The sequence below is a fragment of the Ochotona curzoniae genome, unplaced genomic scaffold (genome assembly GCF_017591425.1).
Source record: "Ochotona curzoniae isolate NIBS_2020 unplaced genomic scaffold, NIBS_Ocur_1.0 scaffold_4701, whole genome shotgun sequence".
Taxonomy (NCBI): Eukaryota; Metazoa; Chordata; class Mammalia; order Lagomorpha; family Ochotonidae; genus Ochotona; species Ochotona curzoniae.
This window is the reverse complement of record NW_024467122.1, coordinates 48,714,605-48,855,087: the sequence shown is the minus strand read 5'-3', so window position 1 is coordinate 48,855,087 and position 140,483 is coordinate 48,714,605. Positions and strand designations below refer to the sequence as shown.

The window sequence follows — 140,483 nt, the reverse complement described above, 5'->3', positions numbered from 1 at the left end:
GAGAATTAAAATTCTCTTCCGCCTACTACCCTCCTGCCCTGGCCAGGAGGGGCAGCTGTAGTACCTGGGTAGAGGTCTTACACTGGTGGTGGGGTGCTCCGAGGCCCATGGTGGGACCTGGGGCAGAAAGCTAGGCCCTGAGGAGAAAGGAAGTCACAGAGAGACCCTGCCTCCTGGGCAGGGCTGAGAATGGTGATAAGCAAGGAGCCAGTTAGGCAAGAGGATGTGGGCTGGGGCTGGACTCCCTGAGACTGGACAGTGTGACAGTCACACACACTGAGCAGAGAGAGGCCCAGAGCTGAGCGTCTGCTGGACAAAGGCCAGCCTGGCCTGAGTGCCCCAGCCCAGGATTCTGGGCAGTGCAGTGCCAGGCCTCCATCAGGCCTGATGGCCAACAGGAGGGAGTCCTTGCAGTGCGCGAGGACCAGCTTGCCTCACCAGCATCTCATTTTCATGGGGAGGAAGTACTGAGAAAGAGGAGCTTGCCTTCAGCAAACTTTGCTTATGCAAAACACTCAATCTCTGGTCTGGCTGTATTCCCACCTTTAGGGTGGTCTCAGCCACCAGGGCTGGGGTAGTCCTGTGGGGTCCTTTCTGTTACAGAGTCCTTGCATTTCCCCTCAGTTCAGACCAGAGCCCCATGGTTCCCAGCCAGGTTCCATAACGCTCCAGCCCCCTCCCCTGGCCAGATCGCCCCAGGGTCCACTGTGGAACCTGGAGGCCATGACTGTGAGGCCAGCAGGCTTCATGATCCGCCTCTTACTGCTCACCAGTAGGGAGAAGGAAGCCCCGAGCAGGAAGTGCTGGGGCACCGGTGAGGGCGGGGGCTCCAGGAGGGCAGCGTGGCGCAGCGCAGCAGGGGCTTCCTGGGCAGCACCGTGGCCACAGCCCCCAGCGGCTGGAGGGCAGGGCAGGGCAGGGCAGGGCAGGGCAGGGCGGGAAGAGGCTGATTTACAAGGCAGATGGGCCTCTGGCTGCAGCCCTCAGCTCTGCACCCAGCCCCGGCCACCCCGTGGGCTATAAGAGCACCCAGACTTCCGGACGGACCTGGGGCGGGTGACATGTGAGCCGGGCCTGGCCGCCCCTCCTGCCGCCGGCCCTCCTTCCTCCTGGCTCCCGCCTGTCTGGGGCTCGCCGCCCCACCAGAGCTGCCTGCTAGGGACCATGTCTCAGCTCAGCCCTGTCCTACGGCCTCCGCAGGTGAAGGCCTATCTGAGCCAAGGCGAACGCTTTATCAAATGGGATGACGTGAGTGTGACTGGGTCTGGGACTACGAGGTTAAGGGGGTTTATGTGGGTAGGAGGGAGGCTGGCCTGGAGTCTCCTGGGACCCTGGTGGCGCCACCCGCTTGTGTTGCCTCCTGGATAAACAAGACTGTGGCAGAGCCTCCACAGTCTAGGTGTGGAGTGGGTGGGTGCCAGTGCCACAGGAGGCAGTATCTTAGGGTGGGGAAGTTGAGAGGAGTGTGCGACTCGGTCTTTCTAAGCCCCCAAGAAGAGCAGGGGCTGTAGCTCCTGGTCCCAACCTGGGTGAGAGGAGAGTGTGCCCAGGGTGGAGGGAGGTCAGGGCAGGAGGAGAGGGGAGCGACTCCCAGCACAGGCGCCCTACTTGGAGCCTGCTTCTTCTCCTGTCCCCACTGAGTGCTGGACCTGTCCCGGGCAGGCGCTGCTCCCCTGAGATGTTGTGAGGGCAGCCGCTGAGGCCACTGGCTGTAAGGGAGGACCCTAGTCTTCTGCTGCCCGGGCTGGGAAGGAGCTGAGTGACTTCTGCTTCCCCTGGCTGCCAGTGCCACCTTTGGGGCTCTGAGGCCTGCCTGCAGACCAGGTGGAAGGAGTGGCTCTGCCCTGCACCCTCCGGTTTGGGTCTAATCCAGGGCCTGCTTCACAGCCTCCCGTTCTCCTGGACCCTCAAATTGCTGCCCTGGGTCAGGGGTTCCCCTGGGTCACCTGGTGAGGAGAGCAATGTGGGGACCTCCTCCTGGGAGGCTGGCCAGGGATGCTGGTCCCGGAGGCCCAACAGCGAGGCAGGCAGGAGAGAGCATGGGGACTGGTGTGTCCAGCTCCCGAAGGTCTCCTGGTCTAGATCCCTGGGGCCAGGCTTGGCTGAGGAGTCAGTTGCCCTGACTATGGGAGGCTTCACTGGTAAAACACTTCCTCTCTGCTGGGAGTAGTGTGCGGGACGCTGGGATGAAGGAAGTGAGGCGCTCAGAGTGAAAAATGAAGTGGCCTCTCTCAGTTCCTCCAGGCCACGGTGTGGGTGGAGGGTCACCTGTGGGGGGAAAGGATGCTCTCTGGATCTTGACTCCCAGAGCAGGAGGTACACACCAGGGAGACAGGGCGCGTGTTCATGGTGTGTTCATAGGTAATCAAATTCTGGCCTTTGGTGAGTGCCACGTAACCTCTTAGGTGAGGCACGCTCTGCTCCTGGCCGTGGCCATGGCAGTGATCTTGCCTCTTGTGTGGTTGTCACACAAAAAGCAATCCTATTTTAGAACCTGGTTTCCATAAATACTCCATCCTGAATCTTGTGCTACCCTCCCCTTCCTGGTTGTGCACCACATCTACAGGGGTCACACAGGCTCTCTGAAGCCCCTCCCTGGGTTGAAGGCAAGGCACCAGGTGACCCCAACCCTCCACAGGGGGAAGGGTGTGGAGCTCACAGCCGGGCTTTCTCCCACATGTACTTTAACCCCCCCGATCTGCAGTCATCATTGCCCTGTCAGACCTGCACGTGGGCTGTCTGGATGCGCAGCGCGCGTCAAACCTTCTTACTTTTGATGCACACAAGAGACCACTCAACCACAAGGTGGCCCAGATGCTCTGTGAGTGGAACAGGGCTTAAGGAGGCCAGTCCATGCAACTGATCTTGTGCTCATACAAGCAAACACCAAGGTCAGGCCCCGAATGCCAGGCTCATGGTCTAGCACAGGCTTGTCCTGGAGCCCTCAAGCCCCAGCTGTGGACCAGCAGCATCCTCACGCCCTCATGCCAGCTCTTACAGCCCAGCTCAGGGAAGGCTGTCGGGGGGAGAGGCAAGTAAGGCTCAGCCAGGTCCCTGGGAGGTTTCAGACATAGGTGGATTGGGTGCTGGAGGTGGAAAGGTATTGGTTGGATGGATGAGGTGCAGGGCTTCCACGGAGGGGAACAAGCCTGATTGTGGGTGCAACAGTTTGGGCTTTTGGCTCTACTGTGTCAAGCTGTCCTGGGTGATCCTTGAGGACGAGGTGATACGAGGGCTCAGACCCTGTTTGGGGCCCAGAGGGGGAATCTCTTGTCTTCCAGAAATGGCTTCTCCAGTCTCCTGTCTCTCCCAGTTTTTGGCTCCAGAGACCAAAGGGAAAATGCATGCTGGTCTCAGGGGCAGGCACCTCCCAGGAAGACGATGGGCTCAGAATCCCTAGCCCAGGCCAGGAGGGCTGGCCAAGGTCTCCAAATCAAGAGCTGACCTCTTCTCTCTGCAGGAAACAGCAGTGGCCTCCCCGGTTATTCTCCGTGTGGATCCCAAGGGCTACTATTTATACTGGACATATCAGAGTAAGGTGAGGCAGCCCTGCTGTGGCCCTGAGCCCCTATCATCCGCCAGAGCCCAGGCTGCCTCTTGACAAGGTTAGGGTGGAGGCACAGATGCTTAGGGGAGAGAGGCTGTACCCTGAGGAAGAGTGGCAGTCAGCCCAGCTCACAGGGCATAGGGTCCAGGAGCTGCAGCCTGAACTTTCATGTACAGAAACAGAATGAAGACTTGCTGCTGGTGGGTTGGGGAGGGATGCCAGTGGTGAGTGGGGAGCAGGGTCAGAGACCAGGAGCTGCGCGGAAGATTATGGCAGGGGGGTACTGGGAGAGTCTGGGATGGTGGAGGAGAGATTACCAGTGCCAGCTCTAGTGCCAGGAAGAGATGAGGGTGGTGGCGAAGCAGAGAAGGGAAGGTGGGGATCCCGTGGTCCCAGGCATGGAATGTAGGGAAGGCAGTTGGCCAAGATTTGAAGAGGTATGACAGCCCCTTGCTCTCTGTTTTTCGTTCTGGACCCCCACCCTATTTGCTCCTATAGGAGATGGAGTTTCTCGATGTCACCAGCATCCGGGATACCCGCTTTGGAAAGTTTGCCAAGATGCCCAAGGTAGGCAGGGCAGCAGCAACCATCCAGGATCAGTGCAGCTTACCAGTTTCATGGGGGAAGGTGGGGGGGGACCTGATGTCTGAAGCAAGGACTGTGGTTTCTGGGCTGAGATGGGTTTCTAGTTCCAGCCAGAAAGGGGGCAGGGCTGCTCCTAGCCTTGCCTGGGCCCTGGGTTTCTGGCAAGGATCTGGGAGGGACCAGCACCTGTTCCCTTGAGCGGTCCAGGCTGTCTGGGGCATTGCTTCCACCCTGCCCCAGGCTGATTTGCCTAATGCTGGCAGGAAAGTAAGAGGAAGGGGATGGCAGGCAGCAGGCAAGATTCTCTGAGTCTGGGAGTTAAGAATTCAAACAAAATAGATGGGGTTGCCGAGACCAGCCGCCCTGTCTCATCTCTCCCAGGGACCTAGGCACCCCAGTAAACAGAGTCCCGAGACAGGAGATTTTGGGTTTGGGAGAGGGTGGGCCCCCAGGCTGAGCACCCCTGCCACCCTGATCATGGCGCCACTTCACTACAGAGCCAGAAACTCCGTGAAGTCTTCAACATGGACTTCCCTGACAACCACTTCCTGCTGAAGACGCTCACTGTGGTGTCCGGCCCCGACATGGTGGACCTCACCTTCCACAACTTTGTCTCCTATAAGGAGAACGTGGGCAAGGTGCCTGGGGAAAGCACCTGGCTTGAGGCCTGGTGCCCCCATCTGGGACATGGGAGGTGGCTGGGGACAGTTTGTCAGAGGGTGCTTGAGTGCTGTGCTCTGTGGCCCGACAGGACTGGGCCGAGGATGTCCTTACCTTGGCCAAGCACCCGCTGACGGCCAATGCCCCTCGCATCACATTCCTGGACAAGATGTAAGCGCCCAGCCCACTTCCTTGAGTCCTTAGCCTGTGGCGCAGGTGCATCAGGCCAAGGCCTTGACACACTGCTCTCTGCCCCTGTAGCCTGGTGAAGCTCAGGATGCAGCTCAACGCTGAGGGGAAGATTCCTGTGAAGAAGTGAGTGCCCCAGCTACCTTCCCATACCTCCACCAGCTCTCCACGGGGCTGACACCTGTCCCTTTGGCCCACTGGCCTTTCTCGTTTTGTTTTTTCCAGTTTTTTCCAGATGTTCCCTGCTGACCGAAAGCGGGTGGAAGCTGCTCTCAGTGCCTGCCACCTTCCAAAAGGCAAGGTGAGTGGTTCCCCAGCCCCTAGCCCCAGCAGGACACTTTTTTTCCCCCAGGGAACACCTGGGCTCAGGGCAGTACACAGTGGTAGAGGGAGGGGCACAAGGGACCCCATAGTCCCATCACAGCCTGAAAAGCCAGTTCCCCTCCCTCTTCCCCTGCTCCCGGGCTGCTGGCTGCCCATACTAGGTGCAGAGGTGGAACCAGGGCTGGTGAGCGAGATGCCAGGTCCAAGGCAGGCTGGCTTGCATCCCCTACCCTGGGTTGCCATGGGTTAGGGGAGGAGTGTTGCCTGGCTGACTGTGTTCTGTGCCGGCTGCAGAAATGGCTACTTCCGGCCTGAAGCAGTGCAGTGAGGTGAGCAAGGCCAGGAGGCAGGCAGTGTGTAGGATCTGACAGCTGCAGGAAGGGGCTGGCTCTGCTGGGCGTGAAGGAGAGGCATAGAACCAGGGGAGGGAGCTGCCAGGACACAGCTCGATATAGAAAAGCATTCCCCCCACCATCCCGTTCTTTCTAGTTAATTATTTTAAATTACACATTGTGAGCGAGGTCACCCCATGAGGTGCCTTATGTGAATCACAAAATAAGGAGCCTTTCAGGATGGAGGCTGGTAAGGGGAGTGGACCTCAGCCCCCGCTGCCCGGGCCACAGCTGCGTGTGCGTCATTGGTTGTACCCCGCCGAGGGGTTTCTGTGGCTAAGAAGTTGGAACATGAGTGCTGAGTACAGCTAAGACCCTGCTGCTCACCTGCCTACATAAATGCCAGGAGGAACATTCCATGTCCCTTCCCTGGCCCCCTGCCACCCTGTCGTAGCTCCAGGGAGCTGATGACTCTTCAGTGCAAAGGTGGGGGGCAGTGGAACCAAGCACAGGCAGGCACAGGTGGGCATGGGCCCTGCAGCAGCTCAGCTGGCCAACTGGCAGGACACGGCTACCTCCTTGGTTGTGTCTTCTTATGACTCTGTTTTGCCTGACCCCTGATCCACTCTGCTTGGAGCAGTGTACTCGGGTTCCATTGTTCAGACCCTCTAGCCCAAGCTGAGGCAACTGCTGGTCTTCCAGTCCAGTCCTGGAAGACATGCAGAGGCAAAGGATCTTTGCACACTGCTGCTGTTCTGGACCTTGCATGTCAGGGGCATGATGCATGATGTGCTCTCTGAATGGAGGCTTTATTCCTTTGTAGCATGATGTTGTTACAACACACCCATGTGGCAGCATGGATTAGCACTTCCTTTCTTCGAATGGTCAAATACCTTCCACCGTGTGGACACCCATTTAGTTGTTCGTTAGTTGGCAGATTTTGGGAATTTTTCTATTCCTTGGCTAGCAGGGATAATGCTGCCATGACCATTGGTGTGTATAATGTGGTGTGGACGTGTTTTCAGTTCTCCTGGAGATCTGGGGGAGGGGAGTGAAGCTTTAGGGTCATGTGACAGCTCTATATTTAGCATTTTGAGGAACTGCCAAATGACCACATCATTTTACAACCCCACTGGGGTGGAAGGAGAGCTGGCATTTCCACACCCACCAACACTTGTGGCTCTCCGCCTGTTATTGGAACCATGGTGGGCAGGGAAAAGTGAGATCTCACTGTGGTTTACATTTGCATATCCCTGTTGACTGGTGATGGTGACATTTTTCCATGTGCTGGAGAAATGTCCTTCCTTCAGTGGGTTTGCCCTTTTATTGCTCTCTTATCATTTACCTGATGATGCAAGCACTTTGTCCATGGGTTATCTGTTTCCCTTTCTTGATGAGGCTCTTTGGAGCACAAAGATTTCCAGTTCTGGCAATGATGTTCAGCTCGTCTTGGTTTCAGGCTGTTATTGCTTTGGTGTTTCCCCATGTTACAGCAGAATCACCCATCTTCTTCCTTCAGTCCTGTTTCTGCTTGTGTTGGGACTCTGTTGTTAGGCATCTGCTTATATGCTTGAGTTGAAAGTTTGTCCTCTGCCTAAAATAAAGAGCTCCGTTCCCCTGTCTGCCTTGATCCCTGTCTGTGCAGGTGCCCTGGCCCAAGACTGGGTCTACTTTGTGGGGCTCAGCTCTGGGCTGAGAAGGCAGGGAGTGGGGGAGCGGGATGACAAGGTGACTGTCCCCTTAGAACGATGCCATCAATCCAGAGGACTTCCCGGAATCTGTATTCAAGAGTTTCCTCATGAGCCTGTGTCCTCGGCCAGAAATAGACGAGATCTTCACTTCCTAGTGAGCCAGATGGGCTGGGCAGGGCAGGAGGGCTGGGGGCTGGAAATCCTCCTGCCACCCTGGGGAACAGGGGGCATCTCCTGTCAAGGGGGTCCTCTGAGCCTGCTGCCAGGCCTGCAGGATATGGATCTGTGCTCCTGTCTCCGGCTTGTAGCCATGCTAAGGCCAAACCTTACATGACCAAGGAACACCTGACCAAATTCATCAACCAGAAACAGCGAGATTCGCGGCTCAACTCTCTGCTGTTCCCACCCGCGCGGCCTGAACAGGTGCAAGGCCTCATTGAAAAGTACGAGCCCAGTGGGATCAATGTGCAGAGAGGTGAGCGCCGAGGGGTCTTCTCCCTGCTGCCCCGCTGCAGGCCGGTCCTGCCTCGGCAGCTGCAACGGCCCCTTATGGCTGGTGCTCAACCTGTACCCCAGGCCAGCTTTCACCCGAGGGGATGGTGTGGTTTCTGTGCGGGCCGGAGAACAGCGTGCTGGCTCAGGACAAGCTGTTGCTGCACCACGATATGACACAGCCCCTGAATCATTACTTCATTAACTCCTCACATAACACCTACCTGACAGGTAGGCATACAACCTCATGGTGGACCCTGCCAGCTCAGAGTCGGGGGGGGGTTGGGGTGGAAGAGGGGGAGGGATGAGCCGGAGGGCCTGGAGTGATACCTGCTGCCCTCCCTACCTGTGGTTCAGCTGGCCAGTTCTCGGGCCTGTCCTCGGCTGAGATGTACCGCCAGGTGCTGCTGGCTGGCTGCCGCTGTGTGGAGCTGGACTGCTGGAAGGGGAAGCCACCCGATGAAGAGCCCATCATCACCCATGGCTTCACCATGACCACGGATATCTTCTTCAAGGTGAGAGTGGGCTCTGGGAGAGCAGGGACTATGGGGAAGGTCCCTGGAGGGTGGGAGGAATGATGGGAATTAGGCCAGAATGGGGAGTGGGCCAAACTGTGGTTGTCCGGGTCCATATGCCTCCTGAGCCTGGGGCCACGGAGGTGGGCCCTGTTCCCCACTCAGTACTTCTCCTCCAGGAAGCAATTGAAGCTATTGCAGAGAGTGCCTTTAAGACCTCCCCCTATCCTGTTATCCTGTCTTTTGAGAACCATGTGGACTCGTGCGTATCCAGGCCCATCAGTCCTTACTCTCCATCCAGCCCCACTCTCCTGCCTTGGCCATCCTCCCCCAAGCCATTTCCAGCTACCCCTCACCTGCTGCCCTCCCCTCCTGCATCCCCTAAAGCGGGGGTGGGAGGGCGGGGGAACAAAGGGAAGGGCAAGAGGGTTGCCACTGAGCTGCTGACGCCCCTTCCTGCAGACCCCGCCAGCAGGCTAAGATGGCTGAGTACTGCCGGGCCATGTTTGGGGACATGCTGCTCACGGAGCCGCTGGAGAAGTTCCCAGTGAGTGTGCTCTGCTGTGGGGCATCTGGGGCTGGGGGTAGGGTGCCTGAGGCAGAGTGGGGACCAAGTCAGGAAGGGGATGTCTCTCAGGTATTTGGGGGGGCTCATTTGGGAGGACAGGCTCCTGAACTGGAGATCCTGTCATTTAGCCCATGTCAGGCATGGTGCTGGGCTTCGTCCTTGGATTTGTTACCTTCTAGTGAGGAAACATGAGTAAGTAGTTAGGTTATTACAGCATAACGTTTTTAGGGGAGCAGCTGGGGAGTCTTGATCTGACCTTTGGAAATCAGGGACGGCTGCCAGGAGGAGTGAAGGCCAAGTCAAAAATCTGATGCAGAAACTGGATTTATGTCAGTGAGATTGGGGAAGAGGCTGACTGCAGGGAGGGAGACAGAGGAGCACAGCTCAGCATACGTAGCCTTGCCCATCCTGAAGATGAGGAGATGGTGCCCACCCTCTCTTCCCTCCACAGCTGAAGCCAGGCATCCCCCTGCCCAGCCCTGAGGATCTACGGGGCAAGATCCTTATCAAGAACAAGAAAAATCAGTTTGCTGCTCCAGCAGCGCCCAGCAAGGAGCATGCTGGGGAGGCTGGTCCACCCAGCACCCCCACTAGCGAGGATGCTGGAGGTAAGCTGGGACACAGGCAACCCCATGGGGAACAGGGCTGGCCATGGAGGGGCAGCAAGAAGCTGACCCCATGGTGTGTGGCAGTGTGGGTTGGAGAGGAGGTGGCTGAGCTGGAGGAGGAGGAAGAAGTGGAGGAGGAGGAGGAGTCATTGGGAAACCTGGATGAAGAGGAGATCAAAAAGATGCAGTCGGATGAGGTGTGTTGGGGGGCGGGGGCCCAAGACCCTTGGCCCTCCTCCATTGCGGAGCCCTTGGGGGTGGGCTCAGCACCATCCTCCTCACCCCTCACTCCCAGGGCACAGCAGGCCTGGAGGTGACAGCCTACGAGGAGATGTCCAGCCTGGTCAATTACATCCAACCTACCAAGTTCGTCTCTTTCGAGTTCTCTGCCCGTAAGTGCATGGCAGGGCAGGGTGGGACAGGGTGGATGGGAGCAGGCTGTCCTGCAGGCAGGGCAGCTGGGTGGGAGTGGGGAGAGGAAGTTGCTGCTCCAAGTTGCCTTGGCCGTGGGCCCTGTCTATAAACACCCAGCAGAGGAGTCAGGCCCCAGGCTGGCTTAAGTGGCCTTGGCTCCTGGTCTCCCGGCACTGTACTGACAACTTGGCACCAACTGCTGTGCTCTGGAGTGTGTCAGTGCCTACCAGGTCATTAGGACAGGACCACCTCAGTTGGGTTTGCAGAAACCGTGGTGCTGATGGGAGGCAGAGACCTGGCCCTGGGACTCTCCCGCTGTCGTGCACACATGTGCAGGACAATCCTCTCCCCAAAGCCCTGTGCATGACCCCAGTATGCTCTTGTGCAGAGCTTGACCTTGCAGGACTCACGCCCCATTCCCTGGCTGGCAGCCTACAGCCATTCTGGGCACACTGATGGTGCATCCTGCTCTCAGACATACCTCTTACCCCCTCACCCAGTCATAGCCTCCACACCTCACTCCCTGCGTGCATGATGGCGTGTTCCTGATCCTGGGGCTTAGTGTGTGCCCATCTGAGGCATGTGACCCTCACTCTCCAGGACCACGGCACACACATACAGCCTGTCTGCTGCGTACCCTCGGCCCTCAGCATGCGCTTTTGGGGTGGTGGTGGCTCCTGCACCCTCAGACCTCATGGGAGGGCCAGGATGGAGACATTTCCTGTCCCTGAGGGGAGGGCTGTGCTGGGCTGTAGGAGGGACAGCTGATGGGGATTTCCCTGCCCTTCTCACCAACACAGAGAAGAACCGCAGTTATGTCATCTCCTCCTTCACCGAGCTCAAGGCTTCTGACCTGCTCTCCAAGTCCTCGGTGCAGTTTGTGGAGTATCCTTGAAGTTCCAAACCCCGGGGCTGGTGGATGGAGGGAGGCCTGGAGCAGGGCAGTGTGACGGGTCCTTCTGGGGCAGGCAGCCTTGGCTGGGCTCCTATACTCATGGGCAGGTACAACAAGCGCCAGATGAGCCGCATTTACCCTAAGGGCACCCGCATGGACTCTTCCAACTACATGCCACAGATGTTCTGGAATGCTGGGTGCCAGATGGTTGCCCTCAACTTCCAGACTATGGGTGAGGACCCGCCCCTGGCCTTTGCCTCTCCCACTTTCACCCTGACACTGGTTGGGGGGAGGGGAGCTTTAGAGTGGAATGAGATACCCACGCTCTGGAGCATGTGAGCATTGGAGAGGGGGTGGGGCAAAATGTACTCAAAAGTACTTGCTCTGGCCTATGCAGTTGCCCAAATGTCAGTGTGGATGGGCTGAAGCCAAGGGGCCAGCAGGGCTTCTGGCCACTCTGCCCCTGTATGCCTGCCACCTTGTCAACTGTGTGCCATGTGCATCCTGACTGTGGCTTTGTTCCTTGTTGGCTCCAAACCCTTCATGAGAGTTGAGACGCCCCAAGGAGCCAGGCTGGGAGTTTAGGAGCCCTCCGCTTTGTGTCCGCACATCATCCTGACCCCTGACCAGAGAGGCTGGGTGGGGCATGTGGGAAGACAAGGCTCAGAGCCGCTCAGGGCCAGGCCTTCCTCACCATGTGCCCTTGGCTGTCCCCAGACCTGCCCATGCAGCAGAACATGGCACTGTTTGAGTTCAACGGGCAGAGTGGCTACCTCCTCAAGCATGAGTTCATGCGCCGGCCGGACAAGCAGTTCAATCCCTTCTCAGTGGACCGCATCGACGTGGTGGTGGCTACCACCCTCGCTATAACGGCAAGGCCCTGAGGCAGACTACGCTTGCCCCCCTACTGTCTGCCAGGGTTGGGGTCTTGAAGAGAAAGGCACAGAGCCCCACCCCCTCACTTCCGGCCCCCTCCCTCCCCATCCTGAAAACTTCAGCCCCAGCTAGTTGAGTTGCAGCATTGAGTTGCCTTGGAAACTACCTCCTCCTCACGCTGGAGGCTGCCTCCTGGTCCCCATGGAAACCAACGGGAAGGGCTGAGACTGGGCAGGGGGAGGGGAGAGAGTGGGCAGAGTGGGGCCCTGGGGGAAGGTGTCACTCTGTCTTTGGTGGTGGGGTGGGCTGTGGTGGTAAAGGGGAATACCGCTTCCCAGGACCCTGCAGGCACCCTGCTCCCAGAGCTCAGCTGTAACCCTGGAGTCGGGCAGCTTCTCCTCAGGGACCAGAGCTGGTGGGCCCTTTATGCTGCCCGGGTGTGAAGGCTTTAGCCGTAGGGAGCCAGGCCCAAAGAGTTTGGGGATGAGCCAGAATGAGGGTTCTCATACACCCATGACACCCCCCACACACCCAGGTGATCTCCGGGCAGTTCCTGTCAGAACGCAGCGTGCGCACCTATGTGGAAGTAGAGTTATTCGGTCTCCCTGGGGATCCCAAGAGGCGCTACCGCACCAAGCTGTCCCCTAATGCCAACTCCATCAATCCTGTCTGGAAGGAAGAGCCCTTTGTGTTTGAGAAGGTCAGGGTTGGGGAAGGTAGGGCAGGGACTGGCTCCATCTCTGGTGAAGGCAATCTTTCCACCCTCTCACTCCTTTGCCAGCCTCTTATTACATCCTGCTCAGTCTTAAGAGTCCCAAACTCTCATGTTTACAGATGTTTCCCTGGTGGCCAGTTTCTGTGTGTGCATAGGCATGTGTGTGCATGTGTGTGGTGCCTTGAGAACATATTAGCATTCAAGGCAGAAATGCAAACACTCAGCCCAAAGTCCAGGCTCTCACACCATCGCTCATGGGCACCTGTTCCTAGGGGACGCTGGTGGGCAAGGCTGCCGAGGGTTGCCCGCACCAGGTCCCTGCAAACCTGGGTGGGCTCTCTGGACCTTCTGCTGGGTGTAAGAGCAACTCTGGCAGGAGCTGGCAGGGTATATCTGTGTGCAGTTTGGAGGCGGCCCTCCTCCCCAGCTCTATGAGAGCTGCTATGTTCTCACACCCATGCTAGGGCTGCTGGTGCCGGGGCCGGGGCAGCCTGGCCTGCCTCTCCCCTGCCCAGCCTGTCCTGTGCCTGACTCTCCCCCAGATCCTGATGCCTGAGCTGGCCTCCCTCAGGGTGGCTGTGATGGAGGAAGGAGGCAAATTTCTTGGACATCGCATCATACCCATCAATGCCCTAAATTCTGGTAAGGAAAGGAGTCCTTTCTCAGTGTCCCCTGGGGGCTCTGTGGTCAAAGCACCAGCAACTTTTTCAGAGAGTGCAGGAACCTCTGGGGTGGAGGTGGGGGGTCCCAAGACTCTACACACTTCCCTGTGAGACAGGAATCACACCTGTCCAGCAATCTCTCAGAGATAGAAACTTCGCCCCGCCAATAGCATAATTTTCTCCCAAGCAACGAATGCAAAGCACGCTTGGAATGTGCTAAAGGCTGATCACACATCCCACCCAATTCTCACATTAACCATCTGAGGTAGTCACTGTTATCCCATCTCACAGATGAGCAAAGTCTCAGGGTTAAGATAACCAACCAAAGTCACACACCCAAGAAAGTATAGTCCAAGGCTCTAGGGCCAGTGTGCTGTGCTGGGCAGTGATGGACCCTGGATCACCCTATGACCCCTCGCGCCCACCAGGATACCACCACCTGTGCCTGCACAGCGAGAGCAACATGCCCCTCACCATGCCTGCTCTCTTTATCTTCTTGGAGATGAAAGACTACGTACCTGACACCTGGGCAGGTAGGAAGTCCAGGACATGCCAGAAGTCCCAGCCTGTCACCCCCAGCCAGCCTGCACATGGGGTCAGGATGCTCCTTGGGAGGGAGAGGCCAGTGGTTGCTTCTAGGTGTGTCTCCAAACATAGCCTTGTGCACCCAGATCTCACAGTGGCCCTTGCCAATCCCATCAAATTCTTCAATGCCCATGACAAGAAGTCTGTGAAGCTCAAGGAGGCCATGCCAGGTGTACCTGAGGTCTGTGCACCCCCGGGGGTATGCAGGAGGGGCAGAGCCTGCTCTGTGGGTGAGGGTCCTTAGAGCCCCCTTCCTGACTCTATGCAGAAGCCCTTCTCATCTGGGAGTTCAGTTGCTGGGCCAGTCAAGGCGCCATCAACCCCTAGCGGCAATGGGTCAGCAGGTATGTGCTCTCATCACCACCTGGCTGGCTGCACTCAGCAGCTCTTAAAAAATACCTGGGATGGAGGGACTGCATCTGAAGCCCAGTCCTGGGAAAGTCCACATAGGGGGCCAACAGAGGCTCAGAGCCGACTCCACCTCCCGCACACGAATGCCTGGCCTGTGGCTCTGGTAGCACGGTGACCCGGGTGAGGGAGGGTACCGCGAAAGAAGCTGCCGGCAATGCCACTGAATCGGGATGACCTTGGCGCTGAGCCATGGTGAGGGCCCTGGCTCTGTGGCACCTCACCCCGGCCTCTGCAGAGCCGCGCACCGCCAGCCTGGAGGAGCTGCGGGAGCTGAAGGGCGTCGTGAAGCTGCAGAAGAGGCACGAGAAGGAGCTGAGGGAGCTGCAGCGCCGAGGCGCCCGGCGCTGGGAGGAGCTGCTACAACAGGGAGCAGCACAGCTGGCAGAGATGGGCTCGCTGGGGCCGGGGGGCTGCGGAGCACGCAAGCTCGCCCCCAGCAAGGGTTCCCGCAAAAAGAGGTAAGAGAGGTGGCACTGCCCCTGCCCTCTTCTTCAGGGGCGTAGGGGGCCGCGGGCTCACCACCTTCCCCCACGTGGCTTTGGTAGGTCTTTGCCTGGCGAGGAGACCCCCGGCGCCCTGCCGGTAGAGGGCCCCGATTGCGTGGACTCGCTTGTGCGGGAGCTGAAAGACCGGCTGCAGCTGGAGCTGCGCCGACAAGGCGAGGAGCAGTGCCAGTGCGTCCGGACGCGCAGGGAGCAGCAGGCGGCTGAGGTGCCTAGCGGACCGCTCAGGGGCCAGGCAGCCACCCACACCCCTCTGAGTGCCCATCCAAAACTGTCCTTCCTCTCCCCTCAGCAAGTAGCCAAGATGATGGAGCTGGCCAAAGAGAAACATGCGGCGGAGCTGAAGACCCTCAAAGAGACCTCAGAGATGTATGACCCCAGCCCCCTCTCTCCCAGCCCAGGGCCCAGCTGCCCCAAACTCCTCCCTCATGCCAGCTCTCCGCAGTGACACCAAAGAGATGAAGAAAAAGCTGGAGGCCAAGAGGCTGGAGAGGATCCAGGCCATGACCAAGATCACCACAGACAAGATGGCCCAAGAAAGGTGAGCCCTGTAAGGGAGGCTCTGGGCCAGGCCTCACTTCCCAAATTCCCAGACTAGTGCTGGCAGGTGAGACTCACTCCCTCTGAGAGAGGTGCCTCTCAGGGACCTGATCCCATCTGTCACCTTTGGGCAAAACTCAAGTGTCCAACAGGACAGGGGCAGAGAGGGACACTGAGGACAGCAGAGTGGGATGAAGGCTGGGAAGAGTGGCCTCCCCCACATCCATCCCCCGCCAGACAGCTCTGCTGGCCCCAACTTACCATGGGCACCCTGGACAACATTTGGGGATGGAGGCTGATCTCTCAGAGGCCTCAGGACATCCATGGTCCCCTGCCCCCTGCTTGGGCCCCCATGCTATCCCCTCTGGCTGGCTTCTTTCCCAAGCATGGATTTTCGACTGGCCAAGCTCTACCCAGAGACCACCCTCCCTGCCGCCCCTCACACACACCCTTTCTCAAAATCGGATTTCACCAACAGGTTGAAGAGAGAGATCAACAACTCCCACATCCAGGAAGTGGTGCAGGTCATCCAGCAGGTGTGTGAGGACAGTGTTGTTCCCACATGGAGTCTGTGTGACCCCAAGGGGAAAGGGCTGACTCCAGGCCTGACTTTGCATTTAGGAGAGGGCCTGTCCAGGTAGCTTGGGAACATCGGCACCTCTGGAGTGCTGGCCTCAGGGGTGTCTTCCAAGCTCGCCTGGATGGAGAAGATGCAGCTAACTGACTGGGGCAGTAGGCAAACAGGAGAGGGATGACCAGCTCCCTGGGGGTGGTGAGCTGCTAGCCCTGGAGCCCTGATTGCACCGGGGGTTTCTCCTGAGCTCACATGCTACTGCACAAGCCCATGACAAAGGCGCTGGACCCTCATTGAGCATATCTAAAACAGCCTCCCCCCCAGGTGTCTTGCAGCCGCTTAGCTGGGCCTAGAGCTGGGCTCCACCCAGGTTTTCTGTTGCCGCTGTTCTCATTCCCTGCCTTGCTCTCTCTCCCAGATGACCAAGAACCTGGAACGGTACCAGGAAAAGCTGGAGGAGAAGCAGGCCGCCTGCCTAGAACAGATCCGGGACATGGAAAAGCAGGTGTGCAGCCCTAGCGCCTGGCCCCGGCAGAGCTGGGTGGGCTTTGGGCTGAGAAGGGGTCTGTGTCTCCTGCCCCACCAGTGGGTGTGGGGCTCTCTCAGATGGACAGCCCTGTAGCTCTCTTTCTTGGTGTCATCTTCTCTCCTAAGGGCACCACCATCCTTCATTCCCACCCTGATGTCCTGGGAGCTCTAGGTGGATGAGCTATCTCTCTTTCTGCACTGTCCAGGGGAGGGAGCATGGGCAGGGGCCCCTCTTGAGGCAGCCAGAGGTCTTGGTTGTCTCCACAGTTCCAACAGGAGGCACTGGTGGAGTACGAGGCCAAGATGAAGGGCCTGGAGACTGAGGTGAAGGAGCTGGTGAGGACGTGGATCCTCCTGGAGCCGGGGGAGCCCAACGAGCAAGAGTCACACCCAGCCCAGGATGCCGAGGAGAGCCGCCTCTGACATGCCACTGCCTCCGGGATGCTTAGCCAGGACGCTCGGCCCTGCCTGGTGCTGTGGCTGTATCCCACCCCAGCACTCGGACCACAGGATGAGGATGTTGGGGGGTGCTTTGGCTAGCCCCTCCTCAGCAGCCAGGTCAGAGAAGGAGCGGGGATCAGGGCAGGGACCAGGACATCTTCCTCAAGCTGTGTTCTTGCTCCCCAAGAAGCTCCCCACCTCTAGATGAGTGTCACATGGTGTTCAAGGGCAGACGAACCTGGACTGAGAGGCGGGACATGGAGTGCTGCCCCATTATGCCTGTTCTAGGGTACAGTGATGCTGCCCACTACTTCCTCACCTGGAACCTCCACTCTAGCACCTGTGGTTCAGGGAGAGCCAAACCCCGGACCCTCCTCCCCACAGTGGGCAGCTGCCCGGCTCACCCAGAGTTCGCCTCCTGATCAGTCCCTTGAGGCTGAGCCCTGAGCTACCTCCAGGCTCGCCAGGGACGCCTGTCCTCCTGGGATCCAGGCGGAGGCCACTTCCTGCCTGCGAGGAATGTGGCTGGTAGTGAGGGAGGGAGGGAGGGACCACCCTGTATGGGTCTCACCTTTGTGCCTAGGTCCGGGGGTGGGTACTTGCTGGCATGTACCCACTCAGGCTGCCTGACAAGGGCAGTATCATGTTCCCTTCTGAATTTATGAGGTTTATTTATTTGTCTCCTCCTTAATTTCTACTAAAGAACCCTGTCCCGAGCCTTCCTGCCTATGCTGTCCTCTGTTCTATGGTTAGGGGCCGCGGGCAGGGGAGTGGAATGTTCTTGACATGAAGCAGACAGCCAGGGCAGATCCTCTTAGGAGTTGAACCCGACCGAGACCGCCACTGGTCACGTGCCCCTTCCGGAGTCCAGAGAAGTGGCCCTACTACTCACTTCCCCTTACACTGGCCCTGATGTTACACTATTGGAAAATGACATCACTCTTTGTCCCTCGCTCCCTGATGTGACCTTTCTTGACCCTCAGGGGTGGACAAGAGCCCAGAGCAAAAGTGCCTCCCACCTGAATCCCTGGGGGAGATGAGACAGCATGGTCGGAGGCTCCCCTTCCTCAGTACCCCCTCAAACCCAGACTTGTTCTCTCAGAAAAAACCATTCACCATATTCTCCAGCAGGGTCACACATCCCAAATGGGGCCTGGCATTGACCCTGGGAGAGACAGGGTGGGGCTCAATTCCTGGAAGAGGTGGTTTTCCCAACTGAGACTTCCAGCAGGTGCCATTAGCCAGGAGCACCTGAGCCTTAGGAAAATCAACAGGATGAAATAAACACTGTGGTCCTGAGGGGGCCTGGTCACTAGCATGCTGCCTGTGTACTGGCTGCAAGGTGAGGCTGGGGAGCCTGCTTGTTCCCAGGCCCAGGCCTGGCAATGATCAGGCATGCACTGGCCACAGCTGGGGTGGACACCTACACCCCCCCCGCCCCCGAGCAGAGTCCTTCACCCTCCAACCAGGCATTCCGCTGCCCCATCTTTGCATCTCCCCTGGCCCCTGGGGGTAGAAGCCATAAGGGGAAGGCTCTAGGCACAGAACTCGCAGAGGCAGGCATGTCAGGTGTGAGCCAGAGTTCAGGGGCAGAGCCCCCAGCTGGCGCTGATGGCCACTCAAGGGGAAGGGAAGCTGAGTCTCTTGCCCCCAATATGGAGCTGGGAAGATCCGGAGTGGGACAGGGGATGCAATCCTGGGGGCTCCCTGGAGATGACTCATTTTCTGGCTGCTGGGATATGCCCAGCTGTCTCTTGGGGCCTGGGAGCAGGTGAAGGGCACCTGGGTTTTGGCCCTGCTGCCTTGTTCTGGGACTGGTGCAAGATTCCCTTCCTGTTTGCCGGGTCTTAGTTTCTCCTCTGGTGCCCCAAAACGGGGTCCCATCCCCTTCCTGACTCAGAGGCCAGAGTACCCTTCTGACTCAGCCTCTCCCCCCCACCCCCACCAGCCCCAGGTCTCTGCCTGTTCCAGCCACGTGCCACTGCTAGGCCTTGTCAAGCTGCTGCAATGTGACAGAGTGAGGGGGCTGGTGACACTGGGGCAGGGAAGAAGGGGGTCCAGAGGGGTGTGGGCAGGTGTGGACAGAGTGACAGAGGCGCTCCTGGGAGGAAGCCCTCCTGCTAGCAAAGGTGGAGAGGCTGGGCAGGTGGGAGGGGAGGAGTGTGGGGCGCCTGCCTACCCTCCTCTGCCTCTGCCTCTGCCTCAGCTCCGTCTCCTCTCTCCTGTCAGCCCTGGCTCCCTAAGCGACTGCTTCTAATTCCGGCGGTGGCGGCTGCCTCTGGGCTCTGCAGCAGTCTCCACTTTTTGCAGCTTTGCTCTCGCGTGTTCAGAGTCAGCAAGGGAGTTGAAGCAAGGGCTCCGGCTCCTGAGACTCAGCAGCTCCTCTCTGCTCAAAGGTCTGGGGGGAGGGCATGGAACTTGGGCAGAGGGACCCAGCACTCTGTGCTCTGCCAAGTCAGAGTGGCACCTGCCCCAGCTCCCGCCCTTGCCAGACTTTGTGCCTGCACAAGCTGAGCTGGCTGGGGAGGATGGGGTGCAGGTGTTCAGCACCTGGGTGCCTGTGGCTTAGCTTCTCCAACCAGGGGGTGCACAGCCTCAGGCCACACCCAGATTCCAGAGGAAGAAAGGCCTCTGCTGGTGATGAGAAGTTGGACAGCTTTCCTGCTCCCCACCTAGGGCTGTAGGGCCTTCACTGGATGGAGGGAAGGGGAAGGGATTGGGCCACACTCTCAATACCTGTGGCTCTTCAGTTGACACCTGCACTTCATCTTGCCTGCCTGGCGCAGGTAGGACAGGTATTCGCAGATGACAATATGCAGGTAGGGAGCCACCAGGCTAGTAAATGCCTTCCAGACTGTGTCCTTTCCCGGACACCATAAAGAACACTGGCAGAGCCTCCGTGCAGAACTCATGCAAGAGGAAGGGACTTCACATGAGTGCAAGCCTACTTCACATGCACTCCCCCATGACATAGGGGATAGGTTTTCCTGCTCCCAGGCCTGGCCTGGCATCCAGGATGGGCAGCTCTGCTCTGGAGCTTGGCTCTGGACAGAGGTGAGAGGTCCATTATGCAGATCTGCAGTCTGAGCCCACCTGGCCCCCTGCCTTGCCCTGGTGTGTGACCATTTCTCTGCCAGGCCCCTTATTTCCTGTTTCTTTACAGGAGGGGGACCCCTAAGAACGCCCCCCACGGTTTCCTGTTGTTGTTTTCAAGCCTTGGCCTCCATAACCTTGAATGTCCACTCTGTTCCTTAGCAGCCAGGTCTGGCACTTTGAAGGCCCTTTCCGGGAGCCCTGCTCCCTGTCCTGCCGCAGCCCCTTCTACCCCTCCATGGGGGCCTGATGTGACCTGAGCGGGAACTGTCCCTCCCTCAGGAAGCCAGCTCTAAGTACTCCCCCCTGCTGGGAGGTGCAGAGCTACCTGGCTCACTTCTGTGACAAATAAGCATTCCCAGTCCCCCTACCTCACCCAGCCCGGCTAGTCCTGCTAGTCCCAGGCCTGCCTTTGCCTCTCTCCTGCGCAGCTGGGGGATGGAATCTGGGCCCTCTTCTAAGGAATCCGCTGGTGGGCAGGGCGGGAGCTCTGTGGTCTGGGAGTGGAGCTCTTCACCCTCGCTCTCTCGAGGGAGTTGTTGAGGGGAGGGGCAGTGGCGCCAGGCAGGGAGTTGCCAGCGCACCCACCGGCCCTCGCGTGTCAACAGACTCGCGCACCGGGGAGGCGGCGTCTGCGCTTTCCACTGCTCATCAGGCGTGAAGCCGATCGCGGGCGGTGCGTTGTTCGGGTTGGAGACGTCTGAGATTGGAGCATGCACTGCCTCTTCCACCCTCGCTATCACAGGAGCGTGTGCGGGAGGCACAGTTGCGAGTGAGCGCGTGAACGCTGCACTTCGAGTGGCAGTTCCCAGTCCAACTGAGCGCCACCCTCCAGCCTGCAACACAGGTGCCTCCCCGTCCCCAAATTACTGCTGGTCTTCTGTCTTTCGCCTCCACCCCAAACTCCACCGTCCAGATCATCTCGAGGAGGGGCGCGTGTCCCATTTCTTTCTCCGTGGGCTGCTCGGGGCCGCTCTCCATCTTCTCCCCGACGAGCCAGAGGTCCCGCCAGTTTCTAAGGAGCCGACTTAGGTGGAGGCGGAGGGCGGGGAGACAAGACAGCGACTTTGGGATTGGCCGGGTCGGGTGCATGCGGCCCCCCAGTGAGCAGCCCCCGCCCTCGCCCCGCAACCGCCGCCGCATTCCCAGGAGAGCGCGGAGGAGGAGCCGCTCCCCGACTTCGCGGCCCACGGAGTGGTGGGGGTCAGGACGGGCGGTCTCCCCCGCCGCGTCCGTCTCTGCTCTGACGGCGCAGCCTATTCCAGGACAACTATTGCAATGGAGACCCCCGAGGCTACAAAGCCGGGGACCCAGACGGGGCGGCGGCTCCCTGGCCGCAGAGTCCCCTAAGTAAGGAGCCAGCGCCTCGGCGCGGCCCGGCCCCCGCGAGAGGGGAGGAGGCGGAGGAACGGCGCCAGCAGCTTGAGGAGCGGCGCGCCCCTCCGGGGCTGGAGGCAGGCACCACCACCGATTCAGCAGGAGAGCGGGGGCCGTCCCGGGTGCCGGTGAGTGGCGCGGCTCCCAACCACAAGGGCCTGAGGGCAGCAGGACGCGGGGAGACCCCGGAGGGGGCTCAGCTTCGGCTCCCGTCGTTCCGTGGCGGGCCAGGAGCGGTGCCGGGAGGAGCGAGCCGCCGACACCTGCGGGCGGGAGGCCCTGGGAAGGAGCAGCGAGACACCTTGCGACCCAGGAGCGGCGGGGCGGCAAGAGCGGGCGGGATCCTGAGGACCCTCGGCCGCCGTCACCCACTGGCGAAGCGCGCCGGTCCGGAGCTCGCCCCACGGGCCTTGGGGGACCTCTGCAGGGCACGGGACCAGGGGCGCCCCCGTGCGGAGCTGTCGGGCCACCATGCTCAAGCCCAAGGACCTGTGCCCCCGAGCGGGTACGCGCACCTTCTTGGAAGCCATGCAGGCGGGCAAAGTGCACTTGGCCCGCTTCGTGCTGGACGCGCTGGACCGCAGTATCATCGACTGCCGCGCGGAGCAGGGCCGCACGCCGCTCATGGTGGCCGTGGGGCTGCCGGACCCCGCGCTGCGAGCGCGCTTCGTGCGGCTGCTGCTCGAGCAGGGCGCAGCCGTGAACCTGCGGGACGAGCGTGGCCGCACGGCCCTCAGCCTGGCGTGCGAGCGAGGCCACCTGGACGCCGTGCAGCTGCTGGTGCAGTTCAGCGGCGACCCGGAGGCGACCGACTCGGCGGGCAACAGCCCGGTGATGTGGGCGGCCGCGTGTGGCCACGGGGCGGTGCTCGAGTTCCTGGTGCGCTCCTTCCGCCGCCTTGGCCTGCGCCTCGACCGCACCAACCGTGCAGGCCTCACCGCGCTGCAGCTGGCCGCCTCCCGCGGCCACGGGACCTGCGTGCAGGCCCTTACTGGGCCTTGGGGCCGTGCTGCGGCCGCCGCCGCGGCGCGGGGCTCTAACTCCGACAGCCCTCCCGGCCGCCCGGCCCCGGCGCCCAGCCCCGAGCGTCGACGACCCAGCCCCCGCCGCCTACCGCGGCCTCTGCTTGCGCGCTTTGCACGAGCGGCTGGCGGCCACGGTCACGGCCATGGCCACGGCGGCGAGGCCGGCTCGGGCGGCAAGGGCTCGTCGGGCCGGCACCGGGCGCAGGGCTGCGAGCGGCCTGAGCTGGGTCGGAGCATGAGCCTGGCGTTGGGTGCCGTGACGGAGGAGGAGGCGGCGCGTCTACGGGCGGGAGCCCTCTTGGCGCGTCCCAACTCGCCGCAGGCTTCGGGGACTGGGCGGTGGCGCTCCCACGAGGTGCTGGAGGGAGTGTCCCGGGCCACCGTGCAAGCCCCCGTTGGCCTCAGCCCCCACCCGGAGGGAGGCCCCGGCTCTGCCCGCCTGGGTTTGCGCCGCCGCTCCACAGCTCCCGACATCCCGAGCTTGGTGGGGGATGCTCTTGGGCCTGAGAGTGGCCCGGAGCTGGAGGCCAACGCACTGCCCCTCTCGGCGCCTGGGTCGAAGGTTTGGCAGGCTGGCACCGAGGCCGTGGTGCTGCACGCGCCGCGGTAAACAGCGCTGAGGCGCCAGTCCTGCTCCCTCCCCCTCTTCCCTGGCCCCGCGCGTGCTCCGCCGGGATGTCCCCCTTTCTTACAGGTCCCGCACTCTCTCCGCAGTCAGCCCCCTCAGGACCCGGCCTCTCCATCTCCCCCCTCCCCACCCCCCTTCTCGTTGGTATTCCTTTGCCTAGATCTTTCAGCTTTTCTCCTTCTGCCTTTCTGGTTCCTGGAAATTAATCCCAGAAACTGCAACCTTCGCTCCCGCTGGGAGGGTGACTGCCCCACCCCTCAGCCCTGGGGCTCCGTCCAGGGTCTGCCTGGGTGCTCGTGCAGGCCCCTGCCTCGTCCCCTTCCCTGGGGGAGCCCAGCCCAGCCCAGCCAGGGACGCCAAGGGTCTCCCTCCTTACCACCCCCACCAAGTTAGGGCCGACCGCAACGCCAGAGTTCCCCGGATCCCTTGCCCTCAGAGATGGCAGAGACATTGGAAAGAGTATATATTTGGGGAGTGCCTGAGGCCCCTTTGAACCAGCTTTCGGGTAACTCTAGCTCCCTCTACTTCGCCAGCAACCCCTATCCAGGCTCCGTCCGAGCTGGCCAGTTCCCTGGTGTTGTGGTTCCTTCTCCCCTTGTGGCTCCGTGGCCTGCCTCCCGCCCGCACACGCCTTCCCCGCCTCGCGCGTGGGCATTCCAGCGGGGTGGAATGGCGGCGGCTTCATTGTGTTTCTTCCCCCAGAACTCGTGTTCTGAGTCTTTGTCTCGAGGCAGCAAGCAGCGGGTCTGATCCGAGGCTTGAGAACCTGACAATATATCTTTAAATAGCAGTTCGGCGAGGTGGGGATAATTGACGAGTGTTTGCCGTGGAGCGGCGGCGCCTGGCGCGCGAGAAGCCCACACGAGCTGCAGGCCGGGTTTGTTACCGCAGCCCGCCCGGCGGCCCCCGGCTTCTCAGCGGGCCGTGAATGCGCGCGAGGCGCTGTGGAAGTCGGAACCCAGGACCCCATACCAGCCCGGCTTCGGAACCCGGCAAAGTTAGCGAGTCTCCAGCCACCGCGGGGCCGTGGAGAAACTACTTTCCGCACCCGCCGGGCCAGCGACGAGTGGGGCGGGGCCTCGGAGGCCGGCACGGGGGCACGGGGCCGGCGGGGGCGCACGGAGGCCGGCAGGGCGCACGGGGGCACGGGGCCGGCAGGTGGGGCGCGTTTGGAGAACCACGAGGGCCGAGCGCACGAGCGGCTCCTCACCTGCCTACACCGCTGCCTTCGCTCGGCTCGGCTTTGCAGAACGGAAGGTTTCTGACTAGGAACTCCTAGGGAACTGCGGTTGTACGGAGGAACTGGGCCTGGGGGCCTCCAGGGGGAGGTCGGGGAACGGGCCCGGTGGCGGGTGGAGCCCGTGGCCCGCGAGGCCGCCGCCGCCCGTGGCCCGCGAGGAGGCCGCCGCCCGTGGCCCGCGAGGAGGTCGCCGCCCGTGGCCCGCGAGGAGGCCGCCGCCCGTGGCCCGCGAGGAGGTCGCCGCCCGTGGCCAGCGAGCTGGCCGCGATCTCTGGTGCCCCCTCGTGGTGGCCGCGCGCTTCGCCGCCGCCCCGGGCTGGGAAGCCAGGTGCCTCTAGTTGCATCCGGGATGGCCGCGGCGTGCTTGGTCCAGGCGCCTTCAGTCGGCCATGGCATTTTCTTCCTCTTGTCGAATATTAAATCCTGATACTTGAAGTCACTTCGTAGCATGAAGTGAGAGACGGTGAGCCAAAAATTTTTTTGGGAAAGGAGTGGGAGCCCAGACCGTCACCACGGATCCAGGATTCCCAGTTTCATCTAACACGCGGAGGCTCCCTGTCGCAATCTCTGCTCCTCGCTCAGCTCTCCGCCAGAAACCTGGGGCTATCAGCCCTTCCGTCATGACTTCCCAGCCCCAAGACCTGCTTTCCTGATTTTTTTTTTTTTTTTATTTTCTTAGCTAGTCTGTCCTCTCCTCCTTGTGTCTGGGTGGTGGGAGAAAATCCAGGGGGCAGGACCTGGGCACACATTCTCTACGCTACAGTGCAAACGGCTTCTGATCCGTGCTTGATCCCTTGGCTCATTTTTAACCATGTCTCACGATGAGGTTTTATAATGGTGTAAGAAGACAATGTATTTTGGCTTGACAGCTGTAGGTCTGAGTCACAGGCCATACTGGAAGAACCGTCCTCACACCGGTCTCTGACACGGCTTTGTGGTTCACTGTCCCTGGGGACCCTCTCCATTGGGTCCACCTCGGGGAGGGCTTCTCTATGGCACAGCCGAGGGCTTGGCTGTGGCCAGCTGTGCGCCTCCCTGCACCGTGGATGTCTCTCCTTGGAGTGGAACTGTGTGTCTACTGCCCACCTTGCTGCCCGCCCTTCCACCCTGGCCAGGCACTCACCGCACAGCTGGTGGTACGCCACCCCCACACCCCGGCATGGAGCTTGGGGCCCTCTCTCGTTCTGTGTACTGTAGGAAGAAGATGCCTCCTCTCCGGTCGGATCCCTGTCGCTTTTGCTTTCGTAGTTGTGGGGTTGGCCGGAGCTCAGCGCTTTAAGCTCCAGCGTGGACTAAAGATGTACTCACCCCCTCTCGGAAGGACCCTGTGTGGCAGGAGGGCTTAGAGGAGTTAATAAACTCAGCACTATCCCCTGTGAGCCCCAGCCTCTCTTTGCCTTGGGGGAGACGTGGACGGGTGCCCTGGCTTCCCAACGCCTCCCTTCCCGGGTAGACCCCTGCCCAGCCTCCTTCCCAGGATTGAGTCCTAGTCACTGCTTCTCACTGAGGCACAGGACCTGGCACCGCAGCACGGGGGCAGGAGTTGAGGTGGCCCTGAACTGTAAGAGGTGTCCGAGAACCCTGGGGCTTCTGGAATGAAAGTTCTGGAATTGGTGCTGGGGCTAAAGTGGAAGAATAACTGCATTTAACACTGTACCCCACCCCACCCCACCATCTTAGAACCCCAGTTTCTGCACTTTGGGCCCTTGCTCAGCTCTTGCCCACCTCCACGCCGTCTCCCTCGGCTCAGAGCATGTGCCCAGGTGGGGACTGCTTGTTTTCTGGGAACCATGTCAGGCCTGCAACTGCTCTGGACACCTTGGAACCCAGGGAGTGAGAAGCAGGCTGAGGAAGGGAGAAGCTGATGTAGGAAGCCACCAGGAGCCCCCAAGGCTGCAGCAAGACCGCCTTGGGCCCTGGCTTTCCCTCAGCTCCCCAGCCCCCAGGAGCTCCTTCAGTCCTTTCACTTCCTGTGTCCCTGCTCTGCCCTCACGTTACTGGGAAGTCACATGGCAGGAGGTGGGGGCCATAGCAGACGCCTCTTCCCGGCAGCCAGGCTCCCATCTCAGAGGCAACAGGAAGCCCAGAAGTTCTGAACACTCAAGTTTAATTTAAAACGGGCACAAGTGCAAACAAGTCACAAAAATTTCTAGGGAAGATGCTTTTTTTGTTGTTGTTTGTTTTTTGTTTTTTTAAAACTCTGACCCTAGGAAAAAAAAGTCCTTGCAAATGTCCTTGCAGGCCACTATAGGGAGCAGAGGAATCTAAAAATATTATCTAGGTAGGGTCCAGATGCCCAGATGCCGGAAGTTCTTCCCTGGAATTCCCTGTCTCACAAGAGCCCTGAAGGAGAGGAAGCAAGGAGGCCAGGAGGCAGGTGGCTCCCGCTGACTGGACGGACTCTGGGGAGCAGTCTGTCTCCCCCAGACCAGGGCTCTGCTGAGAAGGGGTCCCTGATGACCTGGTGACTGAGACCAAGGACACGGGAAGGACCGAGCGAGCATCCCCTTCCTGTTCCTGCTTGGTATGGGAACAGCTCAGAGGATCTCCCCTGCCCCCGGGGCCAGGGAAAGGTGGGAAGCCAGGCCAAGGAAAAAGGCTGTGTTGTAGGATGGGGCAGTCCTCCTGCTGCTGGCTGTGAGGGACCAGAAGGGACCCAGGCTCGTGGAGAGACTGCTCTCCTCTCACACGTCCTCTCTCTGGGAAGTCACACCACTCTGCCCAGTCACAGCTTGTCTCTCCTGCTCCGCCCCAGCCCTTCCCAGGGCCTCTCAGCAGGCTGTGCAGGTGGGAAGTCAGACACATGGGAGGCAGAAGGGTGCAGTGGCTGACAGTCCTCCCTGTGGCCCCTGAGACCGTGGAGCTGAACTCTAGAGTGAGAACAACCATCCTCCGCATGAAGATGGCCTGCGAGCTAGTGTACGACTCCTTTAAAAAAAAAAAAACCTTGCCTGCTGTGCCAGCTGCAGCAGCCTGGAGCGCCGGTCTCTCTGTTTCTTAGAAATTTCCCTGTGCAAATAATCAAGGGTGTCCTGCAGGAGTCTCAATCACCCCCAAAAGCAACAGGGGACTCTGGGGAGGGAGAGAGACCAAGGGGGCAGGTCCGGCCTGGCCCAGTGGGCAGAGGGGCAGGGGAATTGGGGTGGGGGTTCACATTCAATCTTTGGAGAGAATACTGAGAGTGGGCACGCGTGGCAGGTGCACCGTGGAGGTGGGCTCAGCAGGCTGAGGTCTGCTTGCGGTAGAGCTGGATCAGGGGCACCAGGCACTCCGGCATCCCTGTCTGCAGCAGGAAGGGGTGGTCCAGGAGCTCCTGGGCTGTGGCTCGCTCCTGGGGGTCCCGCACCAGCATCCGCTCCAGGAAGTCTCGCAGCACTGGGGAGACCTTTGGGGAGAAGGAGACGAGAGGACGTCTTTGGGGTTAATCATGCTTCTGGCTCCTGCCAGGCTCAGCACATGCTGGAGGGTCAGGCTGGTAAAGGTGGGAGCCCTCAGGTCAGGAGGTGACCAGTTCTCCTGTGATCAGAGTTGCCAAGCAATGAACTAGGATGCCTGGAACCAGTGAGGGGGTGGGGTGAAGGAGAGTGGTCCTTCCCTCTCTCCAGGCCCTGGGTGCCCAGTCTCTGGCTGTGCGGGAGGCACGAGGGGCTGGTGTCAGGGATCCAGTCCTGGGTCCACCTTTGGTCAAGGGTAAGTTGCAATTTTCTGTAGGACTGTTTCCTCCTCCGTAAAATGGCCTCATGATTAGGTGTGCTTGCCCTGTCACACAAGACTTGAATGAGAACCACCCCCTAAAAGAGGTGAGTGATGAAGGGCTTTATAAAAAAGAAAGAAAATAACAAGGTAGAATCTGAGAAGGAAGATGTCCTTGTTGCTCTTAGCCTTAGTGTCAAAAGCAGGGGCTAAGCACCCGGGCTGGTTGCAGAAGGCTGTGCCCTCTAGAGAATTAGCCATCTAGAGACCTTCTCTGTCTGCTCATCTCCAGGTTAGCCCCAGCATCAGGAGTCTTACAGGATGGTTCCTGTGCATCGTTGAATCCTAAACCTGTGGCCACTGAAGGACTGGGTCCCAACTCCCTGAGATATTTCTAGTTCTGACCACCAGATGGCAGGGCCACCTAGAAGTCTTGTGTTAAATCACCACCGGGGCTGCGAGGGATGGACTTGACAAGAAAGGGTTACTCATTTACACAGACAGATGTGCCAGCTCTAGAGGAAAGAGAGGCTCTGCTGTGGTCAGGACAGCCGGATCCCCTGGCAAATGAATGAGGTATAGGGTCAGACTCCCTGAGACTTGGCCGGGGGGGGGGGCTTGGTCCCAAGCCCCCCAGGCAGGTCCACCCTTACTACTCCCCCACCCCCACACACACACTCCCAGCCTCTAGGGCTGTAGTCAGGTGGGGAATCTATGAACCTGGGAGCTGGTGCACAAATGTGGCCTCCTCCCCATGCCCAGGTGTGGGTTTTTGCACAAAGAGGAACCTTCTTCAAGAGCTGTTGTGGGAGTCAGGAGCTGGGACTGGCCTGCAGCTCGGCTCTGGCTGGTCCCTTCATCCCAGGAGTTCCGAGGGGTGCGGGTCATGCCTTGGGCCCCGACTGACCTTGTGCGAGTTTCTCAGCTTGGGTGGGGGGTTGTCCCGGAGCCTCTTCATGGCCTGCACTGGGGAGTCGCTGAAGTAGGGCGGCTCCCCATCCACCATCTCGATCACCATGATGCCCAGTGACCAGACGTCCACCTGCAGAAGGACATTGTTCCTACCTCCTGTCCTCTGCCCAGGGAGCCGTGTGCTGGCAGGAGGGGAGAGCTCTCGGTGACTCTCCTGTCTCCCTGATTAACTGCCTAGTGGTCAGTTACCTCCTGCATGAGCCACCATGAACTGTAGGGACACAGCTGTATGCCGCTGGCTGAGAGGTCAGCACAGGTGTGGAAGGCTGGCCACAAAGTAACAAGAGGAAGCCTCATCAGTTAAGGTGCAAGGGTGGGTGGTGGGGGCGAGGCGGGGACCAAGCAGAACTTCCTGTTCCCACAGTTCTGGGGAGGCCCAGGTGGGGTTTGGGTGGAGGAGATGGTTACCTCGGTGGCATACAGGGTCCTGGAGATCACTTCCGGAGCCATCCAGTAGGGGGTGCCCACCAGGGACTTCCTCTTGGGGACATCTTTGCTGATCTGGGCACAGAAGCCAAAGTCGGAGAGCTTCACCTGGGGATGAGAGGGGAGTGGGTGGGGAGGCAGCTGCAGGAGGAGGAGCACAGGGAGTGGGCACGGAGCAGCAGCTGGGTGTGTGGGTATGGTGGCAGGGGTGGCCTACCCTGCCGTCGAGTGTCAACAGGATAGAGTCGCTCTTGATGTCCCGGTGGATGACACCCTGCGCGTGCAGGTAAGCCAGCGCCTGCAACACAGCCTCGCACACAGTGGCGATCTGCTCCTCGTTCAGCCTGGTTGGGGCACGGGTGTTACTGTGGTGGCAGGGCTGCAGGGCTGAGCAGGACAGGGGCCCCACAGGCTGCCCTTGCCCAGGCAATCCCTTGTTGGCAGAGCAGGGTGTGGAGGGGTGACCTAGCTGTGGCAAGTGGAAACTGAGCCAGCAACTAGGGTGAAGCTGGCTTTTCTCTTCCCCACTCTCCTGAGACCTCTGGAACTCAGTTACAGTCGGGGAGCCCAGGTCCCCAAAGGCTGCTTGGTCCTTCCCTTCTCCCTGCCAGGGCCCAGGTCCCTGTGGTTGCCCACCTGACTTGGGAGATGATGTCTGTGAGGGCCCCGCCCTGCAGGAACTCCATTAGCACCCACAGCTCCTCTCCCACCAGGTAGCTTTTGTACATCTCCACCACATTGAGGTGCTGGTAGTCTCGCATGATCACCACCTGTGGGCAGCAAGGAGCGGGGTTCAGTGCCCTCCCCAGTTCTGGCCCTTCCCCCTCCCAGCTGCCCCTGTTTGCAGGTGGGCCAGCCCGACAGTGCCCTCACTTCTCTCTCCCGTCCTCACCCCCTGTCCCCCTCTGCCCACCTCATTAAACAGCAGCTCCCGGCGCTGCTGCTTCCTGAGGTCCATCATCTTGACGGCCACCTGGCGGCCCGAGTGCTTCTCGCGGGCCAGGCACACAATGCCAGTGGAGCCCTCGCCGATCTTCACATAGCTATCCAGCAGCAGCCGGGGATCACCCTGGTCCACCACCATCCTGAGCGCAGCCTTGAACTGTTCATGGGTCACCACACCTGTTTCCTCACCGGCCAGGGCACCCTTAGCCACCGTGGGGTCCTGGGGCAGGTACAGGTTGCTGGTGCTGATTTGAGCATGCCGGGTCCGGGGGGAGCCAGCTGGGGAAGAGCGGCCGGGCAGTGGGCCAGTACCCAGGGACTTCTGGGGGCTGCTGGTGTCCGAAGGAGGCAGAGGACTGAAGGTCCCTGTGGGCTGGTCCGAAGGCAAAGACTGGGCCTTGGCCACCAGGCTTGGCAGGGAGTCTTTCTGCAGCTGTCGGAAGGAGGAGCTGGGCTGTGGGGACAAAGCAAGACATGGGAAGGCGCGTGGCTGTGGGATGTCATGCAGCAACCCTCCCACAGCAGGGATGGCCCTGTGACCTATGTGAGGCACTGCCCTGGAGTTGGAAAGCAGAGCTTAACAAATGGACCTGGGGACCCCACCACTGGCTCCCAGCTCTTTGCACCTGCTCTGCTATCCTTGGCAACACAGAGGCAGCAGGGTCCCTGGATGTCCCCATGCTGGGCATGTCTTCCCGGGTGACTTAACAGCCAGGCCCCAGGGAGGTTCCATGGGCCCAGTCTTTCCTCCTAGTGGCTGGCTGGAGTTGGGGCAGAGTGCTCCTCCCTCCCCAGCTCCCAGGCCTGACTCAGGGCCACAGTGGATAGGCAGCCCTGGACAGTGGATTGGGTCTCTACTGGTACCACTAGGACAGGGGGGCTGCAGCAGGGGCCTAAGCCAGAGTCCTCCTTCCACTCTGGACAGAGCTGGAGCCAGAGTTGGCCCCTAGCTTCTTCCATATCTGATCTTATGCAACATGACCTTCCAGCCCTCTGCAGAGCAGGCATTTCAAAGGGTGCCTGGAGAGGGACGTCCAAGCGGTGGTAAAGGGGCCCAGGGCTCCTGGGTTTCACCTCAGGGCAGAACTGATTAGGAGGATGGCTCATGTAGTCAACTGAGGTCAGCTCCATAGGGCTGCCTTCCAAGCCCTCCAGCACACCCAGCCCAGGCTTCAGGGCTCCACTCCCCAGCCAGTCCCTGGCCCGGCAGACTTGTGCTGCTGGCACATGTAAGGGAGTTGGGGCCAGGAGCCTCCTAGGACTGTTGTGCCCCTAGAGAGCACATCGGTCCTAGTCAGTGTTCTCCCAAGTCTTGGCTGGCACTGGATCCTCATCCACTGTCCTCTGTTTGATGGAGCTGTGGGGTCTTTGGGCTGGGTGGTGGTCTGCTCTGCTCTACCCTGCCATGTGCCTTCGGCACCCTGAGCCCAGCCTCCTAGGTTAGCAAGGATAAACCAAGGCAGTGCAGAGGAGCTCCATCAGCAACAACCTTGGGGTGGAGGTGGGCAGCCTCTGGAAGTTCTTGGAGATAAGACTGCATTTCAGTGAGGTGGCAGGCCCCTAGGTGAATGGCCTGTGGGTCCAGAGAGTGTGGCCATGGAGGAGCCTACCATGTGGCTGGCCTTGGAGGGCCGAGGGCAGGGTTTACTCTACCCTGTCAGGGCACCCACCTTCTGAGCACAGCCATTTGAGCTGGTGGTAGATGACAGCTGTATGATGGGGACCTTGGGAGAAGGAAGCCGCTAGCAGAGTCCTGTGTAGTTGCAATGGGGCCCAGGCTCCCAGTTGCACCACGAAGGTCCAAAGGGCAGAGACCAAGTTCTAATACTGTCAGAATCACCAGGCCATGGACCCAGGGCTTGCGCCTTAAGACTCCTCCCAGCCCTGTGGGCAGGGACTGTGGTATCTGCAGTTTTATAAGCAAATGGCTTCCTGGGAGGCCAGGGAAGCTACTACTCCCAGTGTAGTAGCTAGGGCCACAGCCAGACCTCAACACCTGTGAGCCTAACCTACAGCCCTGTAATGTGGTCGTCCTGGTGCCATCTTTCTTCGGCATATGACAGAATATTTCATTCTGAGCAGCTGCCTCGCCAAGGTTTCCCCTTCTGATTCTGCGTGGACTCATTTCTCAATTCCCAAGCACCCAACAACCAATCCTACTTCCTTGGCCTCCCTGCCCCTACTCCCTGTCCTTATCCTCCTGTGCTCATCAGCCACAGTAAGTAACTTGGAGTCACACTGCTGGGTCTGAGCCCAGGAGATGTAGGGCCTTCACCTGCAACCTCTACAGCTGTCTGAGCACCGCAGCACTGGCCTGACTGCATGGACAGCCCTTGTGGGAGCAGCTGTGAGTGTCTGGGGCCATTCTGGGGCACACGCTACTCTCTGGACTCCGAGGGAAGAAGAAGCTGGTATGCCCTAACTGTGTTAGTTTTGGACCAAAGCAACAATTCTTCACTGAGAGTTTACCAACCTCCCCTTCCCCACCCCCGACCAGAGACATTTAGTCATGTATGAAGGAGTTCTGGCTAGGTACTAGCATTGACCCTGGGGCTGGAAGCCAGGCAAGCTATGGCATCTCACGGCAATGCCCACTGAGTGGAGGCTGGGGACCCCTGCCCTTTTAGGGACTGGCTCAAGGCAGGCATCTGGAAAGGTGTGTTCAGGCTGCCCAAAAGGACAACACTGTCCTGGATGAGGACCAGCAGGGTCCCTGAGCCCAGGACCATTGCCACCTGCCACGTCCAGCACAGGGGCACACAGCAACAGCCAGCAGCAGTGGCCCACCCCCATTCTTGCGTTAGGGGAAGGACAGGAGGGCAGAGGCTAGGCACTGAGGCCTGACCCTAAGCCAAGTGGTGTCATAGAGTTCAGGAAGATATACATCAGCTCCCAGCTTAAGGTCAACAGCCCCTTTCCCACCCTCAGAAGGACTTTAAATATCCAGGGGGGCTCAGGAAGCAGCTCTCGCCACTCTGGAGGAAAGCAGTGTCTGTGGCCACCTTGGCTTTCCAAGGGGATGCCTTCCTCCAGGACAGAGCCTTCCACAGACCCCTCATCTCACAGATGCTCATGTTTGGCACATGGACACCTCAAGCCACATCTGTGCTCTGTCCCCTCCCCATTCTCTCCATCTCAGTGAATGGCTCAGGTGCATGAAACCTGGCAGTGTCCCTAGATGGCTCAGCTGGTGGGGACCTGGTGAACCTGTAGGTCCAGACCACCCCTTCCCCAAAGCTGGATCCCACCTGCCTCAACCATATTGAGGGAGGACCCAGGCTGGCACTCAAGGCCCCTAGGAGGGAGGTGTAAGGTGGTACACTTGGATGTGTCCTGTAAGCCTGAGCCCCAGTGAGAAGGCCCAAGAAGCCTAGAGAGCAGCAGAAAGCCAGCTCTGGATCTAGTCCCTTGAGGTGGCCAGGCTTGCAGCCCAAGATTCATATGTGCTTGGCCTTGGGCTGGTTCAGGGTGGATGCTTCAGCTGAGGCTGAGCTGGGTTCTGGCCAACATTTCAGTTCCTCACCTTCTCCCCACCCTGTAAATGGCCCGGGGGCCCTGACATACTGCGTTGGACACCCGCCAGGTCAGGTTCCTGCCCTCCTCAGACCACCCCACCAGCCATCCCTACCTTGCTCTGTGATGGAGGGCCTGGCTTGCCGCTGCTTGGAGGGGCCGAGGCAGGTGTGGACAGGAACATGCTTCGGAACAGCCGGCGCTTCAGACTACTCTCCTGGGTCTTGGGGCTCGGGCTGCCTTCGCCTCCCGGCCTACCCGTGGTTGAGCCTACCAGGCAGGACTGGGGCCGGGCCTCTTCAGCGGTGGCAGTGGCAGCGGCAGTGGCAGCAGCAGCGGCAGTGCCTTGCTTGGCGGCCTTCACCCCACGCCTGCCGGGACCACTTGGGGGTGAGGTGCTGGGTGGGGAACTCTGTAGGCAGGCACCCAGCTGCAGGCAGCGCTGTGAGACACCGTGGAACTCGACAGGGCCCAGAGACTGTGCCTTGGCTGCCAGCCCGTTAGGCAGGAGGCGTGGGCTCTGTGGCTCAGGCCAGGGCCCCTGCCCGTGGCCTACTGGCGTGCCCCCGTTGCAGCTGAGGTAGAGGCCCTGGGGGTCGGTGTGTTCTGACTGCGGGCTTTGGAGGTACATGTCTGGGTCAGTGGCCCAGTGGTCATCTCCCAGCAGCCCCAGGGACTGCGCACGTCGCCGGCTGGCAGGGCTGCGACCACGCAAGGTGTTGGAGCTGATGACCGACAATTTCTGGATGTCGCTGAGCAGCCCTGAGATGTAGCCATCAGTGGGCACTGAACTGCCTCGTACCACGGTCTGCCGGCAGGAGAAGAAATGAGGTCAGAGGGCTGGCCCAGGGCGGCAGAGCCTCCTAGGGGGCAGTGGGGATGGCAATGACCTACACGTTTGTTAATTTACCAGGGTCTGGAAAGGGGTAGGCCTGTGTGGGTTCAGGACAGACACAGCAGGCCAGATGGAGTTATCGCCCAGCATTCCAAGTGGCAGTGCTAGATGACCCTGGGGAGTTGAGCAGTGCTGGGAGGTGGGCTGGGGGGAGCCCCATTTGCCAGCTTTACCTGTGGCCTTCAGAAAGATTTGCAGAGACCAGGTCAGGGTGTGCTCCTCACACAGGGAGGCCTCGCGACTTCCCTGATAGGGCCCTAGGCCCCAACTGCTAGCAAGTCTTTGGCTCAACCCCAACAACTAAAGTGCCCTGGTCTGTGAGAGGTCCTCCAGGCCTGCACAGGACATACTTTGGCTGAAAGATGACACCTTGCTATCTGAAGTCCACGTTCAGCTGGACATCTTGTGTTGTTACTGGTTGAAGTCTATTCACCCCAACACTCCCTAAAGAGCGACCCCAGGCTGCCCGTCACCTCCCTGGGTCACAGGCTGATTGGTGTCTTCCTTTCCTGTGGGGCTAACTTCGGCAATGCCCCCATCCCATCATCCCTGCCGTCCCCCTAACCTTCATGGGCTGCAGCTGCACTCGTGTGATGCGTGAAGGGTCCACCACGGGCTTGGGGCGCCGCAACGTGTCCAGGATGTTTTGCCATTGTGGGGGGAGGCCCACAAACTTGCCCTCCTTGGGGTCAAAGGAGGTGTGGACGCGGTGCTGGAAGTTTTGCGGGGCCGAGATCTCGGGGCGTTTCTTCTTCTTCTTGCGGAACATGATGCCTGTGGAACATGAAGCTCAGGCTCAGCTTCGGTCCAGGGCCCCGGGGTGGCCATAACAGGTGCTGGGGCCCCAGGCACAGGGCTCCCTCTGCCACCCACCCCTGCCCCGCCATGCCTCTGTCCTGCCCAGCATTTCCCTCATCCTCATTCCTACTTCCTTAGGCAAATTGCTGGCCCCCAACAGCACTGGCCCAGAAACAACCAAAGCACCATAAATAAGCCAACGCAGACGATCAACAAGGGAAGAAGTGTCTGTCTGCTGACTGTCCCAAGTCCCCTGCCAAGCTGGCAGACGCTGGGGGTGTGCTTTCATACACTCCAGAGCCCGTGACAATTTCATTTTCCGTCAAAGAATCTGAAAGGGCAGAAAGAGGGAGGAAATCCACCCAAAGTGCCAGATGACCTTGGTTCTCAAAGCAGACCAGGAAAGTAAAAGGAAGAGCTGAAACAATCTTACTTATGAATATAAACGAGGACACCCAGAGCAAGGCTAGAAATGAAGTCTAACAGTGTGTTTCAGTTGTTTTGGTTTCCTTCTTTAGTTCTTGATCAGCGTCAACTGAAAACCTGCTGATGTGATAGACAATATAACTGCAAACACAGCCAGCCTGTGCCAAGGCATGCTGTCCAGTGTGCAGACTTGTATTGTGGGACCGAGGGGTTCCAGAAGGGCCTTCAGGGGTACTATGTGCTTTGCCTGCATTCAGAAAGGCACAGCCCGGGGTCAGGGAGGGGTAGTGAGTGCACACGCCTTCTGGAAAGGCACAGAGCCCTGGCTTCCCCAGGACCTCCTTCCAGTCCCAGAATTCTGTGCCCACAAAACATCTTTTGCATCAACAGAGAAGATACAGCCTATGGAATGGGAGGAAGCATTGTCAAGCTGTGGTCAATGACTGCTACAGGTTAATGAACAGTGTGTGCAGTATTTCACAAAAACGGGTGGAAAATGGAATCAAACAATCTGTTATTTTAGTTAAAAAAAAATAACTTTTAAAGATTCATTTGAAAGAGTTACAGAAAGGGGGAGAGACAGAGATCCTCCATCTGCTGGCTAATTTCCCAAATGGACCTTGAGAGCTTGTTTGGAGGTTCTAGCATGGGAGCGCAGCTACTCGTATACCCTTGACCGAAGACCGGTCCTCCTCCAGCGGGGATGGTCGTCCTCTTCAACCAAGCACGCAGCTTTGGGAGGGACACACATGGAGCAGTGAGGGAGGAAGGGGACACCTGCCTAGCCAGCCAGATCAGCCAAATCAACCCTGGTGATCAATGGGGTGACAGATGTCGCAGCCAGATCGCCCTCACATCCTAATTTCCCAAATGACCATAACAGCCAGAGTTGGAACAGGTTAAAATCAGGAGCCAGGAACTCTAACCAAATCTCCCATATGAATGGTAGGGGCCCAAGGATCTGGGCTATTTGCTGCTGTCTTTCCAGGTGCATAAATAAGGAGATGGAGCAGAAGCAAAGCAGCAAGGACTTTTATTGGTGCTCTGGCATGGGATGCCAGCACTACAGACAGCGGCTTAACTTGTTGCATCATAGCACTGGCCCTGATGCAATCAAATTTTGAAATCCAAGCATGTGAGTATGTAAGAACTCAGCAGCCAATACTCCCTAATCATCCAACTAGAAAATGGGTAGAGCCCGGCACCGTGGCTTAGTGGCTAAATCCTTGCCTTGCAAGCACCAGGATCCCATACGGGCTTCACTTCCCATCCAGCTCCCTGCTTGTGGCCTGAGGAAGCAGCAGAGGATGGCCCAAAACCTTGGGACCCTGCACCCACATGGGAGACCTGGAAGAAGCTCCTGGCTTCTGATTGGCTTAGCTTTAACAATCATAGCCAACTGAGGAGTGAACCAGCAAATGGAGGATCTTCCTCTCTGTCTCTCCTCTCTGTAAATCTGCCTTCTCAAATAAAAATAATTAAAAAAAAACATATATTAACCTAACATCTCTAGTCAGCCAGGGAAATGCAAGCCAAACCACACTGAGAGATATCTCACTCCAGCCGAATGGGTTTTTATCAGAAAGATAAAGCAGAGCTGGGAAGGCTGGAGGAAACCCTGGCACTGCTGGTGGTAATGCAAATGAGGACAGCCCTGTCGCCGTGGGTGTGGAGCTTTCTGAGGGGTCTAACACGTGTTCCTATAGACCCGCTCCTGGGGACACATCCAGGAGAAAGGAATGCTTTCTACCAAGGAGACGTGTACAGCCATGTTTACTGCAGCACGCTTTACAGGAGCCTGGAAGTATAGACAGCCAAAGTGTCCTTCAACACGCGCACCGTGGAATACTACTCAGCCAGAAGTGGGATGCGCTCTTGTCATTTCCAACAATGGGAACTGGAGGTCATCATGTTATATGAAATAAGACCAGCACAGAAGGCAAATATAGCACAATTTCACTCATGTGCAGTCTTGCAAATTTTATCTACCTGCAATGCCAGCATCCTAGATGGGATCCAGCTTGAGTCTAGGCTGTTCTACTGCTGATCCAGCTCCCTGCTAATGTGCCTGGGAAAACAGCAGAGGTTGGCACAAATGCTTGAGCCTTGCACCCACATGGGACAGCTTCTGGGTTTGGCCCGGCCCAGCCCTGGCCGTTGTGGTCATTTGGGGGGTGAAGCAAATGAACTGCCTTTCAAACAAATGAAAAAGAAACCTTAAAAAAATGATCTCACAGAAGTTAATAATACAACAGTGTTGTTATTTAGACAAGAGGCAAGTATGGGGATGAGAGGTCTTGCCCATGTGGAGAGGTGGATGAATGGACGCTAAGTCACAGATAGGAATAAGTTCTGATGTTCTGCACAGTAGGATGACTATAAATAATGACAGCAAATGGTATATTTTTCTAAAAAAAACTAGAAGGATTTTGAATTTTTTTTTGCCATAAGAAAATGTTAAATGTTTGCAGATAGCTATTTTTATCCTGATTTGAACATCACATTGTGTACATGCATTGAAATATCACATGTCATCCCATAAATATGGACAGTTTTATGTGCCAGTTAAAAATAAAAACTATAAAGTCATTTGCAATCAAGCCTGCCTCCTCGGTGCACTGATGTAGGGCTGAACTCTGTCACCAGTAAAGAGTGATCCGACTTGCATAGGATAAACCAGACATCAGACAGGGGAAATGAGAAGCTGGCAGGCAGAGCGTCCCTCTCCAAGGGCTGCTCCAGGTCAGGGACCTCACGCTGGTGTCAGTTGGGATGTCCCCTTGAACACTCTGGACTTGAAGTGGCTCATCTGTCACCTGGAAGGGTCATTCCAGGTCTTCTGAATGCTCAGACTTCCCATCTGTCCATAGATGTGGAGTGCAAGGCCCACATGTACGAGATCCTGTGGAGACAAGGCCTTCGGGTTGAAGGGTACCCGTTTGAATTGCAGATGGTTTGTGGAGAATCTCTTGCTAGCCTGGAGAGACTTTGACCAAGTTACCAAAATGATCTTAGCCTTCATCTACCGTGCAAGGGGTTAATTCAAGGCAGGTGCCAGGGCTTGCATAGGAAGCTGGAAGTTAGTGAATACCCAACAAACAGGCTGATCTGCCTGTGTGCTACCCCCGTCTGTATCCTTGCCTCGAAGTTCAGTGCCTTCCAGACACTGCACTGGCAGGTAACCACTTCTCTAAGGGATGCCAGGCCCCTTTCATCTTAGCATCATTTCTGGGGTCCTCACACATCTCCATGGTGTACCTCCCCTGGTGTATGCTAGAACTGCACCTCCTCCCTCTCAGTCAGTCTTGGCTGAGCAGTTTCGTCCTCCTGGCCTCGTGGTCGACCCTTCCAACCCTGCATTAGCCGAGCTGACTATTGCATCTGACTCTTCCTGAACTCTGGAAGTCTTTAGGGGTGCAGAAATGCACCATGGAGCTTTGGCAGAGCTGATACTTACCCCCTCCTCAGAATATCCCTTAATCCAAGGTCAAGATTGAGGGGGTAAAGTCCAATCAGTCAAATTTTTATGAATCAGTAACCAACAAGTATATAATGGAATGGAAAGGTTCCGTGTGCCATTTTAGATGAACATGATGGAACTCCTAGGAAGAAGTCCAATGGAAACTATGGAAGGTCTCTACATCAAAAAACACAAGAAGTGAAATGGTGTTCACAGAAGGCTCCACATTACAAAGATGTCAACTATACCCAAATTCAGCTGTAGATTTAGTTTCTTGGTTTCTCCTGGTATCAACTGACAAACAGAATTCCAAAATGTAAAGAGAGATATGGAGAACCAGGAAGAGCCAAAATAATCTTAAAGAACAAAGTTGGAGGGCTATGATAAATAGGTATCAAGATTTATCGTAAAGCTATGATAATTAGGAGAGTGTGCAGTGTGCTCTAGGATTGATAAATAGTCCCTGGAACAGAAGAGAGAATCCAGAAATAGACCACTCCTCTGAAGTCACTTGATTTATGACAAAGGTGACACTGCAGAACGGTGGGGGAGTGGATGAGCTTTTCAGCAAACGCAGCTGAAGCAATTAGACATCATACAAAAAAAAGAATCCTGGGAAATGAGTCTATCATACCCCCAAATTAGCCAAAGACAGATCTCAGACCCAATGGGAAAGAACTGGTGGGAGTGACAGAGGTGGGGGGAAGAGCTCACACCCTGGCCATCTCCTCCTCCGGGCCAGTGCCAGGGGGCCGGAGACTCTGAGTTTAGTGGCTCTCCCGGAGCCAAAACAGAGGGGTTCTGGGGACCAAGGAAGCCACCAAGGGTTTCTCTGTCCAAAGCAGAATCCTTGGTTGGGAATAAGGATGTCACCTCTACTCCTGTCAGTGCTGTGTGAACACAGCCTCTACTTGGAGGAAACCCAGCAAACAGCTCTGGTTGCGTTGTGCAGCTGGAAACCCAGCAAACAGCTCTGGTTGCGTTGTGCAGCTGGAAACCCAGCAAACAGCTCTGGCTGTGTTGTGCAGCTGGGTAATGGTGCTCTCCTCTTACCCCACCATCTTCCTCTTCCTCTAAATGCTGCCTGAAGATGGCAGATGACTTTTCTAAACGGTGTTCCATGTTCCGCCAGTGCTCTGCGGCGGGGGAGACACCCAGGCACACACACAGCCTGCACCCCTCCAGTCGGCTCACGTCAAATCTCCAGCTGCCACTGTGCAGGGTACCCTTTTGCACCTGGGGCTGAGGCCACACTGGCCTGTGAGGTGATCTCCACCCCAGCATTCACTTGCCCTCCTGCCTGGCCCCAAAGAAACAAGATAGGACCTGAAGCAGAAATGGTGGAGGCATGGGGAGGTGGGAGAGGACTCAGACGGCCCATGCCCAATCCTGGGAGGGAATGCCCAGCCCTAACTGGCTTGTGAGCCTGGCAGATGGGGGCCGGGCAGTACTGGAAATGCCACCACACCCAGCAAGCCCTAGGGCAGGGCTGTGGGAGTGTTCCTGTGCGACTGTGGTGTCACAGGAGCGGGAGGCTTGGGAAAGACAAGGAAGTGACTGAGCACTGGCTGGTGTGAGGCCTTTTGTGAGGCCTCACAGCAACCTGGGGAGGTAGGAAATTATCATCATTATTATCATCACAAATGCTCCTGACGCCACGCGGGAGGTCATAGCGCAGGAAATAGGGGTGAGGAGGACTTCATCAGAGCTGAAGGCAGAGTCCCTGCTCTGCTGTCCACTTTGCCTATTCAGGAGGGCACTGGGTGGCTGGTGAGCCCCCTCCCAGGGCTGAGCAGCCTGATGTGAAGAGGGTGGGGCAGGCCCCAGTCTGACTCCCAGGCCAGTGAGCTCCTCACTAGGCTGGCCTGTCGGTCAGCACCCAGGACAGACTGGGCCTGAGCTAACTTGCAGGCTGACCCCCACCTCACAGGAACCAGGGGATTTTCTCCCCCCTCAAAAGATGGAGAAAACAGCTCAAAGAGGTCCCTTCCAGGCCTGCAATGGTCAGGGCTGATGCATGGACTACCAGAGGCACAGGCTTGGTGGTGCAGCAAGTAAATTACTGTTCAGGATGCCTGCACTCCATGTCAGAGTGCCAGCGGCTGCGCTTCCACTCCAACTCCCTGCTAATGCACCTGGGAAGCAACAGAGGATGACCCAAGTACTTGAGTTTCTTTCACCTAGTGGGGAGAGTTGGCTGGGGTTCTAGACTCCTGGTTTAGCCTGGTACAGTCCTGGCTACTGTGGCATTTTAGAGAGTAAACCAGTGGATGAAAGAGCTCTCCAATAACTCTGTCCTTCAAATAAATAATGTTTAAAAGAAGAAGAAGAAGAAAACAAGGCCCAGCAGATTGAGGCTCCAGGCTACCTCCAGACATGGCTGAAGGAACAGCAGGCAAGGTTTGCAGCCGAAGCCGAGGTTTTACAGCAACAAGTGGCTGGGCTGCTCCAGTGTCCACATGGGTGGGGACGAGAAGGCAGGTGCAGTGTGGGCAGCTCACTCCAACAGACTGCCTTTCCTGCTGCAGAAGGCGTCCACATGCTGGAGCCTAGACCACCTGAGCCACCAGAGCTGCAGTGACACCCCCGACCCAAAGTCCAGGCATTCAAATGAGCCTCACCCATCATCTCAGACATGCACAGCTCCTCTCTGGGAGTCACCCTAGGGCCCGGCTTGGGCCCACATCAGCAGTGCCACCCCAACTGTCAGCTGCAAGCACTGGTGCCCAGTGTGACTGCCCAGCTTACCCACCAGAGCTGGTGCATAGGGGTGGTCTGGGCTGTTTGCTAGCACTGAATGCCCTGCTAGGAGAGCACACTTGACCTGGGAAGGCAGCTTCCAGAGAGTCAGACTGGGTGGTCTCTTGCCCCATCGGCTGGATATGTGGAAGGGCCTGGGAGGCTGGGGAACAGCTATGTGCTGGGGGTGAGGCCACTGGCATTCATTGCAATTGCCAGGCACTTGGGATGAGATGGGGGCAGCTGCTCACTGGGTGGCCTGGTTCCCAGCAGGGTGGAGGCCCGTGGGCAGTGGGGGAGGCTTGGGGAGTGCTCATCAGTGCTCACATCCAGGGCTGCCAGGCTCGTTGCGCACCCCGGGGCCCCTGACCTTGGCCTCTCCTCCTCTGGGAGCCTCAGCATTCCCATCGGTGACAAAGGATGGGACTCATTCACCTCTGCCAACTTCACCAGGCACTGGGAGGGGGAGGAACAGCATGTTCCTGCTCAAGGAGCAGTTCGGGCTATTTTTAATAATTGTCACTCAGGGAGAGCTGGTGTCAGTAGCAGGCGTGTCACGTGGTGCCATCTCCTTGCAAGCCCGTGGGGTAGCGCTATCACGGTCTCTGTTACACAGGCAAGGGGCACAAGGTCTGGATGGGCACAGAAGGGGCAGACCTGAGTGTGAGCTAGACCCTGATGTGACTGCGGCTGTCAGTGCCCGCCACCCTACACCATGTCATCCTTAGGCCCACCTAAGCCACTAGCTTCTGCTAGCATCCCAACCCTGGACATGGTCCAGAGATCTTGGGAAAGTGCCCTTCCTGCCACCATGACCCAGTCCCTGGAAAGGGGGTGCTTCAGAGGGTCCCTGTACCCTCAGAGTTTGAGCCCTGACATCCCAGCTCTAAAGCACGGCTGTCTGGTCTTCTCCTCTTTGGGAACCAGCATGCCATACATACTTTTCTGAGATCTCAGAGGCCTTCCTGGCTGGGAATTTCCATGAGCAACCCCTCCTTGGGATGGTCTCATATACCAAAATCCTTCCCAAACTTTCGGGAGTTTGTTTAAATAGAAAACCGGACTATTCATTTCTTTACTCAAAAAGGGGATTTATTATTATGCAATCTCCTCTCCTTCCGGCCCTGGGACCAGGGTGAACAAGGCAAAACTCCTTGCTCTTGTGTAGGTGGCCTCTTGTAACAAGTGATGCGCACGCTGGGGGCTCATGATGGCAGCACTCAGGCCCTTGGCGCCTGCCCTCACTTCAGATCCTCTGTGGAGCTTCCTGTCTGCCCTCCACCTGAATGCATTCTGCCAGGGAGATCTACCCCCGCCCCCTGTCCCCTGGGGCTTTTCCCTGCTAGCCTTTGGCAGGAAGCTAAGCTCTTCCCCTGTGGGCTCCCCTCTTGGGCCTGTGCCTGCCATCTGCTCATTGCACAAGATGGGAGGCTGGGAAGGGAGCACTCCAGCATCCTATCCTACCCCAGCCCCACAGGCCACTGTGAGGGTGAGGTGTCCTGGCCCTATGCCCCTCTTCCCACAGGCTTTGTAGGACCTGCCCTGGGACCACAGTGAGAGAGTGAAGGAAGTCCCTGAGATGCCGGGGTTTTCTGCTGACCTGGAGAGCTTCAGACCATGCCAGGGCAGAGGGCACTGTGCGCATAACATGCTGAAACACCTGGGCTCCCTGTCCTTGTCACCAGTCCCACAGGATGGGACCGAAAGCTGGGTAAACTCCTGGGGCAGGGGCTGGGTGGGAGTGGGAGGTGGGGAGACAATGAGCTGCTGCTAAGAATCCCTGGTAAAGCTCATTCAGCTGCTTGAATCAACACCTGTGAGCCAGACTGGACATGGAGCAAGGTCAATATTGACTCAGACCGTCTCTTGGGCCCAGCTCCAGGCTGCACAGTGCTATGGGCCAGCAACGACCCAAACCACAGTGGCATGCTGACCTCTGTTCATTGTACCTAAAATTTCAGAACTTCATCCACTCTGTTTCTAATGCAGGGCCCTGGGACTTCCTGGACAGAGACCTTCCCTGGAGAGCTGCAGGCTAGGCAACTGTGCCTTCCCCAGCTTTTCAGCAGTCTCAGCTGGCAGAGGCCTGGGTCTTTGGCACGGGGTCCTTGATGCCCAAGCAGAGAGAAGCTCCGCACCCCTCATCCCGAGATGGCCCATTTCTATAGGCCTTCATGCTGGGTCTCCACTTAGTTGGCCTCTCCACTTTCTACTCACAAATCCACAGTGAGACAGGTTAGACCTGCCACACTTGGATCCATCTGCAAAAGAGATGGGTATCCAGAGAAGGGGGGAGGAGCCAAAGAAGAAAACTATGCACGTGCCTGGTGCCTACCACATGGCAGGTACTGTGCTAGGTACCTTTACTGGTGTTTCTAACAGGCAGTGGCAGATGGTAGCGGCTCCTCTGGGGACCACAGTGGACAGACAGCCTGCTTAGGACACTTGCACCCAATACTGGAGTGCCTGAATTAAATTTCTGGTTCCACCCTCCATTCTAGCTTCCTGTTCATGTGCACACTGGGAAATCACAGGTGACTGGATCAACTCCTTGGGTCCTCACCATTGATTTGGAAGATCTGGATTGAATTCCAGGCTCCTGGCTTGGGCCTGGCCCAGCACTGGCTGTTCTTAGTATTGGCACTGCTCTTGGGCTCATGCATTCAGTACACCTGGCCTGGGTATTTGTTCTTGGTTCCTTGGGGTGTTGAATCTGGGCCTGGGTAATCTCTCTTTTGGTCTCTGTGTCTTTCTTTCTTTAAATTTGTTTTTATTGGAAAGGCAGATTTACAGAGAGAAAGAGAGAGAGAAAGATCTTCCGTCCACTGATTCACTCCCTAAGTGGCTGCAACAGCTGGAGCTAAGCCATTCTGAACCAAGCCAGGAGCAAGGAGCTTCTTCCTTGTCCCCCACACAGGTACAGGGTCCTAAGGTCTTGGGCCATCCTCTACTGCTTTCCCAGGCTGGAAGGGGAGCAGCCAGGATTAGAACTGGCACCCAATGGGATACTGGCCCATGCAAGACAAGAACTTTAGCCACTAGGCTATCATGCCAGGCCACGATGTCCTTGTCTTTCAATATATATATATAAAGCCAAGGCCCAGGAAGAAACTATTTTCTAAGATGGTAAATGGAATTCAAAGCCAGATCTCTTTGATTCCAAACTCATCCACCAGCCAGTGCCTGGAGAAGTCAGACACACGCCCCTAGATCACATTCAGAGCCACTTAGAGCCTCAAGCCACAGACTCCCTGTGTCCTGGGGCATCCAGGCTCACAGGTGCCACCAAATCCAAGTGCCATTCCAGAAATGGCTTAACCCTCAGCCACAGGGTCCAGTGACCCCCAAGTCTCTCTCTCCATTTCTCTGATGCTCTTTCAAATAAGAAAATCAATCTTAAAAAAATTTTTTTTAGAGATAAATGCGGCAACCCAGTTGCCTAAAGACTCAAAATCAGGATATGAACACATTCTTTCTATTTTCAAATGCACTTTCAGCCACCGTTTGAGGTAGGGCCTGTGGAGAATCCACTGCACTCCTTGCAACATATACTGCACCAGCCACAAATGAGTAGACCTAGTCCGGAGCCTGGGCTCCCACCACCCAGAACAGCCTGACATACACCCGACCAGAGCAGGACACAGAAGATGCAGCCTATGCTGGTTTGTAGCTCAGTTGGTAAACTTGCTATCCAGCTCCTTGCTGGGGAAGGAAGCAGAGATCGGCCCATGTGCCTGAATCCTTGCCACCCTGCCACGTGAGACCTAGAAAGAAGCTCCTGGCTTCAGTTTGGCTTAGCCCTGGCTGTTGCGGCTATCTGGGGAGTAAGCCAGCAGATGGAAGGTCTCTCCTTCTCTGTAACTCACTTTCAAATAAATTCATACATCTTTACTGAAAAAAGGAAGGGACAGAACACAGAGCCGGTGCCCCAGGAACTCTCACCCTTGGTGTTCTTAGCAGCATCTACACTGTCCCCTCCCCGCAATCGAATGGCATTCACTGGGGGGCTGGTGAGCTGGCAGGCTAGGTGTGCAGAGTGGGTACCTACAGTCCTGCCTGGCACAGGCTGAGCCTGCTGCCACCCTCCTATTTGGAAGCCTTTTTCCCAAGCTGGCAAACAGTGCTCCTGGCCTTGGTGGCACTGCTTGTGTCCCAGTCAGGCATCACACCTGGTGACAATCAGAAGTCACAGTGGGTACCTTGTGCAGTGGTTGCAGGGCTGCCCAGGATGCCTACATACTACACTGGTGTGCCTGGGTCTGAGACCCAGTTCTGCTTCCCGCTGATATAGACCCTGGGAGGAGGCCGATGATGGCTCACAGTTTCTGGGCCCCTGCCACCCACATGGGGGACCTAGATTGAGTTCTGGCCTCCCAGCTTTGGCCTTAGTCCAGCTATGTCTGTCGCAGACATTTGGGAAGTGAACCAGTGGGCAAACGGGAGCTGTTGCTCTCTCTGACTTTCAAATAAACAAAAATATGTACAAACTTGCAAAAAGTATTAGCAGCCATTTGAAGCTGGGCAGGCCTACCCACTCACTTGACAGGATGCAGGTAACTTATCATGCATTCCCCAAGGGCTGAGAAAGGGGAAGCCACCTGCCTGCCCACTGTGTCCCCCAACCTGTCTCCCAAGAAGGCCCGGATCAGGAATGCTCTGGGGTACAGACCCCCCTCACTCACCGCCTTCCGGTTGCCCTCCTCAAACGCCTTCAGTGGGCAGCTCTCCCCAGGTACGAACCGTCCTTCGCAGGCCTGCGCAGACACACACACACACACACACACACACACAGTGTGACAGATGCAGTGAGCGTCGCCATGGCCTCGGTCGGTTGGCTGGGGTCCAGGGCGCTGGGCACCGCCCCTTCTCCCGACAGACCAAGACACGGTGCCAGACACGGTGGGAGGAGGCGCCAGGGACCCGCCGCTGCCCGCTGCCCGCTGCCCGGCCGAACCCTCCCCTCCCGGCCGCTCGCTCCCTCGCGCCCACCTCACCCCGAACTTCGCTAGTGAAAACCGGGTTCCGGAGCGGCGCACGAGGCGGGGGCCTGTCCCTGGGGCGCGGCCCCAGCCTGTGTGAGGTTGCTCTCAGGCTCGTAGGGCGGCGGGGAGCACCCACCTGCCGAGCGGGAAGCTCTTGGAGCCGGCTCACCCTGGGCGGGAGGGACAGAGCTCGGCGCCAAGGAAAAGGAAGGGCCGCGCTTTACCTGTTTGGGCCGCGCCGGCCTCACCTGGCCGCCAGTTGGATTTCAGGGCGTGGCCTCAGGTAGCCGGGCCCGGCCTGGAAGGGAAGCCCGGGCCGGGACCAGGAGGGACGCCCCCGGCCCTCCTCCGGCCGGCTCCCGTCCGCCCTTCGCCTACGGGTCCTGACCCTGGCGAGCGGCGCGGGCGCCGACCTGCACGATCCGCGGGGCGCCGCCGTGTGTAATTAACTCCCCGCCTGGCGCTGCCGAAGCACGCGCGGGAGCCGAGGGCCGCCTCTTCCCGACCCGGGAGCCGCCGCGTTCCCGCCCACACATCCCGCAGAGCCCCAGCTACGGTCGGTCGGGCCCTAAACCTCGGCTTGACCCCGTCTGCCTGTCCTAGTCCCGGAGACTACCCTGGGGTTGCCCTCCTCTGCGGGCAGGAAATCGGGTTTTAAAGGGACTCCAAGTCCCTAGTCACACCTCTGGCTTTGGTTGCGAGGTTAGTGGCCCTTGGAGACTCAACTAACAAGGGGTCTGCGCCTCAGACTGACAACCAGTCATATTTGGGAGACCCCCCTTCATCTATGCTGGGCCTCAGTATGGCCATTCTGGGAGCTGGCTCCTGGAGGTTTCTTGCGAGGGTATCAGGTGATTTGGGGTGTGTGTGTGTGGGGGGTACTTCTTGTCTATCTCCCCCTCAAAGAAGTGAGAATACGTTTACAGTCCTTGATTTGAGCAGGGGGTACAGGCTTGGCAATTCAGAACATTTTGGGGTTCCAACAGTTGCCCTCAAAGTGGTGACAGTCCAGGCAGATCCCTGTCAGTGGTCCTACTGGCGAAACCCTGGGGTGTGGTGGGCACGGATTACTCTAAGGCTCCTGTTGGCCTTAGAGCTAAGGTGATGCTGGCCCCAGCAGGTCTGCACCCCAAGCCGAATGCCCTTACTTTCCTTGGGGGAGAGGCATGGTGCCAGGTGGGTGCACTAGACTTGGGTGCTGTGGGTGGGTGATTAGAAGTGGGGGAACATGGGGTTCACTTGCCTCCTCCTCAACTCCCTCCTTCTGACTCGATTACACCACAGTTCGGACCCTGCTTTATACTCCTTGGTCTTGCTATAGCTGCCCAGGAAGTTGAAAGAAACAGGGGATACAAACGGTTTCCCTTTGCATTAATTGCTTAGGGACACAGGTGCACTGGCCACATGCCGGGCGTTGGGAAACAGGTTGTGCTGTGGGGTGGGTTTGGGGGCACCAAGAGGGAAGTGAACCAAGAACCCAAACTAGAATGAAATGCATTACATCACTGAACCTAGAAGCCAATGATTTCCATCAAATAAATACACATGACTTCCATACCAAATCCACAGCTGCACACAGCACTTGAGGACAGATGAACTATAATAATGTATGCATAGTAGAATACTGTCAAGCGTTACTTGAATCCTGGCTAGGGTTTTCCAGGACACCCAGGAGCTGGTCCCATTCTTACCCTGTACAGAGTAAATAGAGGGAACCTGGGTTCCCCTCAACCTTGGGAGCAGCAGTGGGGCTTGACAAGACGTCCAAGAGGCGTCCAAGCAAGACTGACCAAGGAGGTAAGGAATTTCCCCATCACTGAGATATTTGAAGTATATTTGAAGTATATCTCACCAAGCTTTTGGTCTGGTGGTTAACACACTGATTAGCATGCCTGAGTCCCACACGGGGTGCTGGGGTTCTATGCTGACTCCCAGGCTCGGGCTGCCTGCTCAGCCCCTGGGAGGCAAGAGGAAGGCTCTGAGGACTGGGGTTCCAGCTCTGGGCTTTAGCTCAACCCGACAGTGGCTGTTGCAGGCATTTGAGGAAGGAGAGTGCTCCTCTTCTGCTCCGTGTGTGTGTATGTGTGTGTAAACATGAGCCTTGCTCCCTGTCTCCAAATAAATACGTATATTTTAAAAAATGACTGTTAGATATGCTGGAGAAGTTCCCATCGGATACAAGACTGGCCAAGGTGGCCTCCCGGGCCTGCCACGAGGCTGTTTCTACACTTGTAGTTTCATTGACATGTGCTTTAACTGCACCAGGGATGCATGTCCCCTGCACTCTGGACAGGCTGGGTCCCAGGTGATTACTGTTGGCGTGTGACCCTGTCCCTTCTCTGTTCTCCCCTGGTCTGTGCCCAGCTCAGCCCATCCCAGGAGGAGAGTATGTGCAGATGGTGTGGGAGGCGCCGTGTGGAGGACAGTGCAGCGCCAGCAGCATCGTGCTTCCCTCTGGCCTGGTTCCCAGGCTGCTGGGTGGAGCCCAGGGGCATACCAAGCAACCTTCCTGGGAAGACCTGTGGCTGCCCCTAGGTTGGGGGCTGACTGGGGCAGCCTTCTGGGCACTACCATCCTACACGCTGGGCAGGAAGTCTGGACAGAGCACCGAGAACAGACATTTCATCACAGGAAATGCCTTTTGGTGGCTTGCCAGGCCTGGGCACTGGCTGGCCAGCCTGGTCTCAGGAGAGCATGAGGGCAGGCACTTCCTGATTGCACCTCAGCCAGCGGCTGCCAGGTCTTGTTGGGACATCTGAGCACCCACAACCACAGCTGGGAGTGCCAGAAGAGAGGGATGGCTTTGCGGTTGAGAAAGGCAAACACATTATCCTTTCTCTGCACCTTCCCGCAGCAGCTATGACTGGAAGCGCTCCATGGGAGGGTTGCCCACGGGCTTGCTGGCTCCTCCCAGGGTGCGCTCTCTGCCCTAAGGACCGGGCCCTGCTCTAGGAACCAGCGTGAGCAGTGCTATCACCAAAGGCATTCGATGGGCCGAGCCCTATGTTGGGCTGCTTACACACCGTGTCTCCACCTTTCTAGCCACCCTGGCTTGCAAATGCTCCCCTACTGTCATCCTCATTGCTACACGTGGGGAAACTGAGTCTCAGCATGGCCCAGGAGCTAGTGTCAGGGTTCAGAACTTCTGCATATCCACACATATGTGGAAGTGTCAGGAGGTGAGCCCGAGTGTGTATGTTGTGGGGAGGGGGATTGGGTCAGGAAGATAACAGCCATTGCACACGGGACTGGTGTCCTCGTGAGAGGCCCAGGGTAGACAGCCTGCTGAGAAGTTGGCGCTCTTAAAAGTCAGCAACTAGCCCTCGACAGATATCAGATCTACTATAGTTTCTACAACTCTGAGAACCACGTTTCTGCAGTTTGCAAGCTGCCCAGCCTATGGTACTCCAGAATGGAGTAAGCCAGTTACCGAGTGCAAGAACCAGAAAGTGGGTCTAACTGGCCCACAGCCTACTCTCTTTTAACTCTAGCTGTTCCCAGGTCTCTGGCTTTGAAAGCTGTCTGAGCAGCAGGTGGAGCAGTGGCCAACTCAGGTAAAGGGAGCCGTGCTAGAGAAGGGAAGGTACCAGAGCGTTAGTACTACCACATGGCACTGGATGTGAAAGGCTCAGGGGTCCTCAGTTTCCCCCACTGTCTCTCTTACTGAGTCCCCTGCTAGGAACTTGGTGCTGGGGTTCCCTAGCCATGAGCCAGTACCCTGCTTGAAGCCATCTGTTCCTTACAGACCCTCCCCTCCCAGGTGGTTCCCAGCATCAGACCTGCGTACAGGGAGTTGGGCACCTGCTCTCCACTCGGCAAGAGGAACTTACAGGTCCTGGAATCATCAAGGGGTTGCTGCCCACTTATCCTGCAGCAAAGACTGTGGTGGAGAACACCCCTTCCTCCTCTTCCTCTCTCCCCAGCTGCTGCCCCTTCTTGTAGGAATCAGCCTGAGCCATGTGTCTCCCTTTGCTGGGACCACGCATTGCTATCTGATGATGGGTCCCAGACATAGGGTAAGCCATCTCTTCATTCCAGATTCCAGAGGGATATGGATCTGCAGCCCACCAGAGTAGCTATGTCTGCCTGGAAAGGCCATAGTCTTCCTGCTTCTGCTTCTGAACACACAGTCTGGGCATCTGCTGACCCCCTGGACCTCAATGAGGGAAGCTATCACTCCCAGGGCTACCATCCTCTCTCTGCCTGCCTACAGGGCTGGCCTCCTGGGATACAAATTGATGGGGGCAGGAATGGGGGGCAATCTAGCCTGGGCTGTACCTCTTAGTTCAGCAGGGAGTGTGGCAGCTGTGGCACCTTTCCTGGGTATGCGGGGTATAAGCTGAGTGACCGTGGGCGCAAAGACAGCAATTGGTGCTGAGGATGCTCACATTAGAGACATATTCCTGGGGTATCCTCTCACTGCCACTGCTCTGCGGCTTAATGGCCCCACATGGCATCCCAAGGCCTCTGCAGTGCAGCTCTCAGGGCTGGCACTGTAGCCTGAGATCTTGAGGGGAAGCTTTTTGTTGTCTCTTTTCTCCCTTTTGAGCCTCTAGGTGCCAGCTGGGCCAGGGCCGTGACTGTGGCACACCTGTTGTGAGCAGAGGGGAACCAGCCCCAAGACCGCCCCAGGGAGAGGGAAACCAGCCCAGGCAGTACCTTCCCCCGGGATGCAGTTGCTGTCGGACCTGAGTCTCGCTCCCTTAGTTAGCCTAAAGCTTCCTTGCAAATCACCTTCTTAGGAAACTCACCTCCCTGAATGGAGTGGCACAGCCCACCCCATGGGGTCCCTGATCTTAGGACTAACAGGTCATTCATCTCCATGTCCAGGCTTAACGGGTTTTCCAGGGATGTCTAGGCCCTGAGCCAGAAGTCCTTGCCAGCTAACTGGGCCATTGTCAACTCTCCCCAAAGCACTTGAGCTCATGGTGGGAAGGATCTTGAACCTGTATGTGGGCCTAGCCCTGGGAACGCTGACTATTCTGCTGCTGGGGGCAGGATGACTGTGCTGCACACCCCGACTTCCCTGTGTGCCACAGCCACGCCTCCTCAAAGGCTGTCCCTCCCCTGTGTTCTGGCACATACCTGACAGAGTCTCTGACTACTGCTGGGACATTCACGTGGGTCCTGGTCACATTACCTTCAGCCCCTCTCAAGAACAACCACAACATGCTAGAAGGCCCTGGGCCAGAATCTCCTCTTGACCTGCCACATCCTTGCATTTGTGCCTCTGGCTCAGCTCACCCCTGTCTTGGGCTGAGGCTACCACCTCTGCCTACCTTTCTGTACTCCAGACACAGTGTTAGCCAGCACAGCCCACTTGCGTGGAACAGGAAAGGCATCGTAGCCAGGTCAGGACAGGTGGCAGGGTGATAGGCGACAGGTCTCCCTTGTCTGATGGTGGTTCTAGGAACTGGAAATTCATGCCTGGGGTGAGAAAAGCATCTGAGGGGAAGGGGCTCCAGTGTACAACACCATACCCATCATTTCTTTGGCTTGGACACAAAGGTCCTTTCGGTCCTAATGGAAGATGCTCGCTGGGCCACAGAAACCGAGTCAATTTATTTACAGATTAGTGAACTCAGTTCACAAGACAGGGGCAAAGTGTCCCTGGGGAGCCAAACAGGGGCAGCTAGGGCTCCAGAGTGAGCAGGCAGCAAGGCCAGCTGGTTGGGGCCAGGTGCAGGTTAGGGTGGGAGGCACAGGGGACCATGGCCACCTGTCCAACATCCAGCCACTGGGGTAGCTCTGCTGCCACTGGCCTGGGGCGCTGCTGTAAAAGGAAAGGCAGCAGCCTGGACAGCCCCAGGCAGGCAGTTGGGGACCCCCCCGGCCTGAGGTATCTGGGGTGCCTGTGTTTCTTCTGCACCATTGCAGAGGATGAGCTAAACTTGATTAATGGGGTCCCTCTGGCTTCAGAGATACAAGATGGCCAGCTCCTCCCAGGCCAGCCCTGTGTGCCTCAGGACCCTTCCTGCTGACTTCTGACCCTGCAGGGAGGCCATGGTGTAACTGACCAGTTACTACTATGCCCACACCCACAGGGAGAGACAGCAAATGGAAGATGGAGGAGCCCCTGGCCAGGAAGCCAAATCGCAGAACCAGTCCTTCCGGTTTTCACTAGGCTGCACAAGGTTGGGGCTGCAGCAGGAAGGGAACAAGAGGCTTGAGTAAAGAGGAGGAGGAGCGGGGTTCATTGCTATTTGCCCTGGGGACAGAGCGCTGAGCCCCTGGCCAGGTTGGAAGAAGGACAAGCGACCTTGTGTGCACCCCCTTAGCTTTAGGCAGGTCAGAGCACAGCTTAGCCTGGCCTGCTGACTAAGACAGTGCCCTGGAGCACAGGATGCCCCAGAGAACCCATGATCTATACTGCTCTCCTAACCCGGGCTGAGGGAGGAGGGGGTCTACAGGAAGGCTGGCCAGCACAGGTCCCTCTGCTGGAGCGGAGGCCCATGGCAGGAGGTGTGTGTCACACACGCATCACCCCCTCACCGCCGGCATTTGCCTTTTTAGAACACTTGGGGCTGATTCTTAAGCCTGGAAGAAAAGTGTAAGCTCTCAGAGACTGGGCATCTCCAGGTCAGCGGCCATGGACCCCTGCCCCATCGGGGGCTCATTTGTCCAGAGTCCCATCCCTCCCCTTCTCCCACCGTTACAATCTGGCAAGGAGGGAAGATAAGGGCCTGCCAGGTACAGCTCACTTCCAGGCCTCAGGACTTCGGGTCCTTGCATCAAGAAGGAATTTGCAGATGGTCGCTTAGGGGAGTTCAGGGACACAGGGTTGAGGAAATGGATCTGGGGTCACCTCTCTCCTTCTTGGGTTCAGATCTATTTACCTTGAGAGCTTTAGCTCCTCTCCATGTGCAGGTGGTGGTGGGCAGACGGGGTAGATTCTTGCAAAGCCACCTCCTGCATGAAGCTTTCTCTGATTTCCCTAAACAATCTGTGACCTTTCTCCTGGCATTTGGTTCTCTCACTAATTCTAGCAGCATCCACATGAGGTTTTATTCAGCCCCGTGGTGCTCTGGGCATCTGTTGGTCAGGACGGGCCATGACTGAGATGGAACTTGTGGGAGTTGCCAGGGAGACGCTCAGTCGGGCCTGAAACAGGTGCCGCTGCCTGCACTGTGGCCCCAACCGCCATCCTGTCTCCTCCCTCATGGTCCTGTCTCCGTGCTTGTTCACCTGCCTTGACCTAAGCACAGAAGCTGCTGCTTCCCACTGTTCACTCTTGACAAATCTCTTTTTGTCCTTCTTTATAAAGAATCATTTCCTGATACTGGTCTGAATTTAAGCCTCACCAGGACTGGATGGGTCTCAGCTGACAAATCCAGCTGTGAGTCTGGGGCCCAGCTAGGGTGAAAGGGTACAGTCAGCTGGTTACTGCTCACTACTGCGGAGGCTGAGCCTGTTCCGGCTGGGCCTGACCCCAGTCGTGACCTCAGTCCTGACCTGAGGCCTCTGTCCTCCAGGGCTGGAAGCTTTTCCTGGTGTCCTGCTGATCTGTCAGCACCTCCCTCACCCTCACCCAGCCCCTCCTCCAGACACTTTGGCTCACCTGCTGACAGATGGGCAGGATCACAGTACTGCCCAGGTCCCGCCCCTTGCCAGGTGCTAGAATTTGAATGTGTCCCTCCAAGTTCCAGAAACTTAATCCCCTGTGCCCCTGTGCGGAGGAGAGGTCTTGTCTGAATCATGAGGGGCAGAGTCCTCATGAACGGGTTACAATGCCCTTCACAGAGTCACTCTGCCCCTCTTGTTCTCTCATGCCCTCTGGGCCTTCTGTCTCCCACCATGGGAGGACACATGATTAAGGCCCTCACCATAGCTGGGCCCACTGCCTTGGACATCCCAGTCTCCAGAACAACCACTCAATAAATGTGTGCTACTGACCCATCTCCTGGTCTCAAGGGTTTCTTCTACATCAGCACCAAGCAAACTAAGCTGCCACAAATGCCCAGGATGGCCCTTCGCTGCCACCTTGCACTTCAGGCCCTGAGGGGGTAGGTGGACAGCCCAGCTTCTGGGACTCATGAGGACTCCCTGGGCAGCAGGGCTGGCCCCTAAGCCACAGAGGTGAGCTCTCTTCTTCCAGTCCCTTAGGGGCAGACTGCACAAAGCTCCCTGTGCCTCAGCCTTAGGGGCTGCTCCAGGCCCCAGGGCCTTCCCAGAGATGGTGGCAACAGGGAGGGGAGGCACCTGACAGCCTTCAGGAGTGTGTCCTGCCTTTTGCCATCAGGATACAGTGCGCTAGCAGTGGGTGAAGAACGCAGACATTCAGCTTACTGGCCTGTTCCCTACCCTGGCCCTGCCAGGTGCACAGAGGTCAGCAGGTGTAAGAAAGCCACCTGTCCCCTTAGGACCCCAGCATTCTTTCCCTCTCCTGCCATAGGGGCCCTGACTGCTACAGTCTACTCCCTGTAGGCACAGGCAGCTGCTACTGGTCCTTAGGCTCTGTCACCTGCCCAGCAGCTCTGCTGTGCAGAAAGGCCTCCAGGCCTAGAATCACCCCTGGGGAGGAGGCAAGAAGGAACCCAACAAGGCTGGGTGTGTTTCCTTATCCTGGAGTCGGTGTGGGCATGATGTGATTTGCATGGGGGACGATTGCTAATCATGTCTCTACGCGTTCCGCAAGGTCATCCTTGGGAGTTGTGCAGAGTACCCGCTGTACCTTCCCTACGTCTATGTGTTCCAGAGAACTGATACAGACTCAAACTGTCCTCCAAGAACCAGCCAGGACCTGTAGGTCCCACGCACCCACCTGACTGCCACCTACCCCTCTGGGAGCACAGCGTCCCCTCCCATGTCAGACCCTCTGTTCATCTGGTGCCCTTGTCACTTTGGGTCCTATTTTGCTGGAGCCAGGATCTGAGCCAGGCTGGGACCACTGCCAGGCAAGCCTGCCTGCAGGGAAGAGGCCCTTGCTTGGTCCAGAAGCCTCGGTCCCCACCAGATGAACTTCTAAGTGGCCCAATGCTAGGTCTAACAAGGCCTGGAGGCCCTAGAAGCCCTGAGCGTGTCCCCTATGCCTGCAGCCTGGTGCTACCAGGACAAAGTGCAGGGAGAGGCCAGCACATAGAAATGCACACCCCTCTGATGTTGGTGTGCTACACCAGGGCAAGAACTAACAGGAAGCTGCACTGCGTGAGGCTGGCCTTGTCCCTGGAGCTGACCAGGGCACAAGGCCCACAGCAGAGCAGGTCATCCAGGGCCTGTGAGGAGCCAGCTGCCAGGTGGCCCCAGATCCTGGCCTGATGCCGAGTTTCAGAGTCCAAATCTGTGCCAACTTAGGCTCACCTAAGAGGTGTGACTCAGGGCCCAGAAGCCAGTGATGTTGCATGAATATTTGTGGAATGAATCCATGGGGGGAATGGCCTAGGGGCCGGCCTCCTTGTGGTGAGGTAGGGGTCCCTGGTGGCCCTGGCTTGGCCCAGCAGGCCCTGGAAGTGAGCACAGGGACAGCAGCAACCAGCACCTTGGGATTGGGCTATTTCAAAATCAGACCAGGTGGAGAGTGAGGCTTGGTAGCCTTGGGAGTGGGGGGGGGGGGGAACCCACAGAAGAGTGTGAAGTTAGTCCCCATGTGCCAGGTGGGGGCTGCCAGGTGCACCCCAGCTGCATGCCCGGCCTGGGGAAGCCTGCAGCAGCAGCGGCAGCAGTGGCGGTGGTGCTGGCGTTGGTGGGGACCTTACCTTGGCCGCTCCTCTGGCAGCTGGGCCCCACGCTCTCTCGATGCAAGCTGGTGCTTGTTCCTAGCCCCAGAAGAGCAAATCCCTTCAGGCCAAAAAAAAAAAAAAAAAGAAAAAAAAGAAAACCTCAGTGCTTTTCTAGTCCAACCCAGCTGCTTCTCCCAAGGCTCCTGGCTGGTGGCGTCCTGCCTCTGCGGGCACACAGCCTCCTACCCTGGCAGCTTACTCACCGGTGTGCCCGGAAGGCTGCCAGCTGTGTGGGGGAGGTGGCGGGGGTGGGCCCTCTGCCTGATATCAGGGTGTGCCCTCTGAGGCCAGGCTCTGGGGGACCCCCATAGAGGGAGTGCAGTAGTGACCACCACTCCAGCACCCCTGTTGCCAAACGCAAGCTCTGCAAGGGCATGCCCAGGGGTGCTGCCTGGCTCCTGGCTGTGTGCTTCTCCATGGGAAGCCTTTTCCAGGGTGCCAGGAGAAGAAAAGCAGGCAGCTGATGGCGCTGTCAGGACCCCACGGTTGAGGCTCCCGCCTTGGTCAGCCCCTCGGGCATCTGGCACCAGCCAATGTCCAGGGGGCCCAGGGGAAAACCTGCCTGCGCCTGGCCACGGTGGCAGCTGCTGGGCATGGGGGCTCAAGCCATGTGCTCAGTGGCATCCTGGGTCCCCAGCACCCTCCCCTGCACCAGTTAGCAGAACTGCGGTCCAGAGACTCACCCGCAGCCCCCGGGCGCAGGCGGTTGCGGTCCTCGGCGGAGGGCCGGGCCGGCACACACACACACACACACACACACACACACACACACACACACACACACACACACACACACACACACACACACACACACCCTCACACCCGCACACACACACACACACACACACACACACACACACACACACCCTCACACCCGCACACACGTGGGCGCACGCCCGCCCGGCACGGCCACCTACCTGCCCGGCCTAAACCAGTGCAGCCTCGCTCTCCAAATGCCACGGGGACCCTAGAAGCCACTCCTCTCCGGCAACATCCCCGAGGGTGGGTGGGGTGGGGTGGGGGGAGGGAGAGCTCTGCGCCGGCCGGGGCGGGCTCCAGGCAGATCTGGGAGGGCCGAGCCTCTCCTGTCCCCACACCTCCGGGGGGACAGCGGCAGCCTGGTCACCATATCCGCGGCTCCCCGCAGGCACCGCCGGCCCCCGCCCAGGCCTCCGCATCCGTAGAGGGTGACGGCAGACCCATCGCGAGCCACATCTTCCTCCAAAGCCCTAGGTACGGGAGGGAAAAGGCTGAAAGGGGGCGGGACTCAGGTGCGGCTCCAAGTTTTCAGGCTCCCGAAATAATCCAGAGGCGAAGGGCGGGCAGGGGAGCTCGGGCGGCCGGGTGACTCAGTGGGGGTGGGTCGGCCTCGCCACCTGGAGGGCTGCGCGCTGCTCCGGCGCGGCCGGAAGGGAGCGGGGCCCGGCAGCCCTGCCGCCCAGCGCGGCGCTGGCGCGGGGAGCCGGGAGCGGGGAGCGCGGGCCCCGGCCCCGCAGGCGGCCCGGCCGCCCCGCCCCGCCGCCCCGGCCGCGCGCCCCTCCTCCGCCGCCGCGCCCCTGCTCACTTCGGGATTTCTCCGCGAAAGCCGCAGGCAGCGACCTGCTGGTTCAGGGCGCGAGCTGCTCCAACGTTGCTTGGCAATTTTGATATCGTCGGAGGTTGCCATGGGGAGGAGGGTGATGTCATTGACACACACACACACACACATACACAAACCCACTGAATTTACAAATCAGCTGGGGCTGGAGCTATTTATAAAAACACGTTTTCTCCCCCTCTGCCTTCCTCTCTTGAGGGGGAGGGAGGGAGAGGAAGGGCTGCGTGGCGGCTGAGGGGGGAGGGGAGTCTCGCCATCCGCGGCCCCACCCTCGCGCCAGAGCCCGGTCCTCCCGGATCTGTCCAGAGCTCTGGGGGAGGGGGCGCCGGCGCCCCGGGGCTGAGGTCCCCTTGCCGGGGTCTGGGTTGGTCTTGCCGGGGTCTGGGCTGGGCTGGTACCCGCTGCCCGCTGCCCGGGACACCAGAGAGCAGAGCTGGCCACTACGTGTACCTTCCTTTCCAACCCCCCACCTCCGGTCAGGAGGCGGGGCTTTTGCTGGTAAGGGTCGCCGGAGCCCTGGGGTGTCCTCCCTCCCTGACCTTCACCGGCTCCTTTTCTTCTCCTTGCGTCCAGTTGTGGTTGTCCAAGCTGGTGTCTTGGCCTCCAGCTCTGACTGCACTCACACAGCCCGCGCCCTACCCTCCGCATTTTCCTTGAAGCCTTTTGGTGGCTGTGACCATCAACCTGACACCTGCTGTGGCCGCCCCACCGACTGACCCACTGACCGGACTGACTGGCTGGCTGGCAGTGGCACTGCTGTTGGCCGGTAACTTCTTGACTCGTCCCACTCCTGCCCCTTACTCTGAGGCAGCTGTAGCTGTGTGTATTTTAAAAATCACGTTTCCAGTCTTTCTTCCATAGCCAAGCGATGTAAAAAGCCAGGTTCTGTTTTGAGTCTTGAGTTCACACCGCAGCTCCCCCATTCTTGCTAGTCTAGTCGGGTAACCAACTGAACCTCAATTTCCTCTTCCATAGAATGGGATGATTCACCTGCCTTGTGAGCTTATGGGAACGGAATGTGGCCAGCTGCTGGCCAGGGGAGCTGATCAGCGTGAGAGAATTCTGTAAACATTTGTTTTCTTCTCTGCCTGGTCCTTCTGCACCGGCCAATGAGTGGCAGGTTCATCTTCCACATCCGCAGCCCCAGCCACTTGTTAGGGGCCACAACAGTGAACAGAAACACTGCAGCCACTTGCCAGCTTGGGACTTCTTCCTGTATCGCTGCAGCATTTTTTGAGTTAGTTTATGAATAATCCATTTCTGCCCTTCCTCACTAATGCTCCAGAAAATACAAACTATGACAAAAGAGCTAGAGCATCCCCTTACCAGCTCTGGCGGGGCAGGAAGTGGAGAAGGGAGGAATTTGGTAGGTGAGAGAACGAATCAATGCAACCTAACCCCAAAATAAGTCTTGGTTAATAATAACTTGGTTAATAATAATAATAATAATAACAACCCCATAATAAGTCTTGGTTACAGTCTTGATCAAACTTTCCAAATTCCCATTCACTGGATCTCACAAATGCACTTGCAAGAATCCGAAGTTAAGAACCAGCTGCACCCGGGGTCCGGGGATCTCTGTAGGACAGGATTCATCGTGGCGTCTTACCCAACAGCCACATTGTGGAGGCCACCGTGTCATCCATCAAAGCCTATCAGTCAGTGCAGTGACAGGTCTGTGGCCGGGAAAGATCGAGGCAGCACAGGCAGTGTAGACGTGGGGAGAGGGCAGCCCTGAGGAGTGGGGCAAATGACCAGGCTGACGCCGCGCAGTGTGTTGGCACAACCCAGTCCTTGCCATGGCCAAGACAGACTGCCACTTTTGACCCTTCACTGTCTTGCATTGCCTAGAGTCCTCACTGAGCGTGGCCTGTTTTTATACTTCGAAAAAGCAATGAACCAGAGTGGGTGCCTTGACCACAGACATAGAAATGTGAGGGCTGTGAAGGGTCCTTAAGGCGCGTGTGAATGTTTCCCTGCACAAGTACCTCGCGAAGGCAGTGTGGGGCTATGGCCGACGCTCTGTCTTTGATCATAGCGTCCAAACTTCCGGAAAGGCTGTGTCTTAGAGGCTGGCTTGAGGCGCTGAGGCAGGAGCAATGAGCTGAAGCATTAGCTTCCGATACCAGTTATGATCACTCTCTTTAAGAAACATGATGGGCAGAAATGCCTGAAGAAATTCACCACAATGTCAAAAATCCAGAAAAGTCACATTGTCCTGGATTTACGACACAGAATCCAGCAGTTACAGAGAATAATCGAGTTTCAGGAAAGGCAGAGAATCAGACAAACCCTCTCCCCATCTCTGTATCCGCTCCACGGACCAGGCCAAGCTAGTGGTTGGGGCAGCCTGTGGGGCTCTGGGTCAGGACCATGGACTTTCCTGAGGCTCCTCTGCACGTCCACAATGCTACAGGGAAGCAATTTAGGGTAGAGGATGGGGGCCGCAGGCCAAAACCCCAGCCAGTTGTCACTAGGGTGTCCCTATCCTGTTTGCTAACTATTTTCAAGGCCTGAGTGTCACAATCAGCCTGTGCTGAGCCTTGGTCCCTGCTGCCTGCACACACCTCTGAAAACTGATGCCCTGTGCAAACTGAGTCCGGTTCTTCGACGCTCTCAGGCTGCACGCCTCCACGGTTTGGTGAAAGTCTGCATGCTGGGTCTGTTTTTTTTTTTGTTTTTTTGTTTTTTCTTCACAGTTGTGGGGGGTGAGCCCTGCCCAGGCTTGGCTATCTGCTGTAGTGGGGTGACCTGTGCCTAATCTGTCCACAGTGCAGTCACCTGGATGCTAGCTAGCTTGGAGCCTGAGTGTGCTCCAGAGCAGGAAACCTTTTCAGGGCAGGCACGCAGCAGCAGGTGTGTTTGTGAACTTTATGGAATAGGAGCGCAAACGTCTGAAGGGGTTCTGGGCCACAGACACCCTTCCAGAGGACATGAGAACTGCAGGGTCATTGGCCCCACCCCTCCTTCTGCAGGTGGGAACTGCAGCACCCCCTTCCCTCTCTGCTGGAATCAGTGACTCAGCCAAGTAGCAGAGGAAGTTAGAGGCCATTGTCACTGGAACTCAGCTGTCCCTCCTGGCCAGCCTGTGTGGTTCCCCATGCAGGCTCCGGCTAGCGGCCAGCCCTAAGTGTGCCATTTCTGTAATTCAGTCAGACACAGTGGGGGTACTGCCACTTCCGCCTTTGAAGCTGGGCTCCCAGGGTTTGCAGTGAATCCATCAGCCACGCCAGTGCCTTACACAGTCTTTGGAGAGCCTTTCACTTTACTGTCTTGTGTTTTTGTGAATGGATGGATGTCTACTTGCAGGCTTGAAGGCAGCTAGCCTCACCTGCACCATCCTGGCCATTGGAGCTCAGCTGCCAGTACTGCAAATGGCAGCCCTGTCCCATGGCCGGGCTTGTTCAGGTCACTGCGAGATGTGTTTGGAAAGGCCACGTTCACAATCAAGTTTTAATATGCTCAAACTGGCCCCTCCCAAGTTTTTCCACAAACTTTTCCACAAGCTTTTCAGAACAAAGACTAGGGTCCCAGTGCGTGGTGGTGGTGGTGGTGGTGGTGGGGGAATTCCCTTTATCTATCATATTTTAGATGTTTCCATTCTTCCCCACCCTCTCCTACTTCCTGTACAGAGTGCTTGATGAGGGCCATTCTGTTGGTTGCACTGAGCCTGCCCCTACTCGCCGGCATCTCTCACCGGGTTTGGAAGGGAAGAACGGATTCCACCTGCCTCTGCCTTCTCTTCCCCCAACCCAAGCTGGGCAGCCTCTGGGAAAGAGCCTGGCTGAATGAGCAGGTGTTGCTGCTGGAGGGAATGTGAACCCCACTCCTGAGCCTGCCTTTCCTGGGAACTACCCTGCAGTCCAGACCTCCATGAGAGCTAGGATGGAGTAGGGGCCCCAGCTTTAGATCTTTGCTAGTGGCTTCCTGCTTGCCAGGTGGGTGCCTAGGGGTGGGGGAAGGGAGTGCAGATCTCCTTTCGCCATGATGTTGGCAGCAGAAGACAGAATGATTAGATTAAGGGCCTTGTCAGAGAGAGATCCTTCAGGGCCACTGTATGCACACATGCCCCTGGGTCCTGCTCCCTCCTTCCCTTTGGTGGGCATGGGTGCTGAGAGGGCACCCAGGGAAAAGGCGGAATGCATGCTTCCCACTATGCTCCATGGAGGACAGCTTTGGGCTGTAGGGTAGAGAGTAAGGCAGAGCCATCAGGGAGGAGTGCTGGGCATCACTACTGCAGCCCACGTGCTACTGGCTGTGCCCCATGGACCCCTGGCTGCTAGTGGAGAGCAGGGACACAGTGTAACTTGGGGAAGGCAGGACTGTTCCTTGAACATTTGGGTAATGTTCTGCATGCTTCTGGGATGACAGGAGCCTGATAGGGGAGCAGACAGCCCCAGAGGAGGGGGCCGCAGTTGGACACCCTTTCCTGCTCGGTTTCTGGTCATGGTTTCAGGGTGAGGTGGGTTTCAGTGTGCCTGGCAGGAAACCCCACTGCTGGCCTCCAGATGTCCCTCCGTGCAGACAGCGTTTTGCAAGGGAATGAGTGGGCAGTGGGAGGTACCACCTACTCCAGGACCAGGTGTGCAAATGCCTGGGTTCATGTGGTATGGCAGCAGCGGAGGAGCTCTTTTGTGCAGGTGCTTGCTATCAGCTACCTCACTGGCTCCTCAGGGTACCACAAGGCAGCAAGGATTAGCCCCTTGGCAGGTTGAGGAGCCTGAGGTCCACCGTGTCTAATGCTCTGAAGCATGTGTTGCCCAGGGCTGAGGCAGGAATTTCATTGGGTAGCTGGGACAGAACTATGTCCATGTGCAGGGGACTAAGGAAGCTATTTTCTCTTGGTCTCCACTTGCTGGGGTTGGGGAGTTACTAGGCTGGATGCCTTGGGAGTGGCCTGGCAGCAGGCTCAGAGGCCTTGCTCTCGGGTACCCCTTCAGATCCAGTTCCTGGCTGGATGGCCTTGGAAGCCAGTGAGGCTGGTCCAAGCGGGGCTTCCAGCAAATCCTGAGGAGTGTGGGGCCCTGGGAGGAGCAGCTACTCAAGAGGTCATGGGTTGCTGTGGAGCCCCAAGCTTTGGGCTCCCAAGGGTGTCCTCTTCCTTCCGGGCACATGGTGAACCTTGGGTGCCCCAGCCTACCAGAAGTTGGTGGTATACCTGACAGCGCAGGGACACAGGCCTTGGCCAAGGCTGCCACTGAAGCGAATTCGTTTGTGAGCCAAGCTGTAAGGTGACCACATTAAGTCCTGGCAGACCTGAAGTTAGTCTGCTCAGTTAAACAGCAGTGAAGCATATGCAGGGCTCAGGGAACAAGACATGTGTCTTGTCCTAAAACAATCTGGGTGGGAACTATTATTATCCTGTTACAAAGGTGAGCAACTGAAGCCTTGTGTGATTATTGTTCTTGCTTGGGTTACTAAGCAAAAGGCAGTCTTGTTCAGGGTCCAGGATGCTACAGTGTGGTCATATTAGTGCTGTTTTCTTCCCAACACAACCTGTGGAGCAGGCACTGTTGACTGCTATTCTAAACCCACCTTTCCTGCCTTTTCAGTTGCTGCAAGAAGTCCAAATGATTTGAAACTACGCCCTTTCCCACCTGTGTGCTCAGTGAAAAGCTCTGCCCCAGCTCCTGTGCCAGCCCAGGGGTGAATCCTGATTCATGGAGACCAATCTGGCAACTCCCTTCCCTTTGCCAGATGGGCGTGGGCCCCAGATATGTGATAATGAGACCCACAGACACAAGGAGAAGCTGGCTGGAATGGCTTGGGGAACAAACTTTCTTAGGCAACTTCAAGTTGTTGCGCCTGGAGCCACAATAGCCAGCAGGGTTCCCCAAGGGGTCTAGCCTGAGGACAGAGGCCAACATGCCCAGGAAGGCAGAACAGAAGAGCGGCAGGTGGGTGGGCACCATGGTGCAATAGGTTAGATGCCCACAACCTACACCTGAGGAGTGCTGTCTTTGTTCCCAAGCAGCTGCCTGCTAATATCCCCTATGGGAGGCAGCAGATGGGAGACCGGGACTGAGTCCCTAGCTCCTAGCTTTGGCTAAGCCCTGGATGCTGTGGGTTTTTAAAGGAACTGAACCAGTGGATGGGGGATTTCTTCTCTCTTGCTCTGCCTTTCCAAAATAAAATAAAATAAATCCACAGCAGAGTTCAGATGAAAAAAGGAGAAGGAAGTCGGAGAGAACAGGCAATCTAACCCCTTCAGGGATTGTGGACTATCTGATTTTGCATGTGGAAATTACCTACTTCATCTAAGCCTGCTGCAGTCCTTGCTGGGTCGGAGGGTTTCCATGCCAATGTACCGCAGCCCTGCTGGCCTGTGAGCACCCACACGTGTATCACCTGCTCCATCCACACCTCTGGATCTGGCACATGGCTTCCCTGCAGATAGGATTTGGATTGGCTTACTTCCTGTCCTGTCTTGGCTCTTCAGCTGTTACATCCTGTTTCTCTAACCAAATTACTAGCTCACTGAAGGGAGTGAGCATGCTTTGCATTTCTTCATAGCCTGTCATCAGCCTGCGGCCCTCAGTGGAGCCTGCTATCTACTTGCCGCTAATCTCTTTTCGCCACATTCCAACATGTTATTGGCTGCCCTGGAGGGGATCAATGAACATGTTTCAACACAAAGACGAGTTGGCTGATGGCAGCTGGGGGCCTGGAGTGAGGGAGAATGCCAGACCTCTCGGCAGTGGCTCAGATCCAAAAGTGGTTCACACTAGCTCCCGCAGCCTCCTACATGGCTCGCTCTGGGCTGGCCGCTTGCTAGCGCTGAGCCAAGGGGCTCTGACATCCATCAGCGTGAATTCTCACAACCACCCTATGGGGAGGAGCCATGGCTCTAGTTGGTGGATGGGAAAGCAAGAGTGTCAGAATTGAGTTCTTAGAACCCCCTGCATTTCCCTTTGCCTTTCCCCTCCTGGGCCTTTTACATCATTGGCTCAGGTGATGAAACACCAGCCAGAAAGAGCGTCCCGAGCCAAAGTGCTAGTAGGGACAGTCTCAGGGAGGACTCAATGCTGTGACCCTCAGTGGGGAAACGGGACGTCTACAGTTAGACTCTACCTAATAAAAATAAAATCTTAAAAACAGAGAACTCGCCCACAAGGAACTCACCTGGGCTGGAGAGCAAAGGCACATATGTACAGACGTACAAATTCAAAGCAACTAATCATGTGGCCCAAGTTCTGAAGCTGCCCTCAGGGGTTTACACCTCGGACTATCAACCACTGGCCTGTAGGTAGGACACTGGGTGCTCCTGTCCCGGTTTACCTTTTTGGTGGTGCAGTTTATCTGATATGGAAGGTCCCCCCCTTGGCAATACTGCACCTTTTGTTTGCTCTGGCTCACTCGTTTCTCTGCCAGCCTGGCTGTGCCTCCTCAACTCACTGCACCACAATCTCACTCGCCCTGGGCTAACATGCCCTGAATGAGCCAACGTCACATAAGCTTACATCTATCTGTCTACACATCTTTATTGCTATTTGTTCTTATGTAATGCCATCCTCACTTTGCTGATTTCAAGACTGAAGTAGCTAAATAAATAAAATGCACCACATGACTAGGCCAGTAAAATTAAACTACTTTGAAAGTGCAACCTAGGCTGATCCACATAACTGTTCAAGTACACATTTTGATAAAATTTACCTGTGGAAAGAACATTTAATATGAAAGGAGGAAACAGCTCAGTGGAAGTTCCCAATACAATGACTTTTTTTTTAATAGCTCACAGGGCTCTTTGGAAGTATATAAAATTAACAGGTACAGTTGCTTCAAAGGCAGCAGCTTGACTGGGGGCTGCCACTGTTCCCTATGAGCAGTCCATGTGAACTTACGGGATATTACTCAGCAGTCCAAGTTGGCCCTGTGAGCCTCCCAGAAGCAAGATCGTTGGAAGTAGTGTGTTTTGGTGGAGAAGAACAGTACACGCTGAGAAAAACTCAGCTTGACATAGCAGGTTTAACTGCTCCCTGCGGCTCTGGCATCCCAAATGGGTGTCAGTTTGAACAAAGGATACTTCACTTCTAATCCAGCTCCTTGCTAATGCACATGGGAAAGCAGCAGAAGATGGCCCAAGTATCTAGGTCCCCGCACCCACATGGGAGACCCAGAAGCAGCTCCTGAGTTCTGGCCTGGCCCAGCTCTGGCTGTTGTGACCATTTGGATAGTAAACCAGTGAAGGCAAGACCTCCTCCTGTCTCTCTGTCTCTGCAAATACAGAAAAACAAAAAACAAAAACAAACACAAAAAACAAACTTAGTATGAGTTCATATTGTTCCTTTCTGAATTATACATCAATGTGTGGAAGCTCAAGTTTGCTTTGTTTTTGTTTTTCTGTTGCAGATAGAAAAGTTTATTTGTGAAGGGACCAGGTGAGCAGGAAAGAGGAGAGCGCCTGCTGAGAGAAAGCCAGGAGGTGGGGTATCTCTCAAAAGGGGGAGGGAGAGAGACCGAAGCTCAAGTTTTTAAATGAAAGTCCTAAAACACATTCTGCTTTGAAAAGTCTGAGTTTTATGTACTTCAATACCTTGTTGATAATTAAGACATAGGCAAGTGTAATAGGAGGAAGATGGTAATTTTAGAAAGCATATTTCAGAGCATTACAGAACACTCAAACATGAATGAATTTTCAATGTGTTAAAAATAGACATTTACATACATAACTCCAATGATTTAATTAAATCTATTTTACACTCTCATTTAGGTTCCAAATCAATCTCACTTTTATATTTGGATGATAAGGCATCCCAAATTTCCCAGTAAAAAGAAAAAAAAAACTAACATTTTTGTTTTTATAATAGAAGGATAAGATGTAAATAATATAAGCAGGGATATCTTAACCTAGGCTATCAAAAGTAAAAATCCTTTAAAAAGTTTCAGAGATAGACAGACAGACATCTTTCATCTGCGGTTAATACCCGATCCCACCCCCAATTCCTGTAACAGCTGGGACTAGGCCAGGCAGAAGTCAGAAACTCTATCCAGTTTCACACACGGGCTGTCAGGGTCCAAGTGCTTGAGCCACCACCTGCTGCTTTCTCATGCACGTTAGCAGGGGGCTGGATCAGAAGTGGAGCAGCTGGGACTCAAACTGTGCAGATATGGGATGCTGGCACCACAGACAGCAGTGTGACCTGCTGCACTATAAGGCTGATCATTCTCTAACCCTTCCCCTCCGTGTGTGTGTGTGTGTGTGTGTGTTGAGAGGAGGTGCTGTGGAAGGAAAGAGAGAGAGACGAGGGGCAAGATCCTTCACAGCCAGGGTTGAGCCAGATTGAAGCCAGGAGACTGGAAACCAATCCAGATATCCCATGTGGGTGGCAGGGACCCAACAACTTGGGCCTTCACTTGCTACCTCCCTGTGCTCTGTAAACTGGAGCCAGAAGCCAAGCCATAACTCAAAGCCAGACACTCTGATATGGGATGCAGGCAGCCCCAGAGGACGTGGAATCATTGCACCAGACACCTGCCCTGCAAAAACCCCAAACTGACGGGGCCAAGCTGTGACACATACAGGGTCACTGCAGGTGGCCATGCTGTTTCTTTGCCACACCAGGCTTCAGGCTGAGGGTCAAGGGGGACTGAAAGTCAGTCAAGCAATGGTGCACTGGGATTCGGAAAATCTAGGGGAGTGTTTGTGAAATTTGCACAAAGCTGCTTTATGGACTAGTAGTGGCACTATTTCTGGAGTTCAAGGTCTAATCCATTGTTTCAACATGAATTATTGAACAATCCACCTTTTTCCATGCCGACTGAAAATGCCATCTTTTTCCTATTCAATATTTGTAGCTTTTTATGCCTTGCAGGGAACCAAGGACCCTACTGAGGCTGAAGCTTGCTGTATTAAAAATTACTTGAGATGCGCCAGGAAAGTCTTAATTTTAGGAACTAGACTAGAAGCCAGCTGTGGCACAGGACCATTATTTCCACATTCTTTTTTTCCTTCCTGTATCTGAGGGAAGGGAGGAGAAAAGGTAAGACGTTACACCCAGCCTCCCAACTGCCTCTGTGCCTTGAGATGAAGCCACCCACGAGGGGCATGCTCTGAGGTTCCTGCTCAATTGGTTTTAATAGTTCAACAGTTCTGAATTGCTGCCGATCTCACCACTCCAAGTACAATAAAATTTCTCCAGAATCCACTGGCTGACAAAATCCACCTTAAGAGTCTCCGTTTGCCCAGGTATTCATTGCCAACACTTGGCTAGGGCAATTGATCAATTTGTTCTGTTTTCTGTTATGGTACCAGGTGACCTCTGCAGGCTCCAATGTACTGCCATATCCTCCATGTGCTCCTGGATATATGGCCCATTGCTCCATCTGAACCACTGAAGAGGCCCAGCTCTGATACTTGCACTCCACAGTCAGACCATAGAACCTGTAATTCTCTCCATGGTTGGGGTTTTGAGTCCAGCAATTCAGTTGGGGGAATCCCCAAAGAAATTTCATCTGAGGTGTGATCCCAGATCAGATTCTTGTGTGCTTGTCAATACAGGGTTCAGCACAGACCATCATTCCAAGCAGCTTATGCACCTGCTGGTGGTTGTACTTGCTGGGTCAGTTCATTCTCCAGCCCTGTCTTCTACACAAATCAAAGGATGTTGCAGCCCAGCCCTATTTTGCCCACCACACACTTGGCCCTCACGCACACCAGTGGGAGCTGCAGCCTAGTTGGGGCAATCCCCAATAACCCACAACAGGCCTGCCCTTTGCCCTGGTTCCCCTGCTTGCCAGTATGTAGAGCAGACTGGTCCAGTCTATCCCAATCCCATTCAGCTCTCAAGCATGTCAATGGGCATTGAAGCCTAGTTCAACCCAACCAGCCCCACTATCCAGCCCATACATGTGCTGGTGGGTGCCATTCTCTGTCTAGCCATGCCTGGTTCTCATGCTCACCAGAGTGGCTAACCAGAGGGCGGTGCCCTAGACAGCAGCAGATGTTCCTAAGTCATATTGGAGTGCTTCAACTACACTTAGTACACTTCAATGTTTTTAGCTGAGGTGTGCTTCGGATTTTCTCTTCCCAGCAATTTTAGAGCAGTAGCAGTGATAAACAGAGTGAAAACAAAAAAATCAGGCACACGTACAGTTTTGCCACATGAAAATTACGGAAAAGTTGGTCTTGTGCATAACCCACCTACTTTTCAGTCTTGATCAGGAGCCCACCAAGGAAGCCCATGGCTGTTCTTTCTCATCAAAGTCCCATTCCAATGGACTCAAATCTAAGATGTGGACATTTCCAGGATAACACAGCTCTTCTTAGTCAAACTCAGCCATTTGCCATCTTACTTGGCAAAAAGTAGATGAAGTGTTAGAAGCACAAATTTAACAAACACTATTTTATTTACAAAATATATGGGGATCATGAGTACATGTTACAAATTACAAAAGAGGAAAGTAGACACAAATGGGTGAAAAGACAACAACATACCCATTTGTTTATGCTCCATTTACAATAAAACAGTTTTTTGCTAAAATTAGATAAGGCTGTGGGTACAGGCACTGCTGTGTAGAAAACACCTGTCATGTAGAAACACAGCCCGACCCAAAGGTAGAAAAGCATTGGTAGTGTACATATGTGTCCTAAATCAAACTACATGGTGGATATGTACAGATCCAGTGTTCCCCAACACAAGCCCTGGCTTTAGGCAGGGAGCTGCGAGAGACTTGACGGCCTATGTGGCGGACATAGCAGAGCCCCTGGACCAACTAACTTCCCCACTTTCCATAAGGCTTTGTTCAGGTGGCTCTGGAAGGTGGTGTCAAAAACCTTGGCCATTTCTGTGGCAAGTTCCCTCAGAACAGACACCGTGGGCTCCTCACGGGCATTTAGAATCCGCACAAAGAATTTATTCCACAATTCACCATCTTTTAGCCTAAAAACACACAAGACCATTTGTCAAGATCAGGCACATGAAAATCAGATTTGTTTTTTTGTTCAATCCAAGGGGCACCCTACATGCCGAGATGATTTAAGGTAATCCCAGGGTTAGAGAGACTCCAACAATCCTTAGAAAGGCCAGGAAGAAAACCAGTAGAACTGATTGCCATGGTGGGAGAAGCTGTAACTGAGTGCAGAGAAAGGGAAACTCGGCCTCCTCTCCAACTTTCCCAAGGTGGAGGCCACTAAGAAACTCTGGCATCCTCCCCTGGTGCCAGAGACCTGCCCCCCGCCCCCCCCCCGCCCCCCCCGAGTCACTGCACATTCTGAGCCTGACTGAAGGAGCCTGGCTTCCACCTTGCATGTCTGTGCTTTTGCTTACTATTAGCTTCTCTTATCAAAGAAACATCTATTACTGTCCAGGGCAAGGATGCTGGGAAACCCAATTCAGCCTTGTTTCTGACTCAGGCTCAGAACCATCTGGACTGCAGCCACCAGAAGTGCCTGTCTCTAGCCTATTTATAAAATACATGTCAAATAAACATGGCATTTTGAATGAATAAAACAAAAACAAAAACAAAAACACAACTCTGTAATTTGGAAGATAAAATGGAGAAGAAGCATCAAATTTTCAACACCAAAATCTTTTTTGAAATCAAAAAGTCATAAAATGATAAGTTATAGTATAAGCTATTAGCAATGCTAAGCTGATCTGGAACGTTTGATTCTTAGTTTTGTGGGCAGGCTTGGGGGAGTTCTGAGACCAAACAGCTCTTACTAAGAGGAGGTCATTTACTTTTTCAGCAAGATATTTTGATCTCTAGTTTGATTTTACATGCTTGTTAAAAAATAACAGCCTCTGATGAGTATGTAATGCAGAAAGTTCTCTCCAAACAACGCTTACTCATTTTGGATAACAAAATCTATTAAAAAGGGGTTTGAGAATAACACCAATTGATAAGGAAATTATTCTCAGGAAGTGTTCCTGCTAACATTTCTAAACTTAGGCACTTCCACACTTGCACTGTAGTGTGTCGGTTCAGAGCAGCCTGAAGCCTACATGAGCTGTTCTTCTGACATTCCATGTACTGGGGCAGAGGCTGGAATCATGGCCCTGGGACTGGAAAACAGAAGCTCCCCAGCAGAGGGAGCACCCATGAAGAAGAGGGGGATTCTGGACTGGCAAAGACCCCTGAAGTCACTGATACTTACTCAGAAACACTTTGGCTAAGTTTCCAGTTGGACCCATCCCAGCAGACCTGCAGGTGGTTCTGGAACAACAGTAAATGTGCTAAATCTGCAATACCCAACAGGTCTACCTGAAATCACAAAACACACCATCAGCCAAAAGCAATCTCCGTCTCTCACGGCAGCTTACCTATGCGGGAAGAGGAAAGGCAGTGTAGGGCTTCATGATGTTTAGTTTATGGCATACAACTTAGCGCACCTGCACTAGTGGAGAAGTGCTCCAAGGATGGGATCAGCCAACTCTAGGAATTATCCTTGGGAACTAAAGCAAGCATGTCTGGACTACTGTATACCTCCTGACTGCAGGGACTTCAGCTATGATGCAAACGTGGCACCCTGGACAGGTAGTCAGTAAATGGCTTACCTCTAGTGCTAGGTCCAAAGGGATGTCTGCATGAAATGTCACCAGCAGAACAAGTCTCAATCATCTTCACGCACATTGCATTGGCCCCTCCTAACATCCTGATGCACAAAGAGCAGTGCCCACCAGCCTCTTACAGAGCTCAGACAATGTCTCAGGAAGCCCACACAGATGCGAAGTGGCAGGAATGGCCCTGCCACGTGGGCAAGCTGACTGGGGGAGCCATGTGCTTTTACACATGTATATGTGTATTCTTCAGTGCTGAACAGGAAAATAGTACATTTTGCTTGACACGGTGATACAGTGTCTGAAAACTAGGTCATCTATTCTGAGAGAGTTAGCAGCTGCAAACACTCATGTCCACAGCTTATGTGGCTAAGGAAGAGATGGAGAGAATCCATCTTTGCCCAGACTTATCTCACACTTACCTGGTAAGGAGAGGAACAGCTGGCCAGGACCTTTGGTTCTTCCAGGATGTGTGCAGTCCGAAACCCACTGAGGGCAAAACTGTCGGGTTGTACCTTAAGATCCACACTGTAGGAAAAGTCCACTATCTTCAAAGCTTGACTATTCTGATTGATATCATAAGGATCGTGGATTCTGAGTCCAGATTAAAGAGAAAGAGATAATAAAAACAGGTCATGAGAAGCTGTGTCTTTTAGAGTAAAAAAGCAAGCACTGAAGGTATGTCTTAGCTATGCCAATAGCTCCCTCCAGTGGTACGTTATGAAAATGCACCTGTAAGAGCAGAGCTGGGACAGTACCCAAACCACAGGGCTTGGCTATCCCAACACATTCAGATTCCGATTCCAGCCTTAACCCCTCCCCCGCCCCCCAGAAAAACAGTTAAGCCCAGAAATAGAGTGTAGGTTTCTGAACTGGACTTTCCACACTGACGAATACACTAGCAAGGATTAACATGTCCTAACCAAGATTATGATGGAGGAAATTGAGTTTTATAGGTGAGTTAGGCTATTACAGATGGTGTACCTTCTAGAATTTAATGAAAAATACAACAAGGCTGGGCATGGTAAGGTGTTATCCATATTATAAAACTTGCTGTTTTTATTAATCTAGCACCATATTCTATTGTTAGGGGGTGCAGCCAGTGGTAGCCAGCACCCCTTGACAGTGGGCAAACAGAATGTGGTTGTGTCCCCTACCCTCCATCCTGAAGGTGGGGCCTAACAGCAATGGAATGTTAATTCTATCCTTAAGAAACCCTCAGCCACCGTCCCCAACCACCTAGGTGTTCGCTCCTACTGATGTGCAACTCTCACCTATCATCTGAGAGGGGCAGTATTGCATTGTTGTGCAACCATTCCCCTCACAAGCCCCTATAAAGGTTCATGGTAAGGAGGGGCTCGCTCTCTTGATCAAGTGCCTGGTCAGTGCTTCCCATTGCTCTGGCCTCCCCAGAACAGGTAATCCCCTGAATATGGTGTGTCTGTACTCCTCACTCTGTTTACTGCTTAGGTAGACAATGAAGATAGCAATATTAAGAAACTTTGTATTTCTGGTTTGTGTGCTGTCAGGAGTTCGGGGAGAAGGCAGGCCTAGCAGTAGTAGAGTGTGGGCAGAGAAGCCAGGGAGAGGTGAATGCAGCTTTGTAGGTGTGTCTGGGTTATTCACTGCATGCCTTTCAGGATAACTTGTATTGTTGTGAAAGCTGGACATAGCTCTTCAGCTTAATGGATGGACTGGACTTAAGAGTAATGACTATTTGTTCCTCGGGGTTATGATTGATCGGATTATGATTGATTGATTGCCATATGTACCTGTGATTGGCAATTTCTAGTGGGCTGTGTTATCACCAAGCTTGGTTAATAAAGACTCCTTAATAAATCTTAGACATGTCTGGTGTGATCTCGCTTGTACCCCGTAACACTATCCAATTTGTAATTTCAAGTCTTGGTTTCTAAAATACTTCTGAACACTAATTCACTATCAACTATTTTGCCCTTGGGTTCACCTAGTCTGCAATAAAGCTTATCACCAAGGGCACAAAGGAACTGTTTATCTGAAAGAATGGATTATCTCATGGTACCTTCTCAAATAGTTCCCACAAACTGTCTGTATGAGTGTAGGTCCTGCATTCCTCATCGGCTACAACTTGTGTGTTCACAGGCAAAAAAGACTTTTTGCTTTTTGGGATCTTATTCTCCTCCCTTAAAAAAAAATTATAGAGAAACTGAATTGTTTTCAAAACATTCTTTCTGGCTATTAATTCCTTGTGAACCTATGTGAAATTTTCTCTCAAATCTGACATGCTAGGACTAAGTAAAACATCTAGTTAACACTGGATCCTTCCCTGGAGTCTCTGGTGGCTTCCTATCTGAACATGCAGACCATGGATGCTCAATTCCAAAAGGCCTAGAAAATCCCTCTGCTTCTAGTGTCCACAGCCGTGAGAAATCTAGCGCTGCCTTCTGAACTGCTGCTGCTCACTGTGGGGCTTTGCTGCTGGTTACAAAGGCTGGACGAATGTTCCCTGCACTGAATTTGCGGGGGTGGGGTTTTGGGGAAGCAGGGGTGTAAAAGCATCCTGTAATGCACCAAGCCTGCACCAAGACTGGTGTCGTTCTACACGTGCTGGAGGAGAAACATGGTGAACCGGTGCCTGGGAAAGGTGGATGCTCCATTGGCAGAGAAGATGGGATTCCCTTGGCCGTTGGGTCTTTGTTGCCAAAATACACTGAGGGCTCTTTTCATGTCCATGCTGGCTACAGTTTACAGTAGGCATGGGGAATTTTTTTTTTCCCATTTGAATATAACATCATTAGTGGCCCACACAAATTATTAACTTAAAAATTAATCTGCTGGTCCTGGTGTGATAGGGTAGTGGTTAAAGTCCTCCCCTTGAACGCGCTGGGGTCCCATATGTCACTGGTTCTAATTCCGGCAGCCCTGCTTCCCATCCAGCTCCTTGCTTGTGGCCTGGGAAAGCAGTCGAGGATGGCCCAAAGCTTTGGGACGCTGCACCCACGTGGGAGTCCCAGAAGAACTCCTGGCTCCTGGCTTTGGATCGGTGCAGCACCGGCTGTTGCGGTCACTTGGGAAGTGAACCATCGGATGGAAGATCTTCCTCTCTGCATATCTGCCTTTCCAATAAAAATAAATAAATCTTTAAAAGAAAATTTAATTTGCTAAGTTTCCATGTGTGGTGTTAGTATCCCACAATGGGATTTGTTGCTTTCCCAAATGCATTAGCAGGGAGCTGGATAGAAACTGAAAAAGCCAGGACTCAAACTGGTGTCCCTATGGGATGCCTGTATCACAGATGGAGGTTTAACCTATTATGCCATAGTTATTGGCAATAACCAGGTCCCTGATTATTGACTTTTGACACCACATTTAAAAAATAAGAGCAAATCTTCTCTTAATCTGTTTACTGACATAGCATTTGGGGCTAGCACAGTGGCTCACCAGGCTAATCCTTTATCTGCAACCTCTATCCCATATGGGCACTGGTTTGTGTCCCAGCTGCTCCACTTCCCATCCAGCTCCCTGCTTGTGGCCTAGAGAAGCAGTGGAGGACAGCCCAAAGCCTTGGGCCCATGTACCCATGTGGGAGACCCGGAGGAAGCTCCTGGCTCCTGGCTTCAGATCAACTAAGCCCTGGCCCACTGGGGCAATTTGGAGAGTAAGCCAAGATGGAGGATATGTCTCTCCTCTCTGTCTTTCCAATAAGAGTAAATAAATCTTAAAAAAAATTAAATAAAAACATGGCATTTATCAAAGGGCATCAAATCCAGCAAGACATTTTGAGAAGGAGTTGACAGAATCACAACAGACTGAAAAGGACCAACCTGTTTCTGAGGATCAGACTCATTGGACTCAGGTCCCCGTGGACTATCTCTGCTTGGTGCAGCTTTTCCACGATGGCCAGGAGGTTGTAAACGATCAACACTGTCATCTCATGGGTGATCAGGTCGCGGTGCTGGAGGAGATCCTGGAGCCGGAAGCACAGGGGAGGGGAGCTCAGCTGCCGCCCAGCCAGTGCCTCAGGAGCTGCGGCTCTGCTCTTTCCCAGGGCACCTGGGCCTCCGCTGCGGAGCTAGCAACACCACGCTCTCTCTTAGGACTAGTTATGATGAGTTAGTGTAACAGTGAATGAAACATATAAGGAGTTAGTGAGACAGTGAATGAAACGCACCAAGGGTGAGCGTGGCCAGTGCCAGGCGCCCTGTGAATGTTTACAATACCTTATTCCAGCTGCTTTAGAGAGTTCAGATTACTATAAAAATCTGCAGCAAAATTTTCTCAATTTATTTTTTTATTTGAAAGAATGTCAGAGAGAAAGAGAGAGAGAGAAATAGAGATAGACAGATAGGTAACTTGGAAAGAGGGATTTTATCTCCCAAATGGCTGTAACAGCCAAGGATCGAGGAAGTTCATCCTGGTCGTCCTCTGAGAGCTGGGCCCACACACTTGAGCGGGCCCATGCACTGCCTTCCGAGGAGCACTGATTGAGCAGAGTAGTCTGGACTGAAATTTATGCTGATATATGAGGCTGATGTTAAAGATGGTAGCCTAACGTGCTGTGCCACACTGCTGACTCCCAGATCCCCGTAAAGAACGTAACAAAGAGCAGCCAGGCAGTGGTGGCATAGTCCTCTGCCTGCAGTGCCAGAATCCCTGTGGGCTCCAGTTCTAGTCCTGGCTGCTCTACTTCTAATCCAGCTCCCTCTATGGCCTGGGAAAGAAGTGGAGGATTCCCCAAAACCTTAGGCACTTGTACCTACATGGGAGACCCAGAAGCAGCTCCTGGTTCCCAGCTTTGGACTGGCCCAGCTCTGGTGGTTATATCCATTTGGGGAATAAAGCATAGTATGGAAAACTTCTTTCTATCTTCCCCTCCCTCTGTAATGCTTTCAAGTGAGAGAAATGAATCTTAGAAAAAAAAAAAAAGAAAGAAAAATCCTTATCCCAATCTTCTCTATCTACGCACAGAGGCAAACAATGCTCCCCCAAATTCTTGTGTACTGAAATGCAACCTTTTGTGGCTACGGGGTTTCTGCTTATGAAAAACAAACAAAAGAACAGAACAAAGAATAAGACCCTTGTTTTAAACCCTATGTGTCTGGGTTTAAAACAAGCCAGGGTGGTGGCACAGATAAAATAAGTGGCTATGAGCTAATATTTATCATAATTGGAGGACTAGGTTCTAAAGTTTATGGTACAAACATGTCTATTCAGGTTTATGTTTGAAAAGTGTCCAAAAGTTAGAGATCCATGGTCAAAATAACTTGGGAGAAGAAAATGATTAATGCTTTTAACTTGTAACTTAATCCTATTTTAAGAAGATTGACAGGAATGTTGTGTACAATTCCTTTGCTAAACGGAGCCTAAGTCCTTTTACCCAAGCATGTGAGGTTCCGTGTTTTTAGCATGATTACAAACCTGCAGCGTGGCGCAGTTTATATATTGGTACCAAACAATACAGCCATCTTGGTACTGGTAACAGCTGCACAAAGGATCACACTCCTCATTTAATCGTTCCTTTAACTTGAGGTTGATATACAGGTCCCATGCAACAGGCTGAGATGATACCTATAATATTTAAAAAAAACAAAAGCAATTAGGCTCTGTGGTATGGTTGTCAGATTGAAAACACATGTCTCCACCAGCCCTTCTGATATCCCAACAGAACAGTGAAGGGATGTTTTAAAAGGCATATATCTACAATAAAGGACATGAAGACAACATTTTGGAAGCTGGAGTGAGAGTAAAAGGCAATCATCTTAGAAGACACAAGAAAGGTGAATTCCAGCTGTGGAGAAGACTGAAAGGCAACCACGTTTAGATGACAAGACCCATTCCTGGCAGCAAGTGAATGGTGGCCCCAATTACTTGTGCAAGTAGGGCTGAGAATGAAAGCATTATAGAAGGGCCCCAATTCAAAGGAAGTGAGATCCAGATTTTGCATTCCATCTCTGTAGCCCACCCTGTCCCACCCCTGAAGACCCAGGCTATCCCCTAGGAAGGATTAAAGAGCTGGGCTCTTGATGACAGGACATCAGGTACCACTGAAACCTGGAATACAGAAAACATCAAACAGTGATATAGCAAATGGTCAGAGGCATCCATCTCCTGGCCCTTCCATTCTTCATACTAATTTCCTCACTTGGCTCTTGGAGAGCAAGCAGCTAGGCCTGGATGATCTAGGCAGGAAATTAAAAGTCTTTCTGGAGAGATCCAATCAGCTCAAGAGAAAAAAATTTAAAGATTTGGGGGTTTTCCAATAAAACATCCAAGCTCCATCATCCTACACTGAGGTGGGCAGCAAACACACAGAACCTTCCGTTAGCTTTTAGTGCCCCATATTTAAATATGAACAGAAAACCAGCTTCAAAGAAAGCTTCCAGTATGAAGGTTAGAGTCAAAACGGACAAAAACAAACAAGAGAAGAGATGATGCAGGGAGGAAACACCCTCCAGCATCTCAACATCTCAGAGAGAGGACAGTAGTCCACCTCTGAAATGAAAAGGGGGATGCTGCTAAGAAAGCTTTGAGAAGAAGAGCTTTTACAAATCAAGTACAGATGGAAGAAACGAAACATCCCAGTAAAAAGAAAATCAAGCTTATAAAATACAGTGGACCTTTTCTAACTGTAGGTTGAATCAAACCTCAGATCAAAACCATTTGGGGAAAAACTGTGTCTGTGGCTTAAAACGTCCAGAGATTTCTTGCCATTGTTTCCAAACCAATACAGCATAACCATGTGCCAAGTAAATGCATTGGACTTTGTACTAGAGGCAATCTGGAGATGATTTAAAGTGTCCAGGCTGTCACAGCGGTGCGATCTGTGGCGTGTGGGACTTATAAAGTATATGGGTGGCTGTGCACAGGTTATATGCAAGTACTGTGCCACTTTACCTAAAGAATTTCAGCACTCGCTGATCCTAGTCTCCTGGGAAGGGCAAGGTAGGGATGGATTCCTGGAAAGCAATCCTACTTGGCTAACACGGGATGAGGGTAAGCCACAAGGTACAACAACAAGTTGGGGAAAACAAATAAAAGAAAAGCTTCCAGGGCTGCAGCCTGAGAGCCCCTATCTCAAGGGAAGGAATCACAGATGGGAAGAATAGAGGACACTAAGACAGGTCTGACCGGAATTTCTTAGAAGCACTACTTATAAAACGCTTAGAATTACAAGGACTTCCAGATTATAGCAGCCACTGAATGCCTAGCCACAGGTGGTAAAACATACATACCAAAACATGTAACTGTGAAGTTTCAGAACGCTGTGGACAAGCATACGGTGCTAGAAGCACCCACAGAGAAGGGAAAATAGTTTCCTTCTGATTTAAAAAACTGAATGGAAAAAAAATCCCAAAAGTAATATGAAAAGGTGAAAGATAATGGAATTCCTCAAAATTGAGGAAAAAAACCTAGGTCACAATTCTTTATGAAGTCAAATTATCAATCAAGTAAAGATGCAAAATAAGGAATTTTATGATCTACAATATTTAAAAAAAATTACGTACCATCCCTTTCAAGGAAGCTACTAAATATGTGTTCCTCCAAATTATGAGGGATTAAACCAAGAGAACAAATGAAATCTAAGAAACTACACATCCAAAGAAAAACAAAGCAATGTGAGTGCTCAGGAAGAACAGAAATGTGCAGGCGACACTAAGCGTGGGACATGCCTGTATAAACTGTTCAGACTGGAGCAGGCTAGAAAGCTTCTGAAGAGATTTCCTCAAAAGGATAAGCTGAGCATTACATAATAGGCTTGCACTTAGAAAATGTTTTTATTTTCTTCAAGTTGAAAGATGCAGTGATAGAGACAGGGAGACACAGAGATCTTCCATCTGAGACGCCCAAGTGTCCAGGTCTGGGTCAGGCTGAAGCCAGGAGTCCAGCCTCTAGCTGGGTCTCCCACACAGATGGCAGAGACTCAAGCATTTGTGCCATAATCTGCTGCCTTCCAGGAGAAGCAGTAGCGGCAAATAGGACTGGAATTGTGGAGCAGTCAAGACTTGAACCAGGTACTGTAACTGGCATGCTGGCATCTCGGGCGATGGTTTAACCTGTGGGCTCTACAACACCCGCCTCCTGTCATTTTGGATATCTTTTCCTGGCCCATCATTAAGACTGACTGCATGAAGGTTTTACATAAGGAAGTTAATTACTTAATGATCTGATGGTTCTGTGGGTGTTAGAGTGACTGCTTCAACTTGTACTTACAAAGCAATTGAAATGGCAAAGAATCAGTCCCACCTTTATTATGGTTAATTCTGTGGAGTTTCTTCGTGCCACCCAAAATAATTTATAATCTTCACACATTAGGTATTCTTGTTTAATGCAATAATCCTCGTTACCTGTTGAGAAGGGTTGATTCTGTTTAAAGACCACTATGAACATACACAGTCCTCTGCCCTTTATCTCCTGGCCTAAGGGCTTAAGCATTGGGATATTTGCCAGTTAGTAGCACCTGTAATACTTTCCAAAATCACATGCTAAAACTTGGAAGAGGAAAAGACATAATTCTTACTGCTATTGGGCCATGAAGTTATCAATGTCAATTTCTAAATTATTATTTCTCACAAATCTAGAGACACAGTGCTAGCCTAAAAATAATCATTTACTTCTATATGCTCTCATACACTGTTACATACTAAAGGACAGACACTCAGTGATACTTACCTAGTTCAATTTCCTTATCTATTTCCAAATGAGGCATAGGTCTGTCTTCTATGGACAAGTCTGAAGTACTTAACTCTGGCAGGCATTTTAGTAGTTGGGTCCGGTACTGTGAACACCAGGGTGACTGTATGGGATTTTCTGGTGGAGTGGGAGAGGTGGAAGAGGAGGAAAAAAATCAGCTAAAAAAAATGAACACTTAAGATGGATTCTGTAACAGAACAGGGGATGGGGGAGAAAGGGACGCAACCAATACTGCGAATGCGACTATATGCCCTGTTCTCAGGTCTCGATGAGACTGTGCTCAGTTAGTACTGGGACCTTCTCTAGGGAAGAAAATTAACCAGCCGGGTTTGCTGGGCTCAGTAAGTGCTCCTGAGGCGCGGGACCAGGAGTCCATGTGACAGGCTCTACCTGCATCACAGGTCAGCTCCAGTTTCTTGGGGATTTGGAGGCATTTGATAGAAGACGTGCTTGTAACGGAGGCCGAAGATCCAGAGAAGCCAGAGGAGTGTGTGGCTTCACCACTGTCTTCAATGATCGGGCTGAAAGAGCCACAAGTACAAGAGCGTCAGTTCTCATCGAGACAATGTATATCAACTTACCTTTGTTACAACTTTATAAAGTTCTAATTCACAAACATCATGTTATACTCTTATTTTTTTGGTCAAGATTTATTTATATTCATTGGAAAAGCAGATATATAAAGAAGAGGAAAGACAGAAAGGAAGATCTGATGATTCACTCCCCAAGCACCCGCAATGGCCGGAGCGGAGCTGATCCATTTAGAAGCCAGGAGCCTCTTCCAGGTCTCCCACACGGGTGTGGGATCCCAAGGCTCTGGGCCATCCTCCACCGCTTTCCCAGGCTACAAGCAGGGAGCTGGATAGGAAGTGGGGCTTCTAGGATTAGAACCAGTGCCCATATGGGATCCCAACAGGTTTAAGGCAAGGACTTTGGCTGCTAATCTACTGCACAGGCCCTACACTCATTTTTAAAACAAAACTTACACCAAAATAGTATAGGGCCAGCACAAGGGAGTAATAGGGGGTTAAGCCTGAAGCCTACAGTGTCTGTATCCTGTACAGATGCTGGTTCAAGTTCCAATTATTGCACTTCTGATACAGTTCACTGCTGATGTACCTAGGGAAGCAGTGGGAGATGGCCCAAGTGATTGGGACCTTGCAGTCACATGGGAGACCCTGGAAGAAGCTCTTGTCCCCTGGCTTCAGCCTGGTCCAGTCTGGGTCATTGTGGCCATCTGGGGAATAAACAAGCAGATGGAAAATAGTGCTTGCTCCTCTCTCTCCAACTGTGCCTTTCAAAAAATTATTTTTAAGGGCCGGGCGTGGTGGCCTAGTGGCTAAAGTTCTCGCCTTGAACATGCCAGGATCCCATACAGACGCTGGTTCTAATCCCGGTTACTCCACTTTCCATCCAGCTCCCTGCTTGTGGCCTGGGAAAGCAGTCAAGAACAGTCCAAAGCCTTGGGACCCTGCGCCTGTGTGGGAGACCTGGAGGAGGTTCCTGGCTCCTGGCTTCAGATCAGTGCAGCACCGGCCGTTGTAGTCACTTGGGGAATGAATCATCAGATGGAAGATCTTCCTCTGTCTCTCCTCCTCTCTGTATATCTGACTTTGCAATTAAAAAATAAAAATATATATTTTAAAAATTATCTTAAAAAAACTCTACAGTTTGTCATTTGTAGTTATATTTTTTGTCTTATTTGTATAGTTCATAAATGCGTCATAATCAGAATCTAGGTAACTTCCTCTATGGACAAGCAATGCCCAGAATTAAACGTTTCTAGATGTATGATTGACCTACTAATCTACAGTAAATGCCTCCTCTTACCCATCTATTATATGCTATTGACTTAACAGTAACACCAACTTTCTGCCTCATTACCGGTCCTCTGGATTTTACTCCACAAGGGAAAGGGCGGGATAGATGATGTGGCTACCAAGTTAAGCCGCTGCTTGGGACTTCTGCATCTCAAGTCAGAGCACCAGTTCAAGTCCTGCCAGCTCGCTTCAGATGCAGCTCCTGGCAGCTAGCTACTCTGAGTATTTGGGCATGAACAAGTAGATAGAAGCACACTGTATGTTTTTAAAAAAAAAAAAAAGTCAGAGCCAAAGGGGAATCCATGCTAGCAAACGTGAATAAAAGTGTGACATGGAAAATGTTACAGGATGTAGTTTTAAAAGTGTAAGTTGGCAAGTTAAACAATATTCCTAAAACTAGCCAATTTTTTTTTAAAAAAAGAGTTATTTATTTGAAGTTGTAGTAATAGAGAGGGGCTAAGATGTACAGAAAGAGATCTATTGAGACTGGCACAATGGCTCAACTGGATAATCTTCGACCTCTAAGCGCAGCATCCCACACAGACACCAGTTCATGTCCCAGCTGTTGCACTTGCAATCCAGCTCTCTGCTTGAGACCTGGGGAAGCAATGGAGGATAGCACAAGTCCTTGCGACCCTGTGATCAGGTAGGAGACAGGGAAGAAGTTCCTGACGTCAGATCATCATAGCTCTGGCCATTTGGGGAGTGAACAAGCAGATGGAAGATCTCTGTCTCTCCTTCCCTGTAAATCTGCCTTTCTAATGAAAACAAATAAAACTTAATAAATAAGTCATCCATCTACTGGTTCATTCCCCAAATGGCTACATCATTTAGGCCTGGGCCAGGACAAAGCCAGGAGCCAAGAGCTTCACCTGGGTCTGCCACGTGATTAGGGGCCTGAAGTCTTGGATCAAGTTCCATTCTTCCAAGCACATTAGCTAAAGTGAAGCAGGCAGGACTTGAAACAGCACCCACATGGAATGACAGGGTGGCTTTATGCCACAATGGTCCCAGGACCATTATTTTAAAGTTTTAAAATACAAATCAATTACAAGGCTTAATCCTTAGATCTTGCTGTCATTCTCTTATATCCATTCCCTAGTTCATTTACACTTCTCTATCAAAAGGTAGTTTCTCATTAATATATCTCTAATTTCTTACTTAAATCCACAGCAGCTACTCTGCTATTGTTTATTTTTAGTATTTAAACATTTTTTGTACTGCTTTGTGTGTTTTTTTTTTAAAGATTTATTTATTTTTATTACAAAGTCAGATATACAGAGTGGAGTAGAGACAGAGAAGATCTTCCATCCAATGATTCATGCCCCAAAGAGGCTGTAACTGCTACAGCAAGGATCACACGGTCCCAAGGCTGTCCTCAACTGCTTTCCTAGGCCACAAGCAGGGAGCTGGATGGGAGGTGGAGCAGCTGGGATTAGAACCAGCACTTATGTGCGATTCTAGTGTATGTAAGGCGAGGATTTAGGCCACTAGGCTACCACACCAGGCCCTGCCTTTGTATTTTTTTTACAAATTATTTAGGTTCCTTTTATTTGAAAAGCAGAAAGACAGAGACCTTCTATCTGCTGGCTCCTTCTCCAAATGCCTGCACTATGTGGGCTGGGCCAAGCCTACGCCAGGGCTCTGGAACTTATCCTGGGTCTCCCTCTTCGTGGTAGGGTCCTCAGGACTAGAGCCATCACCTGCTGTCTAACAGATGTGCATTTGCAGGAAACTGGAGTTGGAAGCAGAGCCCGAACTCACATCCAGGCACTAGGACATGGACTGTGGATGATTCAAGTGCCATCTTAAGCACTGTGCCAAACACCCACACCTACCTATTACAACAAAATAAATACTTCCTTTTTCCCAATTATATATTCTTGGTCAAATTTCCTCAAATGTGGGCCCAACACATTAGCCTAGCAGTTTAAGTCCTCGACTTGCACATACTGGGCTCTTACATGAGTGCCGGTTCTAATCCTTGTGGCCTGGGAAAGCAGTGGAAGACGGCTTAAAGCCTTGGGACCCTGTACCCAATTGGGAGACTTGAAAGAGGCTCCAGGCTCCTGGCTTCAGATCAGTGCAGCTCTGGCTGTTGTATCTGCTTAGGAAGTAAAATCATCAGCCAGAAGATCTTCCTTTCTGTCTCTCCTCCATATATCAGATTTCTCAATGAAAATAAATCTTTTAAAAAAAAGTTTTTCCTCAAGTGTACTATAAACAATGCTACTGGGATACCCACATGTCGTGAAAGAGAGGCTGGGTTTGAATACAGGCTCCACTTTCAAGTCCAGCTTCCTGTTAATGCATGCCTTGGGAGAAGCACACAACAGTTCAAATTAAAGCAGCCCCATCACCTGGACTGCGCTCCAGGCTCCTGGCTTTGACTTGGTCTGACCTTGACTGCTACACACATTTGGACAGTTACCCAGCCAATGCAATGTCTCCACTGGTCTGTCTGTGGTTGTGTCTCTCCACCTTTCAAACAGGTAAACAATCTAAAGGATCACCATGAGCCTCCTGGATCTCACAGTCACATATTTTATGAGCGGTAGCCCTACTCGCACATAGAACACTTAGCTCAGCCCCGGATGGACAGATAAGATGTGACAACTGATGACTCCAAACACACACAGAATCACAGCAGACAACCTGGGAAGTGACAGTTCTCACTGCTAATCACCTCAGCTTCTTGATGCTGAGAGGGGGATTATAGATGGTGCCACAGGCGGTCGGTTGGTCCTCAGTGGTCTTCGCATCCAGCTCCTCCTCCTGCAGCAGTCTCTCAGGGTCTGAGGGCAGATCCTTCAGGGACACTATCTCATGAAAGGGAGTGGATACAAAGCGGGCTGCTCTAGCGAAGTCACAAGTGTCTTCTGGGTTGGGACAAATAGTGACATTCCTGAAGCCTGTGATAATGGCATCCTCGCTCAGAGGCTCAATTCCTGTAAATTCATCCTGAGATAAAAACCATGTAAAGTTTAGATAAAGCAATTTAACAAACATATGAATGGTCTTTAACGTAGACAGCAGGCATTATTGTAGCAGTACATTATTGTAGTAGTATAATCTATGGAAAAAAGGCAATTTTAATAAGCATATAATTCTTCACACAAGAAACATATTAGATAATAATTTTCTCCTACCCCAATGGAGTCCTCTTAAGAATTAAAGCACTTGGGGTCAGGGCTTTGGCATAGTAGGTGAAGGCACTGCCTGTGATGTGGGCATCCCCTATTTGTGCTAGTGTAAGTCCTGGCAGCTCCCCTTCCAAATAAATCCCCTGGGAAAGAAATAAAAGAAGGCCCAAGCCCCGAGGTCACTACCCATGTGGGAGACCTGGATCCACTGGTTCACTCCCCAGATAGTCGAGTTGAGGTGATTTGAAGCCAGGAGCTTCTTTTGGATCTCCCATGCACAAGTAGGGTTCCAAGACTTTGGGCCATCTTCTATTACTTTTCCAGGCCACAAATAGAAAGCTGGATGGACAGTAAAGCAGCTAGGATATGAACTGGCACCCATATGGGATTCCAGCCGTTGCAACACAAGGATTTAGCTACTGAGCTGTTAGTCCAGGCCCATAAATAAATTTTAATACATAAAAAGAATTAAAGCACTAATACTATTTTATTCTGGCTTTCACTAAGAAAACATTCTGATAAGGGCTGTCCTGGCATAGGACAAGTTAAGTCACTACCTGTTATGCCAGCATTCTGACTGCTCTGCGACTGATCTAGCTCCCTGATAAATGTGCTTGGAAAAGCAGCAGAGGTCAAACAAAACGCTTAGGGCCCCATTATCCACCCATATGGGAGACCTAGGTGGGGTTCTGGGTTCCCAGCCTCAGTGACTGTGGCCAGCTGGTGAGTTCATCAGTATAAGGAAGATTTCTCTCTTTCCCTTTCTCTGTAACACTTTCAAATTAATGAATGATTTCAAAATTTTTGATCAGCTTATTAATTTTTAAAGATTTATTTCATTTTTATTGGAGTCAGATATACAGAGAGGAGACACAGAGAGGAAGATCTGTCCGATGAGTCACTCCCTAATCAGCTGCAATAGCTGGAGCTGAACCAATCCGAAGCCAAGAGCCAAGAGCCTCTTGTAGGACTCCCAAGGTGGTGCAGGGTCCCAAGGCTTTGAGCTGTCCTCAACTGTTTTCCCAGGCAACAAGCAGGGAGCTGGATGGGAAGCGGGGCTGCAGGGATTAGAACTGGTGCCTATATGGGATCCTGGCGAGTGTAAAGTGAGGACTTAAGCTGCTAGGCTACCACACTGGGCCCTTTGATAATCTTTTATTCTCTGGAAGTCTTTCTATGGCACATAGTTCATTGTTTTTTCTTTTTAAACATTTATTTTTATTTAAAGGCAGACTTATGGAGAGAAGTAGGAGAGACAGAGAGAAAGATCTTTCATTCACTGGTTCACTCCCCAAGTGACCACAGCAACCAGAGCTGAACCAATCTGAATTCAGGAGCCAGGAGATTCTTCCAGGTCTCCCACCCTGGCACAGAGTCCTAAGGCTTTGAGCCATTCTCCACTGCTTTTGCAGGCCACAAGCAGGGAGCTGGATGGGAAGTGGGTGGGGCCTCCAGGACATGAACCAGTACCCATATGGGATCCTGGCAGTTGCCAGGCAAGGATTTAGCCATTAGGCCATTGTGCCTGGCCCACTTAATTTTATTTCTTAAGGTTTAATCATAATTACGATAGAAAATCATGAAAACACATTTTTTTGAGAATGCACACACAAAAATTCATTTAAAATGCTGTTACCTAATCTAACATTGTTAGGCACATTTAAAATGTGCATTTATCTTTAAAAGTAATACATGTACATGATTTTAATTAGTCAACCAGTTTAAAAGGCTATATAATAAAAGGTCTCCCTCCTACACACCTCCCAATTCCACCCTATTCCTGTTTCCAAAGACAACAGCTGTTACCATATATACACAGGAAGCTGTGTGCCAAGTACCTCCTATGCATTTAAAATGGGAGTTCTAAAGTAAGTGAATTTATGGCAATGTATTCTATTCTGCTCCAGTATAAAGTGCCTATTTCACTTAACCATCAGGTATACTAGATATTCATTTTTATAGATCATTAAAATTTGACATTTAATTTGAATTTCTGACTCAATATTAGTAAGTAGAAGTGGGAGGCACATCTAGGAGAAACAAATGTAACTAAAAAATAGAAGATTAAAGCAAAACAGATGTCTAAAGCTAAATGTGTATTTATGTAACTACCACTTAAAGTCTTATTAATTTAGACTTTCTTTTTTCAAAAAATAGATTCTTTTTGTTGTTGTTTGAAAGTTAGCTCCACAGAGAGAATGAGATACAGAGAGAAAGATCTTCCATCCACTGGTTCACTCCCCAGGTGGCTACAAGAGTTGGCTGGAGCTGAGCCAATCCAAAGCCAGGAGCTAGGAGCTTCTTCTGGGTCTTCCACTTGGGTGCAGAGTCCCATAGCACTGGTCCATTCTCCATTACTTTCCCAGGCCACAAGTAGGCCACAGTGAAGTAGAGCAGCTGGGATACAAACCGGTTCCCACATGGATCCTGGCAGATGCAAGGTGAGCAGTTTAGCCACGAGACTATCATGCTGAATGCTAATTTAGACATTTTAAATGATTTTTTTTTTAGGGGATAAAAATTCTGGTAGTTACCTATTACTCAAATTCATATGACGGTGCTGGCACATGGTATAGTAAGTTAAACCTCCATCTGCAATGTCAGCATCTCATATTGGAGCCAGTTCAAGTCCTGGCTACTGCATTTTTGATCCAGCTACATAATGGTGTGCCTGAGAAAACAACTGAAGATGGCTCAAGTCTTAGGGCCCATCCCCTTGCGGAGACCCAAAGGAAGCTCCAGACTTTCCTAGCTATGGTCTCTGCCGTCATTTGGAGAGAACCAGTGAACGGATGATCCTTCTCTTTCTCTGTAAATCTTTTTTTTTTAATTATATAATTTTATTTTTATTTGAAACGCAGTTATAGAGAAGGGGAGCTAGAGAGAGCTCTTTCATCTACTGATTCACCCTCCAAATGGCTTCAACAGTCAGAGCTGAGTCAATTCAAAGCCAGGAGCCAGGAGCTACTTTTGAATCTCCCAAGTGGGTGCAGGGGCCCAAGGACTTTAGCCATCTCCTGGTGCTGTCCCAGGCCACAAGCAGAGATGGAATAGGAGGTGGAGCAGCTGGGAGGTAAGTCAGCACCTGTATGGGGATGACAAGGCTGCAGGCTCCAGATACCCCTTCCCTATAAAAATTCACGTAAACAGCTGACCCTATAACTATGGTGTCCAAATGCAATCTGTTAGAACACAGAAAACAATTACTCTTTTGCATCATTGTCCTTTCATAGTAGCTGATGCGTAACTGTCTCAGAATTACCTGGGAAAGTATTTAAACAAACAACTGGGGAGCCAGCTTGATGGCATAGAAGTTTGAGGTGCTGCCTCTAGGCGGGGACACCCCATGAGTGCCTGTTTGAGACCTGGCTACTCTGCCTCTAGTTCAGCTCCTTGACCTGGCCCAGTCTAAAACGTTGCAGGCTGCTGGGGAGTAAGCTAGCAGATGGGAGCTTTCACTCTCTCAAAAACAAACAATAATAAAACCAAAAGCAACAACTGCCCAAATTATACTCTTGAACTTTTTTTTCCTGTAAATTCTAATTCTTTATAGCTGGATTGGAGTCGGACTACTTTCCATCAAAAATGCCTCTTGGCATTGGGCCCGGTGGCGTGGCCTAGTGGCTAAAATCCTCGCCTTGAACGCACCAGGATCCCATATGGGCGCCGGTTCTAATCCTGGCAGCTCCACTTCCCATCCAGCTCCCTGCTTGTGGCCTGGGAAAGCAGTCCAGCACGGCCCATAGCTTTGGGCCCCTGTACCCGTGTGGGATACCCGGAAGAAGTTCCTGGATCCTGGCTTCGGATCGGCATAGCATCGGCCGTTGTGCTCACTTGGGGAGTGAATCATCGGACGGAAGATCTTCCTCTCTGTCTCTCCTCCTCTCTGTATATCTGACTTTCCAATAAATAAATAAATCTTTAAAAAAAAAATGCCTCTTGGCATATTTATAATCTGGTTAGAAATTGCATGGCTAGGTTGCCTCCCAAGTCTGCATTGGCAGGAAGGTGAAGTCTGGGGCCACAGCTGGATATTGAACCCAGTATTCTGGTGTGGGATATAGGTGTCTTAACTGCTAGGGTAAACATTCACAACAAAATGCACCCTCTTAAAGAATACATTTTAATTGCTTTTACAATATTCACAATGTTCTACAAACATTACCACCATTATTCCAAAATAATCATTCGTAAAAGAAACCCCATACCTAATAGCAGTTATTTTCTATCACCCTTTCCCAAAACCCCCTGAAAACCCCCAATCTACATTTGTCTACTCTGGATACTTCATGTAAACGACATCATATTACATTGTCTTTCCTATATGGCTCCATTCACCTGGAGTAATGTTTCCAAGGTTTAATCATGTTACAATTTATATCAGAACTTCATTCCTTTCTGCTGCCATGTAACATTGTACTGTATGGCTATACCTTTATCCCCTCAGCAGCTGACAAACATTTAGATTGTGTCTATTGCCATTAGTAATGCTTCTATGAATATCTGTGTCCAGGTTCTTTTTCTTTTACCTCTTTTTAAAAATCATTATTTAAGATTTTTAAAATTTATCTGAAAGGCAGAGACAGAGAAGAGATATTCCATCTGCTGGTTTGCTTTCCAAGTGGCCACAAAGCCAGAGCTGTGCCAGGTCAAAGCCAGGAGTCTCACACATGGGTGCTGGGACCCAAGTTCCTAGGCTATATCTGATGCTTTTCTGGTTGCAGAAGCAAGAGTTGGAATGGAAGTGCTAGCACCCAAACTGGCACCCATAAAGATGTGCGAGCTGCAGGAGGTGGCTTAACATGATATGTCAAACCACCCACCCCTGTGTCCAGGTTTTTATGAACACATTTTTAATTCTCAGGTCTATATCTATGAGGGGGAATGGTGAGTCAAGAAGTAATCACTGCACAACATTTTAAGAAACTGCCAAACTGTTTTCCAAGTGATTGTACCATTTTTCATTTCCACCAGCAGCATATAAATTCTAATTTCTCTACAAACTGATCAACACTTGTTACTGTCTATCTTGGATTACAGCATCTTAGTGGGTGGGTATCAGTTGATTTTGATTGTGGTTTTCATTTGCATTTCTCTGGTGACTAAAGATGTTAGCTCTCTTTTCACATACTAAGTTCAAGCCAATGGTTTTAATTTTAACTCCAAACTTCAATGAGATTTAAGTGAAACACCCAGGCTGGGTTGGCATTGAGCAGCAGTGGATTAGGCTGTAGACTCACACTAGCATCCCCTATGAACACCAGTTTGAGTCCTGGTTGTTCTACTTGCAATCCAGCTCCCTAATTAATGCACTCAGGAAAAACTGGAAGATGGTCCAAGTGCTTGGGTTCCTACCACCCATGTGGGAGACTAGAGTTTTGGATCCTGGTTTCTGCCTAGTTCACACCATTGTTAATGGCCTTTTGGGGAGTGAATCAAAGCATGGAAGATTTATCTAATTCTGCCTTTCAAATAGATAAAATAAGCCTTAAAAAACAAAAACAAAAACAATGCACTAGCTTGTTGATATTGACTTACACAAACATCTGGAGATGCATCTTCATTGGAGGTGATGCTGTCTGAAGTTTTGAGAATTGCAAGCGGTCTTCTTTCGGTTAAAACCCTTGGGGGATCTGCAGAAGGACTAGAAACAAACAAACCAAAAAACCACTTCATTTACTATTGCTTTGTCAACAGCACAACCTCATTTACATTATAAGACATTTTTAAAAAAGCAAACCTTTTATTCTTTTTTTCTGAAAGAAGAAACTCATCAAAAATGGAGAAAGGTGTACTGGGATCTGCAGAAAGAGACTCAGTATAAATACAGACAAGTCAATGTTTTGCTATTCAGGACAACTGAAGCAATTATATAACCTTTAGTTTTGCTTGAAAGCAGAAAGTCAATTTTTTTTAAACAATAGAAAACTTTAAACATGAAGAGATTGTGCAATTATGTAACAAACTATCTAAACATGAATGCTCTTGTCTGTTTTATCTCCCACCAAACCCAATCCAAAAGAATCACTTCATATCTGTCTCTGTACATACATTTTTCTAAAAGATACTTCTCAAAAAATATAATCCTGGACCTGGCAAAATGACTCAATTGGCTAATCCTCAGCCTACAAGTGCCAGCATCCCATAATGGCACTTGTTCATATACCAGATGCTCCACTTGCCATCCAGCTCCCTGCTTGTGGCCCAGGAAAGTAGTAGAGGATGGCCCAAAGCCTTGGGACACTGTGCACATGAGAGGCCCGGATGAAACTCCTGGTTCCTTGATGCAGAATGGCTTCAGCGGACAGATTTTTCTATCCTTCCTTCATTATGTAAAATCTACCTTCCCAATATAAATAAATAAATCTTTATAAAAAAAATGTTAAACAATATCACTATAAAGTTAGCAATTAGATCTTTAGCTTGAAGGTTTCATTTGCCAGTTGTTTAAAAATTAAAACAAAAAAGCCACAAAAACCAATCTGTGTGTTTGAATTGGAACACAGAATAGATTCATAAACTTAAAAAAAAAATTTTTTTTTAAGATTTATTTATTTATTGGAAAGTCAGATATACAGAGAGGAGAAGAGACAGAGAGGAAGATCTTCCATCCGATGATTCACTCCCCAAGTGAGCGCAATGGCCGATGCTATGCCGATCTGAAGCCAGGATCCAGGAACTTCTTCTGGGCTCCCACACGGGCGCAGGGTCCCAAGGCTTTGGGCCGTGCTGGACTGCTTTCCCAGGCCACAAGCAGGGAGCTGGATGGGAAGTGGAGCTGCCAGGATTAGAACCAGCACCCATATGGGATCCTGGTGCGTTCAAGGCGAGGACTTTAGCCGCTAGGCCAGGCCTGATTCATAAACTCTTAACTAGTCCAAAGACTCCTATTTTATTCTCAAGGGTTCATTTGATAATGTTTCACTGAAGAAATCAGATTCTTTGCCACAAAATGCCAACTTTTGCCAATAACACTTCCTTGAGTTTTTCTATAAGTTCCTATATGCTTTATTTTTCCTATACATAGGATAATGTATAGGATTAGGTTAGTGATTTAATTAGATTTTGTTATTTAAAAAACCTGATAATCATGTTTCCACTACATTTAACATGTTTCTGAGTACAAAGGAGAACCATTTGAAAATTTAGATAGATTTACTGTTAACCTTGCTTTTTTTCCCCAAAACTCACTTTCTGTATAGTTTTAGCTACTGGATATCACAGATATGCTTGGCTCAGCACACAGTGACAGAAGTCTAAACTTATTTGGTAGTACTGAGGAAATCTATGAAAATACTCCTAATATGTTTATTATGCAGTTCATGCTGTGGACTAAACCAGCATTTGCCATGCTGGCATCCCATACATATGCAAGTTCCTGAACAGGCTGCTCCACTTCCAATCCAGCTGCCTGTGAATGTGCCTGGGAAAGCAATGGAACATTGTCCAAGTGAGTGGGCCCCTGTGCCTACATGGGAGATCTGGATGAGCATCCTGGCTTTGATCTGGCCTAGCCCTAGTCATTGCATCCATTTGGGGAGTGAACCATCTCCCTCTCTGTATTTCTGCCTTTCAAATAAATAAACAAAGCTTTAAAAACAATGTAAAAATTAAAAATTTACCCTAGCTCAAATTATGTGCTTATTCCGAATTTCATTAGTCAAACATATGATAAAATCATAGATACTTCTCTGCCAATTTTGAAATTCCTAGTTATAAAAAAAACTTGCTATTTTTTACATCATGCATTTGTTATTAGCAAGTTTGCCATATGGCTGTTAAATAAAACTCACCTTTAGTATTAGGCTGTCCCTGCCAAATATTTTCCGTGAGTGATGTTTCCCTGTAAAGAAACATGTTTTAAAACATGTGCTTTCTACCCACAGAAAGAACAATTTTTAAAATCAGAGACTTTTCCATTAAACATAATCTTCACTTTAAGAAAAAAAATATTCTATTGCTGTCAATTCACACTCCCTTCAAGATGGAATTTTCATTCACTAAAATGCTCTATACAGATGCATGATTTTTTTATGAAAATTTCTTATGAAAATACATTTCCCATAAACTTTTTGAAAACCCCAAGAATAACATGGCTTTAGTTTAATTTGATTTTCCATAGATTTGAAAGTATTTTCACATGTGATAACAGATGTAAGGTTACATTAAGTGTATTATGCAGGAGGCCTGGCGTGGTGGCCTAGCAGTTAAAAGTCCTTGCCTTGAATGTGCTGGGATCCCATATGGGCATTGGTTCTGGTCCTGGGGGGCGCCACTTCCCATTCAGCAACCTGCTTGTGGCCTGGGAGAGCAGCTGAGAACAGCCCAAGGCCTTGGGATCCTGCACCCACGTTGGAGACTTGGAAGAAATTCCTGGCTCTGGAGCAATAGCTCAATTAGTTAATCCTTTTCTTGCAAGTGCAGAAATTCCATATGGGTACAGTTTGTGTCTTGGCTGTTCTACTTCCCATCTAGCTCCCTGCTTGTGGCCTGGGAAAACAGCAGAGGATGGCCCAAAGCCCTGGGCCCCTGCAGCCGAGTAGGAGACCTAGAAGAAGTTCCTGACTTCAGATTGGTGCAGTAATTGTGGCCACCTGGGGAGTGAATCAGCACAAGAAGCTTTCTCTCTGTCACTTCTCTCTATAAATCTGCCTTTCCAATAAAAATAAATCTTTAAAAAAATAGAACAGTGTTGCGATGTAGCGCATTAAGCTGCTGCCTGCTAACTGCTCTACTTCTGATCTAACTCCCTACTAATGTACATGGAAAGGTATCCTGAGTACTTCATTTTCTTCTGTGAATGGACTTTTTTCCAGTGAATGGACTTCCCGGCTCCTGGCTTTACCCTGGCATAGCCCTAACTATTGCCGCCTTTGGGGCAGTCAATCAGTTGAAGAGATCTCTGTCATTCTACCTTTCAAATAAATAAATAGATCCTTTAACAACAACAACAAAAAGCACTAAGCAGATTAGAAAACAGTAAGCTGACATTTTAATAGGACAAAAATGGAGCACAATAGGAAAAAATACAGGGTGGATGTAGTGGCCCAGAGTGTTAAGCTAGAACGTGGGATATCTGCATCCCATGTAAGAGTGTTGGCTGCATCTTGGCTTTTATGCTTCTGGTTTAGTTCCTTGTTGATAGGCCTAGGAGGCAACAGATGCTTGTCTCAAGAGAGCGAGTTCCTGTCACCCATGTAGGAAACCTGTAAAGAGTTGCAGGCTTCTGGTGTCAGCCTGGCTCAGCCCCAGCTGTTGCAGCCATTTGGAAAGTAAGCTAATGGATGGAAGATCTCTCCTTCTGATACTGTTAAGGATTTATTGTTTTTATTGGAAAAGTCCCAATTACAGAGAAAGGGGAAGAAGGAGATAGAGATCTTCTATCTGCTGGTTCACTATCCAAATAGCCCTTAATAGCCAGAGTTTGGCTGGTTCAAAGCCAGGAACAAGAGTGGCTTCTGGGTTTTCCATGTAGGTACAGGGGACCAAAGCCTTTGGCCATGCTATGTTGCTTTTCTAGCACTTATCAGGGTTCTGGAGCAGAAGTGGAACAGCCAGAATCTGAATCGGTCGGTGCTCCTATTGGATGCCAGTGACACAGATGGAGGATTACACTGTAGTGCCAGTGCATTGGCTCTCTGCCTTCCAAATACATAAATAAACATTCAAATAAGAAGGAATGGGACAAATGTTGTGGTGCAGTGTTGATAAATTGCTATCTGTGACACCTTCCCATCCCATGAAGCATGGGTTCAAGTCCTGGCTGCTCTAACTCCAGTTCAACTCCCTGTTAATGTGACTTGGAAAATAACAGAAGATGGCCTGAGTGGTTGTGTCCCCTCTAAACAATGTTGGAGACCTACATGGAGTTCTAGTTTTCTGATTTTGTCTTGACCTAGCTTTAGCCACTGTAGCTATTTGGGGAGTGAACCAATGAATGGAAGATATTAGTTTCTGATTCTTCCTCTCTTTTAATTCTGTCTTTCAAGTAAGTAAATAAATTTTTTTTTTAAGGAGAAATATACAGCCCGGCATGGTAGCCTAGCGGCTGAAGTCCTCAATTTACACACACCAAGATCCCATACGGGTACCAGTTCTAATCCCAGCATGCCCTGCTTCCCATCCAGCTCCCTGCTTGTGGCCTGGGAAGCACTGGAGGATGGCCCAAAGCAATGCAGGATGGCTCAAAGCTTTGGGCTCCTGCACCTGTGTGGAATACCTGAAGCTAGCTCCCGGCTTCAGGTTGGTGCAGCTCTGGTCTTTGTGGGCACCTGGGGTGTGAATCAGCAGATGGAAAATCTTATTTTTTTTCTGTAAGCCTACCTTTCCAATAAAAAAAAAAAATCGGAGTCATTCTAGTTTTTAAATTATATTTGTTTCTATTAGAAATATATGGGAAAAAGTTAACATCTTATCCTAGCTCATCAACATCAATATCTATGTTGACATGGATTTATAGAAAACATTCTCAGTACTCTAAGTGGCGAAGACCTCGCATCACTAGGGAGTCACCAGCTGGTCCCAAACACTTTGCTGCCAGCACTGCCCCTTTCACCTGTATGTCTTACCTGATACAAGGGTTTTCTGGGCAAACGTAACTGGGCTGAGTCATTCCTTGTACTTTCTGAGACTCGGAAGCAGTTAATGGCTTATTTGTCTCTGTTGCAGGCGCCTTCTCTTCTTGTTGCTTTGCGTTAAATAAACAAAATTAGTATCCCTCTCATGAAGAAAATGCCAGCTATTTTTAAAGTCTTAACTCTAATATCAGCTTTACTGTGCTCTTTTAGATATCCACTAACCATAAAATGTCTATTGTTGAAAGAACCACAAGTCTAATAATCATGTACCTAGTCTGAGCTAGTTCTGTTATACTCGGCTAGACAATGCCAGACAGACACTGAATTTCTTTAGTTAACCCCATTTTAATGGAACATAACTAGAATAGAAGGCTAAACTTAGAATTAACGAAACAATACTTAGAGTATAATTAATGTTGTATTCTAGCTTCACATGCCATAGATTCCACTTGAAGTCACCTTTTAAATTACTTTCATACTCAACGTTGTTGCTACTGATAGCTAAGAAAGAGTTTCTGCTGATAGAAATTCTGAACAGAGGCTGGGAGAACTTAGATGATGCTGAAATTTGTCTTAGTGAAGGTTAGCTTCACACAGTAAAAAAAGAAAAATTACCTGATCACCTGCTCTTTCTTGCTGAGTAGTCTGGATTTCTTTTAGCTTCTTCTCCATCTCTTCAATCTGTTTCTGCATCTCTGCTCTCTTCTCTACACTGGTCAGGAGCTCAGCTGGAAACAGTTTAGTTGGCCGAGATGTTACTTCTCATAGCAGTTCATTCTGCCAAAAACTGCCTTTGAGGTTCATGTCGCATATTAATCATATAGATGAGAAAGACTTAAGTGCAGCAAGGTCCTCCTGGGGTCTAGGCACATTCCATGTGCAAGCACAACTGAGTACCCAGATTTCAGTAGTGCATAAAGTGCTCGGGCACGTGATACCACCACGCACATTTGAGGGAAACAACACACACACACACAAATTAATGAGATAATCAGTGATAAAAGAAAATAGTGAGAATGTGTGACATAGGGTGGGGAATGACTGGCCTGTGTGCCGTTTAAGATCCATGAAATCATTTGTTCAGGTCTTGCCAAAGCTACTGCAGAAGGAACTCAAAATTCTATAAATCTATAGTGGCCTAATTTTTAAAAAGGATTTATTTATTTTTATTGGAAAGGGAGATGTCGAGAGAGGAGAAGAGACAGAGAGGAAGATCTTTATCCGATGACTCACTCCCCAAGTGACCACAACTGCTGGTGCTGCGCCGATCTGAAGCCAGGAGCCAGGAACTTCTTTCCAGGTCTCCTACGCGGGTATAGGGTTTGGGCCATCCTCCACTGCTTTTCCAGGCCACAAGCAGGGAGATGGATGGAAAAGTGGAGCTGCCAGGATTAGAACCGGCATCCATATGGGATCCCGGTGTGTTCAAGGTAAGGACCTCAACCACTACGCTATTGCGCCGGGCCCTGGGCTAATTTTTAATTGACAACTTTTTGTGCAACTCACAAATGATGTTATACCTATCTAAATGGTCCTTGGCAGAAATAAAAAATATTCCCCACTGTGGTATGGAATAGAAGTCAGTGGCTACTTAACACCAGTGATCAGAGAGTATCATTGACAAACATTACAAAGCTATAATCTGAATGACAAGAGAATAGTCATACAAAGGTCTGGGCAGATTCTATGCTAAATTTAAAATGTCTGTTAGCACAGGTGAATGCATCTACATCTGAATATGGAGCTCAGGTGAAATGTCAGAGATGGGGAGATGAATCTGAGAGGCCATGGCTGGGAGACAAACAGGAAAAGTTGTGAACAGAGAAGATAACTGGGGTTTCTGGTACTCTATCCCAGGTCTAGGGAAGAGGTCCTAGGGAAACAGGAGAGCAGCAAACAGAGAGGGAATATGCAACAAGAAAGAAGGCAAGAGAAGCACTTCATGGAGAAACACGACACCAGCTGTGCCAAACAACCTCCACAGCCAAGAAACAGCCCCTGAGCTTGGCCATGACCAGAGGCGTTTCACTATAACAGAAGGAACACTTGGGGGAGTAGAGATCACAGTTCTTAGGAAAACAGAAGAATGAGCTGATGGATGGAGAAGAATATGGAGATACTGGAGGGGTTTATCTTTTTTAATGGAAATATATATTTCTATTATGATATGAATGGCTTAGTAGGAAGGGAAAAATAACACAGATGCAAGAAAAGCTGTGAGAACCAAATCACTGAGGTGAGTGGGGATGAGTTCTAAAAACCAAACAGAGAAATCTTAACAACTTGGACAGAAAGATGTGAGCTGTAGTATATGGGTACAGATTACAGGTAATGGCAAATTTGGTGGTGGTAAGAAAGTGGTGCTATCATTAGATTGCTTCAATTATCTCAAAGAAATATGAAGTACGATCAAGCTGAGATGGTCTACAAATATGAGAGAAAACTAAATTAGTTGTACAGCAGACAGAAAAAACTGGGGAAATGAGGTGAAACTACTAGGCAATAGTGAATGTTCATTAGAGGTTTGTAGCCATAAACTTTAAATGATATACATGGTTGCATCTGAACTGCCTGAATGCAGGTACAGATGTAACCAGGGTTGAGGTTTTGCAGGCACATACGCAGGGACCGAGGAACAAAGGAGGTAAGGGTTCTTGCAAGGAATGATTATGACTGACTATGACTTTAAGCTGTAACAAAAGAAATCAGCACTTAAAGATGGTAATGAATAATAAAAATGGATTGAGCAATCTCAACGAGACCAAAGAACTTCAGAAGTGGAGTTCTAAAAGAGAAGTTAGTGGTCAAAAAATAGGACCTTGTAAGGAGAGATTTCTGTAGTGGTATAGTCACCAGGTGATAGTCAACAAGGGGGTGATAGATAAGGCTGAGGAAGAATCACAGGAGGGATGGTGGCTCAATAACTGAGAAGTTATGGATGGTATAGGCATAGAAAAGAAAGATACCCAGGCTGGTATTATGGCACAGTGTCTTGGGGGTTTTCCTGCCAGCAGGCCTCTAAAACCACTGAGGGGGTGAGGCAATGGTGTTCAGCAGCCGCATGAACCACCGGAGACAACCTGATCAAGCATGTTCATTTATTGTAACGAAAGCACAAACTTATATAGACTAAGAAAATGGAAGGTCGAAGAGCAATTCTCGACAGTCCTCCCACCCAACAGTGGCACTATAATTGGCTAGAAGGCACAATTACCTCTCTAGACCCTCCAGTCAGACATAAGTCACATACAACACTCAAGGCTGGTAAGTAGGCTGTGGGTCATGTACACCAGGTAGGCTGGCAGGTAACATGGGCCACATCTGCTTATCAATGAAGTCCCAGAACAGCTCATCTAAGGACAGAGAAGAGAGACCGGGGTGCAACCCACTGCTCTTGCCTGTATGACCAGTGAACAGGACATGTTGAGGTCTTAGTTAACTGAAACCACAGTCAGGGGTTCTCTCAACCCCCACTCTGTGACAAGGTGTGCTGTGGGTCTGTGACCTCCCACACAGGCCAGCAGGCAGAGATCCAGGGGTGATCTCCCACAACAGTGAGCTAAGATGCCAACTGCAATCCTGACATTCCATATCAGTGCTGGTTCTGCTTCCAACCTCTCTGCTTCCAATCTGGCTCCCTGCTAATGTGCCTGGGGAGGCAGCAGAAGATGGCTGCCACCCAGGTGGGGGACCCAGATGGAGGTCCCAGCTTCAAAGTGGCCCAGCCCTGACAATCATGACCATGTGCAGAGTAAGGTATGAGATGAAATACATCTTCTCTGTCTCTCCCTCTCTTTTTCATTGAAAAGCAAGATAATAAGCCAGATGAATGAGAGACTTACAAGTCAAAAAGAAATCGCTAAGGAGACTCAGAAGACAGGAAAAAGAAGGAACACGAATCTAAAAGAAGCCAGAATTTTTGGAGTAGTGGGGAAAAAAAAAAGTTTGGGACCAGCTGTGAGAAGAATGACCTTGTGCATAAGTCCAGGTTGTGGCCTCCTCTTTCCTTGTATCCATCTTTGAAGCCAGGCTTCAACAGAAATAAAGAACCAACAGTTAGGGGCAGACACTAAAGTGTAGTGAGTTGGCCCCCACCTATGAAGCCAGATTTCCATATGGGAGCCTGGCTCACTTCCTGGCTGCTCCACTTCCAAACCAGCTCCCTGCTGATGTATCAGGTAGGCAGCAAGTAACAGCCCAAGCACTTGGGTCTGCCACATACTTGAGAAACCCCAAGAGTTCTTGGCTCCTGGCTTCAGCTGGCCAGACCTGACTGTTGCAGTCATTTGGGGGCTAAACCAGCAGATGGAAGATGTCCCTCTGCCTCTTTCTGTAACTTTGCTTTTCAAATAAATAATTCATATTTATAGGTATGAGGACTCACAAGAGTACAAACCATTCAGATGGAAATTTTAAGCTCATAAAGTAGACTTGGAAACAAGTACTAAAGAAAAAACATTCAGACATCAATCAATACTTCTTTTCAGATACTTAAATCCCACCAAACTGTAACAGTCCTTTTCCGAGTAGCTGAGGATAAAATATATTTTCATCTTATTTCTATATTCTTGCTATAGTTAGGATCTTCCTTTAAGCAAGTAACTTTCACCTCAAACAACAACAAAAAGAAAACCTTGTCTTTTTTTTTTCCAAGTCAAAGTCATATTTACTCTCCTAACCCATTTCTTTATTGCAGTGAATCTCATTTTTAGAATAGAAGTCTTTTGAGAAATTTTATTAATTTATTTTTATTACTCTTTATTTCACAGGCAGAGAGACATCTTTCAAATTTCAAAAGTGGGGACTGAATCAAGCTGGGGCCAAGACCCAGCCACCTCAGCTATCACCACCACTTCCCAGGAGCTGTGTTATCAGGAAGCTGGAACAGAGAGCAGAGCAGAACTCAAACCCAGGGACTCCTTACTACACATGGGGCTCAGGTGAGGGCTTAACTTTTGCCAGATGCTCACCACTGGTACACATTTATTAAAATGCTTTCTTTGTAGGTATTTTTATTTCATAGCCTAGATACCCAAGTTGTAGTTTTCATCTATTATTTGGACCTTGAGCACTTCTGTCAGTCATGGTAGGCACTAGTTGATGTAAAATAAACACATTTTAAATTCACTAACAATTTGCTTTACGGGAATTTAGAGAGTTGAGCTATAATAGCAGATTATTCTGGATATTCATGTATAAAAGAAACATAACTCCTTTTCTATTGATACAGATCTTAATGACAGTGTCCAAAGGGGTGACATTTATTTGTGGACCCTCTTCCAATTTTTTTCTCAAAGCTGTCCTTACTGCCCTTCATTTTCAATGCCTGACAGCCTAAGTGTCAAACTCTCCACTTTGTAGCCCCTTTCTGCTCTGCTGCCTTCCTCCTAGCACTCCAGGCCCCAGAAGCAGAACAGATTTCATTATAGTAACTTTCCCAATTCAGTGCAAAGCTTCTCTGAACTGACCCTTAACTCATTGTAACTCACAGCAGTTACAATGCTACGTGGGATGCCTGGGTTCAAGCAAGCACTGATTTTGTCTTTGGAGAAATTTTAGGCAGAGTGAAACAGGCAACATTCAACATTAGGAAAAGAACTACAGGGGGAGGCATGGTATGCACGTACATGCCAGTTCAGAGACACAGGACAGTCACAGAAAAATCACATAAGGCTAGTAATAATGGGGCAGCTCCCCACTTAGAGCTTAACCTAACAGCTCAGCTTTGCTAGGACTAAATTATTTCCACAAACTTGAATTCAATCACGCACCTTCCCTTCGCTCTTTTAGTTTCTTCCGGAAAACCTCAGCCCGGATTTCTTCAAAGGAGAACTCCCCAACTCCTGCATAAATCTTCTCCTTGCAATACATCATTTTCTCTTTCTTCTCCCCAGACTCTTGCTGATGACTCTGAACCCTTTGCAGTGGGTCTCCTTCTTCCTTGCCAGGCTTTCTGGTGCTTAGGACATGGCTTATACTGGGTTCAATTTTACATGGTGTCCTAAAGAAGCAAAGTAACAACTGTTCACTACAGCCACTAAAAAGGGGTTATTTTGATCAAACACAAAGATGTTTCAGTGACAAGCTATATATATGTGATCCATTAAGAAAACAAAAAACATAAATGTAAGAGACTAAAAATAATTTATCAGGGTAATCAGAATACCGCGTCTGTTAGGATGAGGGAGGAGACCCTGGCATAAGTTAAAATTGTCAAGTAGCTTATTTTTATAGGTAAAAATAAACCTTAATACCACATTTTGAAGGAAAGAAGTTAGCTTACATAAAATATTAGTGCTTCACAATTTAGCACTCAAAACAATTAGTATTAAGAATGTAGCACTGCCAACCCTGAAGACTCCTAGATCCTCACCAAGGACTATCAGTACGAGCTCTGAGGATTGCATCCCAACCGCCAAGGAGACCATGGGGAATTGGAGTGCCTTCAGAGGCTGAGAACTCTGAGGTCACCCACCTCCATTTGGATCTCCCACATGGGATAGAAGAAGCCCAAATGCTGCCTTGTAGGATCCAAGGTCATCGGAAAGGCAACCAGGAGTACTGAGGGGTCTTCAGAAACAGAACAGTAAACTTCCTTCGGGACTAGGGAGAGGAGCTTTCTCTGGTCCTTGCCTGGTGTCGACTTTGGGTCCCCACCCTCTCTCGTAATGACCATCAGGATTGCTCCAGAATCCCCTCAAAACAAACTAACAAACAAACAAATAAAAAAACTAGAATAGATAGACAGAGAACAACAAGGAAAGTTTAGAAACAGACAGGAAACGGTCAGTGAGGATGCACTTATAACTCACTGGGTGGGACACAAAGATTAGTTACTCCTCACTAGAGTATTGAAGATTTCTCTGCACACCCTTCCTAAAACTGTTCACCTAAACTGTTGACATGTCTTGTTAGAGTTACAGAGTTAGACTACCCGGAAAACAGCCAGGTTCTGCAAAATCATGCTTCAACGCTATAAACTACTAAATACTAAAATTAAAATAGATGTGAGACAGCTGAATAGTAATCTATAGCCATTTTAAGGTGTATAGAATCCAGTTGTATATAAACTAATAATTGAAATGTCAATGTAGAAGTCATAGGATGTGGTCCAGAACTTGCATTCCTTTTTTCCTCTCTTTTAACATGTTGGTTACTCAATACCATGTCAACTAATTCCATTACGTTATAAATTGTTACTGATGTAATGTCGGGGCTTTTAATTGATTGGGATGATACTCTGTGGCCTCTACCTTCAGACCAAGACGGTCTCCCCAAGAAACTGTTGAACTTATCTGGACAATAAGATGCTGGACTCTATGCTTTGTGGATGCTTGCAATGAAAGAATCTCAACTGAATTTGAACTGTGGTAATGCAACAAGGTGGAGGAATCCACCATTGCGGGGGTGGAGTTTGGGGAAGGGAAGAGGGAATCCCAGTGCCTATAAAACTGTGTCACATAATGCAATGCAATCAATTTAAAAAAAAAAAAATGTAGCACTGGGGCCTGGTGCGATAATGTAGTGGTTAAAGTCTTTGCCTTGCACATACATACCAGGATCCCATGTGGGCGCTGGTATACTCCTGGCAGGCCCTGCTTCCTATCCAGATCCCTGCTTGTGGCCTGGGAAAGCAGTTGAGAATGGCCCGAAGCCTTGGGACCTTGCACCCACATGGGAGACCCGGAAGAGCTCCTGGCTCCTGGCTTTGGATTGGCTCAACTCCAGCCATTGCCGTCACTTGGAATGAGTCATCGGACAGAAGATCTTCCACTCTGTCTCTCCTCCTCTCTGTATATCTGTCTTTCCAATAAAAATAAAATAAATCTTAAAAAAAAATGCAGCACTGGGCATGGTGCAGTAGTCCAGCAACTGAAGTCCTTGCCTTGCATGTACCAGGATCCATATGGACACTGGTAGCTCCACTTCCCATCCAGCTCCCTGCTTGTGGCCTGGGAAAGCAGTCGAGGACGGCCCAAAGCCTTGGGATGCTGCACATATGTGGGAGATCCAGAAGAAGCTCCAGACTGGCACAGCACCGGCCTTTGTGGACCAGTGAAATCATTGGATGGTACAACTAACTCTGTACATCTAACTTTCCAATAAAAATAAAATAAAACTTAAAAAAAATGAACCACTAGGAAAACGATGACAGGAAGCTCAAGGATTGCTATTGAGGGTGACAGGAGGGCAGTAAAGACTGGAAACTTCAGTCAGGACAGGCAGATGCTCTCACTTTGGCCATATATACTTCTATTTATTTATATATATAAAATTAATTACAACTTAGATTCACGAAATAACCATTAAATAAGTTTCCCAAAAGATGCCAAAATCAACCATGTTTTATACACTTACAAAGAACAATGTGAAACTGAAATGAACAATTGCAAGGGTTAGCTTGATGGCTCAAGTGGCTAAACTTCCTTTTTTTTTTTTTTTTTAAGATTCAGTTTTTTATATTGGAAAGGCAGATATACTGAGAGGAGAGACGGAGAAGAAGATATTCCATCCAATGATTTACTCCCCAAGCAACAGCAATGGCGGTGCTGTGCTGATCCGAAGCCAGGAGCCCAGAGCCTCCTCCAGGTCTCCCACGCAGGTACAGGGTCCCAAGGCTTTGGGCATGCTCGACTGCCTTCCCAGGCAACAAGCAGGGAGCTGGATGGGAAGCATGCTGGGATCTGAACTGGCACCCATATGGGATCCCAGCACGTTCAAGGGGAGGACTTTAGCCACTAGGCCACTGTGCCAGGCCCTGAACTTCCTCTTAAGCAACTCATATGTGCAGTGCTTTGTGTCCCAGCTGCTACATTTGTGACCTGGAGGAAGTTCCTGGCTCCTGGCTTTGGATTGGCTCAGCTCTGGCCATTGTGGCCACTTGGCGAGTGAATCATCAGAAGACCTTCCTCTAATAAAATCATTTTTTTTAAAAGATTTATTTATTTATTGGAAAGTCAGATAATAGAGAGGAGGAGAGACAGAGAGGAAGATCTTCCATCTGATGAGTCACTCCCCAAGTGACCACAATAGCCGGTACTGCGCCAATCGGAAGCCAGGAACCAGGAACCTCTTCCGGGTATCCCACATGGGTGCAAGGTCCCAAAGCCTTGGGCCATCCTTGACTGCCCTCCCAGGCCACAAGCAGGGAGCTGGATGGGAAGTGGAGTTACTGGGATTAGAACCAGTGCCCATATGGGATCCCAGCGCGTTCAAGGTGAGGACTTTATCCGCTAGGCCACGCTGCCAGGCCCTAATAAAATAATTTTTTAAAAATTTATTTTTAAAAGAATTTCTAGGCTTTTAAAAATACTGAATACTACAGAAAAGTTCCCAGGTACTCTTCTCCAAACCTTACGCAGTTTGGCTTTTTATTAACATCTCTTTAAAAAAAAATAAGATTTTAAGATAAAAGAAAACAATCTTCCTTCTGCTGGTTCTCTCCTCAAATGCCTACAGCAGTTGGTCTGGGCCAGGCTGAAGCCGGGAGCCTGGAACTCAACTCAGGTCACCACACGTGGTATAAGAGAGAACTCCAGGACTGGAACTGAAGATAGGGAGACATAGCACCAAGGAGGCCACACACCAGAAGGTAGAAACAAGAAAAGCTGTGGCAGAGAGTAAACACAGCAGCCTCAGTTAGAAGTGGGTAAGGGCAGCTCTTAGGCTATTCTAGATAAATTCAGTCTAGTGTGACCAATGCAAGAAGGTAAAGTGGAGATGCAGAGGCCAAATCAGAATGATAACTTGGGGATTTCAGCCCAAAGGTGATGGGGAACATGCAGAAGATTGCACACATGTACTACAGCGCTGTGAGAGCACTGAGCACAGAGGGGCATGACATTGAAGGACTGGGACAGAGAAGCCAAAACAATTATTCAACTGTGAAAAAAAATTAATATTATTTATAAAAGTTACTGCTACACAGAGCAAAAAGAAAACGACACATTATTGGGTGGGGGAATGTGCAATTTTTATTACAGATTTAAATTTTTTTTTTTTATTACGTTGCATTAGGTAACAGTTTCATAGGCTCTGGGATTCCTCCAATTAACTGGTTTTCCTTAACTACACATCAATAAGATATAAAAAACCTTAAAAATGTGTTAGCAATAAAATGAGACACGAAAAAGAATTTAACTTTTTTTGTTACATGCTCTCTTTTTTGGGGGGTAATATGTTCCTTTTTTGGTACCTTTTTTTTGCTACAGTTTCTCTCCCCATCTTTTTTTTTTTTTTTTGCTACAGGTTCCCCCTTTTTTAATTTACTACATGTTCCCTTTCTTGGCTAGAGGTTCCCTTTTTTGGGTACAGGTTCTTTTGTGAGTGTGCTACGTGTTCCTTTTTTTTTTGTACATGTTCCCGTTTTTAGTATACTATCTTTTTTTTTTTTTTGCTACAGGTTCCCCCTTTTTTTGCTACATGTTCCCTTTTTTGGGTACAGGTTCCCCTTTTTTATTTGCTACATGTTCCCTTTTTTTGGTTAGAGGTTCCCCTTTTTGGTACAGGTTCCCCTTTTTTATTTGCTACATGTTCCCTTTTTTTGATTAGAGGTTCCCTTTTTTGGGTACAGTTCCCCCTTTTTTTATTTGCTACACGTTCCCTTTTTTGGCTAGAGGTTCCCTTTTTTTGGTACAGGTTCCCCTTTTTGGTACAGGTTCCCCTTTTTTTTGCTACATGTTCCCTTTTTTTGATTAGAGGTTCCCTTTTTTGGGTACAGTTCCCCCTTTTTTAATTTGTTACACGTTCCCTTTTTTGGCTAGAGGTTCCCTTTTTTTTTGGTACAGGTTCCCCTTTTTGGTACAGGTTCCCCTTTTTTATTTGCTACATGTTCCCTTTTTTTGGTTAGAGGTTCCCTTTTATTGGTACAGGTTCTTTTTTGTGTGTGCTATGTGTTCCTTTTTTTGTACGTGTTCCCTTTTTTAGTATACTATTTTTTTTTTGCTAGAGGTTCCCCTTTTTGTACAGGTTTCCTTTATGTGGTACACGTTCTCTTTTTTTACATCTTCTCATTTTTAGTACATGTTCCCTGTCTATGGTACATGTTCCCTGTCTATGGTACATGTTCCCTCTATTTTGCTACAGTTTCCCTTTTTTTGGTACAGGTTTCCTTTTTTGTTACATTATTCTTTTTTTGCTACATGTTTCTTTTTTTGGTTACATGTTCCTTTTTTGGTAACTTTTCTACACTACACTAATTTCAACATAATCCATGTTTCAGCAAAGCAATCTGAAACTTTACAAAAATTAAACATCTATAAATATAATGTTACCAATTTTTATAAGGGCTCACATGATTTTATTTTTTTTTTAATTTACTTTTATTGGAAAGGCAGGTTTAAAGAGAAAGAGGGAAAGACAGACAGGAAGATCTCCCTGAGTTGCCACAACAGTGGAAACTGAGCTGAGCAGATCTGGAACCAGGAGCCTGGAGCTTCTTGGGCACCGGGTCCCAAACTTTTGGGCCATCCTCTACTGCTTTTCCAGACCACAGGCAGGAAGCTAGATGGAAAGTGGAGCAGCTGGGACATGAACTGGTGCCCAGCTTTCTGCAGAGGCATACACCAAGAGGCAGGAGCTGATGGCTCACATAGCTAAGCCCCTGACACATACACAGGAGATCTGGATTGAGTTCATAGCTGCCAGTTTCTGCATAGCATGATCCCAGCTGTTGATGACATATGAGGAGTAAACTGATGAATGGAATATCTCTGTATATTTTTCCCTAGGTATTAAAAAAAAAATCTAGAAATAAAACTTACATAACTGGTTGTTGTGCAGTCTCTTCCACATATGGAGTAAAACTGGGACGTGCAGGGGGCTCAAATGCCATAGCAGCTGCACTGCCACGAGACTAAAGAAAACAAAAATTATCACAGTTTCACATTCTAACACAGCATATGCAGAACATGGCTAAATATTCAAGAGGGGTTAAAATATTCCTTAACTCTACAACTGATGTCTTCGGAACTTTGGTAAACAAACACACTGGATAAGAGTCCTTACCCTGTATTGTGAACGTCTGTCTATATTCCAAGGACCTGCTTGCAGCTCATTCTCTTTGGCCCTGGCCACAGGGCGTGCTGTCCACGGCTCAACTGAAGGCTTGGCTAACTCCACTAGAGAAGCCTCGCCCGTGTTTTCATCAAAAACTGTAATTCTACAATTACTTTGCATAAGTTGAGGAACTGCATTTTGAAGGCCTCTATTCTGGCTTGGAGCTAGGAGAAAAATATTAAAATGAATATAAAATTATATAATTATCATTTAAATGACAGATAAATTACATCTATTCTTACTCAAATCAAGAATATTTATATTTCTATCACCATGGAATAAAAAAGTTTTTAAAATATTAAGAGTCTTTTTTTTTCAACACTTTTTTATTTTTGCTCTATCCATTTTCCTTCTTTCCACCAAGTACTTCCAGTCTTTTATCCAGAAATTCTACATATTCCTTCAGTCACCAGCTTAATATCCAGTTTTATCAGAAATTATCATAAGTTTTTATTCTTGGTTCTAATCTTTCTCCTCAGTGGAACTCTGCAGTTTTCTAATAGTTTACTGCTCTCTGAACCTTCTGTTCAATTTTTCTTTGAACCTGAAAATCCTCTAAAAAAATAGTCATTGTTAATTTTTAAAAAATGTTTATTGTTGATTGTTGCAAGATGTACAGAGTCCAACTGTTGCCCTCTTTTTTTTTTTCAATATTTAATTTTATTTACAAGGCAGAGTTATAGAGAGAGACACACACAGAGATCATTCCCTAAATGGCCGCAATGACTGGAGCTGAGCCAATTTGAACACCAGGAGCCAGGAACCTCCTGCCAGTCTCTCACACTGGATACAAGAACCTGAGGATTAGAGCCATCCTTTGCTGCTATCCCAGGCCATAAGCAAGGGGCTCTATAAGTAGACTTGGACCAGCGTCCATATAGGATGCTGGCACTGCAGACAAATGATTAGCCTGCGTTAGGTATGGTAGTGTAATAAACTAAGTGTCTGCCTATGGTGCCAGCATCCCATATGGATGGTAGTTCATGTCCTGGCTGCTTCACTTCCCATCAAACTCTCAGGCTTATGGCCTGGAAAAGAAGTGGAGGATACCTCAAATTCTTGGGCTCCTGCATCTTAGTGGGAGACCTAGAAGAAGCTCCTGGCTTTGGATTGGCTAACTTCTGGCTGTTCTGGCCACTTGTCTCTCCTTCTCTCTTAAACTTGCCTTTTAAATAAAAATAAAATCTTAAAAGTGCATACACACACACAAAACCTGCTAGAGATTTTGATTTTGATTTTATTACACACTATTTTATATCATCTCTCCTTTGACACCTTCTTTTTGCTCCCCAGTGCCCAGAAAATCAGGACTCTGTCCACCTGTATATTCATCAATTATTTGTTTCTCTAATTTGCCCCTCACCAGACACTAAAGGTTTTCCCAAAGAACATGTAACTCGCTTACCCTTGAGAGCACCTCCGACCCGGCTGATGGGCGCTCTTGCAGTCTTCTTCCCTTTGCTCTTGAGTTCGGCCAGTGTGCTTCGCTGTGCTACAGAAGCTTCCAAATCGTCCTCCTCGGGTTCTTTCTCAAGCGCCAGCAGGGCCTGTCGAGACACCCGAGCTTGGAACTGTCTGAAGTGAAAGAACGGACAGTGAACCTTTGGGGACAGGCCCACTACTCACAAAATTCAGCAAGTCTAAATTTGTTAAGGCAACCAAAGGAAAAGAGGCTGTGGGAAGACAAATAGAAACAATCCAAAGGAAGTGAGTCTCTTCTCAGGAAGAAAGGGAGCCACGATGAGCTCCCCATTCAATGTCTGTGTTTGACCCATTAAAAATACTCCACACATCACCATCAAGTTGATGTAAGCATCAGGCTAATGGAGTTAATAAAAATTATAAATTACAAAGATCAGAGTCTATCACAAAATTTTAAAAATTATATCCCAGTTGGAAAAGCAAGTGAGTACCCACGTACCCTTCCCCTAAACCCAAACCTGACCATCCTGCCACATGCATTCTATCACCACTCTTCTCCCATTCTCCCTCTTTCCTCACATTCCTGACTCACACAATGTCAAGTTGCACACAACATGACATCCAACTTTAGCAAATCTCACAGAAGTTTGAAAACTAAAACTGTGCCGCTGTCATGCTTTTTAATTATTATCAGAAGGGGCAGAAATCAAGCTGACAAAGATGGAATAAGCTCAGTGAAACCTTGCTCTCCGACTTAAATATAATTAAAAATTCTGGACGACACACCAAAAAATATAAACACATAAATAACTTAGGGCTCCAAAAAGTAAACAAAAGCAAATGGACTGTGGAGAAGAGTCAAAACTTAAAGACATAACAAGACATAACACATGCAGTGCTGTTTCCTGTTTTTTTTTTTTTTTTTTCTTTTCTCTTGTTTTCTTTTGTGGGTTTGAACTGTTGCAATAGTGGTATGGAAGTCTACAACGCCTACAGAAACCCTAGCTTTCTCGGCAGAAGAGCGGGAAAAGGAAACTTCCAGGGACAAAGAGTATGGCAGGAATTCAGGAGAGGAGTGGGCTGAGAAAGTGGATCTGATTCCATACATAAGATACCATCAATTTTGGGCTCATTCCTGAGCTAACAATGCACAGGGAAAATTCAAAGCAGCACAGAGAAGGGTTAGGAGATGTGAACTATGACATAAATCACTGCCCAAGTGTGACTAACTCCCACCCTGGCACATTCACATTTGAGAAGACCAGAGCAGCTATCACAAACCTCCGAACCGAACTGACACTGGGACCACCACAGACAAGAAAAGGAACTTGTGATTGAGGTATCCAAAGTTTGGCTACCTACTAAGTTAAAACCATCAACAATGAGGACTCAGTTTAATAACACAGTATCAAGATTAAATGTTCAGGATAAAATTTGAAATGACTTGACGTTAGGAACGAAGAAAATGCGTCCAATTCTCAGTCAACAGAACTGGATGCTGTGGCACAGAGGGTTAACTGCTGCTTGGGATGCCAGTATCCTATATCAGAGTACAGATTCAAGTCCCAGCAACTCCACATCCCAATCCATCTTGGCAAGTCACAGCCATTCTGCTTCCGATGCAGCTACCTGCTAATGCATCTAGGAAGGCAGTGGAAGACAGCCACATACAGTATTTGGGTCCTTAACACCCATATGGGAGACCAGATGGAGTTCTTTTCTCCTGGCTTTCACCTGAGCTGGCCCTAGCTATTGTGGCAATTTAGGGAGGGAACCAGTGAATCTCTCCCTTTCTGCCTTTCAAATTAATCAACTGAACAACTAAAATTAAAAAGTAGGGAAGGGCCTGGCAGCGTGGCCTAGCAGCTAAAGTCCTCACCTTGAACGCACCGGGATCCCATATGGGCACCGGTTCTAATCCCGGCAGCTCCACTTCCCATCCAGCTCCCTGCTTGCGGCATGGGAGAGCAGTTGAGGACAGCCCAATGCTTTGGGACCCTGCACCCGTGTGGGAGACCCAGAAGAAGTTCCTGGTTCCCTTCCGATTGGCGCAGTACCGGCCGTTGCAGTCACTTGGGGAGTGAATCACCGGATGGAAGATCTTCCTCTCTGTCTCTCCTCCTCTCTGTATATCTGACTTTGTAATAAAAATAAATAAATCTAAAAAAAAAAAGTAGCGAAGATACAGGAAAAGGACCTACATAGTTATAAAGCTTCTATATTTTACTTGAAGTGGTAAAATTTTTACTGTAAGTAGACTATAAGAGTATAACCAAGAGCAAGCAAATAAAGGTGCAGAAAAACAAAGAAAAAAAGCAAACAACGGTGCAGTAATTAAATCACCCTTGGTCACCTACACCCAGACTCAAGTCCAGAACAGCTCTGCATTCCAGCTTCTGCTTTTTCTTTTCCTTTTAAGAGATTTATTTGAAAGGCAGAGTTACAGAGAGAGACAGAAACACAGAGACCTTTGATCCACTTGTGCAGTACCCAGTTGGCTGTAATGCCAGGATCCAACTTCTTTCGAATCTCTTGCATGGGTGGTACATATCCAAACCCTTGGACCAGATTCCACTGCTTTCCCCAGGCACAAATGGGGTGCCAGTTTGTGCCCCAAATTCTACACTTCCCAATCTCGCTTACAGCCTGGGAAAAGCAGTAGAGGACGACTCAAAGCCTTGGGATTCTGCACCCGTGTGGCAGACCCATAAGAAGCTCCTGGCTCCCGGCTTCAGACAAGCTCAGCTCCAGTCTTTGTGGCCATCTGGGGAATAAACCTGCGGATGGAGGATCTTTCTCTTTCTCTTTGTAAATCTGATCTGTCTTCCAATAAAAATAAATATATATTTTAAAAAGATGGGGGGAGGGTAATCCTGGACTCAAACTGATGCCCAAATAGGACGTTGGCATCACAAAGGTGGGGCTTACTGCTCCTGCTGGGACAGGAGGTGAGCTGAGTGGTGCTGGCCCACGGACCCACTGGTAAGCGCGAGACCTGGCATCAGGAGGGGTTCTGAGGGAGGAGCCTGAGCAACTTCTCTGACAGGACACGGATCCTACAAATAAGTGCAAGAAGCATGGAAGGAAACAACCCAGAAGAGGTTATGTAAGGTGTCCCACTGGCATGCATTTGGCCTGGGTTGGGGAGGACCAGGCTGAATTCACTGGCAAATCCGAACACCAGAGCAGAGTGTGGGTTGAGCCAGGTTCAGTTGCGACAAAAGCAGTATACAACACAGAATGCCAAGGTGAGGCTGCCTGTGCCAGAGGAGACTGCAGCACCCAACCAGCACACGTGAGAGTCAGGAAGGGAGGGGCAGGGCCAACAGAGGAATAAGGGGTGGTTCCCTTGCTGGATAGCTACTCCCACTGGAGAGCATGGACTGGGATGGGGATGGAATAGACTAGGCAGGACTGCAGCACCTGTGTGCCTCATCTGGACCAGATCAGGGAAGAGCCAGGATGGATGGACTGTTCCTACTGGTGCTAACAAAACTAGAGGGGGTGAGAGCTGCTGGGGCTTAACAGTAGCAGAAGCTGGTACTAGGGGCTAATACTGTCAAGTCCAACCACAGGGCCACCTGGAGAGAGCATAATCTGGGAGTGAGAGTGACCTGGGAGGGAAATAGTGGGCTCCTCCCTCTTGGGTTACCACTCCCATGGGAGGGCACAAAATAACTAGGACAGGGGCTGGGGTGGCTAGACAGAGAGGCACTCTACAACATCCGTGAGGGCTGGACAGTTGAGCTGCTTGGATGGAACTAAGCTCCAATACCCTTCGACATTTATGAGAGCCAAATGGGATGTGGACCAGACTGAACTGGTCTGCTGCACATGCTAGCAAATCAGGGTCACTGACTAGGCTGCAGCTCCCACTGGCTTGTTGATGGCTGAGAATGTGATGAACGGGGGCAGGAAGGACTGTGGCACCCATTGATTCCAGTGGAAGTTGGGGCTGAAGATGCAATCAACCCAGCATTGCAACCTCCAGCTGATTGGGGAGATGGACTGTGCCAGGTCCTGTACTTGCTAGTATATATAGGAATCTGGTTTGGGAACACCTCAAAGTTTCTTTGGGGATCCCCTCAACCGAAATGGTGGACTCAGAGCTTTAACCAAGAAGGGATGGAGGATAGAACAGGTCAATCAACTACCACAGCTATATGTTGGCAGCAAAACACTGGACAAAGGGAGACTCTATGATGGACTATGTCAATCAGTAGATTATTTAACAGCCTCATTGTGTCTGGAGTGGCGAGATTGGCAGCAATGCATAACTGGTGAACTACCGGGACCACTTGAGCAAGGATCTCAGAGCATGCCCTACATCTGGGACCTGGTGTGGGTGGGAGACTGGGTGGGGCTTCTCCTCAATATTCCCTTTAGCCCTTGTAACTTTTTACCCTAATCAACAATATAAATATTGCCAAAATATAATAAAAAAAAGGGGGGGCTTAACTTGATATGTCACAATGCCAGCCCTTGTTCCAGTTTCTTGCCAATGTACATCTTTGGGAGCAGCAGATGATAGCTCAAATATGTGAGTCCCTGCCATCCACAGGGGACACTCGGATTAAACTGCAGGCTTCTGTTTTGCATTGGCCAGGCTTGAGGTAATGTGTACATCTAGGGAGTGAACAGGTGGATGGGAGATCTCTGTAACTCTCAATCACTCAGTTTTCAAGTAGATGAAAAATAAACACTTAAAAATGAACAGAAATACACACACACAAAGCTGGAATAGCTGTATTTATACCACACCAAGTAGACTTTAGAACAAAGAGACTGATGTGGATAAAAGAGAATATTATGTAATGACAAAGATGCCCACATTAGATAAAACTGACAGGGCTGGGCCTGACACCATAGCTTAGTGTCTAAAGTTCTCGTCTTGTGTGCTCCAGTATTCCCTATAGGCACTGGTTCATATCCTGGATGCTCCATTTCCTATCCAGCTCCCTGCTTGTGGCCTGGGAAAACAGTAGAGGATGGCCCAAAGCCTTGGGACCCTGCATCTGCATGGGAGACCCAGAAAAAGCTCCTAGTCCCTGGCTTTGGATCAGATCAGGTCCAGCTGCTACGATCACTTGAGGAGTGAACCAGTGGATGGAAAATCTTTCTTTCTGTCTCTCTTTCTCTCTGTAAATTGGACTTTACTTTCCAATAAAAATAAACATTATACAAACAAATGACAAAGCTAAAAGAAGAAATAGGCAAATCACAATTACAGAAACTTCAAAGCTGTCAGTAGCCAGTAGAACCAGCAGACAGTCCACAAGACACACAACTCCAGAGGAGCACCGAGAAGCCCGACCCGGACAGCATTCACAGAATGCCATACTCTAGAAACAGCAGAGCACACACGTACTTCTCAAGTGCACATAGAACACTCACCAAAATAGATCATATTGTGGGTGACAGGCTTTAACAAACTTAAAAGAACATGCAAATGCTCTCTGACTATAGTGGAATTAAACCAGAAACAATAACAGGAATATATACCTGAAAAAATTTTTTTAAATTCAACAATATACAGGTTAAAAGAAAAATTGAGAAATTCAGTAAATACTCTGAACTAAAGGAAAATGAAAGTAGCCATGCCAAAACTTGTGGGATGACATCATAGCAGTGCTTAAAAAGAAATTTTCAGCATTAAATACTTATCTTAGAAAAGGAGAAAGGCCTTGACTCAATGACCTCACACTTTCACCTTAAATTGCAAAAAGCAGAACAAGTTGTACCCAAGGCAAGCAGGAAGAAGGAAGTGGAGAGCATAACTAAAATTAAGAACAGAAAGTCACTAAGAGAGAGTCAGTACAAAAGCTGAGTTTCTGAAATGATCAATAAAAGTAGTAAACTTGTGCCTAGACTGAGAAAATAAGAAAGACTCAAATTACCACTATCATGAATGGATATCACCACATACCTTGCAAGTATAAAAGAGTAATAAAAAGATATGATGAACAAACGGAATGAATCTGGAAAAAATAGACCAATTCTTTCAAAGACACAATCTACCAAAACTCACTAAAAGAAATCAAAGAGCTACATAAATGGAGAAATATATGGGGCTCATATGCAGTAATTAAAATCCCAGGAAGCTGATTTTAAAGAACGCATAGAAAGAAGGGAACTGGAAGAGCTACATGTAAGAACTTTGTGGTAGGCATCTGACACAATGTGGAATGCTGCTTAGGCCATCCACCCCTCAGGTCAGAGCTGAATCCTGGCTCCCCTTCTAACTCCAGGCTTCTGCTAATGTGCAAGCACGGGGGGTGGCGGGGGGGTGCCCGTCTAGGCCTCCTGGAGTGACCTACCAGCTCCTGCCCTGCCTGCAGCCCCAGCTATTGCAGGTATTTTGGGAGTGAATCGGCTATTGGAAGGAAGGTATATGCCTTTAACACTGATTCTCTTCCTCTACCTCTCAAATAAAAGTAAATAGAAAAATTTTTTTGCAGCTGGTTTTTAAAAAGAATACTGAAGAGAAAAGCTTTGTGCCCTTTAGATAAGATAGTTCTCAGCTATAACATTAGAAGTACAACCCATACCAGGAAAAACTGATAAACTCAAATTCTTTAAATTAAACTTTGTTTTTAATGGTTTGTTTATTTTTATTTAGAAAGTACATTTAAGAGAGAGAGATACAGAGAGAAAGTTCTCTTTCATTCATTGGTTCACTCCCCAAATGGAGGCAAAGACCAGGGCTAGACTGATCCAAAACCAGGAGTCAGGACCTTCCTCTCAGTCTCCCATGTGGAGGGACTGGTCGCAAGCAGGGAACTGGATCAGAAGAGGAGCAGCCAGGACATGAACTGGCACTCACATGGGATGTCTGTAGCACAGGATAGAGGATTAGACTAATGAGCACAGAACTGGCCCTGTGCCCTTTGTATTTTTGAAGATTACTTTGTTTCTTTTTATTTATTTGAAAGAGCAACAGAAATTGAGAGGAAGAGAACGACAACAACAACAACAACAACAACAACAACAAAAAACAGAGAGATTTTTCCATTGTTTATTCACTCTACAAATGTCCAAATCAGCGAAGATTGGGCCAAGCTGACTCTAGGAGCTAGGAATCAGGATTTTCTCGTGGGTGGTTTCAAGGTTTCAATGCATCATCTACTAACTCCCAGGGTGCACATTAACAAGAGGTTGGACTAAAACAGGAGTAGGACTCCTGGTACCATGTGTGCCAACCTAGGATGTAGGAGTTCTACGCCACAGTATAACCCAGTGTCTTACAATACACACCCTATGATTCTGTACCTTGATGACAATAATTATGTATCTCTAATCAGTTGTGAAAATTCACAGAACTCTACAAAAGATTGGATTTTATTGTACACTAAATAAGTTTAAAACGTCTTCTAAAAAAATTGCATGGCATAAACGTCATTTCCCAATTCACCAAAAAGTACTGTATCCAGGGACAGAAAAGACTACTTCTTTTTATCCATTTTAAAGACATAAGACAAACAGCAGAGAAATAACTTACCGGTGCTGGGACTGAAGTCTTTCAAGGGGCTCAGCCTTGCGCTGAATTCCTTCCTGAAATATCATATCTGCTTTCTTAAAGTTTTCTCGCGCTTCATACTCTTCAGCCCATGAAATGTAGAACTGAGCAAGTGAAATGCCAATCTCTTGGCTGTGTAAATAGCTGTACATATCCAAAGGCTCATTGCATAGGTGCCCCTGTAACAATTGTAAAGTGTTAACGGTAAACCATTTTCTGTTCATGAGTTACGTGCCAAAAACCAATGGAGTAATTCCCATACTGAAGGAAATATATGTTATTACACAATACATTATGTGCTATTCTAAGAGAACCCAAATAAGAAATAAAAGTGAGAGATTTATGTGTAAAAACAAAAGGAGATATGGAGGAAAAGCTTTAAGAGCTAACATGTGAGGCTGACTTCGGAGGAGAAAAATTACAGGGAAGACTGAAAATACACGTGAGTCCAGGCACTAGAGGAGAATGGAGAAAAGCGCTGGGCCAGGTCTTGAACAGCAAACTAATCAATTCTGAATTCCCCTGGCAGTAAATGAATGTGTAGGGGACGGCAGCACTACAGGCAACAGAATGGTCAAATCTGCTTTTCTTGTAGGGTCCTTTTAAGACCAGAAACAATTAGATAATTTCAGCAGCAAGAGGGGGAAAACGCACTAAAAACTATACAAAACAATCATTTTGATATATTTCTCCAGTCTCTTTTCCATAAGGAAAAAAGTACACATTCATATGCTTTGATGATAATAAAATTTGTTCTTACTCAACTTAACATTGCACCATTATTTTCCCAGGCTGTTGCATACTTGCACTATTGCTTGCTTTCTTCTTTTAAGATTTATTTTTTTTATTGGATACTCGGATATACAGAAAGGAGGAGAGACAGAGAAGACCCTCTGTCCACTGATTCACTCCCCAAGTGGCTGCAACAGCGATGCTGCGCCAGTTCAAAGCCAGGAGGAACCAGCAGCTTCTTTCAGCAGCTTCTTCCGGATCTCCCACGCAGGTGCAGAGTCTCAAGGCTTTGGACCATGCCTGGCTGCTTTCCCAGGCCACAAGTAGAGCTGGATGGAAAGCAGGGTTGCCAGGATTAGAACCGATGCCCATAGGAGACCCTCGTGCATGCAAGGCAACGACTTTAGCTGCTAGGCTACCTCGCTGGGTCCACCATTATTAGTTTCAATGCATATATTATGTTCCTCTAGCAGAGCTGCCATAATGTAATTGTTCCTCTTTCTGGAAATCTAAATAACTTCTAATTGTGCCTAATTATAAATAATTCTATTTTATATTCCTACATACATTTTTTTATATTTCATATTATTCCCATAAAACTATAAATAAAACCATGCTGCTAGGCCCAGCACAGTAGCATAGTGGCTAAAGTCCTTTCCTTGCATTCACCAGGATCCCCTTTGGGCACCACTTCCCATCCAGTTCCAGCCGTTCTGGTTGCTCAGGGAGTGAACCATCGGAACAAAGATCTTCCTTTCTGTCTCTCCTCTTCTCTGCATATCTGCCTTTCCAATAAAAATAAATCTCAGGCCCAGCATGGTGGCCTAGCAGCTAAAGTCCTTACCTTGAACACACCGGGATCCCATATGGGCACTGGTTCTAATCCCAGCTGATCCACTTCCCATCCAGCTCCCTGCTTGTGGCCTGGGAAAGCAATTGAGGACAGACCAAAGCCTTGGGACCCTGCACCCGTGTGGGAGACCTGGAAGGGACTCCTGGCTTCGGATTGGTGCAGCACCGATCACTGTGGTCACTTGGGGAGTGAATTATCGGATGAAGATCTTTCTCTCTGTCTCTCCTCCTCTCTCTATATCTGATTTTCCAATAAAAATAAATACATCTTTTTAAAAAAAAAAGTATAAAGAAAACAAACCTCATCACACCCTTACAGAGTAGAGAAATTATGCTCTACTTGCTTTGTTTTTTGTTGTTGTTTGTTTTAAATAAGGAAAGGAGGAGACACAGAGAGGAAGATCCTTTGTCTGACGACTCACTCCCCAAGCAGCTGCAACAGCTGGAGCTGAAGCCAGGAGCCCAGAGCCTCCTTCAGGTCTCCCACACAGGTGCAGGGTTGTCCTCTACTGCTTTCCCAGGCTATACATAAGCAGGGAGCTGGATGGGAAGCAGGGCTGCCAAGATGCAAACAGACGCTCACCTAGGATCCCGGTGCATGCAAGACAAGAACACCAGCTACTAAGCTACAGCGCCGGCCCCTGCTTGGTTTTTGATTAACATGACTGGTACAAGATTAGTTGAACTTACTCTAAAAACTGTTACTGAAAACTGTTCATTGATACTCCTATATCTAAAGGTTTTATCGATTGTATTGTTGACTTTGATAGATTTTTTTTTAAGATTTTTAACATTTGCTACTGGAAAGTCAGAAATACAGAGAGGAGGAAAGGCAGATATATCTTCCATTCACTGGTTCACTCTCAAGTGGCTACAATGACTGGAGTTGAGCCGGTACAAAGCCAAGAGCCAAAAGCTTCTTCTGGGTCCCCCACACGGGTGCAGGGTCCCAAGGCCTTGAGCCAACCTCTAGTGCCTTCTCAGGCCACAAGCAGGAGAGCTAGACAGACGTGGAACATCCAGAATATGAATTAGTACCCATGTGGAATCCCAGCGCATGCAAGGCAAGGATTTAGCCACTAAGCTATCATACTATTACAGAATTTGAAAGATTTAATCTGCCCAGAAATCCTACTCAGTATCTGACCTATCACTCTGTCTCTTCCTCTGATTAAATCTGTTATTTATTAGGCACTAGCATTGGCATTAAGCAAATTTCTCTTCTGTGTTCTGTGGAGGAAAGCAAACGAAATGTCCAGGGACAGGCGTTTGGTTAAGATGTTTGCTGGGCCGTCTGTATTCCATATGGAAGTGCTGAAGTCTTGGACCTGGTCCTGGCTCTGCTTCTAGCTTCCTGACAATATTTATCCTGATAGGTAGCAGGCGATGGCTCAGGTAGTTTGGTTTGGGTCACCCTAATAGACTCAAATTGAGTTCCAGCTCCCAGGTTTGGTCTGGCCAAGTTCCACTCATCACAGGCATTTGAGGGGTAAGCCAGTAGATAAGAACTCCATGTGTCTCTCTACTTCTCAAATAAATGAAATGAGGGAAGGAAAGGACAAAATAATACAAAATGGTTCGACTAACAGATCCAAAAGTTAAAGAAATCTTTTTTTGTTAACCCCTAAATTATAAAACTAAAATAATTTTTATTTTTGTTTTGTTTGTGAACTTACCTGAAAAAGAGAGGGAGAGAGATCTGTGATCCACTGGTTCACTTTCCATACAGGTGCAACAGTCAGTTCTAAGCCAAACCAAAGTCAGAAATACCCTCCTGTTCTCCCATGTAGTGTCAGGGGCCCCTGGACCAGTACCCAATCCTCCCAGATGCAGATTAGCAGGAAGCAGGATCAGAAATTAAGGGCCCGACACAGGGGCCTAGCAGCTAAAGTCCTCGCCTTGAACGCACAGGTCACCGGTTCTAATCCCGGCAACCCCACTTCCCATCCAGCTTCCTGCTTGTGGCCTGGGAAAGCAGTCAAGGATGGTCCAAAGCCTTGGGGCCCTGCACCCGCATGGGAGACCTGGAAGAGGTTCCTGGCTTCGGATTGGCACAGCAGCACTGGCTGTTTCGGTCACTTGGGGAGTGAATCATCGGACGGAACATCTTCCTCTCTGTCTCTCCTCCTCTCTGTATATCTGACTTTGTGAAAAATAAATAAATAAATAAAATCTTAAAAAAAGAGAGAGAGGTAAAACTAAAAAACAAAACAAAACAAAAAAGAAACAAGGACAGCATGTTTAAGGACAGCATCATGCCACAGGAGGTTAAGCCTCCAACCACAATGTCAGCATCCCTTATGAGCACCAGTCCAAGTCCCATTTCTTTGCAGGGGTTGCAGACCCATGTAAGCCTTGGATTGCAATGAGTGGGTCGGGAGATGGTGGAGGGCAGGGGTGAGGTGGGATGAGATGGAAAGAGTCGATGAAGAGAGGAGCATCATTCCATGTGGTCAGTCTACATCAGCATGGGGGACTGAGACGGTGGTTTGATGTCACCTTAGCAACCCCCAGCTGCTTGTTCTGCTTCCAATACAGCTCCCTTCAAATGCATGTGGGAAGGCAGAGGAAGACAGCCCAAGAGCTAGGGTCCCTGCCACCCACGTGGGAGATCCAGATGGAGTTCCAAGTTTCTAGCTTTAGCCAGGCCCAGCCTCAGCTGCTGCAGCTACATGGGGAGTGAACCAGCAAACAGAAGATCTCTTATTCTGTCTCTCCCTCTCTATCAGTAATTTTATTTAATGTTTCATATAAATTAATTTCAACTTAATAAATCTCAAAAAAAAAAACTTACCAATTTAAGCCAGAGACTGAGAAATCGAGGATCATTGTAATACCGTTTGTCTCCCTGTAATGCTTCTATAGCCCTTTCCAATAATGTTGACATGTTGCTCTCCTTCCCGCCCTGAGGATAGTTTTGTTCTGTCCAGCTAATATACCTACATGGGAAGAAAAACAGAACATATTTGAGGTGGAAGGTGTACTTTGCTTCCTGCTCCAAGAACCTTTCCAGATTTCTTTAAATAGAAATCTGTAATAACATGGAGGTGTTTAAATCCCTCACATTTTTCCACAGTATATAGAAAAAAAGAAATAAAAAGGACATAGGGATAAAAGGACATAGATCTCTGTGTCCCACAATGCCTCTTTCTACTGACACACCTTGCTATACATCCCAGCTGGAAGAAGACAGCCACCCAGACTCATCCATTAGAATTCCAATTACTCAAGGTTAAGTTAGAAAGACCCACCTATCCCAGACATCCAGAGGGTCATTTCCAGAGTAAAATCGAATTTCAGATTCAAATGCCCTGAAATTTAAACAGAAAATATCAGTGTACGCATAGTGATAACAGTCACTTTCACCTTTATTCATTTATTAAGTATTTAATATCAAGCTAGATATAAGTTGGAGGGTTTGTTAGGAAGAAAGAAAAAGGAAATTATTACAATTTTTCCTGTAAACAAGAGGGACAAAACAGCTACACATTAGAGAAGCAAATTTCAAGGCTATACACAGAACAGCAGTCTTACACAGCAATTACAAGCTCTGTAACATGACTCCCTACATTGAAACCCAACTCCACTAATCACTGGTTCCAAGACACTGGTCAAGCTACAAACTCTTAAGTTTATTCACTTATATAAACAATAAGTAATATAGATAATAAAAAATTTAATGATAAAATTATTTATTAGGTTGGTTAGCCTTAAATGTAGGGTAAATAGATATTAATTATGGCTTTCATAAATAATACTGTTGAACAAACTATACACATATTCATAATAAAATCTAAAAAAAAACTCCACAAGGAACATTAGTTAGAGAAAAGTATATAAGTTGGTATCCATGTAAAAAAAGTATAAAATATAACCATAAAGAGCAGGGTCCAGGCTCAGCGCAGTAGGCTAGTGGCTAAATTCTCTCCTTGCAATCACTGGATCCCAAGTGGGTACCAGTTTTGTGTCATGGCTGCTCCACTTCCCATCCAGCTCCCTGCTTGTGGCCTGAGAAAGCAGTAGAGGACAGCCCAAAGCCACAGGGCTCTGCACCTACGAGCGGAATCCAGAAAAACCTCCTGGCTCCTGGTTAGGTCAACTCAGCTCTGGAAGTTGCAGCCACTTTGGGAGTAAAATAGTAGATGGAACATATCTCTCTCTCTATCTTCTACTCTTTGTAAATCTGCCTTTCCAGTAAAAATAATTAAAAAAAAAAAAAAAAAAAGAAGCAGAAGCCTAAGACTGGCCAATTAAAATGGAAAGTATTAAGTAAAGAATCATAATTTTGATGATTAATAAAGATTTTGTATCTTTATTAATAATATTATAAGGATTATATTTGATATAAAATATGGCCCAGCTTCTTGGACCCTTGTAGTCATAGATGGAAGCTCCTGGCTCCTTGCTCGGGACAGGCCCAGCTCTGGCCATTGCAGCCACTTGGAGAGAGAAACCATTGGATAGAAGATCTCTTGCTGTGTCTCTCCTCTCTCCATACATCTACTTTTCAAATAAATAATAAATCTTTTTTAAAAAATTAAATAAAGAAAGCCTTGAAAGAAAGTACTCTGATCATGACAATATAGCATAAGATTATCTACAGAAAGAGTAAAAATTAAAAATTCAATATTATTGACAAAAATTAGCAACCATCCAGGCCTGGCAATGTAGCCTAGTGGCTAAAGTCTTTGCCTTGTATGTGCAGGGATAGGAAAGCAGTGGAGGACAGCCCAAAGCCTTGGGACCCTGGACCCACATGGGAGACCTGGAGGAGGCTCCTGGCTCCTGGCTTTGGATCGGCTCAACTCCAATCGTTGTGATCATTTGGGGAGTGAATCAGTGGATGAAAGAACTTTCTCTCTGTGTCTCCTTCTCTGTATATTTGCCTTCACAACAAAAATAGAAAAGAAATCTTTTTTAAAAAATAGCAATCTTCCAAATTGGTCTATACATTCTATATAATCTAACCAATCCCAGCAGGCCCTTTAACTAAAACCTCACAGGTTGATTTTGAAACCTGTTTGGAAAGACAAAGGACCAAAAGTTAGAGAATTTATCCTACTTGACTTACTACATAAAGCTAATGAACACAATGTGCTTTTGATAAAAGGATAAACAATTAGTTCAATGAAACAGAGTCCAGAAATGACCTACACATGTGTAATCAGATGATTCTTGATGAGAATTCAGGAGAAATTTAATGATGAAAGTGAACCAAATTCCAACGGGGGAGGCAAAACAACTGAACACATAACCTTAAGGTAAAAAACAACTTGGCACCAAACTCATACCACACATAAGGACAAATATAAGATGAACCATACACCTGGACATAAAAACTACGACAAAGGACTAGAAGAAAACACAGAACGCGGCTGGCACAATGGCAAGAGCATGCTAATCTGCTTCCAGTGCCGACATCCGTAAGGGAGCTGGTGCCTGTCCCAGCTGCTCTACTTTTCAACCCAGCACTCTGCTTGTAGCCTGGTAAAGCAGTGGAGGATGGCCCGAGGCCTGGGGACCTTGTGCCCATCTGGAAACCAGGAGGAAGCTCCTGGCTCTTGGCTACAGACTGGCTCAGCTCCTGCTGAAGCAGCCATTTGGGGAGTGAACCAGCACATCTCTCTCTCTCTCTCTCTGGCTCTCTTCTCTGTAAATCTGCCTTTCCAATAAATCCTTAAACAAAACACAGAAGAGTATCTTCATGACATTGGGTGGGCAAAGAGCCATAAAAACAAATCATTAACTGACTTACCAAAAGTTAAGGCTTAGTGATTAAAATACATAAATAAACAGTCATGTACTGGGAAAAATATTTGCAATGCATATATTTCACAAACGGCTAGCACATATGATGCATATAGAACTTTTACAAGCCCACTTAAAACAGATACACCATAAAGGCCAATAAACACATGAAAGAGAGAAAGGTTTAAAAAAAAATCATAAGGAGATACAACTATATACTGGCTAGAATGACTAAAATGAAAAAGATTGACAACACCAAATCTTGGAATGGCTATGGGGAAAATGGACTCTCACAAACTGCTGTCAGGAGTGGGAAAATGTTATAAGCTCTTTAGTGAAACGACAATCTGCATTTATGCAGCCAATACTGCATTTCAAGAGGAAAGAAAATCCATGTTCCCACAAAGTCTATATAGTAGCTCCACAGCAGTTTAATTCATAAAGAGCTAAACTGAGAGAACTGTATTGATTCTTTTACTATAAAAACCCATGATTATTTCATTCGGGGTGCTTCTTGCTTGTGGCAACAGGTTGCCCCTTGAACTAGACAATAAAATCATCCCACTCATCTTGGAGTCTTGCTTGGATTCATTGAACCCCAACAACTTGGCTTTTCAAAAAAATCAATTTTATATATATATTAAAAAACAAAAACAACCCCGCCCCCCCAAAACAACACCCTATTATTCCTTAGTGATCAACTAATACAATTAGAATAGGACCATAATGAGAAAAAAAATTCAGTTGAGTTTTGGTACCATTAAACAAAATACAGAATTTTAAAACAGAAGAGGGCCCTGTGCTGTGGCCTTAGTGGCTAAAGTCCTCGCCTTGAATGTGCCGGGATCCCATATGGGCACCAGTTCTAATCCTGATGGCCCCGCTTCCCATCCAGCTTTCTGCTTGTGGCCTGGGAAAACAGTAGAGGACAGCCCAAAGCCTTGGTACCCTGCACCCATGTGGGAGACCTGGAGGAAGTTCCTGGCTCCTGGCTTTGGATCGGATCGGCACAGCACTGGTCTTTGCGGGCACTTGGGGAATGAATCACCGGGTGGAAGATCTTCCTCCCTGTCTCTCCTCCTCTCTCTATATATCTGACTTTGCAATTAAAAAATAAATAAATAAAACAGAAGATTACTTATGAGTCATTACATAATATGTTACATGAAACATTCATCTGATTACAGAGGGTCCCCCTGTCTTACAATAGGTTCACATTCTGGTAAATTTCCTAAGCTGAAAATGCACTCAACGCTAACTACGGAACATCTTCCCTTAGCAGGCCTGCACTGTGGAGGGCTGTTCACCCAGTGATCCAGCACCCCCCTGCAGCTCGCTGCAGCTGCTGCTACCTAGCATCACAAGAGTGTCACAGTACTTACTGCTAGCCTGGAAAACAGTAAGATCATCCACAGGTCTATCTGAATAACTTGAGAACATTTTTCAGTCTTTATTACTAAGAGTTTGTTTAATCATTCTAAAAAGGCTAGAGTTGGGTCACAGCAAGTTCAAGTTAAGCCACAGCTTATGGTACTGGCATCCCAAGTGGAGTGCTGGTTCAAGTCCAGGCTTCTTTGCTTTGGATCCAGCTCCTCAACATGCCTGGGAAAACAGCAGAAACAGCCCATGTACTTGGGTTCCTGCCACCCATGAGGGAGACCTGGATGGCGTTCTTGGCTCCTGGCCTCAGCCCTGGTCACTGCAGCAATGTAAGGAGGGAAAGAGCGATCTCTCCCTCTCTCTCTTTCCCTGTCCCTCTGTCTCTCAAGTAAATAAAATAAATTTTTTTTAAATTGAGAAATTTCCTAGTATAAATGCAAGTTCTTAAGTTATATGATCTTTGGAGATCACTTTTTCCCCCACATTTTCAAAAATATTTTCCTACATTAAGTTAATAAAAGAAAGCAGGATTCCTCTCCCTCCGGACCCAGAATCTAAGGAGATACTCTCTCTAATTGATCACTACAAAAGAGACAAGCTTGTTTAGGCCCCCAGAATGACTAACACTTTTGGGTAACATTAAAGTATGACACTTGCTTTACTGTACTTTTTAATGTCCCCATTATCATTTTCTTATATCAATATTTGTTGATAAAACACTCTGGCTACTTCACATGATGTGAAATCTTAAAGCCCTTGCTCTTCTGTATTTAAGAAAAATAAATAAATCTTAAGCCCTTGCTCTTATCTGAAAGGCAGAGTTATATAGAGAGACAAAGATCTTCCAACTGATGGTTGACTCTAAAATTGACCACCAATGGCCAGGCTGGACTGGGCTGGAGCCCAGAGCTTCATCTTGGTCTCCCACGTGGATGCAAGGGTCCAAGCACTTGGGCCCTTTCTCCACTGCCTTTTCCAGGAACATTAACGGACTTAAACCAGTCCCCACATGGGATGCTGGCGTTAGAGTTGGCACCTCTACCCACTTGGCCACCCCTCTGACCCTCCAGCCTCAGTTCTTAACCATATCTGGGACCTTCACAGAGCTGCCCTCTGAGGAGCAAGCAGGTAGTGCACAGATTTTCACACCCTCAGTTTGGGAAGGGAGTTCTGATGCCACTCAGCATCAAACCAAGCCGCATGTTCTCTACCACCCCAGGAGATGCAGGATGATGAGCAGAGAACAACAACCACACCGCACACTACACACCGTTTCTGCTGCTGGAGAGCCGTGTTACAGGCAGACTCCTGCTGCGCCAGGGCTCCCTGCAGTGTGGACATGATCCGCCCCTGTCGTAAGGGTTGCACATTTTCCTTGCTCAGCTCCCATTCGTCTCCCTCCAGGGACATGGCTTCACTGTGGAAAAGAAACAGAAGTTCACAAATCTCATACTAACATATATTTATCACAGCATTAGGCTACTGGGAATGCTTTCAGACAAGTTATTATTTATGACCTTTAGGTTCAATATGGTAGGCTGGAATATTGGTAAAGTTACTATACTCGCGAACTTTTATTTTTTAAGACTTATTTATTTTTATTGGAAAGGCATATATATACAAAGAAGAGGAGAGAGAGGAAGATCTTCCATCCAATGATTCACTCCCCCAGTGGCCACAACAGCCAGTGCTGAGTCAATCCGAAGCCAGGAGCCAGGAGCCTCCTCCAGGTCTCCCATGTGGGTACAGGGTCCCAAGGCTTTAGGCTGTCCTTGACTGCTTTCCCAGGCCACAGGCAGGGAGCTGGATGGGAAGCGGGACCATCAAGAGTTGAACCAGCACCCATGTGGGATCCTGGAGCATGCAAGGTAAGGACTTTGGCCACTAGGCTGCAGTGCCAGGCCTACTTCCCACCTTTTGAGCCTTTCTGTCATGTAATTCCCGAGTGAATCAGTGGACAGAAGATCTTTGTCTCTCCTATCTTGATATTTGCCTTTCCAATTAAAAAACAAAAGTTAAATCCTAAAAAAAAAAGTTGCAAATAGACAAACAAAAGAGCAAGAATCTATGCCAATCACTGGTTTAATTAAAAATGAATCAAGTGGCGCCCAGGTTGTAGCACAGCACAGTGGCCTGACACATGCAATGCCAGCATGTGGTACTACAGCACACATTTGAAGCCCAGCTGCTCTAATTCTGGTCTAGCTCTTTGCTGAGGCACCTGAGAAAATGATGGAAGTACTTTGGCCCTGGATACAGTGCTGCACACCTGGCTCTGCCCTAGCCCCATCCTAGCTATTGCTACAATTTGAGGAGTGAATCAGCAAGAGAAAAATCTCCCTCTCCCTGTCACTTTGCCTTTCAAAAAAAAAAAAAAACCTTAAAAAATATACAAACTGTTGGTCAGACTAACACCCTATTTCAATTGCAAAGTTGAAGCTATGAAAACATATGGCCCAGGGTAGAAGCACACAAAAATAGAGTTTAAGTAGTCAAAATCTGCCCTCCAAGTTTTGTCACACCTACAAAGGAAATCCCCAAAACTTTCTGGAGCAGTCATCACTACAGGGTGTGTGTTCTGCAATGGTCCCCAAAAAAGGCACCTCTGCTGAAAGGACACTGTTTCTGGGCTTAAAAGAAAAGTGAAGAGATTGACACTGTGGCATAGCACACTAAGTGGTAGCCTGCAACACTGACACACCAAAATGAGCACCAATTTGAGTCCTGGCTGCTGATCTTCTAATCCAGCTCCTTGCTATTGCAGCTGAGAAAGTAACAGAAGATGGGCCGAGTGCCTTGTCCTCTGCACCCACACTGGAGACCCGGAAGAAGCTCCTGGCCCATGCATAGCAATGGCAGGTATTTGTCAAGAGAACCAGATGATGGAAGATTTTTACATCTTGTCATCTCTAACTCCGCCTTTTAAATAACAAAATAAATAGTTTTTTAAAAGAGACAGTAAAAATAAAACTTTTATAAATAGATAGATAAAAAGTAAGACAGGCTGGGAGGGAAGAGGGTTTGGGGAAGGGGGTTTAGGGAAAGGGAGGGAAATCCCAGACCCTATGGAACTGCATCATAAAATAATAAATTTTTAAAATAAATAAAATGTTTTTAAAAGACAGGTGTAACTTTTCAAAACAGTGAAAGTTCTGTGGGACTTCACTACAAGTGAAAGTTGAAAATGCTCTGTCAGAAAATAACTGTAGACAGGTGTTGTGGTGCAGCAAATCAAGCTGCCACCGGGAACACCTATGTCTATAGCAGCGCCTGCTTCAAGTCCCAGCTACACAGAGCTTCCAATCCTGCTTCCTGCTACAGATGATGGACTGAGAATACGGGTTTCTGTACCCACGTGGGACACCAAGATGGGGTTCCTGGCTCCTGCTTCAGCCTGGCCCAGTCGTGGCTGCTGCTGGCATCTAGGGAGTGAACTAGTGGATCCAGGACATGACACTAGTATAGGCAAGAAGCAGATGCTTCTTGAATTGTCCTGAATTTCTTCTCTTGCTCTTCAAATAGTGAGCTGGACTGCCCACCTCCTCCTGCCTCTTGGCAGATCAGTTGTTCCTCCTGTCTTTCCCAACCTCAAACGGCAATTCTATCCTTCCAGTTGCTCAAGCCAAGCATCCTAGTACGTACTTCAATAGTTCCTCACACTGCACAGTCATTTAGTCAGCAAATCAGATGCTTTCGGGTTTTTTTTAATATTTATTTTATTTTTGGGCCCGGCACGGTGGCGCAAGTGGTTAAGGTCCTCGCCTTGCACGCCCAGGATCCCATATGGGTGCCGGTTCTAATCCCGGCAGCCCCGCTTCCCTTCCAGCTCCCTGCCTGTGGCCCGGGAGAGCAGTCGAGGATGGCCCAAAGCTTTGGGACCCTGCACCCACATGGGAGACCCGGAAGAGGCTCCTGGCTTCGGATCGGCATAGCATCGGCCATTGCAGTCACGTGGGGAGTGAATCATTGGACGGAAGATCTTCCTCTCTGTCTCTCCTCTCTGTATATCCGCCTTTCCAATAAAAAAAAATAATAAAAAATAAATCTTTAAAAAAATTTTTATTTTATTTTTATTGGAAAGTCGGATATACAGAGAGGAGGAGAGACAGAGAGGAAGATCTTCCATCCAATGATTCATTCCCCAAGTGACCGCAACGGCCGGTGCTGTGCCAATCCGAAACCAGGAGCCCAGATCCTCTTCCAGATCTCCCATGAGGGTGCAGGGTCCCAAGGCTTTGGACCATCCATGATTGCTTTCCCAGGCCACAAGCAGGGAGCTGGGTGGGAAGTGGAGCTACTGGGATTAGAACTGGTGCCCATATGGGATCCCGGCACATTCAAGGTGAGGACTTTAGCCGCTAGGCCCCTGCGCCTGGCCCACTTTCTTTCTAAAGTTTTATTTATTTATTTTCTTATTTTTTATTGGAAAGTCAGATTACAGAGAGATGGAGAGACAGAAAGGAAGATCTTCCATCTGCTGGTTCACTCCCCAAGTGGTTATGACAGAGCTGAGCTGATCCAAAGCCCAGAGCCAGGAGCTTCCTCCAGGTCTCCTGTGAGTGTGCAGGGTCCCAAGGCTTTGGCGCGTACTCGACTGCTTTTCCAGGTCATTAGCAGGAAGCTTGAAAGGAAGTGGAGCAGGTGGGAATCCGAACTGGTGCTCATATGGGATCCTGTAGCATCCAAGAGCAGGAAATTAACTTTTAGGCTACGGCCCTGGGCCCTGTTGCCTTACTTTCAAAATATCTCCATAAATCTAGGTACCTGCCCCTACATGGGTGATGATTCCAGGCCCAGCTATCCCACTTCCCATCCAGCTTCCTGCTTATAGACTGAGAGAGCAGCAGAGCACGCCTCAGGGCCTCGGACCGGGACCCTTATGAGAGACCTGGAAGAAGCTTCTGACTCCCGGCTTCAGATCAGTCCAGCTCCGGACGCCGCGGCCATTTGAGGAGTGAACCAGCAGATAGAAGATGCCTGTCTACTCAACCACAGCAGCCAGAGTGATTCCACTCAAACCCAAGTCGGAGCGTGACTTCCCTCGGCTCCAAACCTTCGAGAGTCGCCTACTGCAATCACATCTAAGCCTGCATGTTTACTTTTTAAAATGTCCTGGTTACTCTCCAGGTTCCTTCATCACTCCGGGACAAGGGCCAGCTGCAGCCTCTAGCTTCCTCCCCCAGCACTCTTATCCCCAGCTTTTGTTCTCCCCCTGCTTGCACGAATGACTAGCCTTTGAGTCTCCTTCAAGACTTGACCCCAAGGACACATTTGCAAGGGCTTCAGGGAGGCCTCCGGAGCAACGGCCTTAAAATGCCATCAGCCCCACCCAGTACTCCCGACCTCACCCCTCACTTTGTTTAGTGCGGATCACCTTGCGGGGTGTCTCCTTTACAGCCGGCCCCATCCACCCTCATCCGACTCCCCGAGCAATGGGGGACTTTCTGTGCCTCGGTGGGCCGCGCTCGACCCTTAGTAGGTGGTCCATCAGCATGTTACCTGCGCGATGGAGCTCACGCCGAGCTCCAACAACGCTAAGCAAATCCAGGCGCCATTCCAACCTAGAATCGCCAACTGGATTTTTAAGGCAGAAAAAACACCATGTACAGCAAGAAGGGCTCTCCAGCCCCGCGGCAATCGGCCTGACAACACCTACGACTGACTGAACTTTACAAACACTCCGAACTTTCCCAGAAGCCGATAGGCGGCCTTCAAATCAGCCTTTTCCACACAGAAGGCGCGGCCCGAGTCAACTGGAAAAGCCGGAGCAAATCATGACCACGCCACAAACTCGAGCTCTTCGTTCCACTGGGGTTCCTAGGCGCGACCGGACCAGGCCTCTCTGAGCGCGGCCTCCGGCACCTGCCGGGCACCTCGGTCTCCCCCTCCCAGCAGCCCTCTCCCGTTCCTACCTCAGAGCACCCCCTTCCCTGTTCGGCGCCGCCATCCTGCATTCCCGGCTCGGGACCTCGTCCTGCGGCGATTGCCTTCCTTCTGAAACCTGCCTCTAGAGCTACCGACGCGACCAGAGGGTGCTCCGGGACAAAAACTCACACCCAATTTCCTCCCAAACCGACTACCTCAAGCCCTCAACCCCAGCCGCCAACTTTCAAATTTAACGGTCCCGCGCGGCCGACGTGGCCACACCCCTTCGCTGCTCCGTACACGCGCCTCACTAGCAAGGCATGCTGGGGCTTGTAGTTTGTTCCGGGATAAAACCACGCGGTCAAGGTACATTTATCTAGGAGTTGTAGTTCCTGGGGTGGGAAAAGAATGGTTGCCCAGGTGCCCTAATGCACGCTGAATTCTCTGTGTCCTGGTTCTACGATTTTATTTTTCTTAATTGACCTGATGGAGAGAAATAGATACACAAGAGATATTTCATCTGCAGGTTCACTCCCCAAATGGCTACAGCAGCCAGAGCGTGGCCAGATGAAAGCCATAAACTCAGAACCCAGTCTAGTCTCCAGGTAGATGGCAAATATCATCACCTGTTGCCTCCCAAGGTTCACATTAGCAGAAAAGTAGAATTGGGAGAGAGCCAGACATGAACTCAGGAACACAGGTATTGGTTGTAAATGTCATAATTTGTGCCTTCATTGTTACACCAAAAGTACACCCCCAACAGACACTACTAAACACCAGCATTTCCTTGAAGTCTGTAGTGTAGGGAGATGTCTTGGAGTAGCTATACCAGGTCTAACTCTCCTAAGGTGGCTGGCTGAGCTAGAATCACCCCTACTGTGGGCCGCGAGTCCCAAACTCTCCAGGGTACAGAGTATGTCCTGTCCAACTGTTTCCCAGCCAAACCTTGATTCTAGTTCTGTAGAATCATAACAAATGTGCAAGCACAGACTCTCTCCAGCCCTCGGTGCTTCCTGTCTGTAAAGTGGCGATGATTTTGCCCTGCCTTCTCCTCTGCACCACCCACTTAGGAAATACACATACACGCCACAACTTCCAAAGTTCTGTTTTGCTTTGCTTTTAAGTATTCAAAAGACAAGAAAAAGAGCAAGAATGAGAATCTTCCATCTGTTGGTTCACTCCCCAAATGCAAATAGCAGGCAGAAGCTAGAAGGCAGAAAGACTACCGATCCCCCGTGTGGGTGCAGGGACCGAAGAGCCATCTTCCCCTGCTTTTCCAGGTGCCTTAGCAGGAAGCAGGGGCAGAAGCACAGTAGCCAGGACTTAAGCTGGCACCCTGCCTCTGCTCTGCTAAAATATCAGTCCAAGCTCCCAGAGTTTTACTTCTTTTCCTTTTTGGGAGACTACCATGACTGACACTGGAGCCTGAGTCTCAATTTTCATTTCCTAAGTAAGAAGCAGGTGGCTCAGTTGTGACACAGGAGCAAACCTTTTGAGCAAATCCAGGTGCAGGGAATTCCTCCTGTGTGTGGTTATGGCAGGGGAGATAGCAGGTCTCAAAGGGAAATTCTGACTAGATATCCGCTCCTGTCAGGTTCCTAACTTGCTTTTTGTTCTTGCTGTACCAGCCCCTCTTTCTCAGCGTCATCAAAATTCCTAACTGCAACGGAATGGAAATCCAGCTCACGCAGACCTGCTCAGAAAGGAGAGTTGACTGGCTTTTATGCATAAACAGACTTCAGCTGTCACTTAGCTGGTTCTCCTGTGGACTGACCCTCTCTCAGTTCTTCTGTTGTCAGCTTGTCATTCTCCTCTGAGTGACAGCTTCTGGACTTTATCCTTCTATATTCAAGTTCACACTCAGAAGTCAACCTGTCTAGCCCCTTCCTCCCAAGCCATCCATGGGGCTGATAGATTTAGGGCTCTGCATGTTCAGAGGCAGATCATGAGTTGAGCTTGGGACTGAGGAAGGAGATGAGGTAGGTCCCCATAGCAAATTTTTGTTACTCTTTACTTCCAAGTCCTGTACCTCCAGAAAGCCTTCAGGGATTATGGGAGATGTGGGACATTGGGATTCTCTCTGGGCCTCAGGGTGATGTCTTTGAGCAATTGCCTTGAGCCTGATGCTTGGCCAGGCTGTGGTCACTGTTGCTACTGCCTGCTCCAGGTCTCAGCTTCCAGGGATTTTAGCCACTCTTTTTTTTTTTTTAAGATTTATTTATTTATTGGAAAGTCAGATATACAGAGAGGAGGAGAGACAGACAGAAAGATCTTTTGTCTGATGATTCACTCTCCAAGTGAGCGCAACGGACGATGCTATGCCAATCCGAAGCCAGGATCCAGTAACTTCTTCCAGGTCTCCCACACAGGTGCAGGGTCCCAAGGCTTTGGGCTGTCCTTGACTGCTTTCCCAGGCCACAAGCAGGGAGCTGGATGAGAAGTAGAGCTGCTGGGATTAGAATCAGCGCCCATATGGGATCCCGGTGCGTTCAAGGCGAGGACTTTAGCCACCAGACCACACCGCCGGGCCAGGATTTTAGCCACTCTTACCCAGCTGTTTCCAGCCCAACTCTTAAATTCAAAACAGCTGGGTTCTAGTTCTATAAAAACATGCTCCTTGATCTCCTGTATTGGCCTAGTGCTTTTTTTTTACCTCCCCAGGACATCCTGTTCACATTTATAACTTCTCATGTTTTTTCTTTCTTTTTTAAAAGATTGATTTATTTATTTGAAAAGCAAGGAGACAGAGAGAGAGAGACACGGGCACAGGGGAAGAGGGGGCGTGCTGAATTACCCCCTAGATGTCTGGAATAGCCAAGGTTGGGCCAGGCTGAAATCAGAAGCCGGCATGCTATACTCACGTGGGTGGCAGGAGTTCAAGCATTTGAGCCATCATTTGCTTTGTCCTATATCCGTTAGTGGTAAAATAGGATCGAAAGTGGACGATTGGGCTTAGTGTGATAGCTCAGTGGCCAGATCCTCACCATGCAAGCACTGGCATCCCATATGGGAACTAGTTTGTATCCTGGCTGCTCCACTTCCCATCTAGTTCCCTGCGTGTGACCTTGGAAAGCAGTCAAGGATGGCCCAAAGCTGTGGGACTCTGAACCTGCATGGGAAACCAGGAAGAAGCTCCTGGCTCCTGCCTTCAGAGCAGTTCCTCTCAGGCCTTTGTGGCCATTTGGGGAGTGAAGCAGTGGATGGAAGATCTTTCTCTCTGCCTCTTCTTCTCTCCATAAATCTGATCTGCCTTTCCAATAAAAAGAATTAAATCTTAAAAAAAAAAGTGGAGGGTCCTGGTCTCCAGCCAGCACTCACTCCAACATGGGTGGCAGGTGTCCCAAGTGGTAGCACTACAACACTCAACCCCAAATTCTCGATTTTCACCACTTTCTATAAAGTGTGTGGGAAAGGTAGCATTTGCTCTTTGGATCTCAGTCTTTCCTAAAGCCTTACTCAAGTGTCCCATAAAATGTGATACAATAGGGCCCAGCACGGTAGCCTAGCAGCTAAAGTCCTCACCTTACACACACCAGGATCCCATTTGGGCACCGGTTCTAGTCCCGGCAGCTAGGCTTCCCATCTGGCTCCCTGCTTGTGGCCTTGGAAAGCAGACTAAGACGGCCCAAAGCCGTGGGACCTTGCCTCTGTGTGGAAGACCTGGAGGAAACTCTGGGTTCCTGACTTCAGATTGGCACAGCACCGGCCATTGCAGTCACTTGGGGAGTGATTCATTGGATGGAAGATCTTTCTCTCTGTATATCTGACTTTGCAATGAAAATAATAAATAAATCTTTTTTTAAAGTGTGATACAACAGAGCAGTTAGACTAAACCCCTAGCTTGCTTTGCTAGGGGGAAAGAAAAGGTATTTCTTCCAAATAAATGTATCTTTGACAAAAAAAAAAAAAAAAAGAAAGAAAAAAAGAAAAAAGTGGGGGAGGGTAGTAGGTTAAAAAGAGAGACAAAAACGTGCTCTGTGGTCTCTGCTCTCATTTGGAACAGGAATTCTTGTTTGGCTGGACAGTAGCTGAATGGCCAGCTTGGGGTCCTGGTAATGCTATAAGCATTGTTAGATGTACTCACCAACAGAGAGGAAGTCAGGATTAAGCCTGTGCACAATTATGGTTGAAAGAGGATGGAACAGGGCCCGGCGCCATGGCCTAGCAGCTAAAGTCCTTACCTTGAACTCGCCAGGATCCCATATGAGCTCCGGGTCTAATCCCGGCTGCTCCACTTCCCATCCAGCTCCCTGCTTGTGGCCTGGGAAAGCAGTCAAGGACAGCCCAAAGCCTTGGGATCCTGCACCCTCATGGGAGACCTGGAGGAGGTTCCTGGCTCCTGGCTTCAGATCAGTGCAGCACCGGCTGTTGTGGTCACTTGGGGAGTGAACCATCAGATGGAAGATCTTCCTCTCTGTGTCTCCTCCTCTCTGTATATACTTTCCAATAAAAATAAATAAATCTTAAAAAAAAAAAAAGAAAAGAAGGAAGAAAGGATGGGACAAAGGCTCAGTTTGTTGAGCAAAGGTGGGACACAGACAATGTGATCAGTGAGCCATGCATAGCTCTTTCCTTCTGGGAACCTCAGGTAGGTGTAAGACAGAAACAGATGAACACAGTTGTAGTACCTTGTCACCACAGCCGTAGATAAATCAATGCAGGAGCCATGGAAGCATACAGCAGTAGCTTCCAGTGCAGGTCCTGGGGAAAAAAGGGTCAGAGAAATTTCCCCAGTTATGATGGCGCACCTGCACAGTCAGGGAGACTTGGCATAGTCTTAAAGACAACACAAGTTACTATTTTATCTGTAGTATATAGCCCCTCTTTTCTATTCTCCATTCTCTGGTGGGTTCCCCACCCATGCCTCACCTCCAGACTCCCATGCTGATATTTCATAACTCAGCTAGCCTGTGTCCTATTCTCTCTCCTAAGTGTCGCCTTGAAGACATAGCCTCTAAGTCACACCGAGACATTGGAAACACTTTCTGTGAGAGTGCAGGATTTCCCATGTGTTATCTCCTAGAATGCAAATCAAAGCAATAAGGGTTTGGTGTTCAAGGAAGAGTCTGGAATGCTGTGGTAGATGCAAACTTACCTAGAATTCTTCCCTGAATTTCCAGGAAAAACCGTACTCACTTCCATCACATCCTTAAAATAACCCAAACTTGGGCTGGTGCTATTAATCCTCTACTGCAGCACCAGCATCCCAAATGGGCACTGGTTTGTGTCCAGACTGCTCCATTTCCTATCCAGCTTCCTGCTTAGGACATGAGGCAGCAGCAGAGGCAAGGTTCTATACCTATGTAGAGGATCCAGAAGAAGCTCCCAGCTCCTGGCTTTGGATCAGCTTAGCTCCAGCCATTGCAGCCATTTAGAGTGAACTAGCAGATGGATGATTTCTCTCTCTCCCTCCTTTTCTCTGTGTAACTCTACCTGTAGAATAGAAAGAGCACTTCGGGGGGTGGGGAGGCAATATAGTATGTATAGTGTAGTACAATAGGTCATGTTTGACCTGGGTCTCATGGGATCAATAGGGCTTTGGCAGGACCCTGTTGCTCTTAGAGGAGGGGTGTATTGCTTCAGGTTCCTGGAGCAATCTCTGGCACTCCTTGGCTCACGGTTGTCTGGTCTATTTCCAGAGCCAGGGAAATAGTGCCTCCTGAGCTGGCTTCCAGCAGCACACCTCCTCCTCTGACCCCAGTCAAGTAGGTGTCTACTTTGGAGAGTTCCCAGAGTTTGCCTGGGCTCAGCTGAGGAATCCTTGAGGTTAACCTTTCCTTATCAAGATTCTGGGCCTCAGTTACCACATGAAGGAAAACATCCACAGGGTCTATGGATTAGAGCAGGGACATGATTGGAGGCCGTTTTTTGCCTTTTACCACGAGGGAGGGAAGAGTGCTAAAAATGTTGGTCATGCTGAACCTAGCAACCATAAAGAACCCTTTCTACACATCTTTCAGGACAGATTTGCGCACCTATGACTCAACCCATTGCTTCTCTCAGGACTCTATGTGTTTTTAACTGGGACCTCCAGGAGAAGACAATATGTAACAAAATGAAAGAACAGTAGCATCCCAAGCACAGTAGCAGCTGGTCACAGTGTGAAACTCCTTCTAGCAGGCCCCTTAGTCTCCTGGCATTGATTCCCATCAAGGTAATATCAACCTGCATAAAGGGCTCTTAGATGGGTGCAATCTGTCAGGAAATCTGTGAGCTCTTGTTTGGCCTGGTGGGGAGATTGTGTGTGTGTGTGTGTGTGTGTGTGTGTGTGTGTGTGTGTGTGTGTGTTCTCGACTGTGCAAATGCCGATTTTCACAATGTCGCCTTGCCTTTAGGGAAGTGCCCCAAATCCAGCTACAGCAGGCCAGACAGTCCAAAGAGGTCACCCTCTGGTCCCCAGGGAGACTGTGCTCTCAGTGCTTGCTCACTGTGCAACCACAGAGAGAGGGAGGGACTCTTTTGTGGTAGCAGGAAGGTCAACGAGGGGAGAACTGAAGGCAAGGGGACAGTGTTCAGGGCCAGAGGAAAGCACATCTGGGAAAACAGTACCACCAGGCTGGCCTTGACCCCAGCAACAGCTCAGCCAATCAAAATGGCTCTCAATCTTGACTTACCAGTGGTTAGCTGTTTTGACGTGGGAGAACCAATGAAAATTAGGCATAATAGCCCAAACTAACTTGTGTTGCCAGGAGGAAGGGAGGCAACGGGCAAAAAAAAAAAAAAAAGCATTGGCCCAGGATTGGGGGCTACTGGCTACAGGCCCAGCTGCATCTCCCAGTAACTGCTGCTGACAAGGTACTAGGGAACTCTGCAAGGAGCTAAGTTTCTATGACTGAATCTCCATGGAAACTCCTTCTTGGACCATGCTTCTGCTTTTTTGCACAAGTACCTTCCTTTTCTTGGTCTTCTGAAATTCTGGAAATACCTGCAGCCTGACCAAGAATTTCCATACTGATAGATGTCATATATGCTTAATGGTGAGATATCACTTATCAACTTCACAGCATCAGACAGAAAAGAATCAAAAGGTCAGAGGAGACCACAAGCTGAGAATATGAGCAGTCATAGGGCAGGGCTGTTACAAAACAAGGTGGCGTGGCTGGGGCCTGGAGGGCCAGCCACTTGGTGCAGTGGACGAAATGCCACTTGAGACACCTACATCCCTGGTTCAAGTTCTGGCTCCTAATGCACTCCCTGGGATGCAGACAGTGATGGCACAAGCAACTAATTATTGCCACCCTAGTGGAAGACCTAGATGAAGCTCTTGCCTCCTGGCTTCAGCCTGGTCCAGCCTGGCCACTGTAGGCCTTTGGGGGAGTGAACCTACAATAGGAAAATGTCTCTGTCTCTCTCTCAGTCTTGTAAATGGAAGAGGGAAAAAGAAACAAGATAAGAATTAAATGAATCTGTAGGGACCAATATTGTGGTGTAGCAGATAATGACACAGTCTGCAATGCCAACATCCCATATGGGTGCCTATTCTTGTCCCAGCTGCTCCACTCTTGATCCAGCTCCCTGATAATGGCCTGAGAAAACAATGGAAGACAGCTCAAATGTTTGGGTCCCTACCACCAAAGTAGAAGACTCGGATGAAGTTCTTGATTCCTAGCTTCAGTCTGGGCCAAGCCCAGACACTGTAGCCATTTGAGGTGTAAACCAACAGATGAAAGAACTCTTTCTCTCTCACACTCTCTCCTTTCTGTAACTCTTCCAGATGAATGAATAAGTCTTCTTTTTTAAAATGATGTTGCTTGTTTAAAAAAAAAATGCAGAGTGGACTGTTTTGCCTTATCCTGACTGGCATTATGTGCTCCTGGAGGTCTTGGACAATTTCAGAGTTCCCAGAAGCCAGCATGGTGGTATAGCTGCCTGAGCCTCTGCCTCGGAGCAGCAGGTGCTCGTGATTGTACTCACTTCACATCTGATGTGATGCAAACTCTAACAATTAAAGTGATAAAAGTCACCCACAGAGGAAGAACTGAGCAGGCTTTGAATGCTGTAAGTTTTAGATCCTACGAGAAATAGGGATCACAAACTCAGTGTTCTGGGCGCCAGAAAAAATAAGGGATTGAACCAGTTTGGAAGTCTCATCTACTTCTCAACTTCTTTTTGGGTTCCACAGTCTGAGGGAGGAGCAAATTCAGAGTCTCTCTCAGCACCATCTGAAATTTTACTCACTCCCATGTGTAAGGTGTGTTCTAAAAACTAACAGGTGGGGGGCCCGGCGCGGTGGCGCAAGTGGTTAAGGTCCTCGCCTAGAATGCCCGGGATCCCATATAGGCGCCGGTTAATCCCGGCAGCCCTGCTTCCCTTCCAGCTCCCTGCCTGTGGCCTGGGAAAGCAGTCAAGGACGGCCCCAAGCTTTGGAACCCTGCACCCGTGTGGGAGACCCGGAAGAGGCTCCTGGCTTCGGATCGGCCATTGCGCTCACTTGGGGAGTGAATCATCGGACGGAAGATCTTCCTCTCTGTCTCTCCTCTCTGTATATCTGCCTTTCCAATACAACAAAAAAAATAATAATAATAAATAAAAAAATAAAAACTAACAGGTGGGATCCCCAACAGGCCATGTATTTAGCCTTTGAGGAAGAATGGCGAAGTCAAGGGGGTTTGACCATGGGCAACACAAATGCTGTGCCAAATGTCCGCCTGGTTCCTCATGTTCTTGCCACTCCTCTCTATAGCTGTAGGGCCAAGGAACAAGTCACAAGCTTCTCTCCACTGCCAAGGAGACACAGCTCCTACACGGCTGACTTGTGTATGGTGAGGAAGGCCCCTGGCAAAGCCAGCCAGTGTGGGGAAGCCTACAGCAGGATGCTGTGGCTGGGGCTGGGTGTTTCTGAGCTACAGCTGCTTTCTTGCCAGGCAAGTTTCTTTGCTCCTTGCCTTGAGGCTTGCTGAAGACTGTGTAAAGTTTGCTTCTGATGCTATTTTTAAGACTTATTTGTTTGAAAGGCAGAGTTACAGAGAAAGAGAGGGAGATACAGAGAGAGCAAGATCTTCTACCTTCTGGTTCGTTCCCC

The 140,483-nt window shown here is 50.3% G+C and overlaps 4 protein-coding genes across 8 annotated transcripts; 2 read left to right on the top strand and 2 right to left on the bottom strand.

The window, feature by feature from the left end:
• Window positions 1-822: 822 nt before the first annotated feature.
• On the top strand, window positions 823-17,371 carry PLCB2 (phospholipase C beta 2). 4 transcript variants are annotated; one of them, XM_040968661.1, is made up of 31 exons: window positions 829-1,248; window positions 3,461-3,538; window positions 4,046-4,114; window positions 4,630-4,770; window positions 4,884-4,963; window positions 5,054-5,107; window positions 5,207-5,282; window positions 7,382-7,482; window positions 7,637-7,803; window positions 7,905-8,051; window positions 8,178-8,335; window positions 8,515-8,597; window positions 8,798-8,882; window positions 9,355-9,511; window positions 9,596-9,708; window positions 9,807-9,903; window positions 10,726-10,810; window positions 10,928-11,052; window positions 11,538-11,692; window positions 12,232-12,396; window positions 12,954-13,053; window positions 13,502-13,606; window positions 13,745-13,839; window positions 13,927-14,002; window positions 14,305-14,527; window positions 14,615-14,780; window positions 14,865-14,941; window positions 15,018-15,113; window positions 15,591-15,648; window positions 16,105-16,191; window positions 16,482-17,371. In XM_040968661.1, exons 1-31 carry the CDS (start codon window positions 1,165-1,167, stop codon window positions 16,635-16,637), a joined length of 3,459 nt encoding a protein of 1,152 aa, XP_040824595.1. In that variant the 5' UTR covers window positions 829-1,164; the 3' UTR covers window positions 16,638-17,371. The 4 variants fall into 4 exon arrangements, with proteins under 4 accessions (XP_040824598.1, XP_040824597.1, XP_040824595.1 ...); XM_040968662.1 differs by lacking the exons at window positions 14,615-14,780; window positions 14,865-14,941; window positions 15,018-15,113; ... (1 more) ...; window positions 16,105-16,191; window positions 16,482-17,371 and having other exon boundaries at window positions 13,745-13,828; window positions 14,305-14,395; XM_040968663.1 differs by lacking the exons at window positions 8,515-8,597; window positions 8,798-8,882; window positions 9,355-9,511; ... (15 more) ...; window positions 16,105-16,191; window positions 16,482-17,371 and having other exon boundaries at window positions 827-1,248; window positions 8,222-8,305.
• A 4,225-nt stretch (window positions 17,372-21,596) lies between these two features.
• ANKRD63 (ankyrin repeat domain 63) lies at window positions 21,597-22,760 on the top strand. The gene has a single exon (XM_040970118.1). It carries the CDS (start codon window positions 21,597-21,599, stop codon window positions 22,758-22,760), a length of 1,164 nt encoding a protein of 387 aa, XP_040826052.1.
• A 4,099-nt stretch (window positions 22,761-26,859) lies between these two features.
• Window positions 26,860-35,231, bottom strand: LOC121148735 (serine/threonine-protein kinase PAK 6). Of its 2 annotated transcripts, XM_040969000.1 has the most exons (8): window positions 35,028-35,231; window positions 33,683-34,375; window positions 30,023-30,508; window positions 29,746-29,879; window positions 29,327-29,453; window positions 29,092-29,217; window positions 28,619-28,753; window positions 26,860-27,403 (listed from the first exon to the last, which is right to left on the bottom strand). In XM_040969000.1, the coding sequence occupies exons 1-8, from the start codon at window positions 35,229-35,231 to the stop codon at window positions 27,236-27,238; spliced, it is 2,073 nt and encodes a 690-aa protein (XP_040824934.1). In that variant the 3' UTR covers window positions 26,860-27,235. The 2 variants fall into 2 exon arrangements, with proteins under 2 accessions (XP_040824934.1, XP_040824935.1); XM_040969001.1 differs by lacking the exon at window positions 28,619-28,753.
• Window positions 35,232-69,507: 34,276 nt separating this feature from the next.
• BUB1B (BUB1 mitotic checkpoint serine/threonine kinase B) lies at window positions 69,508-131,680 on the bottom strand. Its single transcript, XM_040969514.1, has 23 exons — window positions 131,509-131,680; window positions 126,867-127,013; window positions 121,720-121,779; window positions 121,263-121,407; window positions 116,867-117,063; window positions 109,352-109,521; window positions 107,896-108,110; window positions 107,652-107,743; window positions 101,661-101,890; window positions 96,505-96,617; window positions 95,881-95,999; window positions 93,106-93,155; window positions 91,053-91,113; window positions 90,851-90,956; window positions 84,856-85,130; window positions 80,740-80,870; window positions 80,329-80,466; window positions 79,903-80,003; window positions 77,077-77,226; window positions 75,483-75,625; window positions 72,102-72,273; window positions 71,277-71,383; window positions 69,508-70,059 (listed from the first exon to the last, which is right to left on the bottom strand). The coding sequence occupies exons 1-23, from the start codon at window positions 131,541-131,543 to the stop codon at window positions 69,828-69,830; spliced, it is 3,189 nt and encodes a 1,062-aa protein (XP_040825448.1). The 5' UTR covers window positions 131,544-131,680; the 3' UTR covers window positions 69,508-69,827.
• Window positions 131,681-140,483: the final 8,803 nt, after the last annotated feature.

What these genes read in the sequence shown, in the direction of transcription:
- PLCB2 (XM_040968661.1), top strand. Translation starts at nt 1,165, where the DNA reads ATGTCTCAGCTCAGCCCTGTCCTACGGCCTCCGCAGGTGAAGGCCTAT. An exon ending in GACGAGATCTTCACTTCCTA is followed by an intron (nt 7,483 to 7,636) that starts GTGAGCCAGATG and finishes TCCGGCTTGTAG; the next exon opens with CCATGCTAAGGCCAAACCTT. An exon ending in AAAAGATGCAGTCGGATGAG is followed by an intron (nt 9,709 to 9,806) that starts GTGTGTTGGGGG and finishes CCTCACTCCCAG; the next exon opens with GGCACAGCAGGCCTGGAGGT.
- ANKRD63 (XM_040970118.1), top strand. Translation starts at nt 21,597, where the DNA reads ATGCTCAAGCCCAAGGACCTGTGCCCCCGAGCGGGTACGCGCACCTTC.
- LOC121148735 (XM_040969000.1), bottom strand. Translation starts at nt 35,231, where the DNA reads ATGTTCCGCAAGAAGAAGAAGAAACGCCCCGAGATCTCGGCCCCGCAA. An exon ending in TGCAGCTGCAGCCCATGAAG is followed by an intron (nt 34,376 to 35,027) that starts GTTAGGGGGACG and finishes TCCTGCCGGCAG; the next exon opens with ACCGTGGTACGAGGCAGTTC. An exon ending in GGACCCTGTATGCCACCGAG is followed by an intron (nt 28,754 to 29,091) that starts GTAACCATCTCC and finishes GTCCTTCTGCAG; the next exon opens with GTGGACGTCTGGTCACTGGG.
- BUB1B (XM_040969514.1), bottom strand. Translation starts at nt 131,543, where the DNA reads ATGGCGGCGCCGAACAGGGAAGGGGGTGCTCTGAG. An exon ending in ACTAAAAGAGCGAAGGGAAG is followed by an intron (nt 96,618 to 101,660) that starts GTGCGTGATTGA and finishes AACTGTTTCCAG; the next exon opens with CTGAGCTCCTGACCAGTGTA. An exon ending in CTTAGCCAAAGTGTTTCTGA is followed by an intron (nt 70,060 to 71,276) that starts GTAAGTATCAGT and finishes GTGTGTTTTTAG; the next exon opens with GCTAAAAGATGGTGAATTGT.